The sequence below is a fragment of the Lissotriton vulgaris genome, chromosome 5 (assembly GCF_964263255.1).
Source record: "Lissotriton vulgaris chromosome 5, aLisVul1.2, whole genome shotgun sequence".
Classification (NCBI taxonomy): Eukaryota; Metazoa; Chordata; class Amphibia; order Caudata; family Salamandridae; genus Lissotriton; species Lissotriton vulgaris.
In genome coordinates this window covers 603,975,343-604,119,521 of record NC_141693.1, presented here as the reverse complement: position 1 = coordinate 604,119,521, position 144,179 = coordinate 603,975,343, and positions in this window count along the sequence as shown.

Below are 144,179 nucleotides of genomic sequence, written 5' to 3'. Positions count from 1 at the left end.
GGGGCTCGGGAAGTGAATTAAATACTACTTGGAGGCATTTAATGTTCAAGCAAAAACAGCTCATTTTTGACAAAAGAGATAACACCCCCCCATTACGTCATGCTTCAGAAATGTGGAAAATGGTCCGTTTTCAAATGTTTTATTTTTGAACGTCAGTCCACATTTGTAGGTGGATCATCAGTGTTAGAGCTAAAATTAGCATGTTTAAAGTGATTTTCATGCTTCGAGGGGCCCTAAACACAAGATTTATGGAATGGTTAAAAGTGCATGAAAATGGCCAATTTACTCACTCTGAGTTCTCAAAAAGGGTTTCTTCACCCCGGGAAGTTAATTAAATACCATTAGGAGGCATTTAATGTTCGAGCAAAAACGGCTGATTTTTGACAAAAGAGATAACACCCCCCCATTACGTCATGCTTCAGAAATGTGGAAAATGGTCCGTTTTCAAATGTTTTATTTTTGAACGTCAGTTCACATTTGTAGGTGGATCATCAGTGTTAGAGCTAAAATTAGCATGTTTAAAGTGATTTTCATGCTTCCAGGGGCTCGGGAAGTGAATTATATACTAATTGGAGGCATTTAATGTTCAAGCAAAAACAGCTGATTTTTGACAAAAGAGATAACACCCCCCCATTACGTCATGCTTCAGAAATGTGGAAAATGGTCCGTTTTCAAATGTTTTATTTTTGAACGTCAGTTCACATTTGTAGGTGGATCATCAGTGTTAGAGCTAAAATTAGCATGTTTAAAGTGATTTTCATGCTTCCAGGGGCTCGGGAAGTGAATTAAATACTATTTGGAGGCATTTAATGTTCAAGCAAAAACAGCTGATTTTTGACAAAAGAGATAACACCCCCCCATTACGTCATGCTTCAGAAATGTGGAAAATGGTCCGTTTTCAAATGTTTTATTTTTGAACGTCAGTTCACATTTGTAGGTGGATCATCAGTGTTAGAGCTAAAATTAGCATGTTTAAAGTGATTTTCATGCTTCGAGGGGCCCTAAACACAAGATTTATGGAATGGTTAAAAGTGCATGAAAATGGCCAATTTACTCACTCTGAGTTCTCAAAAAGGGTTTCTTCACCCCGGGAAGTTAATTAAATACCATTAGGAGGCATTTAATGTTCGAGCAAAAACGGCTGAGTTTTGACAAAAGAGATAACACCCCCCCATTACGTCATGCTTCAGAAATGTGGAAAATGGTCCGTTTTCAAATGTTTTATTTTTGAACGTCAGTTCACATATGGCTGAGATACCCGCCACCCCCTCTCAACACAATCCCCAAAAGGAGGGAAACCGGAAACAGTTCTTAAAGTTTTTGGATGTGGGATGGAGTGACCATCCCGGCCGTATTTATTAAAACAAAAAATTAAAACATTAAACGTTTTCATGTTATGTACAATTTCATTATCACATTACGATGTTTGGCTAACCTTAACCTAATCTCTAATACAGAGGTTCTCCTAGCCGAACTAGCATCCTACAAAACATTCTCTAAGAACACTGAAATTGTACATCCTAACGTTTAAGGGCCGACGGCAAGGTCATAACCGGTGTCAAGATCCCTAACCAGACTTACCCCTCCCACTTGGGAGGGGCGACAGCACAGAGGCTTACCTCAAGTGCAACTACTAACAATTTCCCTTGACTTGACGGGGGCACTTAAGACTCGACGCCATTTAAAGGTCGTTCGAACACTTGTGTGTGGTATCTAGAAGGTATCGTTGACCTCTCCCCACCCCACACAACTTACCGCATCTGGCCATCACTACTATCCCCCAACCAAGCTGCCAGCTGTGCTGCCAGCTCGGGGGGCATGTCTTCCTTGGATGTCGGGGTGACGACAACGGGGATTGGATTCCCCTCCGTTGGAACTGGGGTCGGCGCCTCGAGCGGTGCAGAGGGAACCGGGACGTCTCCACCGGCTGGAACCCTTCTCGGCCTCTTAGGTCTCCCTCCAGCCGGCGCAGGGCCCGAACCCTCCTCCCCGTCTCGCTCCGCCAACCGTTTCTTTATCTCGGACACCTCTTTGCAAAGGGTCCGCACCATCTGATCGGTCGTCATTCTCTTTGCGACTTTCTTTGGCATCTCTCCGACGAAGTATCTAGAAGACAAAGAAAAAGATCAAAACGCTCAAAATTGGCTCTTCGTTCCGTCCCGAGCTCACGTGTAGCGAGGAGGTGCAGCTTCGGAGCACAAGAACAAGAGGACGTCTTCCGGTCTTGCGTCTCTTTTTATCCGTCTTCAGGGCGGGCGAAAACCCGCCCCTGCCCGCCCCGAGGGCGTGGCTGGCTGCGTCGGTGTCTAGGCCAGCCCACTCCAGGGCGGGAAAAAGCGCGCCCCGGCTACGCCGCTTCGGGCATACCAGCCGAGACGCGCCTCCCGCCCAAAAATGGCTTCCCGGGGGGATCGAGGCACTCCGCCATACGTTCGGGGGGACCGAGTGGTCGCCCCTTTCCATTTGTAGGTGGATCATCAGTGTTAGAGCTAAAATTAGCATGTTTAAAGTGATTTTCATGCTTCCAGGGGCTCGGGAAGTGAATTAAATACTATTTGGAGGCATTTAATGTTCAAGCAAAAACAGCTGATTTTTGACAAAAGAGATAACACCCCCCCATTTCGTCGTGCTTCAGAAATGTGGAAAATGGTCCGTTTTCAAATGTTTTATTTTTGAACGTCAGTTCACATTTGTAGGTGGATCATCAGTGTTAGAGCTAAAATTAGCATGTTTAAAGTGATTTTCATGCTTCGAGGGGCCCTAAACACAAGATTTATGGAATGGTTAAAAGTGCATGAAAATGGCCAATTTACTCACTCTGAGTTCTCAAAAAGGGTTTCTTCACCCCGGGAAGTTAATTAAATACCATTAGGAGGCATTTAATGTTCGAGCAAAAACGGCTGATTTTTGACAAAAGAGATAACACCCCCCCATTACGTCATGCTTCAGAAATGTGGAAAATGGTCCGTTTTCAAATGTTTTATTTTTGAACGTCAGTTCACATTTGTAGGTGGATCATCAGTGTTAGAGCTAAAATTAGCATGTTTAAAGTGATTTTCATGCTTCCAGGGGCTCGGGAAGTGAATTAAATACTACTTGGAGGCATTTAATGTTCAAGCAAAAACAGCTCATTTTTGACAAAAGAGATAACACCCCCCCATTACGTCATGCTTCAGAAATGTGGAAAATGGTCCGTTTTCAAATGTTTTATTTTTGAACGTCAGTTCACATTTGTAGGTGGATCATCAGTGTTAGAGCTAAAATTAGCATGTTTAAAGTGATTTTCATGCTTCGAGGGGCCCTAAACACAAGATTTATGGAATGGTTAAAAGTGCATGAAAATGGCCAATTTACTCACTCTGAGTTCTCAAAAAGGGTTTCTTCACCCCGGGAAGTTAATTTAATACCTTTAGGAGGCATTTAATGTTCGAGCAAAAACGGCTGATTTTTGACAAAAGAGATAACACCCCCCCATTACGTCATGCTTCAGAAATGTGGAAAATGGTCCGTTTTCAAATGTTTTATTTTTGAACGTCAGTTCACATTTGTAGGTGGATCATCAGTGATAGAGCTAAAATTAGCATGTTTAAAGTGATTTTCATGCTTCCAGGGGCTCGGGAAGTGAATTAAATACTACTTGGAGGCATTTAATGTTCAAGCAAAAACGGCTGATTTTTGACAAAAGAGATAACACCCCCCATTACGTCATGCTTCAGAAATGTGGAAAATGGTCCGTTTTCAAATGTTTTATTTTTGAACGTCAGTTCACATTTGTAGGTGGATCATCAGTGTTAGAGCTAAAATGAGCATGTTTAAAGTGATTTTCATGCTTCCAGGGGCTCGGGAAGTGAATTAAATACTATTTGGAGGCATTTAATGTTCAAGCAAAAACAGCTGATTTTTGACAAAAGAGATAACACCCCCCCATTAATTACGTCATGCTTCAGAAATGTGGAAAATGGTCCGTTTTCAAATGTTTTATTTTTGAACGTCAGTTCACATTTGTAGGTGGATCATCAGTGTTAGAGCTAAAATTAGCAGGTTTAAAGTGATTTTCATGCTTCGAGGGGCCCTAAACACTAGATTTATGGAATGGTTAAAAGTGCATGAAAATGGCCAATTTACTCACTCTGGGTTCTCAAAAAGGGTTTCTTCACCCCGGGAAGTTAATTAAATACCATTAGGAGGCATTTAATGTTCGAGCAAAAATGGCTGATTTTTGACAAAAGAGATAACACCCCCCCATTACGTCATGCTTCAGAAATGTGGAAAATGGTCCGTTTTCAAATGTTTTATTTTTGAACGTCAGTTCATATTTGTAGGTGGATCATCAGTGTTAGAGCTAAAATTAGCATGTTTAAAGTGATTTTCATGCTTCCAGGGGCTCGGGAAGTGAATTAAATACTACTTGGAGGCATTTAATGTTCAAGCAAAAACAGCTCATTTTTGACAAAAGAGATAACACCCCCCCATTACGTCATGCTTCAGAAATGTGGAAAATGGTCCGTTTTCAAATGTTTTATTTTTGAACGTCAGTTCACATTTGTAGGTGGATCATCAGTGTTAGAGCTAAAATTAGCATGTTTAAAGTGATTTTCATGCTTCGAGGGGCCCTAAACACAAGATTTATGGAATGGTTAAAAGTGCATGAAAATGGCCAATTTACTCACTCTGAGTTCTCAAAAAGGGTTTCTTCACCCCGGGAAGTTAATTAAATACCATTAGGAGGCATTTAATGTTCGGGCAAAAACGGCTGATTTTTGACAAAAGAGATAACACCCCCCCATTACGTCATGCTTCAGAAATGTGGAAAATGGTCCGTTTTCAAATGTTTTATTTTTGAACGTCAGTTCACATTTGTAGGTGGATCATCAGTGTTAGAGCTATAATTAGCATGTTTAAAGTGATTTTCATGCTTCCAGGGGCTCGGGAAGTGAATTAAATACTATTTGGAGGCATTTAATGTTCAAGCAAAAACAGTTGATTTTTGACAAAAGAGATAACACCCCCCATTACGTCATGCTTCAGAAATGTGGAAAATGGTCCGTTTTCAAATGTTTTATTTTTGAACATCAGTTCACATTTGTAGGTGGATCATCAGTGTTAGAGCTAAAATTAGCATGTTTAAAGTGATTTTCATGCTTCGAGGGGCCCTAAACACAAGATTTATGGAATGGTTAAAAGTGCATGAAAATGGCCAATTTACTCACTCTGAGTTCTCAAAAAGGGTTTCTTCACCCCGGGAAGTTAATTAAATACCATTAGGAGGCATTTAATGTTCGAGCAAAAACGGCTGATTTTTGACAAAAGAGATAACACCCCCCCATTACGTCATGCTTCAGAAATGTGGAAAATGGTCCGTTTTCAAATGTTTTATTTTTGAACGTCAGTTCACATTTGTAGGTGGATCATCAGTGTTAGAGCTAAAATTAGCATGTTTAAAGTGATTTTCATGCTTCGAGGGGCCCTAAACACAAGATTTATGGAATGGTTAAAAGTGCATGAAAAAGGCCAATTTACTCACTCTGAGTTCTCAAAAAGGGTTTCTTCACCCCGGGAAGTTAATTAAATACCATTAGGAGGCATTTAATGTTCGAGCAAAAACGGCTGATTTTTGACAAAAGAGATAACACCCCCCCATTACGTCATGCTTCAGAAATGTGGAAAATGGTCCGTTTTCAAATGTTTTATTTTTGAACGTCAGTTCACATTTGTAGGTGGATCATCAGTGTTAGAGCTAAAATTAGCATGTTTAAAGTGATTTTCATGCTTCGAGGGGCCCTAAACACAAGATTTATGGAATGGTTAAAAGTGCATGAAAATGGCCAATTTACTCACTCTGAGTTCTCAAAAAGGGTTTCTTCACCCCGGGAAGTTAATTAAATACCATTAGGAGGCATTTAATGTTCGAGCAAAAACGGCTGATTTTTGACAAAAGAGATGACACCCCCCCATTACGTCATGCTTCAGAAATGTGGAAAATGGTCCGTTTTCAAATGTTTTATTTTTGAACGTCAGTTCACATTTGTAGGTGGATCATCAGTGTTAGAGCTAAAATTAGCATGTTTAAAGTGATTTTCATGCTTCCAGGGGCTCGGGAAGTGAATTAAATACTACTTGGAGGCATTTAATGTTCAAGCAAAAACAGCTGATTGTTGACAAAAGAGATAACACCCCCCCATTACGTCATGCTTCAGAAATGTGGAAAATGGTCCGTTTTCAAATGTTTTATTTTTGAACGTCAGTTCACATTTGTAGGTGGATCATCAGTGTTATAGCTAAAATTAGCATGTGTAAAGCGATTTTCATGCTTCCAGGGGCTCGGGAAGTGAATTAAATACTATTTGGAAGCATTTAATTTTCAAGCAAAAACAGCTGATTTTTGACAAAAGAGATAACACCCCCCCATTACGTCATGCTTTAGAAATGTGGAAAATGGTCCGTTTTCAAATGTTTTATTTTTGAACGTCAGTTCACATTTGTAGGTGGATCATCAGTGTTAGAGCTAAAATTAGCATGTTTTAAGTGATTTTCATGCTTCCAGGGGCCCTAAACACAAGATTTATGGAATAGTTAAAAGTGCATGAAAATGGCCAATTTACTCACTCTGAGTTCTCAAAAAGGGTTTCTTCACCCCGGGAAGTTAATTAAATACCATTTGGAGGCATTTAATGTTCGAGCAAAAACGGCTGATTTTCGACAAAAGAGATAACACCCCCCCATTACGTCATGCTTCAGAAATGTGGAAAATGGTCCCTTTTCAAATCTTTTATTTTTGAACGTCAGTTCACATTTGTAGGTGGATCATCAGTGTTAGAGCTAAAATTAGCATGTTTAAAGTGATTTTCAATCTTCCAGGGGCCCTAAACACAAGATTTATGGAATGGTTAAAAGTGCATGAAAATGGCCTGTTTACTCACTCTGAGTTCTCAAAAAGGGTTTATTCACCCCGGGAAGTTGATTAAATACCATTTGGAGGCATTTAATGTTCGAGCAAAAACAGCTGATTTTTGACAAAAGAGATAACACCCCCCCATTACGTCATGCTTCAGAAATGTGGAAAATGGTCCGTTTTCAAATGTTTTATTTTTGAACGTCAGTTCACATTTGTAGGTGGATCATCAGTGTTAGAGCTAAAATTAGCATGTTTAAAGTGATTTTCATGCTTCCAGGGGCTCGGGAAGTGAATTAAATACTATTTGGAGGCATTTAATGTTCAAGCAAAAACAGCTGATTTTTGACAAAAGAGATAACACCCCCCATTACGTCATGCTTCAGAAATGTGGAAAATGGTCCGTTTTCAAATGTTTTATTTTTGAACGTCAGTTCACATTTGTAGGTGGATCATCAGTGTTAGAGCTAAAATTAGCATGTTTAAAGTGATTTTCATGCTTCCAGGGGCCCTAAACACAAGATTTATGGAATGGTTAAAAGTGCATGAAAATGGCCAATTTACTCACTCTGAGTTCTCAAAAAGGGTTTCTTCACCCCGGGAAGTTAATTAAATACCATTTGGAGGCATTTAATGTTCGAGCAAAAACGGCTGATTTTCGACAAAAGAGATAACACCCCCCCATTACGTCATGCTCAGAAATGTGGAAAATGGTCCGTTTTCAAATGTTTTATTTTTGAACGTCAGTTCACATTTGTAGGTGGATCATCAGTGTTAGAGCTAAAATTAGCATGTTTAAAGTGATTTTCATGCTTCCAGGGGCTCGGGAAGTGAATTAAATACTATTTGGAGGCATTTAATGTTCAAGCAAAAACAGCTGATATTTGACAAAAGAGATAACACCCCCCCATTACGTCATGCTTCAGAAATGTGGAAAATGGTCCGTTTTCAAATGTTTTATTTTTGAACGTCAGTTCACATTTGTAGGTGGATCATCAGTGTTAGAGCTAAAATTAGCATGTTTTAAGTGATTTTCATGCTTCCAGGGGCCCTAAACACAAGATTTATGGAATAGTTAAAAGTGCATGAAAATGGCCAATTTACTCACTCTGAGTTCTCAAAAAGGGTTTCTTCACCCCGGGAAGTTAATTAAATACCATTAGGAGGCATTTAATGTTCGAGCAAAAACGGCTGATTTTTGACAAAAGAGATAACACCCCCCCATTACGTCATGCTTCAGAAATGTGGAAAATGGTCCGTTTTCAAATGTTTTATTTTTGAACGTCAGTTCACATTTGTAGGTGGATCATCAGTGTTATAGCTAAAATTAGCATGTTTAAAGCGATTTTCATGCTTCCAGGGGCTCGGGAAGTGAATTAAATACTATTTGGAAGCATTTAATTTCCAAACAAAAACAGCTGATTTTTGACAAAAGAGATAACACCCCCCCCATTACGTCATGCTTTAGAAATGTGGAAAATGGTCCGTTTTCAAATGTTTTATTTTTGAACGTCAGTTCACATTTGTAGGTGGATCATCAGTGTTAGAGCTAAAATTAGCATGTTTTAAGTGATTTTCATGCTTCCAGGGGCCCTAAACACAAGATTTATGGAATAGTTAAAAGTGCATGAAAATGGCCAATTTACACACTCTGAGTTCTCAAAAAGGGTTTCTTCACCCCGGGAAGTTAATTAAATACCATTTGGAGGCATTTAATGTTCAAGCAAAAACAGCTGATTTTTGACAAAAGAGATAACACCCCCCCATTACGTCATGCTTCAGAAATGTGGAAAATGGTCCGTTTTCAAATGTTTTATTTTTGAACGTCAGTTCACATTTGTAGGTGGATCATCAGTGTTAGAGCTAAAATTAGCATGTTTTAAGTGATTTTCATGCTTCCAGGGGCCCTAAACACAAGATTTATGGAATAGTTAAAAATGCATGAAAATGGCCAATTTACTCACTCTGAGTTCTCAAAAAGGGTTTCTTCACCCCGGGAAGTTAATTAAATACCATTTGGAGGCATTTAATGTTCGAGCAAAAACGGCTGATTTTCGACAAAAGAGATAACACCCCCCCATTACGTCATGCTTCAGAAATGTGGAAAATGGTCCCTTTTCAAATGTTTTATTTTTGAACGTCAGTTCACATTTGTAGGTGGATCATCAGTGTTAGAGCTAAAATTAGCATGTTTAAAGTGATTTTCATGCTTCCAGGGGCTCGGGAAGTGAATTAAATACTATTTGGAGGCATTTAATGTTCAATCAAAAACAGCTGATTTTTGACAAAAGAGATAACACCCCCCCATTACGTCATGCTTCAGAAATGTGGAAAATGTTCCGTTTTCAAATGTTTTATTTTTGAACGTCAGTTCACATTTGTAGGTGTATCATCAGTGTTAGAGCTAAAATTAGCATGTTTAAAGTGATTTTCATGCTTCCAGGGGCCCTAAACACAAGATTTATGGAATGGTTAAAAGTGCATGAAAATGGCCAATTTACTCACTCTGAGTTCTCAAAAAGGGTTTCTTCACCCCGGGAAGTTAATTAAATACCATTTGGAGGCATTTAATGTTCGAGCAAAAACAGCTGATTTTCGACAAAAGAGATAACACCCCCCCATTACGTCATGCTTCAGAAATGTGGAAAATGGTCCGTTTTCAAATGTTTTATTTTTGAACGTCAGTTCACATTTGTAGGTGGATCATCAGTGTTAGAGCTAAAATTAGCATGTTTAAAGTGATTTTCATGCTTCCAGGGGCCCTAAACACAAGATTCATGGAATAGTTAAAAGTGCATGAAAATGGCCAATTTACTCACTCTGAGTTCTCACAAAGGGTTTCTTCACCCCGGGAAGTTAATTAAATACCATTTGGAGGCATTTAATGTTCGAGCAAAAACGGCTGATTTTCGACAAAAGAGATAACACCCCCCCATTACGTCATGCTTCAGAAATGTGGAAAATTGTCCCTTTTCAAATGTTTTATTTTTGAACGTCAGTTCACATTTGTAGGTGGATCATCAGTGTTAGAGCTAAAATTAGCATGTTTAAAGTGATTTTCATGCTTCCAGGGGCCCTAAACACAAGATTTATAGAATGGTTAAAAGTGCATGAAAATGGCCAATTTACTCACTCTGAGTTCTCAAAAAGGGGTTATTCACCCCGGGAAGTTGATTAAATACCATTTGGAGGCATTTAATGTTCGAGCAAAAACAGCTGATTTTTGACAAAAGAGATAACACCCCCCCATTACGTCATGCTTCAGAAATGTGGAAAATGGTCCATTTTCAAATGTTTTATTTTTGAACGTCAGTTCACATTTGTAGGTGGATCATCAGTGTTAGAGCTAAAATTAGCATGTTTAAAGTGATTGTCATGCTTCCAGGGGCTCGGGAAGTGAATTAAATACTATTTGGAGGCATTTAATGTTCAAGCAAAAACAGCTGATTTTTGACGAAAGAGATAACACCCCCCCATTACGTCATGCTTCAGAAATGTGGAAAATGGTCCGTTTTCAAATGTTTTATTTTTGAACGTCAGTTCACATTTGTAGGTGGATCATCAGTGTTAGAGCTAAAATTAGCATGTTTAAAGTGATTTTCATGCTTCGAGGGGCCCTAAACACAAGATTTATGGAATGGTTAAAAGTACATGAAAATGGCCAATTTACTCACTCTGAGTTCTCAAAAAGGGTTTCTTCACCCCGGGAAGTTAATTAAATACCATTAGGAGGCATTTAATGTTCGAGCAAAAACGGCTGATTTTTGACAAAAGAGATAACACCCCCCCATTACGTCATGCTTCAGAAATGTGGAAAATGGTCCGTTTTCAAATGTTTTATTTTTGAACGTCAGTTCACATTTGTAGGTGGATCATCAGTGTTATAGCTAAAATTAGCATGTTTAAAGCGATTTTCATGCTTCCAGGGGCTCGGGAAGTGAATTAAATACTATTTGGAAGCATTTAATTTCCAAACAAAAACAGCTGATTTTTGACAAAAGAGATAACACCCCCCCCATTACGTCATGCTTTAGAAATGTGGAAAATGGTCCGTTTTCAAATGTTTTATTTTTGAACGTCAGTTCACATTTGTAGGTGGATCATCAGTGTTAGAGCTAAAATTAGCATGTTTTAAGTGATTTTCATGCTTCCAGGGGCCCTAAACACAAGATTTATGGAATAGTTAAAAGTGCATGAAAATGGCCAATTTACTCACTCTGAGTTCTCAAAAAGGGTTTCTTCACCCCGGGAAGTTAATTAAATACCATTTGGAGGCATTTAATGTTCAAGCAAAAACAGCTGATTTTTGACAAAAGAGATAACACCCCCCCATTACGTCATGCTTCAGAAATGTGGAAAATGGTCCGTTTTCAAATGTTTTATTTTTGAACGTCAGTTCACATTTGTAGGTGGATCATCAGTGTTAGAGCTAAAATTAGCATGTTTTAAGTGATTTTCATGCTTCCAGGGGCCCTAAACACAAGATTTATGGAATAGTTAAAAGTGCATGAAAATGGCCAATTTACTCACTCTGAGTTCTCAAAAAGGGTTTCTTCACCCCGGGAAGTTAATTAAATACCATTTGGAGGCATTTAATGTTCGAGCAAAAACGGCTGATTTTCGACAAAAGAGATAACACCCCCCCATTACGTCATGCTTCAGAAATGTGGAAAATGGTCCCTTTTCAAATGTTTTATTTTTGAACGTCAGTTCACATTTGTAGGTGGATCATCAGTGTTAGAGCTAAAATTAGCATGTTTAAAGTGATTTTCATGCTTCCAGGGGCTCGGGAAGTGAATTAAATACTATTTGGAGGCATTTAATGTTCAATCAAAAACAGCTGATTTTTGACAAAAGAGATAACACCCCCCCATTACGTCATGCTTCAGAAATGTGGAAAATGGTCTGTTTTCAAATGTTTTATTTTTGAACGTCAGTTCACATTTGTAGGTGGATCATCAGTGTTAGAGCTAAAATTAGCATGTTTAAAGTGATTTTCATGCTTCCAGGGGCCCTAAACACAAGATTTATGGAATGGTTGAAAGTGCATGAAAATGGCCAATTTACTCACTCTGAGTTCTCAAAAAGGGTTTATTCACCCCAGGAAGTTGATTAAATACCATTTGGAGGCATTTAATGTTCGAGCAAAAACAGCTGATTTTTGACAAAAGAGATAACACCCCCCCATTACGTCATGCTTCAGAAATGTGGAAAATGGTCCGTTTTCAAATGTTTTATTTTTGAACGTCAGTTCACATTTGTAGGTGGATCATCAGTGTTAGAGCTAAAATTAGCATGTTTAAAGTGATTTTCATGCTTCCAGGGGCTCGGGAAGTGAATTAAATACTATTTGGAGGCATTTAATGTTCAAGCAAAAACAGCTGATTTTTGACGAAAGAGATAACACCCCCCCATTACGTCATGCTTCAGAAATGTGGAAAATGGTCCGTTTTCAAATGTTTTATTTTTGAACGTCAGTTCACATTTGTAGGTGGATCATCAGTGTTGGAGCTAAAATTAGCATGTTTAAAGTGATTTTCATGCTTCGAGGGGCCCTAAACACAAGATTTATGGAATGGTTAAAAGTACATGAAAATGGCCAATTTACTCACTCTGAGTTCTCAAAAAGGGTTTCTTCACCCCGGGAAGTTAATTAAATACCATTAGGAGGCATTTAATGTTCGAGCAAAAACGGCTGATTTTTGACAAAAGAGATAACACCCCCCCATTACGTCATGCTTCAGAAATGTGGAAAATGGTCCGTTTTCAAATGTTTTATTTTTGAACGTCAGTTCACATTTGTAGGTGGATCATCAGTGTTATAGCTAAAATTAGCATGTTTAAAGCGATTTTCATGCTTCCAGGGGCTCGAGAAGTGAATTAAATACTATTTGGAAGCATTTAATTTCCAAACAAAAACAGCTGATTTTTGACAAAAGAGATAACACCCCCCCCATTACGTCATGCTTTAGAAATGTGGAAAATGGTCCGTTTTCAAATGTTTTATTTTTGAACGTCAGTTCACATTTGTAGGTGGATCATCAGTGTTAGAGCTAAAATTAGCATGTTTTAAGTGATTTTCATGCTTCCAGGGGCCCTAAACACAAGATTTATGGAATAGTTAAAAGTGCATGAAAATGGCCAATTTACTCACTCTGAGTTCTCAAAAAGGGTTTCTTCACCCCGGGAAGTTAATTAAATACCATTTGGAGGCATTTAATGTTCAAGCAAAAACAGCTGATTTTTGACAAAAGAGATAACACCCCCCCATTACGTCATGCTTCAGAAATGTGGAAAATGGTCCGTTTTCAAATGTTTTATTTTTGAACGTCAGTTCACATTTGTAGGTGGATCATCAGTGTTAGAGCTAAAATTAGCATGTTTTAAGTGATTTTCATGCTTCCAGGGGCCCTAAACACAAGATTTATGGAATAGTTAAAAGTGCATGAAAATGGCCAATTTACTCACTCTGAGTTCTCAAAAAGGGTTTCTTCACCCCGGGAAGTTAATTAAATACCATTTGGAGGCATTTAATGTTCGAGCAAAAACGGCTGATTTTCGACAAAAGAGATAACACCCCCCCATTACGTCATGCTTCAGAAATGTGGAAAATGGTCCCTTTTCAAATGTTTTATTTTTGAACGTCAGTTCACATTTGTAGGTGGATCATCAGTGTTAGAGCTAAAATTAGCATGTTTAAAGTGATTTTCATGCTTCCAGGGGCTCGGGAAGTGAATTAAATACTATTTGGAGGCATTTAATGTTCAATCAAAAACAGCTGATTTTTGACAAAAGAGATAACACCCCCCCATTACGTCATGCTTCAGAAATGTGGAAAATGTTCCGTTTTCAAATGTTTTATTTTTGAACGTCAGTTCACATTTGTAGGTGTATCATCAGTGTTAGAGCTAAAATTAGCATGTTTAAAGTGATTTTCATGCTTCCAGGGGCCCTAAACACAAGATTTATGGAATGGTTAAAAGTGCATGAAAATGGCCAATTTACTCACTCTGAGTTCTCAAAAAGGGTTTCTTCACCCCGGGAAGTTAATTAAATACCATTTGGAGGCATTTAATGTTCGAGCAAAAACAGCTGATTTTCGACAAAAGAGATAACACCCCCCCATTACGTCATGCTTCAGAAATGTGGAAAATGGTCCGTTTTCAAATGTTTTATTTTTGAACGTCAGTTCACATTTGTAGGTGGATCATCAGTGTTAGAGCTAAAATTAGCATGTTTAAAGATATTTTCATGCTTCCAGGGGCCCTAAACACAAGATTCATGGAATAGTTAAAAGTGCATGAAAATGGCCAATTTACTCACTCTGAGTTCTCAAAAAGGGTTTCTTCACCCCGGGAAGTTAATTAAATACCATTTGGAGGCATTTAATGTTCGAGCAAAAACGGCTGATTTTCGACAAAAGAGATAACACCCCCCATTACGTCATGCTTCAGAAATGTGGAAAATTGTCCCTTTTCAAATCTTTTATTTTTGAACGTCAGTTCACATTTGTAGGTGGATCATCAGTGTTAGAGCTAAAATTAGCATGTTTAAAGTGATTTTCATGCTTCCAGGGGCTCGGGAAGTGAATTAAATACTATTTGGAGGCATTTAATGTTCAATCAAAAACAGCTGATTTTTGACAAAAGAGATAACACCCCCCCATTACGTCATGCTTCAGAAATGTGGAAAATGGTCTGTTTTCAAATGTTTTATTTTTGAACGTCAGTTCACATTTGTAGGTGGATCATCAGTGTTAGAGCTAAAATTAGCATGTTTAAAGTGATTTTCATGCTTCCAGGGGCCCTAAACACAAGATTTATGGAATGGTTAAAAGTGCATGAAAATGGCCAATTTACTCACTCTGAGTTCTCAAAAAGGGTTTATTCACCCCGGGAAGTTGATTAAATACCATTTGGAGGCATTTAATGTTCGAGCAAAAACAGCTGATTTTTGACAAAAGAGATAACACCCCCCCATTACGTCATGCTTCAGAAATGTGGAAAATGGTCCGTTTTCAAATGTTTTATTTTTGAACGTCAGTTCACATTTGTAGGTGGATCATCAGTGTTAGAGCTAAAATTAGCATGTTTAAAGTGATTTTCATGCTTCCAGGGGCTCGGGAAGTGAATTAAATACTATTTGGAGGCATTTAATGTTCAAGCAAAAACAGCTGATTTTTGACGAAAGAGATAACACCCCCCCATTACGTCATGCTTCAGAAATGTGGAAAATGGTCCGTTTTCAAATGTTTTATTTTTGAACGTCAGTTCACATTTGTAGGTGGATCATCAGTGTTAGAGCTAAAATTAGCATGTTTAAAGTGATTTTCATGCTTCGAGGGGCCCTAAACACAAGATTTATGGAATGGTTAAAAGTACATGAAAATGGCCAATTTACTCACTCTGAGTTCTCAAAAAGGGTTTCTTCACCCCGGGAAGTTAATTAAATACCATTAGGAGGCATTTAATGTTCGAGCAAAAACGGCTGATTTTTGACAAAAGAGATAACACCCCCCCATTACGTCATGCTTCAGAAATGTGGAAAATGGTCCGTTTTCAAATGTTTTATTTTTGAACGTCAGTTCACATTTGTAGGTGGATCATCAGTGTTATAGCTAAAATTAGCATGTTTAAAGCGATTTTCATGCTTCCAGGGGCTCGGGAAGTGAATTAAATACTATTTGGAAGCATTTAATTTCCAAACAAAAACAGCTGATTTTTGACAAAAGAGATAACACCCCCCCCATTACGTCATGCTTTAGAAATGTGGAAAATGGTCCGTTTTCAAATGTTTTATTTTTGAACGTCAGTTCACATTTGTAGGTGGATCATCAGTGTTAGAGCTAAAATTAGCATGTTTTAAGTGATTTTCATGCTTCCAGGGGCCCTAAACACAAGATTTATGGAATAGTTAAAAGTGCATGAAAATGGCCAATTTACTCACTCTGAGTTCTCAAAAAGGGTTTCTTCACCCCGGGAAGTTAATTAAATACCATTTGGAGGCATTTAATGTTCAAGCAAAAACAGCTGATTTTTGACAAAAGAGATAACACCCCCCCATTACGTCATGCTTCAGAAATGTGGAAAATGGTCCGTTTTCAAATGTTTTATTTTTGAACGTCAGTTCACATTTGTAGGTGGATCATCAGTGTTAGAGCTAAAATTAGCATGTTTTAAGTGATTTTCATGCTTCCAGGGGCCCTAAACACAAGATTTATGGAATAGTTAAAAGTGCATGAAAATGGCCAATTTACTCACTCTGAGTTCTCAAAAAGGGTTTCTTCACCCCGGGAAGTTAATTAAATACCATTTGGAGGCATTTAATGTTCGAGCAAAAACGGCTGATTTTCGACAAAAGAGATAACACCCCCCCATTACGTCATGCTTCAGAAATGTGGAAAATGGTCCCTTTTCAAATGTTTTATTTTTGAACGTCAGTTCACATTTGTAGGTGGATCATCAGTGTTAGAGCTAAAATTAGCATGTTTAAAGTGATTTTCATGCTTCCAGGGGATAGGGAAGTGAATTAAATACTATTTGGAGGCATTTAATGTTCAATCAAAAACAGCTGATTTTTGACAAAAGAGATAACACCCCCCCATTACGTCATGCTTCAGAAATGTGGAAAATGGTCCCTTTTCAAATGTTTTATTTTTGAACGTCAGTTCACATTTGTAGGTGTATCATCAGTGTTAGAGCTAAAATTAGCATGTTTAAAGTGATTTTCATGCTTCCAGGGGCCCTAAACACAAGATTTATGGAATGGTTAAAAGTGCATGAAAATGGCCAATTTACTCACTCTGAGTTCTCAAAAAGGGTTTCTTCACCCCGGGAAGTTAATTAAATACCATTTGGAGGCATTTAATGTTCGAGCAAAAACAGCTGATTTTCGACAAAAGAGATAACACCCCCCCATTACCTCATGCTTCAGAAATGTGGAAAATGGTCCGTTTTCAAATGTTTTATTTTTGAACGTCAGTTCACATTTGTAGGTGGATCATCAGTGTTAGAGCTAAAATTAGCATGTTTAAAGTGATTTTCATGCTTCCAGGGGCTCGGGAAGTGAATTAAATACTATTTGGAGGCATTTAATGTTCAAGCAAAAACAGCTGATTTTTGACGAAAGAGATAACACCCCCCCATTACGTCATGCTTCAGAAATGTGGAAAATGGTCCGTTTTCAAATGTTTTATTTTTGAACGTCAGTTCACATTTGTAGGTGGATCATCAGTGTTAGAGCTAAAATTAGCATGTTTAAAGTGATTTTCATGCTTCGAGGGGCCCTAAACACAAGATTTATGGAATGGTTAAAAGTACATGAAAATGGCCAATTTACTCACTCTGAGTTCTCAAAAAGGGTTTCTTCACCCCGGGAAGTTAATTAAATACCATTAGGAGACATTTAATGTTCGAGCAAAAACGGCTGATTTTTGACAAAAGAGATAACACCCCCCCATTACGTCATGCTTCAGAAATGTGGAAAATGGTCCGTTTTCAAATGTTTTATTTTTGAACGTCAGTTCACATTTGTAGGTGGATCATCAGTGTTAGAGCTAAAATTAGCATGTTTAAAGTGATTTTCATGCTTCCAGGGGCTCGGGAAGTGAATTAAATACTACTTGGAGGCATTTAATGTTCAAGCAAAAACAGCTGATTTTTGACAAAAGAGATAACACCCCCCATTACGTCATGCTTCAGAAATGTGGAAAATGGTCCGTTTTCAAATGTTTTATTTTTGAACGTCAGTTCACATTTGTAGGTGGATCATCAGTGTTATAGCTAAAATTAGCATGTTTAAAGCGATTTTCATGCTTCCAGGGGCTCGGGAAGTGAATTAAATACTATTTGGAAGCATTTAATTTCCAAACAAAAACAGCTGATTTTTGACAAAAGAGATAACACCCCTCCCCATTACGTCATGCTTTAGAAATGTGGAAAATGGTCCGTTTTCAAATGTTTTATTTTTGAACGTCAGTTCACATTTGTAGGTGGATCATCAGTGTTAGAGCTAAAATTAGCATGTTTTAAGTGATTTTCATGCTTCCAGGGGCCCTAAACACAAGATTTATGGAATAGTTAAAAGTGCATGAAAATGGCCAATTTACTCACTCTGAGTTCTCAAAAAGGGTTTCTTCACCCCGGGAAGTTAATTAAATACCATTTGGAGGCATTTAATGTTCGAGCAAAAACGTCTGATTTTCGACAAAAGAGATAACACCCCCCCATTACGTCATGCTTCAGAAATGTGGAAAATGGTCCCTTTTCAAATGTTTTATTTTTGAACGTCAGTTCACATTTGTAGGTGGATCATCAGTGTTAGAGCTAAAATTAGCATGTTTAAAGTGATTTTCATGCTTCCAGGGGCCCTAAACACAAGATTTATGGAATGGTTAAAAGTGCATGAAAATGGCCAATTTACTCACTCTGAGTTCTCAAAAAGGGTTTATTCACCCCGGGAAGTTGATTAAATACCATTTGGAGGCATTTAATGTTCGAGCAAAAACAGCTGATTTTTGACAAAAGAGATAACACCCCCCGATTACGTCATGCTTCAGAAATGTGGAAAATGGTCAGTTTTCAAATGTTTTATTTTTGAACGTCAGTTCACATTTGTAGGTGGATCATCAGTGTTAGAGCTAAAATTAGCATGTTTAAAGTGATTTTCATGCTTCCAGGGGCTCGGGAAGTGAATTAAATACTATTTGGAGGCATTTAATGTTCATTCAAAAACAGCAGATTTTTGACAAAAGAGATAACACCCCCCCATTACGTCATGCTTCAGAAATGTGGAAAATGGTCCGTTTTCAAACGTTTTATTTTTGAACGTCAGTTCACATTTGTAGGTGGATCATCAGTGTTAGAGCTAAAATTAGCATGTTTAAAGTGATTTTCATGCTTCCAGGGGCCCTAAACACAAGATTCATGGAATAGTTAAAAGTGCATGAAAATGGCCAATTTACTCACTCTGAGTTCTCAAAAAGGGTTTCTTCACCCCGGGAAGTTAATTAAATACCATTTGGAGGCATTTAATGTTCGAGCAAAAACGGCTGATTTTCGACAAAAGAGATAACACCCCCCCATTACGTCATGCTTCAGAAATGTGGAAAATTGTCCCTTTTCAAATGTTTTATTTTTGAACGTCAGTTCACATTTGTAGGTGGATCATCAGTGTTAGAGCTAAAATTAGCATGTTTAAAGTGATTTTCATGCTTCCAGGGGCTCGGGAAGTGAATTAAATACTATTTGGAGGCATTTAATGTTCAATCAAAAACAGCTGATTTTTGACAAAAGAGATAACACCCCCCCATTACGTCATGCTTCAGAAATGTGGAAAATGGTCCGTTTTCAAATGTTTTATTTTTGAACGTCAGTTCACATTTGTAGGTGGATCATCAGTGTTAGAGCTAAAATTAGCATGTTTAAAGTGATTTTCATGCTTCGAGAGGCCCTAAACACAAGATTTATGGAATGGTTAAAAGTACATGAAAATGGCCAATTTACTCACTCTGAGTTCTCAAAAAGGGTTTCTTCACCCCGGGAAGTTAATTAAATACCATTAGGAGGCATTTAATGTTCGAGCAAAAACGGCTGATTTTCGACAAAAGAGATAACACCCCCCCATTACGTCATGCTTCAGAAATGTGGAAAATGGTCCCTTTTCAAATGTTTTATTTTTGAACGTCAGTTCACATTTGTAGGTGGATCATCAGTGTTAGAGCTAAAATTAGCATGTTTAAAGTGATTTTCATGCTTCCAGGGGCTCGGGAAGTGAATTAAATACTATTTGGAGGCATTTAATGTTCAATCAAAAACAGCTGATTTTTGACAAAAGAGATAACACCCCCCCATTACGTCATGCTTCAGAAATGTGGAAAATGTTCCGTTTTCAAATGTTTTATTTTTGAACGTCAGTTCACATTTGTAGGTGTATCATCAGTGTTAGAGCTAAAATTAGCATGTTTAAAGTGATTTTCATGCTTCCAGGGGCCCTAAACACAAGATTTATGGAATGGTTAAAAGTGCATGAAAATGGCCAATTTACTCACTCTGAGTTCTCAAAAAGGGTTTCTTCACCCCGGGAAGTTAATTAAATACCATTTGGAGGCATTTAATGTTCGAGCAAAAACAGCTGATTTTCGACAAAAGAGATAACACCCCCCCATTACGTCATGCTTCAGAAATGTGGAAAATGGTCCGTTTTCAAATGTTTTATTTTTGAACGTCAGTTCACATTTGTAGGTGGATCATCAGTGTTAGAGCTAAAATTAGCATGTTTAAAGTGATTTTCATGCTTCCAGGGGCCCTAAACACAAGATTCATGGAATAGTTAAAAGTGCATGAAAATGGCCAATTTACTCACTCTGAGTTCTCACAAAGGGTTTCTTCACCCCGGGAAGTTAATTAAATACCATTTGGAGGCATTTAATGTTCGAGCAAAAACGGCTGATTTTCGACAAAAGAGATAACACCCCCCCATTACGTCATGCTTCAGAAATGTGGAAAATTGTCCCTTTTCAAATGTTTTATTTTTGAACGTCAGTTCACATTTGTAGGTGGATCATCAGTGTTAGAGCTAAAATTAGCATGTTTAAAGTGATTTTCATGCTTCCAGGGGCCCTAAACACAAGATTTATAGAATGGTTAAAAGTGCATGAAAATGGCCAATTTACTCACTCTGAGTTCTCAAAAAGGGGTTATTCACCCCGGGAAGTTGATTAAATACCATTTGGAGGCATTTAATGTTCGAGCAAAAACAGCTGATTTTTGACAAAAGAGATAACACCCCCCCATTACGTCATGCTTCAGAAATGTGGAAAATGGTCCATTTTCAAATGTTTTATTTTTGAACGTCAGTTCACATTTGTAGGTGGATCATCAGTGTTAGAGCTAAAATTAGCATGTTTAAAGTGATTGTCATGCTTCCAGGGGCTCGGGAAGTGAATTAAATACTATTTGGAGGCATTTAATGTTCAAGCAAAAACAGCTGATTTTTGACGAAAGAGATAACACCCCCCCATTACGTCATGCTTCAGAAATGTGGAAAATGGTCCGTTTTCAAATGTTTTATTTTTGAACGTCAGTTCACATTTGTAGGTGGATCATCAGTGTTAGAGCTAAAATTAGCATGTTTAAAGTGATTTTCATGCTTCGAGGGGCCCTAAACACAAGATTTATGGAATGGTTAAAAGTACATGAAAATGGCCAATTTACTCACTCTGAGTTCTCAAAAAGGGTTTCTTCACCCCGGGAAGTTAATTAAATACCATTAGGAGGCATTTAATGTTCGAGCAAAAACGGCTGATTTTTGACAAAAGAGATAACACCCCCCCATTACGTCATGCTTCAGAAATGTGGAAAATGGTCCGTTTTCAAATGTTTTATTTTTGAACGTCAGTTCACATTTGTAGGTGGATCATCAGTGTTATAGCTAAAATTAGCATGTTTAAAGCGATTTTCATGCTTCCAGGGGCTCGGGAAGTGAATTAAATACTATTTGGAAGCATTTAATTTCCAAACAAAAACAGCTGATTTTTGACAAAAGAGATAACACCCCCCCCATTACGTCATGCTTTAGAAATGTGGAAAATGGTCCGTTTTCAAATGTTTTATTTTTGAACGTCAGTTCACATTTGTAGGTGGATCATCAGTGTTAGAGCTAAAATTAGCATGTTTTAAGTGATTTTCATGCTTCCAGGGGCCCTAAACACAAGATTTATGGAATAGTTAAAAGTGCATGAAAATGGCCAATTTACTCACTCTGAGTTCTCAAAAAGGGTTTCTTCACCCCGGGAAGTTAATTAAATACCATTTGGAGGCATTTAATGTTCAAGCAAAAACAGCTGATTTTTGACAAAAGAGATAACACCCCCCCATTACGTCATGCTTCAGAAATGTGGAAAATGGTCCGTTTTCAAATGTTTTATTTTTGAACGTCAGTTCACATTTGTAGGTGGATCATCAGTGTTAGAGCTAAAATTAGCATGTTTTAAGTGATTTTCATGCTTCCAGGGGCCCTAAACACAAGATTTATGGAATAGTTAAAAGTGCATGAAAATGGCCAATTTACTCACTCTGAGTTCTCAAAAAGGGTTTCTTCACCCCGGGAAGTTAATTAAATACCATTTGGAGGCATTTAATGTTCGAGCAAAAACGGCTGATTTTCGACAAAAGAGATAACACCCCCCCATTACGTCATGCTTCAGAAATGTGGAAAATGGTCCCTTTTCAAATGTTTTATTTTTGAACGTCAGTTCACATTTGTAGGTGGATCATCAGTGTTAGAGCTAAAATTAGCATGTTTAAAGTGATTTTCATGCTTCCAGGGGCTCGGGAAGTGAATTAAATACTATTTGGAGGCATTTAATGTTCAATCAAAAACAGCTGATTTTTGACAAAAGAGATAACACCCCCCCATTACGTCATGCTTCAGAAATGTGGAAAATGGTCTGTTTTCAAATGTTTTATTTTTGAACGTCAGTTCACATTTGTAGGTGGATCATCAGTGTTAGAGCTAAAATTAGCATGTTTAAAGTGATTTTCATGCTTCCAGGGGCCCTAAACACAAGATTTATGGAATGGTTGAAAGTGCATGAAAATGGCCAATTTACTCACTCTGAGTTCTCAAAAAGGGTTTATTCACCCCAGGAAGTTGATTAAATACCATTTGGAGGCATTTAATGTTCGAGCAAAAACAGCTGATTTTTGACAAAAGAGATAACACCCCCCCATTACGTCATGCTTCAGAAATGTGGAAAATGGTCCGTTTTCAAATGTTTTATTTTTGAACGTCAGTTCACATTTGTAGGTGGATCATCAGTGTTAGAGCTAAAATTAGCATGTTTAAAGTGATTTTCATGCTTCCAGGGGCTCGGGAAGTGAATTAAATACTATTTGGAGGCATTTAATGTTCAAGCAAAAACAGCTGATTTTTGACGAAAGAGATAACACCCCCCCATTACGTCATGCTTCAGAAATGTGGAAAATGGTCCGTTTTCAAATGTTTTATTTTTGAACGTCAGTTCACATTTGTAGGTGGATCATCAGTGTTGGAGCTAAAATTAGCATGTTTAAAGTGATTTTCATGCTTCGAGGGGCCCTAAACACAAGATTTATGGAATGGTTAAAAGTACATGAAAATGGCCAATTTACTCACTCTGAGTTCTCAAAAAGGGTTTCTTCACCCCGGGAAGTTAATTAAATACCATTAGGAGGCATTTAATGTTCGAGCAAAAACGGCTGATTTTTGACAAAAGAGATAACACCCCCCCATTACGTCATGCTTCAGAAATGTGGAAAATGGTCCGTTTTCAAATGTTTTATTTTTGAACGTCAGTTCACATTTGTAGGTGGATCATCAGTGTTATAGCTAAAATTAGCATGTTTAAAGCGATTTTCATGCTTCCAGGGGCTCGAGAAGTGAATTAAATACTATTTGGAAGCATTTAATTTCCAAACAAAAACAGCTGATTTTTGACAAAAGAGATAACACCCCCCCCATTACGTCATGCTTTAGAAATGTGGAAAATGGTCCGTTTTCAAATGTTTTATTTTTGAACGTCAGTTCACATTTGTAGGTGGATCATCAGTGTTAGAGCTAAAATTAGCATGTTTTAAGTGATTTTCATGCTTCCAGGGGCCCTAAACACAAGATTTATGGAATAGTTAAAAGTGCATGAAAATGGCCAATTTACTCACTCTGAGTTCTCAAAAAGGGTTTCTTCACCCCGGGAAGTTAATTAAATACCATTTGGAGGCATTTAATGTTCAAGCAAAAACAGCTGATTTTTGACAAAAGAGATAACACCCCCCCATTACGTCATGCTTCAGAAATGTGGAAAATGGTCCGTTTTCAAATGTTTTATTTTTGAACGTCAGTTCACATTTGTAGGTGGATCATCAGTGTTAGAGCTAAAATTAGCATGTTTTAAGTGATTTTCATGCTTCCAGGGGCCCTAAACACAAGATTTATGGAATAGTTAAAAGTGCATGAAAATGGCCAATTTACTCACTCTGAGTTCTCAAAAAGGGTTTCTTCACCCCGGGAAGTTAATTAAATACCATTTGGAGGCATTTAATGTTCGAGCAAAAACGGCTGATTTTCGACAAAAGAGATAACACCCCCCCATTACGTCATGCTTCAGAAATGTGGAAAATGGTCCCTTTTCAAATGTTTTATTTTTGAACGTCAGTTCACATTTGTAGGTGGATCATCAGTGTTAGAGCTAAAATTAGCATGTTTAAAGTGATTTTCATGCTTCCAGGGGCTCGGGAAGTGAATTAAATACTATTTGGAGGCATTTAATGTTCAATCAAAAACAGCTGATTTTTGACAAAAGAGATAACACCCCCCCATTACGTCATGCTTCAGAAATGTGGAAAATGTTCCGTTTTCAAATGTTTTATTTTTGAACGTCAGTTCACATTTGTAGGTGTATCATCAGTGTTAGAGCTAAAATTAGCATGTTTAAAGTGATTTTCATGCTTCCAGGGGCCCTAAACACAAGATTTATGGAATGGTTAAAAGTGCATGAAAATGGCCAATTTACTCACTCTGAGTTCTCAAAAAGGGTTTCTTCACCCCGGGAAGTTAATTAAATACCATTTGGAGGCATTTAATGTTCGAGCAAAAACAGCTGATTTTCGACAAAAGAGATAACACCCCCCCATTACGTCATGCTTCAGAAATGTGGAAAATGGTCCGTTTTCAAATGTTTTATTTTTGAACGTCAGTTCACATTTGTAGGTGGATCATCAGTGTTAGAGCTAAAATTAGCATGTTTAAAGATATTTTCATGCTTCCAGGGGCCCTAAACACAAGATTCATGGAATAGTTAAAAGTGCATGAAAATGGCCAATTTACTCACTCTGAGTTCTCAAAAAGGGTTTCTTCACCCCGGGAAGTTAATTAAATACCATTTGGAGGCATTTAATGTTCGAGCAAAAACGGCTGATTTTCGACAAAAGAGATAACACCCCCCATTACGTCATGCTTCAGAAATGTGGAAAATTGTCCCTTTTCAAATCTTTTATTTTTGAACGTCAGTTCACATTTGTAGGTGGATCATCAGTGTTAGAGCTAAAATTAGCATGTTTAAAGTGATTTTCATGCTTCCAGGGGCTCGGGAAGTGAATTAAATACTATTTGGAGGCATTTAATGTTCAATCAAAAACAGCTGATTTTTGACAAAAGAGATAACACCCCCCCATTACGTCATGCTTCAGAAATGTGGAAAATGGTCTGTTTTCAAATGTTTTATTTTTGAACGTCAGTTCACATTTGTAGGTGGATCATCAGTGTTAGAGCTAAAATTAGCATGTTTAAAGTGATTTTCATGCTTCCAGGGGCCCTAAACACAAGATTTATGGAATGGTTAAAAGTGCATGAAAATGGCCAATTTACTCACTCTGAGTTCTCAAAAAGGGTTTATTCACCCCGGGAAGTTGATTAAATACCATTTGGAGGCATTTAATGTTCGAGCAAAAACAGCTGATTTTTGACAAAAGAGATAACACCCCCCCATTACGTCATGCTTCAGAAATGTGGAAAATGGTCCGTTTTCAAATGTTTTATTTTTGAACGTCAGTTCACATTTGTAGGTGGATCATCAGTGTTAGAGCTAAAATTAGCATGTTTAAAGTGATTTTCATGCTTCCAGGGGCTCGGGAAGTGAATTAAATACTATTTGGAGGCATTTAATGTTCAAGCAAAAACAGCTGATTTTTGACGAAAGAGATAACACCCCCCCATTACGTCATGCTTCAGAAATGTGGAAAATGGTCCGTTTTCAAATGTTTTATTTTTGAACGTCAGTTCACATTTGTAGGTGGATCATCAGTGTTAGAGCTAAAATTAGCATGTTTAAAGTGATTTTCATGCTTCGAGGGGCCCTAAACACAAGATTTATGGAATGGTTAAAAGTACATGAAAATGGCCAATTTACTCACTCTGAGTTCTCAAAAAGGGTTTCTTCACCCCGGGAAGTTAATTAAATACCATTAGGAGGCATTTAATGTTCGAGCAAAAACGGCTGATTTTTGACAAAAGAGATAACACCCCCCCATTACGTCATGCTTCAGAAATGTGGAAAATGGTCCGTTTTCAAATGTTTTATTTTTGAACGTCAGTTCACATTTGTAGGTGGATCATCAGTGTTATAGCTAAAATTAGCATGTTTAAAGCGATTTTCATGCTTCCAGGGGCTCGGGAAGTGAATTAAATACTATTTGGAAGCATTTAATTTCCAAACAAAAACAGCTGATTTTTGACAAAAGAGATAACACCCCCCCCATTACGTCATGCTTTAGAAATGTGGAAAATGGTCCGTTTTCAAATGTTTTATTTTTGAACGTCAGTTCACATTTGTAGGTGGATCATCAGTGTTAGAGCTAAAATTAGCATGTTTTAAGTGATTTTCATGCTTCCAGGGGCCCTAAACACAAGATTTATGGAATAGTTAAAAGTGCATGAAAATGGCCAATTTACTCACTCTGAGTTCTCAAAAAGGGTTTCTTCACCCCGGGAAGTTAATTAAATACCATTTGGAGGCATTTAATGTTCAAGCAAAAACAGCTGATTTTTGACAAAAGAGATAACACCCCCCCATTACGTCATGCTTCAGAAATGTGGAAAATGGTCCGTTTTCAAATGTTTTATTTTTGAACGTCAGTTCACATTTGTAGGTGGATCATCAGTGTTAGAGCTAAAATTAGCATGTTTTAAGTGATTTTCATGCTTCCAGGGGCCCTAAACACAAGATTTATGGAATAGTTAAAAGTGCATGAAAATGGCCAATTTACTCACTCTGAGTTCTCAAAAAGGGTTTCTTCACCCCGGGAAGTTAATTAAATACCATTTGGAGGCATTTAATGTTCGAGCAAAAACGGCTGATTTTCGACAAAAGAGATAACACCCCCCCATTACGTCATGCTTCAGAAATGTGGAAAATGGTCCCTTTTCAAATGTTTTATTTTTGAACGTCAGTTCACATTTGTAGGTGGATCATCAGTGTTAGAGCTAAAATTAGCATGTTTAAAGTGATTTTCATGCTTCCAGGGGATAGGGAAGTGAATTAAATACTATTTGGAGGCATTTAATGTTCAATCAAAAACAGCTGATTTTTGACAAAAGAGATAACACCCCCCCATTACGTCATGCTTCAGAAATGTGGAAAATGGTCCCTTTTCAAATGTTTTATTTTTGAACGTCAGTTCACATTTGTAGGTGTATCATCAGTGTTAGAGCTAAAATTAGCATGTTTAAAGTGATTTTCATGCTTCCAGGGGCCCTAAACACAAGATTTATGGAATGGTTAAAAGTGCATGAAAATGGCCAATTTACTCACTCTGAGTTCTCAAAAAGGGTTTCTTCACCCCGGGAAGTTAATTAAATACCATTTGGAGGCATTTAATGTTCGAGCAAAAACAGCTGATTTTCGACAAAAGAGATAACACCCCCCCATTACCTCATGCTTCAGAAATGTGGAAAATGGTCCGTTTTCAAATGTTTTATTTTTGAACGTCAGTTCACATTTGTAGGTGGATCATCAGTGTTAGAGCTAAAATTAGCATGTTTAAAGTGATTTTCATGCTTCCAGGGGCTCGGGAAGTGAATTAAATACTATTTGGAGGCATTTAATGTTCAAGCAAAAACAGCTGATTTTTGACGAAAGAGATAACACCCCCCCATTACGTCATGCTTCAGAAATGTGGAAAATGGTCCGTTTTCAAATGTTTTATTTTTGAACGTCAGTTCACATTTGTAGGTGGATCATCAGTGTTAGAGCTAAAATTAGCATGTTTAAAGTGATTTTCATGCTTCGAGGGGCCCTAAACACAAGATTTATGGAATGGTTAAAAGTACATGAAAATGGCCAATTTACTCACTCTGAGTTCTCAAAAAGGGTTTCTTCACCCCGGGAAGTTAATTAAATACCATTAGGAGACATTTAATGTTCGAGCAAAAACGGCTGATTTTTGACAAAAGAGATAACACCCCCCCATTACGTCATGCTTCAGAAATGTGGAAAATGGTCCGTTTTCAAATGTTTTATTTTTGAACGTCAGTTCACATTTGTAGGTGGATCATCAGTGTTAGAGCTAAAATTAGCATGTTTAAAGTGATTTTCATGCTTCCAGGGGCTCGGGAAGTGAATTAAATACTACTTGGAGGCATTTAATGTTCAAGCAAAAACAGCTGATTTTTGACAAAAGAGATAACACCCCCCATTACGTCATGCTTCAGAAATGTGGAAAATGGTCCGTTTTCAAATGTTTTATTTTTGAACGTCAGTTCACATTTGTAGGTGGATCATCAGTGTTATAGCTAAAATTAGCATGTTTAAAGCGATTTTCATGCTTCCAGGGGCTCGGGAAGTGAATTAAATACTATTTGGAAGCATTTAATTTCCAAACAAAAACAGCTGATTTTTGACAAAAGAGATAACACCCCTCCCCATTACGTCATGCTTTAGAAATGTGGAAAATGGTCCGTTTTCAAATGTTTTATTTTTGAACGTCAGTTCACATTTGTAGGTGGATCATCAGTGTTAGAGCTAAAATTAGCATGTTTTAAGTGATTTTCATGCTTCCAGGGGCCCTAAACACAAGATTTATGGAATAGTTAAAAGTGCATGAAAATGGCCAATTTACTCACTCTGAGTTCTCAAAAAGGGTTTCTTCACCCCGGGAAGTTAATTAAATACCATTTGGAGGCATTTAATGTTCGAGCAAAAACGTCTGATTTTCGACAAAAGAGATAACACCCCCCCATTACGTCATGCTTCAGAAATGTGGAAAATGGTCCCTTTTCAAATGTTTTATTTTTGAACGTCAGTTCACATTTGTAGGTGGATCATCAGTGTTAGAGCTAAAATTAGCATGTTTAAAGTGATTTTCATGCTTCCAGGGGCCCTAAACACAAGATTTATGGAATGGTTAAAAGTGCATGAAAATGGCCAATTTACTCACTCTGAGTTCTCAAAAAGGGTTTATTCACCCCGGGAAGTTGATTAAATACCATTTGGAGGCATTTAATGTTCGAGCAAAAACAGCTGATTTTTGACAAAAGAGATAACACCCCCCGATTACGTCATGCTTCAGAAATGTGGAAAATGGTCAGTTTTCAAATGTTTTATTTTTGAACGTCAGTTCACATTTGTAGGTGGATCATCAGTGTTAGAGCTAAAATTAGCATGTTTAAAGTGATTTTCATGCTTCCAGGGGCTCGGGAAGTGAATTAAATACTATTTGGAGGCATTTAATGTTCATTCAAAAACAGCAGATTTTTGACAAAAGAGATAACACCCCCCCATTACGTCATGCTTCAGAAATGTGGAAAATGGTCCGTTTTCAAACGTTTTATTTTTGAACGTCAGTTCACATTTGTAGGTGGATCATCAGTGTTAGAGCTAAAATTAGCATGTTTAAAGTGATTTTCATGCTTCCAGGGGCCCTAAACACAAGATTCATGGAATAGTTAAAAGTGCATGAAAATGGCCAATTTACTCACTCTGAGTTCTCAAAAAGGGTTTCTTCACCCCGGGAAGTTAATTAAATACCATTTGGAGGCATTTAATGTTCGAGCAAAAACGGCTGATTTTCGACAAAAGAGATAACACCCCCCCATTACGTCATGCTTCAGAAATGTGGAAAATTGTCCCTTTTCAAATGTTTTATTTTTGAACGTCAGTTCACATTTGTAGGTGGATCATCAGTGTTAGAGCTAAAATTAGCATGTTTAAAGTGATTTTCATGCTTCCAGGGGCTCGGGAAGTGAATTAAATACTATTTGGAGGCATTTAATGTTCAATCAAAAACAGCTGATTTTTGACAAAAGAGATAACACCCCCCCATTACGTCATGCTTCAGAAATGTGGAAAATGGTCCGTTTTCAAATGTTTTATTTTTGAACGTCAGTTCACATTTGTAGGTGGATCATCAGTGTTAGAGCTAAAATTAGCATGTTTAAAGTGATTTTCATGCTTCGAGAGGCCCTAAACACAAGATTTATGGAATGGTTAAAAGTACATGAAAATGGCCAATTTACTCACTCTGAGTTCTCAAAAAGGGTTTCTTCACCCCGGGAAGTTAATTAAATACCATTAGGAGGCATTTAATGTTCGAGCAAAAACGGCTGATTTTTGACAAAAGAGATAACACCCCCCCATTACGTCATGCTTCAGAAATGTGGAAAATGGTCCGTTTTCAAATGTTTTATTTTTGAACGTCAGTTCACATTTGTAGGTGGATCATCAGTGTTAGAGCTAAAATTAGCATGTTTAAAGTGATTTTCATGCTTCCAGGGGCTCGGGAAGTGAATTAAATACTACTTGGAGGCATTTAATGTTCAAGCAAAAACAGCTGATTTTTGACAAAAGAGATAACACCCCCCATTACGTCATGCTCCAGAAATGTGGAAAATGGTCCGTTTTCAAATGTTTTATTTTTGAACGTCAGTTCACATTTGTAGGTGGATCATCAGTGTTATAGCTAAAATTAGCATGTTTAAAGCGATTTTCATGCTTCCAGGGGCTCGGGAAGTGAATTAAATACTATTTGGAAGCATTTAATTTCCAAACAAAAACAGCTGATTTTTGACAAAAGAGATAACACCCCCCGATTACGTCATGCTTCAGAAATGTGGAAAATGGTCAGTTTTCAAATGTTTTATTTTTGAACGTCAGTTCACATTTGTAGGTGGATCATCAGTGTTAGAGCTAAAATTAGCATGTTTAAAGTGATTTTCATGCTTCCAGGGGCTCGGGAAGTGAATTAAATACTATTTGGAGGCATTTAATGTTCATTCAAAAACAGCAGATTTTTGACAAAAGAGATAACACCCCCCCATTACGTCATGCTTCAGAAATGTGGAAAATGGTCCGTTTTCAAACGTTTTATTTTTGAACGTCAGTTCACATTTGTAGGTGGATCATCAGTGTTAGAGCTAAAATTAGCATGTTTAAAGTGATTTTCATGCTTCCAGGGGCCCTAAACACAAGATTCATGGAATAGTTAAAAGTGCATGAAAATGGCCAATTTACTCACTCTGAGTTCTCAAAAAGGGTTTCTTCACCCCGGGAAGTTAATTAAATACCATTTGGAGGCATTTAATGTTCGAGCAAAAACGGCTGATTTTCGACAAAAGAGATAACACCCCCCCATTACGTCATGCTTCAGAAATGTGGAAAATTGTCCCTTTTCAAATGTTTTATTTTTGAACGTCAGTTCACATTTGTAGGTGGATCATCAGTGTTAGAGCTAAAATTAGCATGTTTAAAGTGATTTTCATGCTTCCAGGGGCTCGGGAAGTGAATTAAATACTATTTGGAGGCATTTAATGTTCAATCAAAAACAGCTGATTTTTGACAAAAGAGATAACACCCCCCCATTACGTCATGCTTCAGAAATGTGGAAAATGGTCCGTTTTCAAATGTTTTATTTTTGAACGTCAGTTCACATTTGTAGGTGGATCATCAGTGTTAGAGCTAAAATTAGCATGTTTAAAGTGATTTTCATGCTTCGAGGGGCCCTAAACACAAGATTTATGGAATGGTTAAAAGTACATGAAAATGGCCAATTTACTCACTCTGAGTTCTCAAAAAGGGTTTCTTCACCCCGGGAAGTTAATTAAATACCATTAGGAGGCATTTAATGTTCGAGCAAAAACGGCTGATTTTTGACAAAAGAGATAACACCCCCCCATTACGTCATGCTTCAGAAATGTGGAAAATGGTCCGTTTTCAAATGTTTTATTTTTGAACGTCAGTTCACATTTGTAGGTGGATCATCAGTGTTAGAGCTAAAATTAGCATGTTTAAAGTGATTTTCATGCTTCCAGGGGCTCGGGAAGTGAATTAAATACTACTTGGAGGCATTTAATGTTCAAGCAAAAACAGCTGATTTTTGACAAAAGAGATAACACCCCCCATTACGTCATGCTCCAGAAATGTGGAAAATGGTCCGTTTTCAAATGTTTTATTTTTGAACGTCAGTTCACATTTGTAGGTGGATCATCAGTGTTATAGCTAAAATTAGCATGTTTAAAGCGATTTTCATGCTTCCAGGGGCTCGGGAAGTGAATTAAATACTATTTGGAAGCATTTAATTTCCAAACAAAAACAGCTGATTTTTGACAAAAGAGATAACACCCCCCCATTACGTCATGCTTTAGAAATGTGGAAAATGGTCCGTTTTCAAATGTTTTATTTTTTAACGTCAGTTCACATTTGTAGGTGGATCATCAGTGTTAGAGCTAAAATTAGCATGTTTTAAGTGATTTTCATGCTTCCAGGGGCCCTAAACACAAGATTTATGGAATAGTTAAAAGTGCATGAAAATGGCCAATTTACTCACTCTGAGTTCTCAAAAAGGGTTTCTTCACCCCGGGAAGTTAATTAAATACCATTTGGAGGCATTTAATGTTCGAGCAAAAACGGCTGATTTTCGACAAAAGAGATAACACCCCCCCATTACGTCATGCTTCAGAAATGTGGAAAATGGTCCCTTTTCAAATGTTTTATTTTTGAACGTCAGTTCACATTTGTAGGTGGATCATCAGTGTTAGAGCTAAAATTAGCATGTTTAAAGTGATTTTCATGCTTCCAGGGGCCCTAAACACAAGATTTATGGAATGGTTAAAAGTGCATGAAAATGGCCAATTTACTCACTCTGAGTTCTCAAAAAGGGTTTATTCACCCCGGGAAGTTGATTAAATACCATTTGGAGGCATTTAATGTTCGAGCAAAAACAGCTGATTTTTGACAAAAGAGATAACACCCCCCGATTACGTCATGCTTCAGAAATGTGGAAAATGGTCAGTTTTCAAATGTTTTATTTTTGAACGTCAGTTCACATTTGTAGGTGGATCATCAGTGTTAGAGCTAAAATTAGCATGTTTAAAGTGATTTTCATGCTTCCAGGGGCTCGGGAAGTGAATTAAATACTATTTGGAGGCATTTAATGTTCATTCAAAAACAGCAGATTTTTGACAAAAGAGATAACACCCCCCCATTACGTCATGCTTCAGAAATGTGGAAAATGGTCCGTTTTCAAATGTTTTATTTTTGAACGTCAGTTCACATTTGTAGGTGTATCATCAGTGTTAGAGCTAAAATTAGCATGTTTAAAGTGATTTTCATGCTTCCAGGGGCCCTAAACACAAGATTTATGGAATGGTTAAAAGTGCATGAAAATGGCCAATTTACTCACTCTGAGTTCTCAAAAAGGGTTTCTTCACCCCGGGAAGTTAATTAAATACCATTTGGAGGCATTTAATGTTCGAGCAAAAACAGCTGATTTTCGACAAAAGAGATAACACTCCCCCATTACGTCATGCTTCATAAATGTGGAAAATGGTCCGTTTTCAAATGTTTTATTTTTGAACGTCAGTTCACATTTGTAGGTGGATCATCAGTGTTAGAGCTAAAATTAGCATGTTTAAAGTGATTTTCATGCTTCCAGGGGCTCGGGAAGTGAATTAAATACTATTTGGAGGCATTTAATGTTCAAGCAAAAACAGCTGATTTTTGACAAAAGAGATAACACCCCCCCATTACGTCATGCTTCAGAAATGTGGAAAATGGTCCGTTTTCAAATGTTTTATTTTTGAACGTCAGTTCACATTTGTAGGTGGATCATCAGTGTTATAGCTAAAATTAGCATGTTTAAAGTGATTTTCATGCTTCCAGGGGCTCGGGAAGTGAATTAAATACTATTTGGAGGCATTTAATTTTCAAGCAAAAACAGCTGATTTTTGACAAAAGAGATAACACCCCCCCATTACGTCATGCTTCAGAAATGTGGAAAATGGTCCGTTTTCAAATGTTTTATTTTTGAACGTCAGTTCACATTTGTAGGTGGATCATCAGTGTTAGAGCTAAAATTAGCATGTTTTAAGTGATTTTCATGCTTCCAGGGGCCCTAAACACAAGATTCATGGAATAGTTAAAAGTGCATGAAAATGGCCAATTTACTCACTCTGAGTTCTCAAAAAGGGTTTCTTCACCCCGGGAAGTTAATTAAATACCATTTGGAGGCATTTAATGTTCGAGCAAAAACGGCTGATTTTCGACAAAAGAGATAACACCCCCCCATTACGTCATGCTTCAGAAATGTGGAAAATGGTCCCTTTTCAAATGTTTTATTTTTGAACGTCAGTTCACATTTGTAGGTGGATCATCAGTGTTAGAGCTAAAATTAGCATGTTTAAAGTGATTTTCATGCTTCCAGGGGCTCGGGAAGTGAATTAAATACTATTTGGAGGCATTTAATGTTCAATCAAAAACAGCTGATTTTTGACAAAAGAGATAACACCCCCCCATTACGTCATGCTTCAGAAATGTGGAAAATGGTCCGTTTTCAAATGTTTTATTTTTGAACGTCAGTTCACATTTGTAGGTGGATCATCAGTGTTAGAGCTAAAATTAGCATGGTTAAAGTGATTTTCATGCTTCCAGGGGCCCTAAACACAAGATTTATGGAATGGTTAAAAGTGCATGAAAATGGCCAATTTACTCACTCTGAGTTCTCAAAAAGGGTTTATTCTCAGCGGGAAGTTGATTAAATACCATTTGGAGGCATTTAATGTTCGAGCAAAAACAGCTGATTTTTGACAAAAGAGATAACACCCCCCCATTACGTCATGCTTCAGAAATGTGGAAAATGGTCCGTTTTCAAATGTTTTATTTTTGAACGTCAGTTCACATTTGTAGGTGGATCATCAGTGTTAGAGCTAAAATTAGCATGTTTAAAGTGATTTTCATGCTTCCAGGGGCTCGGGAAGTGAATTAAATACTATTTGGAGGCATTTAATGTTCAAGCAAAAACAGCTGATTTTTGACGAAAGAGATAACACCCCCCCATTACGTCATGCTTCAGAAATGTGGAAAATGGTCCGTTTTCAAATGTTTTATTTTTGAACGTCAGTTCACATTTGTAGGTGGATCATCAGTGTTAGAGCTAAAATTAGCATGTTTAAAGTGATTTTCATGCTTCGAGGGGCCCTAAACACAAGATTTATGGAATGGTTAAAAGTACATGAAAATGGCCAATTTACTCACTCTGAGTTCTCAAAAAGGGTTTCTTCACCCCGGGAAGTTAATTAAATACCATTAGGAGGCATTTAATGTTCGAGCAAAAACGGCTGATTTTTGACAAAAGAGATAACACCCCCCCATTACGTCATGCTTCAGAAATGTGGAAAATGGTCCGTTTTCAAATGTTTTATTTTTGAACATCAGTTCACATTTGTAGGTGGATCATCAGTGTTAGAGCTAAAATTAGCATGTTTAAAGTGATTTTCATGCTTCCACGGGCTCGGGAAGTGAATTAAATACTACTTGGAGGCATTTAATGTTCAAGCAAAAACAGCTGATTTTTGACAAAAGAGATAACACCCCCCCATTACGTCATGCTTCAGAAATGTGGAAAATGGTCCGTTTTCAAATGTTTTATTTTTGAACGTCAGTTCACATTTGTAGGTGGATCATCAGTGTTATAGCTAAAATTAGCATGTTTAAAGCGATTTTCATGCTTCCAGGGGCTCGGGAAGTGAATTAAATACTATTTGGAAGCATTTAATTTCCAAACAAAAACAGCTGATTTTTGACAAAAGAGATAACACCCCCCCCCCATTACGTCATGCTTTAGAAATGTGGAAAATGGTCCGTTTTCAAATGTTTTATTTTTGAACGTCAGTTCACATTTGTAGGTGGATCATCAGTGTTAGAGCTAAAATTAGCATGTTTTAAGTGATTTTCATGCTTCCAGGGGCCCTAAACACAAGATTTATGGAATAGTTAAAAGTGCATGAAAATGGCCAATTTACTCACTCTGAGTTCTCAAAAAGGGTTTCTTCACCCCGGGAAGTTAATTAAATACCATTTGGAGGCATTTAATGTTCGAGCAAAAACGGCTGATTTTCGACAAAAGAGATAACACCCCCCATTACGTCATGCTTCAGAAATGTGGAAAATGGTCCCTTTTCAAATGTTTTATTTTTGAACGTCAGTTCACATTTGTAGGTGGATCATCAGTGTTAGAGCTAAAATTAGCATGTTTAAAGTGTTTTTCATGCTTCCAGGGGCTCGGGAAGTGAATTAAATACTATTTGGAGGCATTTAATGTTCAAGCAAAAACAGCTGATTTTTGACAAAAGAGATAACACCCCCCATTACGTCATGCTTCAGAAATGTGGAAAATGGTCCGTTTTCAAATGTTTTATTTTTGAACGTCAGTTCACATTTGTAGGTGGATCATCAGTGTTAGAGCTAAAATTAGCATGTTTAAAGTGATTTTCATGCTTCCAGGGGCCCTAAACACAAGATTTATGGAATGGTTAAAAGTGCATGAAAATAGCCAATGTACTCACTCTGAGTTCTCAAAAAGGGTTTCTTCACCCCGGGAAGTTAATTAAATACCATTTGGAGGCATTTAATGTTCGAGCAAAAACGGCTGATTTTCGACAAAAGAGATAACACCCCCCATTACGTCATGCTTCAGAAATGTGGAAAATGGTCCGTTTTCAAATGTTTTATTTTTGAACGTCAGTTCACATTTGTAGGTGGATCATCAGTGTTAGAGCTAAAATTAGCATGTTTAAAGTGATTTTCATGCTTCCAGGGGCTCGGGAAGTGAATTAAATACTATTTGGAGGCATTTAATGTTCAAGCAAAAACAGCTGATTTTTGACAAAAGAGATAACACCCCCCCCATTACGTCATGCTTTAGAAATGTGGAAAATGGTCCGTTTTCAAATGTTTTATTTTTGAACGTCAGTTCACATTTGTAGGTGGATCATCAGTGTTAGAGCTAAAATTAGCATGTTTTAAGTGATTTTCATGCTTCCAGGGGCCCTAAACACAAGATTTATGGAATAGTTAAAAGTGCATGAAAATGGCCAATTTACTCACTCTGAGTTCTCAAAAAGGGTTTCTTCACCCCGGGAAGTTAATTAAATACCATTTGGAGGCATTTAATGTTCGAGCAAAAACGGCTGATTTTCGACAAAAGAGATAACACCCCCCCATTACGTCATGCTTCAGAAATGTGGAAAATGGTCCCTTTTCAAATGTTTTATTTTTGAACGTCAGTTCACATTTGTAGGTGGATCATCAGTGTTAGAGCTAAAATTAGCATGTTTAAAGTGATTTTCATGCTTCCAGGGGCCCTAAAAACAAGATTTATGGAATGGTTAAAAGTGCATGAAAATGGCCAATTTACTCACTCTGAGTTCTCAAAAAGGGTTTATTCACCCCGGGAAGTTGATTAAATACCATTTGGAGGCATTTAATGTTCGAGCAAAAACAGCTGATTTTTGACAAAAGAGATAACACCCCCCGATTACGTCATGCTTCAGAAATGTGGAAAATGGTCAGTTTTCAAATGTTTTATTTTTGAACGTCAGTTCACATTTGTAGGTGGATCATCAGTGTTAGAGCTAAAATTAGCATGTTTAAAGTGATTTTCATGCTTCCAGGGGCTCGGGAAGTGAATTAAATACTATTTGGAGGCATTTAATGTTCATTCAAAAACAGCAGATTTTTGACAAAAGAGATAACACCCCCCCATTACGTCATGCTTCAGAAATGTGGAAAATGGTCCGTTTTCAAACGTTTTATTTTTGAACGTCAGTTCACATTTGTAGGTGGATCATCAGTGTTAGAGCTAAAATTAGCATGTTTAAAGTGATTTTCATGCTTCCAGGGGCCCTAAACACAAGATTCATGGAATAGTTAAAAGTGCATGAAAATGGCCAATTTACTCACTCTGAGTTCTCAAAAAGGGTTTCTTCACCCCGGGAAGTTAATTAAATACCATTTGGAGGCATTTAATGTTCGAGCAAAAACGGCTGATTTTCGACAAAAGAGATAACACCCCCCCATTACGTCATGCTTCAGAAATGTGGAAAATTGTCCCTTTTCAAATGTTTTATTTTTGAACGTCAGTTCACATTTGTAGGTGGATCATCAGTGTTAGAGCTAAAATTAGCATGTTTAAAGTGATTTTCATGCTTCCAGGGGCTCGGGAAGTGAATTAAATACTATTTGGAGGCATTTAATGTTCAATCAAAAACAGCTGATTTTTGACAAAAGAGATAACACCCCCCCATTACGTCATGCTTCAGAAATGTGGAAAATGGTCTGTTTTCAAATGTTTTATTTTTGAACGTCAGTTCACATTTGTAGGTGGATCATCAGTGTTAGAGCTAAAATTAGCATGTTTAAAGTGATTTTCATGCTTCCAGGGGCCCTAAACACAAGATTTATGGAATGGTTAAAAGTGCATGAAAATGGCCAATTTACTCACTCTGAGTTCTCAAAAAGGGTTTATTCACCCCGGGAAGTTGATTAAATACCATTTGGAGGCATTTAATGTTCGAGCAAAAACAGCTGATTTTTGACAAAAGAGATAACACCCCCCCATTACGTCATGCTTCAGAAATGTGGAAAATGGTCCGTTTTCAAATGTTTTATTTTTGAACGTCAGTTCACATTTGTAGGTGGATCATCAGTGTTAGAGCTAAAATTAGCATGTTTAAAGTGATTTTCATGCTTCCAGGGGCTCGGGAAGTGAATTAAATACTATTTGGAGGCATTTAATGTTCAAGCAAAAACAGCTGATTTTTGACGAAAGAGATAACACCCCCCCATTACGTCATGCTTCAGAAATGTGGAAAATGGTCCGTTTTCAAATGTTTTATTTTTGAACGTCAGTTCACATTTGTAGGTGGATCATCAGTGTTAGAGCTAAAATTAGCATGTTTAAAGTGATTTTCATGCTTCGAGGGGCCCTAAACACAAGATTTATGGAATGGTTAAAAGTACATGAAAATGGCCAATTTACTCACTCTGAGTTCTCAAAAAGGGTTTCTTCACCCCGGGAAGTTAATTAAATACCATTAGGAGGCATTTAATGTTCGAGCAAAAACGGCTGATTTTTGACAAAAGAGATAACACCCCCCCCATTACGTCATGCTTCAGAAATGTGGAAAATGGTCCGTTTTCAAATGTTTTATTTTTGAACGTCAGTTCACATTTGTAGGTGGATCATCAGTGTTAGAGCTAAAATTAGCATGTTTAAAGTGATTTTCATGCTTCCAGGGGCCCTAAACACAAGATTTATGGAATGGTTAAAAGTGCATGAAAATGGCCAATTTACTCACTCTGAGTTCTCAAAAAGGGTTTATTCACCCCGGGAAGTTGATTAAATACCATTTGGAGGCATTTAATGTTCGAGCAAAAACAGCTGATTTTTGACAAAAGAGATAACACCCCCTGATTACGTCATGCTTCAGAAATGTGGAAAATGGTCAGTTTTCAAATGTTTTATTTTTGAACGTCAGTTCACATTTGTAGGTGGATCATCAGTGTTAGAGCTAAAATTAGCATGTTTAAAGTGATTTTCATGCTTCCAGGGGCTCGGGAAGTGAATTAAATACTATTTGGAGGCATTTAATGTTCATTCAAAAACAGCAGATTTTTGACAAAAGAGATAACACCCCCCCATTACGTCATGCTTCAGAAATGTGGAAAATGGTCCGTTTTCAAATGTTTTATTTTTGAACGTCAGTTCACATTTGTAGGTGTATCATCAGTGTTAGAGCTAAAATTAGCATGTTTAAAGTGATTTTCATGCTTCCAGGGGCTCGGGAAGTGAATTAAATACTATTTGGAGGCATTTAATTTTCAAGCAAAAACAGCTGATTTTTGACAAAAGAGATAACACCCCCCCATTACGTCATGCTTCAGAAATGTGGAAAATGGTCCGTTTTCAAATGTTTTATTTTTGAACGTCAGTTCACATTTGTAGGTGGATCATCAGTGTTAGAGCTAAAATTAGCATGTTTTAAGTGATTTTCATGCTTCCAGGGGCCCTAAACACAAGATTCATGGAATAGTTAAAAGTGCATGAAAATGGCCAATTTACTCACTCTGAGTTCTCAAAAAGGGTTTCTTCACCCCGGGAAGTTAATTAAATACTATTTGGAGGCATTTAATGTTCAATCAAAAACAGCTGATTTTTGACAAAAGAGATAACACCCCCCCATTACGTCATGCTTCAGAAATGTGGAAAATGGTCCGTTTTCAAATGTTTTATTTTTGAACGTCAGTTCACATTTGTAGGTGGATCATCAGTGTTAGAGCTAAAATTAGCATGGTTAAAGTGATTTTCATGCTTCCAGGGGCCCTAAACACAAGATTTATGGAATGGTTAAAAGTGCATGAAAATGGCCAATTTACTCACTCTGAGTTCTCAAAAAGGGTTTATTCACAGCGGGAAGTTGATTAAATACCATTTGGAGGCATTTAATGTTCGAGCAAAAACAGCTGATTTTTGACAAAAGAGATAACACCCCCCCCATTACGTCATGCTTCAGAAATGTGGAAAATGGTCAGTTTTCAAATGTTTTATTTTTGAACGTCAGTTCACATTTGTAGGTGGATCATCAGTGTTAGAGCTAAAATTAGCATGTTTAAAGTGATTTTCATGCTTCCAGGGGCTCGGGAAGTGAATTAAATACTATTTGGAGGCATTTAATGTTCAAGCAAAAACAGCTGATTTTTGACGAAAGAGATAACACCCCCCCATTACGTCATGCTTCAGAAATGTGGAAAATGGTCCGTTTTCAAATGTTTTATTTTTGAACGTCGGTTCACATTTGTAGGTGGATCATCAGTGTTAGAGCTAAAATTAGCATGTTTAAAGTGATTTTCATGCTTCGAGGGGCCCTAAACACAAGATTTATGGAATGGTTAAAAGTACATGAAAATGGCCAATTTACTCACTCTGAGTTCTCAAAAAGGGTTTCTTCACCCCGGGAACTTAATTAAATACCATTAGGAGGCATTTAATGTTCGAGCAAAAACGGCTGATTTTTGACAAAAGAGATAACACCCCCCCATTACGTCATGCTTCAGAAATGTGGAAAATGGTCCGTTTTCAAATGTTTTATTTTTGAACGTCAGTTCACATTTGTAGGTGGATCATCAGTGTTAGAGCTAAAATTAGCATGTTTAAAGTGATTTTCATGCTTCCACGGGCTCGGGAAGTGAATTAAATACTACTTGGAGGCATTTAATGTTCAAGCAAAAACAGCTGATTTTTGACAAAAGAGATAACACCCCCCCATTACGTCATGCTTCAGAAATGTGGAAAATGGTCCGTTTTCAAATGTTTTATTTTTGAACGTCAGTTCACATTTGTAGGTGGATCATCAGTGTTATAGCTAAAATTAGCATGTTTAAAGCGATTTTCATGCTTCCAGGGGCTCGGGAAGTGAATTAAATACTATTTGGAAGCATTTAATTTCCAAACAAAAACAGCTGATTTTTGACTAAAGAGATAACACCCCCCCATTACGTCATGCTTTAGAAATGTGGAAAATGGTCCGTTTTCAAATGTTTTATTTTTGAACGTCAGTTCACATTTGTAGGTGGATCATCAGTGTTAGAGCTAAAATTAGCATGTTTTAAGTGATTTTCATGCTTCCAGGGGCCCTAAACACAAGATTTATGGAATAGTTAAAAGTGCATGAAAATGGCCAATTTACTCACTCTGAGTTCTCAAAAAGGGTTTCTTCACCCCGGGAAGTTAATTAAATACCATTTGGAGGCATTTAATGTTCGAGCAAAAACTGCTGATTTTCGACAAAAGAGATAACACCCCCCATTACGTCATGCTTCAGAAATGTGGAAAATGGTCCCTTTTCAAATGTTTTATTTTTGAACGTCAGTTCACATTTGTAGGTGGATCATCAGTGTTAGAGCTAAAATTAGCATGTTTAAAGTGTTTTTCATGCTTCCAGGGGCTCGGGAAGTGAATTAAATACTATTTGGAGGCATTTAATGTTCAAGCAAAAACAGCTGATTTTTGACAAAAGAGATAACACCCCCCATTACGTCATGCTTCAGAAATGTGGAAAATGGTCCGTTTTCAAATGTTTTATTTTTGAACGTCAGTTCACATTTGTAGGTGGATCATCAGTGTTAGAGCTAAAATTAGCATGTTTAAAGTGATTTTCATGCTTCCAGGGGCCCTAAACACAAGATTTATGGAATGGTTAAAAGTGCATGAAAATAGCCAATGTACTCACTCTGAGTTCTCAAAAAGGGTTTCTTCACCCCGGGAAGTTAATTAAATACCATTTGGAGGCATTTAATGTTCGAGCAAAAACGGCTGATTTTCGACAAAAGAGATAACACCCCCCCATTACGTCATGCTTCAGAAATGTGGAAAATGGTCCGTTTTCAAATGTTTTATTTTTGAACGTCAGTTCACATTTGTAGGTGGATCATCAGTGTTAGAGCTAAAATTAGCATGTTTAAAGTGATTTTCATGCTTCCAGGGGCTCGGGAAGTGAATTAAATACTATTTGGAGGCATTTAATGTTCAAGCAAAAACAGCTGATTTTTGACAAAAGAGATAACACCCCCCCATTACGTCATGCTTCAGAAATGTGGAAAATGGTCCGTTTTCAAATGTTTTATTTTTGAACGTCAGTTCACATTTGTAGGTGGATCATCAGTGTTAGAGCTAAAATTAGCATGTTTTAAGTGATTTTCATGCTTCCAGGGGCCCTAAACACAAGATTTATGGAATAGTTAAAAGTGCATGAAAATGGCCAATTTACTCACTCTGAGTTCTCAAAAAGGGTTTCTTCACCCCGGGAAGTTAATTAAATACCATTTGGAGGCATTTAATGTTCGAGCAAAAACGGCTGATTTTCGACTAAAGAGATAACACCCCCCCATTACGTCATGCTTCAGAAATGTGGAAAATGGTCCCTTTTCAAATGTTTTATTTTTGAACGTCAATTCACATTTGTAGGTGGATCATCAGTGTTAGAGCTAAAATTAGCATGTTTAAAGTGATTTTCATGCTTCCAGGGGCTCAGGAAGTGAATTAAATACTATTTGGAGGCATTTAATGTTCAATCAAAAACAGCAGATTTTTGACAAAAGAGATAACACCCCCCCATTACGTCATGCTTCAGAAATGTGGAAAATGGTCCGTTTTCAAATGTTTTATTTTTGAACGTCAGTTCACATTTGTAGGTGGATCATCAGTGTTAGAGCTAAAATTAGCATGTTTAAAGTGATTTTCATGCTTCCAGGGGCTCGGGAAGTGAATTAAATACTATTTGGAGGCATTTAATGTTCAATCCAAAACAGCTGATTTTTGACAAAAGAGATAACACCCCCCCATTACGTCATGCTTCAGAAATGTGGAAAATGTTCCGTTTTCAAATGTTTTATTTTTGAACGTCAGTTCACATTTGTAGGTGTATCATCAGTGTTAGAGCTAAAATTAGCATGTTTAAAGTGATTTTCATGCTTCCAGGGGCCCTAAACACAAGATTTATGGAATGGTTAAAAGTGCATGAAAATGGCCAATTTACTCACTCTGAGTTCTCAAAAAGGGTTTCTTCACCCCGGGAAGTTAATTAAATACCATTTGGAGGCATTTGATGTTCGAGCAAAAACGGCTGATTTTTGACAAAAGAGATAACACCCCCCCATTACGTCATGCTTCAGAAATGTGGAAAATGGTCCGTTTTCAAATGTTTTATTTTTGAACGTCAGTTCACATTTGTAGGTGGATCATCAGTGTTAGAGCTAAAATTAGCATGTTTAAAGTGATTTTCATGCTTCCAGGGGCTCGGGAAGTGAATTAAATACTATTTGGAGGCATTTAATGTTCAAGCAAAAACAGCTGATTTTTGACAAAAGAGATAACACCCCCCCATTACGTCATGCTTCAGAAATGTGGAAAATGGTCCGTTTTCAAATGTTTTATTTTTGAACGTCAGTTCACATTTGTAGGTGGATCATCAGTGTTAGAGCTAAAATTAGCATGTTTTAAGTGATTTTCATGCTTCCAGGGGCCCTAAACACAAGATTTATGGAATAGTTAAAAGTGCATGAAAATGGCCAATTTACTCACTCTGAGTTCTCAAAAAGGGTTTCTTCACCCCGGGAAGTTAATTAAATACCATTTGGAGGCATTTAATGTTCGAGCAAAAACGGCTGATTTTCGACTAAAGAGATAACACCCACCCATTACGTCATGCTTCAGAAATGTGGAAAATGGTCCCTTTTCAAATGTTTTATTTTTGAACGTCAATTCACATTTGTAGGTGGATCATCAGTGTTAGAGCTAAAATTAGCATGTTTAAAGTGATTTTCATGCTTCCAGGGGCTCAGGAAGTGAATTAAATACTATTTGGAGGCATTTAATGTTCAATCAAAAACAGCAGATTTTTGACAAAAGAGATAACACCCCCCCATTACGTCATGCTTCAGAAATAAGGAAAATGGTCCGTTTTCAAATGTTTTATTTTTGAACGTCAGTTCACATTTGTAGGTGGATCATCAGTGTTAGAGCTAAAATTAGCATGTTTAAAGTGATTTTCATGCTTCCAGGGGCTCGGGAAGTGAATTAAATACTATTTGGAGGCATTTAATGTTCAATCAAAAACAGCTGATTTTTGACAAAAGAGATAACACCCCCCCATTACGTCATGCTTCAGAAATGGGGAAAATGTTCCGTTTTCAAATGTTTTATTTTTGAACGTCAGTTCACATTTGTAGGTGTATCATCAGTGTTAGAGCTAAAATTAGCATGTTTAAAGTGATTTTCATGCTTCCAGGGGCCCTAAACACAAGATTTATGGAATGGTTAAAAGTGCATGAAAATGGCCAATTTACTCACTCTGAGTTCTCAAAAAGGGTTTCTTCACCCCGGGAAGTTAATTAAATACCATTTGGAGGCATTTAATGTTCGAGCAAAAACGGCTGATTTTCGACAAAAGAGATAACACCCCCCCATTACGTCATGCTTCAGAAATGTGGAAAATGGTCCGTTTTCAAATGTTTTATTTTTGAACGTCAGTTCACATTTGTAGGTGGATCATCAGTGTTAGAGCTAAAATTAGCATGTTTAAAGTGATTTTCATGCTTCCAGGGGCTCGGGAAGTGAATTAAATACTATTTGGAGGCATTTAATGTTCAAGCAAAAACAGCTGATTTTTGACAAAAGAGATAACACCCCCCCATTACGTCATGCTTCAGAAATGTGGAAAATGGTCCGTTTTCAAATGTTTTATTTTTGAACGTCTGTTCACATTTGTAGGTGGATCATCAGTGTTATAGCTAAAATTAGCATGTTTAAAGTGATTTTCATGCTTCCAGGGGCTCGGGAAGTGAATTAAATACTATATGGCCGAGATACCCTCCACCCCCTCTCAACACAATCCCCAAAAAGGAGTGAAACCGGAAACAGTTCTTGAAGTTTTTGGAAGTGGGATGGAGTGACCATCCCGGCCGTATTTATTAAAACAAAATTAAAACATTAAACGTTTCGTGTTATGTACAATTTCATTACCATATTGCGATGTTTGGCTAACCTTAACAGATTCTCTAATACAGAGGTTCTCCTAGCCGAACTAGCAACCTACAAAACATTTCTTGACATATTGAAATTGTACAACCTAACGTTTAAGGGCCAACGGCAAGGTCATAACCGGTGTCAAGATCCCTAACCAGACTTACCCCTCCCACTTGGGATGGGCGACAGCACGGAGGCGTACCTCAAGTGCAACTACTACCAATTTCCCTTGACTTGACGGGGGCACCTAAAACTCGACGCCAGTTAAAGGTCGTTCGAATACTCGTGTGAGGTATCTAGAAGGTATCGTGGCCCTTATCCCAACCCCACACAACTTACCGCATCTGCCGTCGCAGATGTCACTGGCCCCGGGAAATTCCCCAGGAGGGGGCTGTAACCCCTCCTACAAAGGAAGGGGCCTTGACCGCCTTTCCTTTACTTCCGGCGACCCATCCTTAGAAGGGACCGCCTCCCCATTGAGGGGCCAATGGCCACCTCTCCCGAGCGCTCCCATCCGTGTTGGGTGACGCCCACTCATAGGGATCTACTAATTAGTGCTCACCGATCATGACCTTACCGCCTACCAAAATAAATACGACAGTGCAAATTAACCTAAGAATACATTGGCCACTATGACCGAAAGAGCATACATCAAAATTCAACACTAAACTGAATATCTTTAATGGCAAACATACTCAAAACGACCATTCTTTATTAACTCAAAATCAACATGGCACTACGACCTGTAAACGAAAACAAAACAAAATTAATCAACTTTATTATACACAACTGGCTGTCTTCAGGGGCTGGTGGGTGGGTCAAAATTGGCTCTTCGTTCTGTCCCGAGCTCACGTGCAGCGAGGAGGTGCAGCTTCAGAGCACAAGAACAAGAGGATGTCTTCTGGTCTTGCGTCCCTTTTTATCCGTCTTCAGGGCGGGCGTATACCCGCCCCTGCCTGCCCCTGAGGGCGTGGCTGGCTGCGTCGGTGTCTAGGCCAGCCCACTCTAGGGCGGGAACGAGCGCGCCCCGGCTACGCCGCTTCGGGCATACCAGCTGAGACGCGCCTCCCGCCCAAAATGGCTTCCCGGGGGGATCGAGGCACTCGGCCATACGTTCGGGGGGACCGATTCGGTCGCCCCTTTCCATATGGCCGAGATACCCGCCACCCCCTCTCAACACAATCCCCAAAAAGGAGTGAAACCGGAAACAGTTCTTGAAGTTTTTGGAAGTGGGATGGAGTGACCATCCCGGCCGTATTTATTAAAACAAAATTAAAACATTAAACGTTTCGTGTTATGTACAATTTCATTACCATATTGCGATGTTTGGCTAACCTTAACAGATTCTCTAATACAGAGGTTCTCCTAGCCGAACTAGCAACCTACAAAACATTTCTTGACATATTGAAATTGTACAACCTAACGTTTAAGGGCCAACGGCAAGGTCATAACCGGTGTCAAGATCCCTAACCAGACTTACCCCTCCCACTTGGGATGGGCGACAGCACGGAGGCGTACCTCAAGTGCAACTACTACCAATTTCCCTTGAATTGACGGGGGCACCTAAAACTCGACGCCAGTTAAAGGTCGTTCGAATACTCGTGTGAGGTATCTAGAAGGTATCGTGGCCCTTATCCCAACCCCACACAACTTACCGCATCTGCCGTCGCAGATGTCACTGGCCCCGGGAAATTCCCCAGGAGGGGGCTGTAACCCCTCCTACAAAGGAAGGGGCCTTGACCGCCTTTCCTTTACTTCCGGCGACCCATCCTTAGAAGGGACCGCCTCCCCATTGAGGGGCCAATGGCCACCTCTCCCGAGCGCTCCCATCCGTGTTGGGTGACGCCCACTCATAGGGATCTACTAATTAGTGCTCACCGATCATGACCTTACCGCCACAGGCCCGGATAGTTGACCGGCTATCCGGGCCCCCCACAAAAACTCCTAGCTAAAGGTCATGTTCCAACGTTTTTAACCATGCTAAGAAGTCTCCTATGAGTAACTCATTTCCCACCCGAGACAAATGCACACCATCCCCCAGATACATACTGTCATCATTAATACAACCGTGCGAGATAGAATGCAATGTCCTGGAACGGAACAACCTACTCATTTTGTTATTAAGTTTCCTAACAGAATGGTTCAAAGCAGGGATCGAAATAGCCCCCCGCCACACTTTTCGTGGGATCATATGAGACCACGCAATTATGCACCCCGGAACTTTCCTCGCCAACCAACTTATAGTGGAAAGCATTGCCTCCAGGAGAAGTCGTCTACCGGTGGTGACCAAATCATTGCCCCCTAAATGTACTATGACTATAGACGGCGGTGACCTCATCCGCCCTAACAAACCCTCAAAGTATGCCTGAAACTGGTCAATACAGAGACCGCCCCTTCCGTAGAAGGACATCCTGTACCCGTATTCCCCAGCTACGTGAATCATGTCACCTGCTTCGAATACGTCTGCGGCACGCCTCACGTATGAGTGGCCCACGACCCACACCTCCTTTCTCACAGCCGGTGATGTCTGACCGCTGGCCCGGTGTTGGGTCGACTGCATAGTCCGCCCCGCCTCGAAGGCTTGCGTAACTGAAAACCAAACAAAAGACAAGAAGCGTGAGTACATTATTACAGCTTCACAACATGTGCAACCGCACATACCTCTTATAACAATTGGAGGACCAACGCCCCACTCGTTTTACTTGTTCCACATTAAGACCCCTGGCTGCAGCTTCAGTGGCAGCCCCTATCCGAAAGGAATGGGTCCCAAACTCACCCGGGTCCAAGCCCGCTGCGGTAATTGACATCGCGAGCACCCGCTGAAACTGAAACTTCGTCAGTGGGGTGGCGTCCGCGTGTCTCAACATTGTCCCCCCCCATGATGCCACCCTTCGTGCTAGGTAATCCTCTAAACACTTCACCGGACACATGGAAGACCCTGGAATCCTGCGAATGACTATGCAGTCTCCCACCCCACTTTGATCGGTTTTTGACTTGACAAAGGATACCGTCATAGTCTCACCCCTGATCTGAACGTGTTCACGGCACAAACCCCCCGCCACATCCCGCTTGCTCCTTGCCACCAGCTCACTTATCCTCATAGCCCCGTGAAATGCAAGCGTAAAAGCGGCTCGGAACAAACAGGCCTCGAACTGAGACGAGCATATGTCGGGGAGTGTGGCCAGCAACTGGGACAACCTATCCAGACCTATCGGGCGCCTCTCATCTACTCTGCGACCCTCAAGGCGTTGCCACCCACGCAGCGCTTTCTGTACAGCAAAAGACGCTGTCGGGTCCTGAATATTATGAGCCCTGGCAACAAAGGAGATGGCAGCACGATGCCTCTGGGCTGTAGCCACCGACTTCCCAGCCTTACGCAAGGACATCAGAAAATGTACTACCCCATCCTCATGCCCCCAAAGTCCCCCTCTCTCAGTCCCCAAAAAGGCTAAATAAGCCCGAAACGCCCCTTCGTATGCCTTCCTCGTCCTTGGTGCTAGACTCTCTCCCACGAGGTAACGAAGTTCGGGGCACCGAGAGACCAGAGAGCTTCGGGAAAGGGTGCTGGCTCGGGGTCCGCTGAGGGAAGGAAACCCGAGAAAGCCTGCATTTGAAAACGAGACAGTGCATCAGCAGCCTGATTCATCACCCCCGGGACATGTTTTGCTCTGAATACCACGTTCAGTTGCATACACAGTAAGACAATTTCTTTAAGCAGCCTCAAAATCATTTTACAACGTGCTGCCTGACTATTGATGCATTCTACAACGGTCATATTGTCAGACCAAAATATGACAGAGTGATTTTTGAATCCATCGGGCCAGGATCTGAGGGCCACCAAAATGGGAAACAGCTCAAGGAAAGCAATATTACTCGTCAGCCCCTCTTCGTGCCACCATGTTGGCCACTTTTGTGCCGACCATTTTGTGCCGAAGATGGCGCCGAAACCCATGCTTCCCGCCGAATCCGTCCATAGACCAAGCTCTTCAGAGGACAAGGCCGGTTTGTTCCAGACGACTCGACCATTGAAATCCGCCAAAAATGCTAACCAAATACGCATGTCTTGGCGGACCTCGGCCGATAACCTCGTGCGATGGTGACCCTCCTTTAGGCCGACCATCGCCTGTGCAATCGAACGGGAGAAGGGGCGGGCCATCGGGATCACCCTTAAGGCAAAATTCAACTTCCCCACCAATTGCTGCAATTGATGCAGCGTAACTTTAGATGCAGTGATACACATTTGCAGGGCTGTCTTGAATTTCGATACCTTGGAAGCTGGTAAACGAAAACAACCCTCACTAGAGTCCAACTCGATCCCGAGGAACTCGAGGCAAGTCGTGGGACCCACAGTTTTACCTGGTGCCAACGGCACGCCAAATTGATTCATTAAAACACAAAATTCAGTCAAGGCCCGGGCACATTCATCATCCCCAGCGGCCCCAAGGAACAGAAAGTCATCGAGGTAATGCATCACATTCCGAAAACCTGTTTTCTTCGTGTAAACCCATTGTAGAAAACTACTGAATTTCTCGAAATAAGCACAAGATATCGAGCACCCCATCGGCATACACCTGTCCATGTAATACAAACCTTGAAACATGAATCCCAAAAAACGTTGGTCTTCCGGGTATACCGGGAGCAAACGGAACGCTGACTCGATATCTGATTTCGCCATCAGCGTCCCGGGCCCCAGGCGATTCAAAATGGCTACGGCCTCATCGAATGATGCGTACCGCACCGAACACATTTCTGGATTAATTGCATCGTTTACAGAAAGGCCATGAGGGGCTGATAAATTGTGAATCAATCGAAACTCACCCGGGTCCTTCTTGGGGACCACCCCTAAAGGAGAACAAACAAAGTTCGGTACCGGGGGGACAGGAAACGGGCCGGCAACCCGACCTCGGGTAACCTCTTTCCGGATCTTATCCTGTACTACAGTCGTATGCTGCAAGACGGAAAGTTGATTTTTGCACGTCCCGACACCCTGAAAGTTACCCACCGGGATGCGGAAACCATATGAAAAACCGTTTCGTAGCACCCCAGCAGAAATACGATCTGGGTATTCGCTGAGCCAGGGAATCATCGCCAGGGTATCAATCGGGGTTGGTAAAGGCGCCCCTCGGACTATATTAGACCTGTTTAGCGCCTCCTCTACCCCCATTTTCACCCGATTTGGCTCTGCACGAGGACTCAGGATGGGGTGCCCCACAACCACTACATTCGTGTTTGAATTTACAAGATCCCGGGGGCCTAGTACATTTACTTCTGTTGAAATTGAAACAGAAACCCCTCTTCCCTGTATTGCCGGCGGGTCTCGGGTAATCGTCTGTACCCGTACCCGACCGAAAGGGTGTCCCCCCATTTTGGCGGGAGGACTCACCAACAGCACTCCCCACCAACGGCACTTTCAACATCCCCGACTCTTTCATCTTATTCCATGTTAAAGAATCGTAACAGTCCCAGGTTAAACTTTTGTTATGCTCCATCGCTTTCCTGAAAAGGTTGTCATAACAGAACCATTGGTTACCTTGGTGTGATGTCGAGTACCCCATAATTCGTGACTGATATACTGGAAATTCAGGGAGCAAATCAGGCCTACGTTCCCCCAAAATTGCCGTAAAAATTCCCCAAGCATTACCCCAGTTACCAATATTTTCATTCACTTTAAAGGCGGCCATTTTTGCGCGCCAAACACTCGGATGCATCAGATCCTTTTGACCCTTAACAGTTTCGACCTCATAGTGATCAACGAGCAGGGAGAAAATGTTAACGTATTCCCCCGCCCAAATCTTTTCCTTTATTGGCAAAGGAACATGTTGCCCCAATTTTTCTCTACGAGACGGTGTTGACTCATCCCTTGCAATCGGCAATGGCCGCTTACCTGCGCCGGACGCTGCTTCCGTCCCTCGTGGCTTGTCTATCGCCGCATCCGGCGCGGGCACCTTGGCTGTATCACGTTTCACGCGCAACTGCTTTATGAGTGCTTGCGCTTCGGTAGCCATGGCGCCCCCATTACCGTCCCCCAACCATGCTGCTAACTGTGCCGCCAACTCGGGAGGCATATCTTCGGCAGACGTCGGGGTGACTACCACGGGAATCGGATTCCCCTCATCCGGTACCGGGGCCGGTACCGGGGCTGGCGCCTTGAGCGGGGAACAGGGAACCGGGACGTCTCCCCCGACCGGCCCCCTTCTCGGCCTCTTTGGCTTCCCTCCGGCCGGTGGACGCCCCGATCCCTCCGGTCCTTCATGAGGGCCCGAACCAACTGGTCAGTCGACATTGTCTTCGCTCCTTTCTTGGGCATCTTTTCAGACGAAGTATCTAAAAGACAAAGAGAGAGATTAAAACGCTCAAAATTGGCTCTTCGTTCTGTCCCGAGCTCACGTGCAGCGAGGAGGTGCAGCTTCAGAGCACAAGAACAAGAGGATGTCTTCTGGTCTTGCGTCCCTTTTTATCCGTCTTCAGGGCGGGCGTATACCCACCCCTGCCTGCCCCTGAGGGCGTGGCTGGCTGCGTCGGTGTCTAGGCCAGCCCACTCTAGGGCGGGAACGAGCGCGCCCCGGCTTCGCCGCTTCGGGCATACCAGCTGAGACGCGCCTCCCGCCCAAAATGGCTTCCCGGGGGGATCGAGGCACTCGGCCATACGTTCGGGGGGACCGATTCGGTCGCCCCTTTCCATTTGGAGGCATTTAATTTTCAAGCAAAAACAGCTGATTTTTGACAAAAGAGATAACACCCCCCCATTACGTCATGCTTCAGAAATGTGGAAAATGGTCCGTTTTCAAATGTTTTATTTTTGAACGTCAGTTCACATTTGTAGGTGGATCATCAGTGTTAGAGCTAAAATTAGCATGTTTTAAGTGATTTTCATGCTTCCAGGGGCTCTAAACACAAGATTTATGGAATAGTTAAAAGTGCATGAAAATGGCCAATTTACTCACTCTGAGTTCTCAAAAAGGGTTTCTTCACCCCGGGAAGTTAATTAAATACCATTTGGAGGCATTTAATGTTCGAGCAAAAACAGCAGATTTTTGACAAAAGAGATAACACCCCCCCATTACGTCATGCTTCAGAAATGTGGAAAATGGTCCCTTTTCAAATGTTTATTTTTTTGAACGTCAGTTCACATTTGTAGGTGGATCATCAGTGTTAGAGCTAAAATTAGCATGTTTAAAGTGATTTTCATGCTTCCAGGGGCTCGGGAAGTGAATTAAATACTATTTGGAGGCATTTAATGTTCAAGCAAAAACAGCTGATTTTTGACAAAAGAGATAACACCCCCCCCATTACGTCATGCTTCAGAATGTGGAAAATGGTCCGTTTATAAATGTTTTATTTTTGAACGTCAGTTCACATTTGTAGGTGGATCATCAGTGTTATAGCTAAAATTAGCATGTTTAAAGCGATTTTCATGCTTCCAGGGGCTCGGGAAGTGAATTAAATATTATTTGGAAGCATTTAATTTTCAAGCAAAAACAGCTGATTTTTGACAAAAGAGATAACACCCCCCCCATTACGTCATGCTTTAGAAATGTGGAAAATGGTCCGTTTTCAAATGTTTTATTTTTGAACGTCAGTTCACATTTGTAGGTGGATCATCAGTGTTAGAGCTAAAATTAGCATGTTTTAAGTGATTTTCATGCTTCCAGGGGCCCTAAACACAAGATTTATGGAATAGTTAAAAGTGCATGAAAATGGCCAATTTACTCACTCTGAGTTCTCAAAAAGGGTTTCTTCACCCCGGGAAGTTAATTAAATACCATTTGGAGGCATTTAATGTTCGAGCAAAAACGGCTGATTTTCGACAAAAGAGATAACACCCCCCCATTACGTCATGCTTCAGAAATGTGGAAAATGGTCCCTTTTCAAATGTTTTATTTTTGAACGTCATTTCACATTTGTAGGTAGATCATCAGTGTTAGAGCTAAAATGTGCATGTTTAAAGTGATTTTCATGCTTCCAGGGGCCCTAAACACAAGATTTATGGAATGGTTAAAAGTGCATGAAAATGGCCAATTTACTCACTCTGAGTTCTCAAAAAGGGTTTATTCACCCCGGGAAGTTGATTAAATACCATTTGGATGCATTTAATGTTCGAGCAAAAACAGCTGATTTTTGACAAAAGAGATAACACCCCCCCATTACGTCATGCTTCAGAAATGTGGAAAATGGTCCGTTTTCAAATGTTTTATTTTTGAACATCAGTTCACATTTGTAGGTGGATCATCAGTGTTAGAGCTAAAATTAGCATGTTTAAAGTGATTTTCATGCTTCCAGGGGCTCGGGAAGTGAATTAAATACTATTTGGAGGCATTTAATGTTCAAGCAAAAACAGCTGATTTTTGACAAAAGAGATAACACCCCCATTACGTCATGCTTCAGAAATGTGGAAAATGGTCCGTTTTCAAATGTTTTATTTTTGAACGTCAGTTCACATTTGTAGGTGGATCATCAGTGTTAGAGCTAAAATTAGCATGTTTAAAGTGATTTTCATGCTTCCAGGGGCCCTAAACACAAGATTCATGGAATGGTTAAAAGTGCATGAAAATGGCCAATTTACTCACTCTGAGTTCTCAAAAAGGGTTTCTTCACCCCGGGAAGTTAATTAAATACCATTTGGAGGCATTTAATGTTCGAGCAAAAACGGCTGATTTTCGACAAAAGAGATAACACCCCCCCATTACGTCATGCTTCAGAAATGTGGAAAATGGTCCGTTTTCAAATGTTTTATTTTTGAACGTCAGTTCACATTTGTAGGTGGATCATCAGTGTTAGAGCTAAAATTAGCATGTTTAAAGTGATTTTCATGCTTCCAGGGGCTCGGGAAGTGAATTAAATACTATTTGGAGGCATTTAATGTTCAAGCAAAAACAGCTGATTTTTGACAAAAGAGATAACACCCCCCCCATTACGTCATGCTTCAGAAATGTGGAAAATGGTCCGTTTTCAAATGTTTTATTTTTGAACGTCAGTTCACATTTGTAGGTGGATCATCAGTGTTAGAGCTAAAATTAGCATGTTTAAAGTGATTTTCATGCTTCCAGGGGCCCTAAACAAAAGATTTATGGAATGGTTAAAAGTGCATGAAAATGGCCAATTTACTCACTCTGAGTTCTCAAAAAGGGTTTCTTCACACCGGGAAGTTAATTAAATACCATTTGGAGGCATTTAATGTTCGAGCAAAAACGGCTGATTTTCGACAAAAGAGATAACACCCCCCCATTACGTCATGCTTCAGAAATGTGGAAAATGGTCCATTTTCAAATGTTTTATTTTTGAACGTCAGTTCACATTTGTAGGTGGATTATCAGTGTTAGAGCTAAAATTGGCATGTTTAAAGTGATTTTCATGCTTCCAGGGGCTCGGGAAGTGAATTAAATACTATTTGGAGGCATTTCATTTTCAATCAAAAACAGCTGATTTTTGACAAAAGAGATAACACCCCCCCCCATTACGTCATGCTTTAGAAATGTGGAAAATGGTCCGTTTTCAAATGTTTTATTTTTGAACGTCAGTTCACATTTGTAGGTGGATCATCAGTGTTAGAGCTAAAATTAGCATGTTTTAAGTGATTTTCATGCTTCCAGGGGCCCTAAACACAAGATTTATGGAATAGTTAAAAGTGCATGAAAATGGCCAATTTACTCACTCTGAGTTCTCAAAAAGGGTTTCTTCACCCCGGGAAGTTAATTAAATACCATTTGGAGGCATTTAATGTTCGAGCAAAAACGGCTGATTTTCGACAAAAGAGATAACACCCCCCCATTACGTCATGCTTCAGAAATGTGGAAAATGGTCCGTTTTCAAATGTTTTATTTTTGAACGTCAGTTCACATTTGTAGGTGGATCATCAGTGTTAGAGCTAAAATTAGCATGTTTAAAGTGATTTTCATGCTTCCAGGGGCTCGGGAAGTGAATTAAATACTATTTGGAGGCATTTAATGTTCAAGCAAAAACAGCTGATTTTTGACAAAAGAGATAACACCCCCCCCATTACGTCATGCTTCAGAAATGTGGAAAATGGTCCGTTTTCAAATGTTTTATTTTTGAACGTCAGTTCACATTTGTATGTGGATCATCAGTGTTATAGCTAAAATTAGCATGTTTAAAGTGATTTTCATGCTTCCAGGGGCTCGGGAAGTGAATTAAATACTATTTGGAGGCATTTAATTTTCAAGCAAAAACAGCTGATTTTTGACAAAAGAGATAACACCCCCCCATTACGTCATGCTTCAGAAATGTGGAAAATGGTCCGTTTTCAAATGTTTTATTTTTGAACGTCAGTTCACATTTGTAGGTGGATCATCAGTGTTAGAGCTAAAATTAGCATGTTTTAAGTGATTTTCATGCTTCCAGGGGCTCTAAACACAAGATTTATGGAATAGTTAAAAGTGCATGAAAATGGCCAATTTACTCACTCTGAGTTCTCAAAAAGGGTTTCTTCACCCCGGGAAGTTAATTAAATACCATTTGGAGGCATTTAATGTTCGAGCAAAAACGGCTGATTTTCGACAAAAGAGATAACACCCCCCCATTACGTCATGCTTCAGAAATGTGGAAAATGGTCCCTTTTCAAATGTTTTATTTTTGAACGTCAGTTCACATTTGTAGGTGGATCATCAGTGTTAGAGCTAAAATTAGCATGTTTAAAGTGATTTTCATGCTTCCAGGGGCTCGGGAAGTGAATTAAATACTATTTGGAGGCATTTAATGTTCAATCAAAAACAGCTGATTTTTGACAAAAGAGATAACACCCCCCCATTACGTCATGCTTCAGAAATGTGGAAAATGGTCCGTTTTCAAATGCTTTATTTTTGAACGTCAGTTCACATTTGTAGGTGGATCATCAGTGTTAGAGCTAAAATTAGCATGTTTAAAGTGATTTTCATGCTTCCAGGGGCCCTAAACACAAGATTTATGGAATGGTTAAAAGTGCATGAAAATGGCCAATTTACTCACTCTGAGTTCTCAAAAAGGGTTTATTCACCCCGGGAAGTTGATTAAATACCATTTGGAGGCATTTAATGTTCGAGCAAAAACAGCTGATTTTTGACAAAAGAGATAACACCCCCCCATTACGTCATGCTTCAGAAATGTGGAAAATGGTCCGTTTTCAAATGTTTATTTTTTTGAACGTCAGTTCACATTTGTAGGTGGATCATCAGTGTTAGAGCTAAAATTAGCATGTTTAAAGTGATTTTCATGCTTCCAGGGGCTCGGGAAGTGAATTAAATACTATTTGGAGGCATTTAATGTTCAAGCAAAAACAGCTGATTTTTGACAAAAGAGATAACACCCCCCCCATTACGTCATGCTTCAGAATGTGGAAAATGGTCCGTTTTCAAATGTTTTATTTTTGAACGTCAGTTCACATTTGTAGGTGGATCATCAGTGTTATAGCTAAAATTAGCATGTTTAAAGCGATTTTCATGCTTCCAGGGGCTCGGGAAGTGAATTAAATATTATTTGGAAGCATTTAATTTTCAAGCAAAAACAGCTGATTTTTGACAAAAGAGATAACACCCCCCCCATTACGTCATGCTTCAGAAATGTGGAAAATGGTCCCTTTTCAAATGTTTTATTTTTGAACGTCATTTCACATTTGTAGGTAGATCATCAGTGTGAGAGCTAAAATTTGCATGTTTAAAGTGATTTTCATGCTTCCAGGGGCCCTAAACACAAGATTTATGGAATGGTTAAAAGTGCATGAAAATGGCCAATTTACTCACTCTGAGTTCTCAAAAAGGGTTTATTCACCCCGGGAAGTTGATTAAATACCATTTGGAGGCATTTAATGTTCGAGCAAAAACAGCTGATTTTTGACAAAAGAGATAACACCCCCCCATTACCTCATGCTTCAGAAATGTGGAAAATGGTCCGTTTTCAAATGTTTTATTTTTGAACATCAGTTCAAATTTGTAGGTGGATCATCAGTGTTAGAGCTAAAATTAGCATGTTTAAAGTGATTTTCATGCTTCCAGGGGCTCGGGAAGTGAATTAAATACTATTTGGAGGCATTTAATGTTCAAGCAAAAACAGCTGATTTTTGACAAAAGAGATAACACCCCCCATTACGTCATGCTTCAGAAATGTGGAAAATGGTCCGTTTTCAAATGTTTTATTTTTGAACGTCAGTTCACATTTGTAGGTGGATCATCAGTGTTAGAGCTAAAATTAGCATGTTTAAAGTGATTTTCATGCTTCCAGGGGCCCTAAACACAAGATTCATGGAATGGTTAAAAGTGCATGAAAATGGCCAATTTACTCACTCTGAGTTCTCAAAAAGGGTTTCTTCACCCTGGGAAGTTAATTAAATACCATTTGGAGGCATTTAATGTTCGAGCAAAAACGGCTGATTTTCGACAAAAGAGATAACACCCCCCCATTACGTCATGCTTCAGAAATGTGGAAAATGGTCCGTTTTCAAATGTTTTATTTTTGAACGTCAGTTCACATTTGTAGGTGGATCATCAGTGTTAGAGCTAAAATTAGCATGTTTAAAGTGATTTTCATGCTTCCAGGGGCTCGGGAAGTGAATTAAATACTATTTGGAGGCATTTAATGTTCAAGCAAAAACAGCTGATTTTTGACAAAAGAGATAACACCCCCCCCATTACGTCATGCTTCAGAAATGTGGAAAATGGTCCGTTTTCAAATGTTTTATTTTTGAACGTCAGTTCACATTTGTAGGTGGATCATCAGTGTTAGAGCTAAAATTAGCATGTTTAAAGTGATTTTCATGCTTCCAGGGGCACTAAACAAAAGATTTATGGAATGGTTAAAAGTGCATGAAAATGGCCAATTTACTCACTCTGAGTTCTCAAAAAGGGTTTCTTCACACCGGGAAGTTAATTAAATACCATTTGGAGGCATTTAATGTTCGAGCAAAAACGGCTGATTTTCGACAAAAGAGATAACACCCCCCCATTACGTCATGCTTCAGAAATGTGGAAAATGGTCCATTTTCAAATGTTTTATTTTTGAACGTCAGTTCACATTTGTAGGTGGATTATCAGTGTTAGAGCTAAAATTAGCATGTTTAAAGTGATTTTCATGCTTCCAGGGGCTCGGGAAGTGAATTAAATACTATTTGGAGGCATTTAATTTTCAATCAAAAACAGCTGATTTTTGACAAAAGAGATAACACCCCCCCCCATTACGTCATGCTTTAGAAATGTGGAAAATGGTCCGTTTTCAAATGTTTTATTTTTGAACGTCAGTTCACATTTGTAGGTGGATCATCAGTGTTAGAGCTAAAATTAGCATGTTTTAAGTGATTTTCATGCTTCCAGGGGCCCTAAACACAAGATTTATGGAATAGTTAAAAGTGCATGAAAATGGCCAATTTACTCACTCTGAGTTCTCAAAAAGGGTTTCTTCACCCCGGGAAGTTAATTAAATACCATTTGGAGGCATTTAATGTTCGAGCAAAAACGGCTGATTTTCAACAAAAGAGATAACACCCCCCCATTACGTCATGCTTCAGAAATGTGGAAAATGGTCCCTTTTCAAATGTTTTATTTTTGAACGTCAGTTCACATTTGTAGGTGGATCATCAGTGTTAGAGCTAAAATTAGCATGTTTAAAGTGATTTTCATGCTTCCAGGGGCTCGGGAAGTGAATTAAATACTATTTGGAGGCATTTAATGTTCAATCAAAAACAGCTGATTTTTGACAAAAGAGATAACACCCCCCCATTACGTCATGCTTCAGAAATGTGGAAAATGGTCCGTTTTCAAATGTTTTATTTTTGAACGTCAGTTCACATTTGTAGGTGGATCATCAGTGTTAGAGCTAAAATTAGCATGTTTAAAGTGATTTTCATGCTTCCAGGGGCCCTAAACACAAGATTTATGGAATGGTTAAAAGTGCATGAAAATGGCCAATTTACTCACTCTGAGTTCTCAAAAAGGGTTTATTCACCCCGGGAAGTTGATTAAATACCATTTGGAGGCATTTAATGTTCGAGCAAAAACAGCTGATTTTTGACAAAAGAGATAACACCCCCCCATTACGTCATGCTTCAGAAATGTGGAAAATGGTCCGTTTTCAAATGTTTATTTTTTTGAACGTCAGTTCACATTTGTAGGTGGATCATCAGTGTTAGAGCTAAAATTAGCATGTTTAAAGTGATTTTCATGCTTCCAGGGGTGCAGGAAGTGAATTAAATACTATTTGGAGGCATTTAATGTTCAAGCAAAAACAGCTGATTTTTGACAAAAGAGATAACACCCCCCCATTACGTCATGCTTCAGAATGTGGAAAATGGTCAGTTTTCAAATGTTTTATTTTTGAACGTCAGTTCACATTTGTAGGTGGATCATCAGTGTTATAGCTAAAATTAGCATGTTTAAAGCGATTTTCATGCTTCCAGGGGCTCGGGAAGTGAATTAAATATTATTTGGAAGCATTTAATTTTCAAGCAAAAACAGCTGATTTTTGACAAAAGAGATAACACCCCCCCCATTACGTCATGCTTTAGAAATGTGGAAAATGGTCCGTTTTCAAATGTTTTATTTTTGAACGTCAGTTCACATTTGTAGGTGGATCATCAGTGTTAGAGCTAAAATTAGCATGTTTTAAGTGATTTTCATGCTTCCAGGGGCCCTAAACACAAGATTTATGGAATAGTTCAAAGTGCATGAAAATGGCCAATTTACTCACTCTGAGTTCTCAAAAAGGGTTTCTTCACCCCGGGAAGTTAATTAAATACCATTTGGAGGCATTTAATGTTCGAGCAAAAACGGCTGATTTTCGACAAAAGAGATAACACCCCCCCCATTACGTCATGCTTCAGAAATGTGGAAAATGGTCCCTTTTCAAATGTTTTATTTTTGAACGTCATTTCACATTTGTAGGTAGATCATCAGTGTTAGAGCTAAAATTTGCATGTTTAAAGTGATTTTCATGCTTCCAGGGGCCCTAAACACAAGATTTATGGAATGGTTAAAAGTGCATGAAAATGGCCAATTTACTCACTCTGAGTTCTCAAAAAGGGTTTATTCACCCCGGGAAGTTGATTAAATACCATTTGGAGGCATTTAATGTTCGAGCAAAAACAGCTGATTTTTGACAAAAGAGATAACACCCCCCCATTACGTCATGCTTCAGAAATGTGGAAAATGGTCCGTTTTCAAATGTTTTATTTTTGAACATCAGTTCACATTTGTAGGTGGATCATCAGTGTTAGAGCTAAAATTAGCATGTTTAAAGTGATTTTCATGCTTCCAGGGGCCCTAAACACAAGATTTATGGAATGGTTAAAAGTGCATGAAAATGGCCAATTTACTCACTCTGAGTTCTCAAAAAGGGTTTCTTCACACCGGGAAGTTAATTAAATACCATTTGGAGGCATTTAATGTTCGAGCAAAAACGGCTGATTTTCGACAAAAGAGATAACACCCCCCCATTACGTCATGCTTCAGAAATGTGGAAAATGGTCCATTTTCAAATGTTTTATTTTTGAACGTCAGTTCACATTTGTAGGTGGATTATCAGTGTTAGAGCTAAAATTAGCATGTTTAAAGTGATTTTCATGCTTCCAGGGGCTCGGGAAGTGAATTAAATACTATTTGGAGGCATTTAATTTTCAAGCAAAAACAGCTGATTTTTGACAAAAGAGATAACACCCCCCCATTACGTCATGCTTCAGAAATGTGGAAAATGGTCCGTTTTCAAATGTTTATTTTTTTGAACGTCAGTTCACATTTGTAGGTGGATCATCAGTGTTAGAGCTAAAATTAGCATGTTTAAAGTGATTTTCATGCTTCCAGGGGTGCAGGAAGTGAATTAAATACTATTTGGAGGCATTTAATGTTCAAGCAAAAACAGCTGATTTTTGACAAAAGAGATAACACCCCCCCATTACGTCATGCTTCAGAATGTGGAAAATGGTCAGTTTTCAAATGTTTTATTTTTGAACGTCAGTTCACATTTGTAGGTGGATCATCAGTGTTATAGCTAAAATTAGCATGTTTAAAGCGATTTTCATGCTTCCAGGGGCTCGGGAAGTGAATTAAATATTATTTGGAAGCATTTAATTTTCAAGCAAAAACAGCTGATTTTTGACAAAAGAGATAACACCCCCCCCATTACGTCATGCTTTAGAAATGTGGAAAATGGTCCGTTTTCAAATGTTTTATTTTTGAACGTCAGTTCACATTTGTAGGTGGATCATCAGTGTTAGAGCTAAAATTAGCATGTTTTAAGTGATTTTCATGCTTCCAGGGGCCCTAAACACAAGATTTATGGAATAGTTCAAAGTGCATGAAAATGGCCAATTTACTCACTCTGAGTTCTCAAAAAGGGTTTCTTCACCCCGGGAAGTTAATTAAATACCATTTGGAGGCATTTAATGTTCGAGCAAAAACGGCTGATTTTCGACAAAAGAGATAACACCCCCCCCATTACGTCATGCTTCAGAAATGTGGAAAATGGTCCCTTTTCAAATGTTTTATTTTTGAACGTCATTTCACATTTGTAGGTAGATCATCAGTGTTAGAGCTAAAATTTGCATGTTTAAAGTGATTTTCATGCTTCCAGGGGCCCTAAACACAAGATTTATGGAATGGTTAAAAGTGCATGAAAATGGCCAATTTACTCACTCTGAGTTCTCAAAAAGGGTTTATTCACCCCGGGAAGTTGATTAAATACCATTTGGAGGCATTTAATGTTCGAGCAAAAACAGCTGATTTTTGACAAAAGAGATAACACCCCCCCATTACGTCATGCTTCAGAAATGTGGAAAATGGTCCGTTTTCAAATGTTTTATTTTTGAACATCAGTTCACATTTGTAGGTGGATCATCAGTGTTAGAGCTAAAATTAGCATGTTTAAAGTGATTTTCATGCTTCCAGGGGCCCTAAACACAAGATTTATGGAATGGTTAAAAGTGCATGAAAATGGCCAATTTACTCACTCTGAGTTCTCAAAAAGGGTTTCTTCACACCGGGAAGTTAATTAAATACCATTTGGAGGCATTTAATGTTCGAGCAAAAACGGCTGATTTTCGACAAAAGAGATAACACCCCCCCATTACGTCATGCTTCAGAAATGTGGAAAATGGTCCATTTTCAAATGTTTTATTTTTGAACGTCAGTTCACATTTGTAGGTGGATTATCAGTGTTAGAGCTAAAATTAGCATGTTTAAAGTGATTTTCATGCTTCCAGGGGCTCGGGAAGTGAATTAAATACTATTTGGAGGCATTTAATTTTCAAGCAAAAACAGCTGATTTTTGACAAAAGAGATAACACCCCCCCCATTACGTCATGCTTTAGAAATGTGGAAAATGGTCCGTTTTCAAATGTTTTATTTTTGAACGTCAGTTCACATTTGTAGGTGGATCATCAGTGTTAGAGCTAAAATTAGCATGTTTTAAGTGATTTTCATGCTTCCAGGGGCCCTAAACACAAGATTTATGGAATAGTTAAAAGTGCATGAAAATGGCCAATTTACTCACTCTGAGTTCTCAAAAAGGGTTTCTTCACCCCGGGAAGTTAATTAAATACCATTTGGAGGCATTTAATGTTCGAGCAAAAACGGCTGATTTTCGACAAAAGAGATAACACCCCCCCATTACGTCATGCTTCAGAAATGTGGAAAATGGTCCCTTTTCAAATGTTTTATTTTTGAACGTCAGTTCACATTTGTAGGTGGATCATCAGTGTTAGAGCTAAAATTAGCATGTTTAAAGTGATTTTCATGCTTGCAGGGGCCCTAAACACAAGATTTATGGAATGGTTAAAAGTGCATGAAAATGGCCAATTTACTCACTCTGAGTTCTCAAAAAGGGTTTATTCACCCCGGGAAGTTGATTAAATACCATTTGGAGGCATTTAATGTTCGAGCAAAAACAGCTGATTTTTGACAAAAGAGATAACACCCCCCCCATTACGTCATGCTTCAGAAATGTGGAAAATGGTCCGTTTTCAAATGTTTTATTTTTGAACGTCAGTTCACATTTGTAGGTGGATCATCAGTGTTAGAGCTAAAATTAGCATGTTTAAAGTGATTTTCATGCTTCCAGGGGCTCGGGAAGTGAATTAAATACTATTTGGAGGCATTTAATGTTCAATCAAAAACAGCTGATTTTTGACAAAAGAGATAACACCCCCCCATTACGTCATGCTTCAGAAATGGGGAAAATGTTCCGTTTTCAAATGTTTTATTTTTGAACGTCAGTTCACATTTGTAGGTGTATCATCAGTGTTAGAGCTAAAATTAGCATGTTTAAAGTGATTTTCATGCTTCCAGGGGCCCTAAACACAAGATTTATGGAATGGTTAAAAGTGCATGAAAATGGCCAATTTACTCACTCTGAGTTCTCAAAAAGGGTTTCTTCACCCCGGGAAGTTAATTAAATACCATTTGGAGGCATTTAATGTTCGAGCAAAAACGGCTGATTTTCGACAAAAGAGATAACACCCCCCCATTACGTCATGCTTCAGAAATGTGGAAAATGGTCCGTTTTCAAATGTTTTATTTTTGAACGTCAGTTCACATTTGTAGGTGGATCATCAGTGTTAGAGCTAAAATTAGCATGTTTAAAGTGATTTTCATGCTTCCAGGGGCTCGGGAAGTGAATTAAATACTATTTGGAGGCATTTAATGTTCAAGCAAAAACAGCTAATTTTTGACAAAAGAGATAACACCCCCCCATTACGTCATGCTTCAGAAATGTGGAAAATGGTCCGTTTTCAAATGTTTTATTTTTGAACGTCAGTTCACATTTGTAGGTGGATCATCAGTGTTATAGCTAAAATTAGCATGTTTAAAGTGATTTTCATGCTTCCAGGGGCTCGGGAAGTGAATTAAATACTATTTGGAGGCATTTAATTTTCAAGCAAAAACAGCTGATTTTTGACAAAAGAGATAACACCCCCCCATTACGTCATGCTTCAGAAATGTGGAAAATGGTCCGTTTTCAAATGTTTTATTTTTGAACATCAGTTCACATTTGTAGGTGGATCATCAGTGTTAGAGCTAAAATTAGCATGTTTTAAGTGATTTTCATGCTTCCAGGGGCTCTAAACACAAGATTTATGGAATAGTTAAAAGTGCATGAAAATGGCCAATTTACTCACTCTGAGTTCTCAAAAAGGGTTTCTTCACCCCGGGAAGTTAATTAAATACCATTTGGAGGCATTTAATGTTCGAGCAAAAACAGCTGATTTTTGACAAAAGAGATAACACCCCCCCATTACGTCATGCTTCAGTAATGTGGAAAATGGTCCGTTTTCAAATGTTTATTTTTTTGAACGTCAGTTCACATTTGTAGGTGGATCATCAGTGTTAGAGCTAAAATTAGCATGTTTAAAGTGATTTTCATGCTTCCAGGGGCTCGGGAAGTGAATTAAATACTATTTGGAGGCATTTAATGTTCAAGCAAAAACAGCTGATTTTTGACAAAAGAGATAACACCCCCCCATTACGTCATGCTTCAGAATGTGGAAAATGGTCCGTTTTCAAATGTTTTATTTTTGAACGTCAGTTCACATTTGTAGGTGGATCATCAGTGTTATAGCTAAAATTAGCATGTTTAAAGCGATTTTCATGCTTCCAGGGGCTCGGGAAGTGAATTAAATATTATTTGGAAGCATTTAATTTTCAAGCAAAAACAGCTGATTTTTGACAAAAGAGATAACACCCCCCCATTACGTCATGCTTTAGAAATGTGGAAAATGGTCCGTTTTCAAATGTTTTATTTTTGAACGTCAGTTCACATTTGTAGGTGGATCATCAGTGTTAGAGCTAAAATTAGCATGTTTTAAGTGATTTTCATGCTTCCAGGGGCCCTAAACACAAGATTTATGGAATAGTTAAAAGTGCATGAAAATGGCCAATTTACTCACTCTGAGTTCTCAAAAAGGGTTTATTCACCCCGGGAAGTTGATTAAATACCATTTGGAGGCATTTAATGTTCGAGCAAAAACAGCTGATTTTTGACAAAAGAGATAACACCCCCCCATTACGTCATGCTTCAGAAATGTGGAAAATGGTCCGTTTTCAAATGTTTTATTTTTGAACATCAGTTCACATTTGTAGGTGGATCATCAGTGTTAGAGCTAAAATTAGCATGTTTAAAGTGATTTTCATGCTTCCAGGGGCTCGGGAAGTGAATTAAATACTATTTGGAGGCATTTAATGTTCAAGCAAAAACAGCTGATTTTTGACAAAAGAGATAACACCCCCCATTACGTCATGCTTCAGAAATGTGGAAAATGGTCCGTTTTCAAATGTTTTATTTTTGAACGTCAGTTCACATTTGTAGGTGGATCATCAGTGTTAGAGCTAAAATTAGCATGTTTAAAGTGATTTTCATGCTTTCAGGGGCCCTAAACACAAGATTCATGGAATGGTTAAAAGTGCATGAAAATGGCCAATTTACTCACTCTGAGTTCTCAAAAAGGGTTTCTTCACCCCGGGAAGTTAATTAAATACCATTTGGAGGCATTTAATGTTCGAGCAAAAACGGCTGATTTTCGACAAAAGAGATAACACCCCCCCATTACGTCATGCTTCAGAAATGTGGAAAATGGTCCGTTTTCAAATGTTTTATTTTTGAACGTCAGTTCACATTTGTAGGTGGATCATCAGTGTTAGAGCTAAAATTAGCATGTTTAAAGTGATTTTCATGCTTCCAGGGGCTCGGGAAGTGAATTAAATACTATTTGGAGGCATTTAATGTTCAAGCAAAAACAGCTGATTTTTGACAAAAGAGATAACACCCCCCCCATTACGTCATGCTTCAGAAATGTGGAAAATGGTCCGTTTTCAAATGTTTTATTTTTGAACGTCAGTTCACATTTGTAGGTGGATCATCAGTGTTAGAGCTAAAATTAGCATGTTTAAAGTGATTTTCATGCTTCCAGGGGCCCTAAACAAAAGATTTATGGAATGGTTAAAAGTGCATGAAAATGGCCAATTTACTCACTCTGAGTTCTCAAAAAGGGTTTCTTCACACCGGGAAGTTAATTAAATACCATTTGGAGGCATTTAATGTTCGAGCAAAAACGGCTGATTTTCGACAAAAGAGATAACACCCCCCCATTACGTCATGCTTCAGAAATGTGGAAAATGGTCCATTTTCAAATGTTTTATTTTTGAACGTCAGTTCACATTTGTAGGTGGATTATCAGTGTTAGAGCTAAAATTAGCATGTTTAAAGTGATTTTCATGCTTCCAGGGGCTCGGGAAGTGAATTAAATACTATTTGGAGGCATTTAATTTTCAATCAAAAACAGCTGATTTTTGACAAAAGAGATAACACCCCCCCCATTACGTCATGCTTTAGAAATGTGGAAAATGGTCCGTTTTCAAATGTTTTATTTTTGAACGTCAGTTCACATTTGTAGGTGGATCATCAGTGTTAGAGCTAAAATTAGCATGTTTTAAGTGATTTTCATGCTTCCAGGGGCCCTAAACACAAGATTTATGGAATAGTTAAAAGTGCATGAAAATGGCCAATTTACTCACTCTGAGTTCTCAAAAAGGGTTTCTTCACCCCGGGAAGTTAATTAAATACCATTTGGAGGCATTTAATGTTCGAGCAAAAACGGCTGATTTTCGACAAAAGAGATAACACCCCCCCATTACGTCATGCTTCAGAAATGTGGAAAATGGTCCGTTTTCAAATGTTTTATTTTTGAACGTCATTTCACATTTGTAGGTGGATCATCAGTGTTAGAGCTAAAATTAGCATGTTTAAAGTGATTTTCATGCTTCCAGGGGCTCGGGAAGTGAATTAAATACTATTTGGAGGCATTTAATGTTCAAGCAAAAACAGCTGATTTTTGACAAAAGAGATAACACCCCCCCATTACGTCATGCTTCAGAAATGTGGAAAATGGTCCGTTTTCAAATGTTTTATTTTTGAACGTCAGTTCACATTTGTAGGTGGATCATCAGTGTTATAGCTAAAATTAGCATGTTTAAAGTGATTTTCATGCTTCCAGGGGCTCGGGAAGTGAATTAAATACTATTTGGAGGCATTTAATTTTCAAGCAAAAACAGCTGATTTTTAACAAAAGAGACAACACCCCCCCATTACGTCATGCTTCAGAAATGTGGAAAATGGTCCGTTTTCAAATGTTTTATTTTTGAACGTCAGTTCACATTTGTAGGTGGATCATCAGTGTTAGAGCTAAAATTAGCATGTTTTAAGTGATTTTCATGCTTCCAGGGGCTCTAAACACAAGATTTATGGAATAGTTAAAAGTGCATGAAAATGGCCAATTTACTCACTCTGAGTTCTCAACAAGGGTTTCTTCACCCCGGGAAGTTAATTAAATACCATTTGGAGGCATTTAATGTTCGAGCAAAAACGGCTGATTTTCGACAAAAGAGATAACACCCCCCCATTACGTCATGCTTCAGAAATGTGGAAAATGGTCCCTTTTCAAATGTTTTATTTTTGAACGTCAGTTCACATTTGTAGGTGGATCATCAGTGTTAGAGCTAAAATTAGCATGTTTAAAGTGATTTTCATGCTTCCAGGGGCTCGGGAAGTGAATTAAATACTATTTGGAGGCATTTAATGTTCAATCAAAAACAGCTGATTTTTGACAAAAGAGATAACACCCCCCCATTACGTCATGCTTCAGAAATGTGGAAAATGGTCCGTTTTCAAATGTTTTATTTTTGAACGTCAGTTCACATTTGTAGGTGGATCATCAGTGTTAGAGCTAAAATTAGCATGTTTAAAGTGATTTTCATGCTTCCAGGGGCCCTAAACACAAGATTTATGGAATGGTTAAAAGTGCATGAAAATGGCCAATTTACTCACTCTGAGTTCTCAAAAAGGGTTTATTCACCCCGGGAAGTTGATTAAATACCATTTGGAGGCATTTAATGTTCGAGCAAAAACAGCTGATTTTTGACAAAAGAGATAACACCCCCCCATTACGTCATGCTTCAGAAATGTGGAAAATGGTCCGTTTTCAAATGTTTATTTTTTTGAACGTCAGTTCACATTTGTAGGTGGATCATCAGTGTTAGAGCTAAAATTAGCATGTTTAAAGTGATTTTCATGCTTCCAGGGGCTCGGGAAGTGAATTAAATACTATTTGGAGGCATTTAATGTTCAAGCAAAAACAGCTGATTTTTGACAAAAGAGATAACACCCCCCCCCATTACGTCATGCTTTAGAAATGTGGAAAATGGTCCGTTTTCAAATGTTTTATTTTTGAACGTCAGTTCACATTTGTAGGTGGATCATCAGTGTTAGAGCTAAAATTAGCATGTTTTAAGTGATTTTCATGCTTCCAGGGGCCCTAAACACAAGATTTATGGAATAGTTAAAAGTGCATGAAAATGGCCAATTTACTCACTCTGAGTTCTCAAAAAGGGTTTCTTCACCCCGGGAAGTTAATTAAATACCATTTGGAGGCATTTAATGTTCGAGCAAAAACGGCTGATTTTCGACAAAAGAGATAACACCCCCCCATTACGTCATGCTTCAGAAATGTGGAAAATGGTCCCTTTTCAAATGTTTTATTTTTGAACGTCAGTTCACATTTGTAGGTGGATCATCAGTGTTAGAGCTAAAATTAGCATGTTTAAAGTGATTTTCATGCTTCCAGGGGCCCTAAACACAAGATTTATGGAATGGTTAAAAGTGCATGAAAATGGCCAATTTACTCACTCTGAGTTCTCAAAAAGGGTTTATTCACCCCGGGAAGTTGATTAAATACCATTTGGAGGCATTTAATGTTCGAGCAAAAACAGCTGATTTTTGACAAAAGAGATAACACCCCCCCATTACGTCATGCTTCAGAAATGTGGAAAATGGTCCGTTTTCAAATGTTTATTTTTTTGAACGTCAGTTCACATTTGTAGGTGGATCATCAGTGTTAGAGCTAAAATTAGCATGTTTAAAGTGATTTTCATGCTTCCAGGGGCTCGGGAAGTGAATTAAATACTATTTGGAGGCATTTAATGTTCAAGCAAAAACAGCTGATTTTTGACAAAAGAGATAACACCCCCCCCCCATTACGTCATGCTTTAGAAATGTGGAAAATGGTCCGTTTTCAAATGTTTTATTTTTGAACGTCAGTTCACATTTGTAGGTGGATCATCAGTGTTAGAGCTAAAATTAGCATGTTTTAAGTGATTTTCATGCTTCCAGGGGCCCTAAACACAAGATTTATGGAATAGTTAAAAGTGCATGAAAATGGCCAATTTACTCACTCTGAGTTCTCAAAAAGGGTTTCTTCACCCCGGGAAGTTAATTAAATACCATTTGGAGGCATTTAATGTTCGAGCAAAAACGGCTGATTTTCGACAAAAGAGATAACACCCCCCCATTACGTCATGCTTCAGAAATGTGGAAAATGGTCCGTTTTCAAATGTTTTATTTTTGAACATCAGTTCACATTTGTAGGTGGATCATCAGTGTTAGAGCTAAAATTTGCATGTTTAAAGTGATTTTCATGCTTCCAGGGGCTCGGGAAGTGAATTAAATACTATTTGGAGGCATTTAATGTTCAAGCAAAAACAGCTGATTTTTGACAAAAGAGATAACACCCCCCATTACGTCATGCTTCAGAAATGTGGAAAATGGTCCGTTTTCAAATGTTTTATTTTTGAACATCAGTTCACATTTGTAGGTGGATCATCAGTGTTAGAGCTAAAATTAGCATGTTTAAAGTGATTTTCATGCTTCCAGGGGCCCTAAACACAAGATTCATGGAATGGTTAAAAGTGCATGAAAATGGCCAATTTACTCACTCTGAGTTCTCAAAAAGGGTTTCTTCACCCCGGGAAGTTAATTAAATACCATTTGGAGGCATTTAATGTTCGAGCAAAAACGGCTGATTTTCGACAAAAGAGATAACACCCCCCCATTACGTCATGCTTCAGAAATGTGGAAAATGGTCCGTTTTCAAATGTTTTATTTTTGAACGTCAGTTCACATTTGTAGGTGGATCATCAGTGTTAGAGCTAAAATTAGCATGTTTAAAGTGATTTTCATGCTTCCAGGGGCTCGGGAAGTGAATTAAATACTATTTGGAGGCATTTAATGTTCAAGCAAAAACAGCTGATTTTTGACAAAAGAGATAACACCCCCCCCATTACGTCATGCTTCAGAAATGTGGAAAATGGTCCGTTTTCAAATGTTTTATTTTTGAACGTCAGTTCACATTTGTAGGTGGATCATCAGTGTTAGAGCTAAAATTAGCATGTTTAAAGTGATTTTCATGCTTCCAGGGGCCCTAAACAAAAGATTTATGGAATGGTTAAAAGTGCATGAAAATGGCCAATTTACTCACTCTGAGTTCTCAAAAAGGGTTTCTTCACCCCGGGAAGTTGATTAAATACCATTTGGAGGCATTTAATGTTCGAGCAAAAACAGCTGATTTTTGACAAAAGAGATAACACCCCCCCATTACGTCATGCTTCAGAAATGTGGAAAATGGTCCGTTTTCAAATGTTTATTTTTTTGAACGTCAGTTCACATTTGTAGGTGGATCATCAGTGTTAGAGCTAAAATTAGCATGTTTAAAGTGATTTTCATGCTTCCAGGGGCTCGGGAAGTGAATTAAATACTATTTGGAGGCATTTAATGTTCAAGCAAAAACAGCTGATTTTTGACAAAAGAGATAACACCCCCCCCATTACGTCATGCTTTAGAAATGTGGAAAATGGTCCGTTTTCAAATGTTTTATTTTTGAACGTCAGTTCACATTTGTAGGTGGATCATCAGTGTTAGAGCTAAAATTAGCATGTTTTAAGTGATTTTCATGCTTCCAGGGGCCCTAAACACAAGATTTATGGAATAGTTAAAAGTGCATGAAAATGGCCAATTTACTCACTCTGAGTTCTCAAAAAGGGTTTCTTCACCCCGGGAAGTTAATTAAATACCATTTGGAGGCATTTAATGTTCGAGCAAAAACGGCTGATTTTCGACAAAAGAGATAACACCCCCCCATTACGTCATGCTTCAGAAATGTGGAAAATTGTCCCTTTTCAAATGTTTTATTTTTGAACGTCATTTCACATTTGTAGGTAGATCATCAGTGTTAGAGCTAAAATTTGCATGTTTAAAGTGATTTTCATGCTTCCAGGGGCCCTAAACACAAGATTTATGGAATGGTTAAAAGTGCATGAAAATGGCCAATTTACTCACTCTGAGTTCTCAAAAAGGGTTTATTCACCCCGGGAAGTTGATTAAATACCATTTGGAGGCATTTAATGTTCGAGCAAAAACAGCTGATTTTTGACAAAAGAGATAACACCCCCCCATTACGTCATGCTTCAGAAATGTGGAAAATTGTCCCTTTTCAAATGTTTTATTTTTGAACGTCATTTCACATTTGTAGGTAGATCATCAGTGTTAGAGCTAAAATTTGCATGTTTAAAGTGATTTTCATGCTTCCAGGGGCCCTAAACACAAGATTTATGGAATGGTTAAAAGTGCATGAAAATGGCCAATTTACTCACTCTGAGTTCTCAAAAAGGGTTTATTCACCCCGGGAAGTTGATTAAATACCATTTGGAGGCATTTAATGTTCGAGCAAAAACAGCTGATTTTTGACAAAAGAGATAACACCCCCCCATTACGTCATGCTTCAGAAATGTGGAAAATGGTCCGTTTTCAAATGTTTTATTTTTGAACATCAGTTCACATTTGTAGGTGGATCATCAGTGTTAGAGCTAAAATTAGCATGTTTAAAGTGATTTTCATGCTTCCAGGGGCTCGGGAAGTGAATTAAATACTATTTGGAGGCATTTAATGTTCAAGCAAAAACAGCTGATTTTTGACAAAAGAGATAACACCCCCCATTACGTCATGCTTCAGAAATGTGGAAAATGGTCCGTTTTCAAATGTTTTATTTTTGAACGTCAGTTCACATTTGTAGGTGGATCATCAGTGTTAGAGCTAAAATTAGCATGTTTAAAGTGATTTTCATGCTTCCAGGGGCCCTAAACACAAGATTCATGGAATGGTTAAAAGTGCATGAAAATGGCCAATTTACTCACTCTGAGTTCTCAAAAAGGGTTTCTTCACCCCGGGAAGTTAATTAAATACCATTTGGAGGCATTTAATGTTCGAGCAAAAACGGCTGATTTTCGACAAAAGAGATAACACCCCCCCATTACGTCATGCTTCAGAAATGTGGAAAATGGTCCGTTTTCAAATGTTTTATTTTTGAACGTCAGTTCACATTTGTAGGTGGATCATCAGTGTTAGAGCTAAAATTAGCATGTTTAAAGTGATTTTCATGCTTCCAGGGGCTCGGGAAGTGAATTAAATACTATTTGGAGGCATTTAATGTTCAAGCAAAAACAGCTGATTTTTGACAAAAGAGATAACACCCCCCCCATTACGTCATGCTTCAGAAATGTGGAAAATGGTCCGTTTTCAAATGTTTTATTTTTGAACGTCAGTTCACATTTGTAGGTGGATCATCAGTGTTAGAGCTAAAATTAGCATGTTTAAAGTGATTTTCATGCTTCCAGGGGCCCTAAACAAAAGATTTATGGAATGGTTAAAAGTGCATGAAAATGGCCAATTTACTCACTCTGAGTTCTCAAAAAGGGTTTCTTCACACCGGGAAGTTAATTAAATACCAATTGGAGGCATTTAATGTTCGAGCAAAAACGGCTGATTTTCGACAAAAGAGATAACACCCCCCCATTACGTCATGCTTCAGAAATGTGGAAAATGGTCCATTTTCAAATGTTTTATTTTTGAACGTCAGTTCACATTTGTAGGTTGATTATCAGTGTTAGAGCTAAAATTAGCATGTTTAAAGTGATTTTCATGCTTCCAGGGGCTCGGGAAGTGAATTAAATACTATTTGGAGGCATTTAATGTTCAATCAAAAACAGCTGATTTTTGACAAAAGAGATAACACCCCCCCATTACGTCATGCTTCAGAAATGTGGAAAATGGTCCGTTTTCAAATGTTTTATTTTTGAACGTCAGTTCACATTTGTAGGTGGATCATCAGTGTTAGAGCTAAAATTAGCATGTTTAAAGTGATTTTCATGCTTCCAGGGGCCCTAAACACAAGATTTATGGAATAGTTAAAAGTGCATGAAAATGGCCAATTTACTCACTCTGAGTTCTCAAAAAGGGTTTCTTCACCCCGGGAAGTTAATTAAATACCATTTGGAGGCATTTAATGTTCGAGCAAAAACGGCTGATTTTCGACAAAAGAGATAACACCCCCCCATTACGTCATGCTTCAGAAATGTGGAAAATGGTCCCTTTTCAAATGTTTTATTTTTGAACGTCATTTCACATTTGTAGGTAGATCATCAGTGTTAGAGCTAAAATTTGCATGTTTAAAGTGATTTTCATGCTTCCAGGGGCCCTAAACACAAGATTTATGGAATGGTTAAAAGTGCATGAAAATGGCCAATTTACTCACTCTGAGTTCTCAAAAAGGGTTTCTTCACCCCGGGAAGTTAATTAAATACCATTTGGAGGCATTTAATGTTCGAGCAAAAACGGCTGATTTTCGACAAAAGAGATAACACCCCCCCATTACGTCATGCTTCAGAAATGTGGAAAATGGTCCGTTTTCAAATGTTTTATTTTTGAACGTCAGTTCACATTTGTAGGTGGATCATCAGTGTTAGAGCTAAAATTAGCATGTTTAAAGTGATTTTCATGCTTCCAGGGGCTCGGGAAGTGAATTAAATACTATTTGGAGGCATTTAATGTTCAAGCAAAAACAGCTGATTTTTGACAAAAGAGATAACACCCCCCCATTACGTCATGCTTCAGAAATGTGGAAAATGGTCCGTTTTCAAATGTTTTATTTTTGAACGTCAGTTCACATTTGTAGGTGGATCATCAGAGTTAGAGCTAAAATTAGCATGTTTAAAGTGATTTTCATGCTTCCAGGGGCCCTAAACAAAAGATTTATGGAATGGTTAAAAGTGCATGAAAATGGCCAATTTACTCACTCTGAGTTCTCAAAAAGGGTTTCTTCACACCGGGAAGTTAATTAAATACCATTTGGAGGCATTTAATGTTCGAGCAAAAACGGCTGATTTTCGACAAAAGAGATAACACCCCCCCATTACGTCATGCTTCAGAAATGTGGAAAATGGTCCATTTTCAAATGTTTTATTTTTGAACGTCAGTTCACATTTGTAGGTGGATTATCAGTGTTAGAGCTAAAATTAGCATGTTTAAAGTGATTTTCATGCTTCCAGGGGCTCGGGAAGTGAATTAAATACTATTTGGAGGCATTTAATTTTCAAGCAAAAACAGCTGATTTTTGACAAAAGAGATAACACCCCCCCCATTACGTCATGCTTTAGAAATGTGGAAAATGGTCCGTTTTCAAATGTTTTATTTTTGAACTTCAGTTCACATTTGTAGGTGGATCATCAGTGTTAGAGCTAAAATTAACATGTTTTAAGTGATTTTCATGCTTCCAGGGGCCCTAAACACAAGATTTATGGAATAGTTAAAAGTGCATGAAAATGGCCAATTTACTCACTCTGAGTTCTCAAAAAGGGTTTCTTCACCCCGGGAAGTTAATTAAATACCATTTGGAGGCATTTAATGTTCGAGCAAAAACGGCTGATTTTCGACAAAAGAGATAACACCCCCCCATTACGTCATGCTTCAGAAATGTGGAAAATGGTCCCTTTTCAAATGTTTTATTTTTGAACGTCAGTTCACATTTGTAGGTGGATCATCAGTGTTAGAGCTAAAATTAGCATGTTTAAAGTGATTTTCATGCTTGCAGGGGCCCTAAACACAAGATTTATGGAATGGTTAAAAGTGCATGAAAATGGCCAATTTACTCACTCTGAGTTCTCAAAAAGGGTTTATTCACCCCGGGAAGTTGATTAAATACCATTTGGAGGCATTTAATGTTCGAGCAAAAACAGCTGATTTTTGACAAAAGAGATAACACCCCCCCATTACGTCATGCTTCAGAAATGTGGAAAATGGTCCGTTTTCAAATGTTTTATTTTTGAACGTCAGTTCACATTTGTAGGTGGATCATCAGTGTTAGAGCTAAAATTAGCATGTTTAAAGTGATTTTCATGCTTCCAGGGGCTCGGGAAGTGAATTAAATACTATTTGGAGGCATTTAATGTTCAAGCAAAAACAGCTAATTTTTGACAAAAGAGATAACACCCCCCCATTACGTCATGCTTCAGAAATGTGGAAAATGGTCCGTTTTCAAATGTTTTATTTTTGAACGTCAGTTCACATTTGTAGGTGGATCATCAGTGTTATAGCTAAAATTAGCATGTTTAAAGTGATTTTCATGCTTCCAGGGGCTCGGGAAGTGAATTAAATACTATTTGGAGGCATTTAATTTTCAAGCAAAAACAGCTGATTTTTGACAAAAGAGATAACACCCCCCCATTACGTCATGCTTCAGAAATGTGGAAAATGGTCTGTTTTCAAATGTTTTATTTTTGAACGTCAGTTCACATTTGTAGGTGGATCATCAGTGTTAGAGCTAAAATTAGCATGTTTTAAGTGATTTTCATGCTTCCAGGGGCTCTAAACACAAGATTTATGGAATAGTTAAAAGTGCATGAAAATGGCCAATTTACTCACTCTGAGTTCTCAAAAAGGGTTTCTTCACCCCGGGAAGTTAATTAAATACCATTTGGAGGCATTTAATGTTCGAGCAAAAACGGCTGATTTTCGACAAAAGAGATAACACCCCCCCATTACGTCATGCTTCAGAAATGTGGAAAATGGTCCCTTTTCAAATGTTTTATTTTTGAACGTCAGTTCACATTTGTAGGTGGATCATCAGTGTTAGAGCTAAAATTAGCATGTTTAAAGTGATTTTCATGCTTCCAGGGGCTCGGGAAGTGAATTAAATACTATTTGGAGGCATTTAATGTTCAATCAAAAACAGCTGATTTTTGACAAAAGAGATAACACCCCCCCCATTACGTCATGCTTCAGAAATGTGGAAAATGGTCCGTTTTCAAATGTTTTATTTTTGAACGTCAGTTCACATTTGTAGGTGGATCATCAGTGTTAGAGCTAAAATTAGCATGTTTAAAGTGATTTTCATGCTTCCAGGGGCTCGGGAAGTGAATTAAATACTATTTGGAGGCATTTAATGTTCAAGCAAAAACTGCTGATTTTTGACAAAAGAGATAACACCCCCCCATTACGTCATGCTTCAGAATGTGGAAAATGGTCCGTTTTCAAATGTTTTATTTTTGAACGTCAGTTCACATTTGTAGGTGGATCATCAGTGTTATAGCTAAAATTAGCATGTTTAAAGCGATTTTCATGCTTCCAGGGGCTCGGGAAGTGAATTAAATATTATTTGGAAGCATTTAATTTTCAAGCAAAAACAGCTGATTTTTGACAAAAGAGATAACACCCCCCCATTACGTCATGCTTTAGAAATGTGGAAAATGGTCCGTTTTCAAATGTTTTATTTTTGAACGTCAGTTCACATTTGTAGGTGGATCATCAGTGTTAGAGCTAAAATTAGCATGTTTTAAGTGATTTTCATGCTTCCAGGGGCCCTAAACACAAGATTTATGGAATAGTTAAAAGTGCATGAAAATGGCCAATTTACTCACTCTGAGTTCTCAAAAAGGGTTTCTTCACCCCGGGAAGTTAATTAAATACCATTTGGAGGCATTTAATGTTCGAGCAAAAACGGCTGATTTTCGACAAAAGAGATAACACCCCCCCATTACGTCATGCTTCAGAAATGTGGAAAATGGTCCCTTTTCAAATGTTTTATTTTTGAACGTCATTTCACATTTGTAGGTAGATCATCAGTGTTAGAGCTAAAATTTGCATGTTTAAAGTGATTTTCATGCTTCCAGGGGCCCTAAACACAAGATTTATGGAATGGTTAAAAGTGCATGAAAATGGCCAATTTACTCACTCTGAGTTCTCAAAAAGGGTTTATTCACCCCGGGAAGTTGATTAAATACCATTTGGAGGCATTCAATGTTCGAGCAAAAACAGCTGATTTTTGACAAAAGAGATAACACCCCCATTACCTCATGCTTCAGAAATGTGGAAAATGGTCCGTTTTCAAATGTTTTATTTTTGAACATCAGTTCACATTTGTAGGTGGATCATCAGTGTTAGAGCTAAAATTAGCATGTTTAAAGTGATTTTCATGCTTCCAGGGGCTCGGGAAGTGAATTAAATACTATTTGGAGGCATTTAATGTTCAAGCAAAAACAGCTGATTTTTGACAAAAGAGATAACACCCCCCATTACGTCATGCTTCAGAAATGTGGAAAATGGTCCATTTTCAAATGTTTTATTTTTGAACGTCAGTTCACATTTGTAGGTGGATCATCAGTGTTAGAGCTAAAATTAGCATGTTTAAAGTGATTTTCATGCTTTCAGGGGCCCTAAACACAAGATTCATGGAATGGTTAAAAGTGCATGAAAATGGCCAATTTACTCACTCTGAGTTCTCAAAAAGGGTTTCTTCACCCCGGGAAGTTAATTAAATACCATTTGGAGGCATTTAATGTTCGAGCAAAAACGGCTGATTTTCGACAAAAGAGATAACACCCCCCCATTACGTCATGCTTCAGAAATGTGGAAAATGGTCCGTTTTCAAATGTTTTATTTTTGAACGTCAGTTCACATTTGTAGGTGGATCATCAGTGTTAGAGCTAAAATTAGCATGTTTAAAGTGATTTTCATGCTTCCAGGGGCACGGGAAGTGAATTAAATACTATTTGGAGGCATTTAATGTTCAAGCAAAAACAGCTGATTTTTGACAAAAGAGATAACACCCCCCCCATTACGTCATGCTTCAGAAATGTGGAAAATGGTCCGTTTTCAAATGTTTTATTTTTGAACGTCAGTTCACATTTGTAGGTGGATCATCAGTGTTAGAGCTAAAATTAGCATGTTTAAAGTGATTTTCATGCTTCCAGGGGCCCTAAACAAAAGATTTATGGAATGGTTAAAAGTGCATGAAAATGGCCAATTTACTCACTCTGAGTTCTCAAAAAGGGTTTCTTCACACCGGGAAGTTAATTAAATACCATTTGGAGGCATTTAATGTTCGAGCAAAAACGGCTGATTTTCGACAAAAGAGATAAAACCCCCCCATTACGTCATGCTTCAGAAATGTGGAAAATGGTCCATTTTCAAATGTTTTCTTTTTGAACGTCAGTTCACATTTGTAGGTGGATTATCAGTGTTAGAGCTAAAATTAGCATGTTTAAAGTGATTTTCATGCTTCCAGGGGCTCGGGAAGTGAATTAAATACTATTTGGAGGCATTTAATTTTCAATCAAAAACAGCTGATTTTTGACAAAAGAGATAACACCCCCCCCCATTACGTCATGCTTTAGAAATGTGGAAAATGGTCCGTTTTCAAATGTTTTATTTTTGAACGTCAGTTCACATTTGTAGGTGGATCATCAGTGTTAGAGCTAAAATTAGCATGTTTTAAGTGATTTTCATGCTTCCAGGGGCCCTAAACACAAGATTTATGGAATAGTCAAAAGTGCATGAAAATGGCCAATTTACTCACTCTGAGTTCTCAAAAAGGGTTTCTTCACCCCGGGAAGTTAATTAAATACCATTTGGAGGCATTTAATGTTCGAGCAAAAACAGCTGATTTTCGACAAAAGAGATAACACCCCCCCATTACGTCATGCTTCAGAAATGTGGAAAATGGTCCGTTTTCAAATGTTTTATTTTTGAACGTCATTTCACATTTGTAGGTGGATCATCAGTGTTAGAGCTAAAATTAGCATGTTTAAAGTGATTTTCATGCTTCCAGGGGCTCGGGAAGTGAATTAAATACTATTTGGAGGCATTTAATGTTCAAGCAAAAACAGCTGATTTTTGACAAAAGAGATAACACCCCCCCATTACGTCATGCTTCAGAAATGTGGAAAATGGTCCGTTTTCAAATGTTTTATTTTTGAACGTCAGTTCACATTTGTAGGTGGATCATCAGTGTTATAGCTAAAATTAGCATGTTTAAAGTGATTTTCATGCTTCCAGGGGCTCGGGAAGTGAATTAAATACTATTTGGAGGCATTTAATTTTCAAGCAAAAACAGCTGATTTTTGACAAAAGAGATAACACCCCCCCATTACGTCATGCTTCAGAAATGTGGAAAATGGTCCGTTTTCAAATGTTTTATTTTTGAACGTCAGTTCACATTTGTAGGTGGATCATCAGTGTTAGAGCTAAAATTAGCATGTTTTAAGTGATTTTCATGCTTCCAGGGGCTCTAAACACAAGATTTATGGAATAGTTAAAAGTGCATGAAAATGGCCAATTTACTCACTCTGAGTTCTCAAAAAGGGTTTATTCACCCTGGGAAGTTAATTAAATACCATTTGGAGGCATTTAATGTTCGAGCAAAAACGGCTGATTTTCGACAAAAGAGATAACACCCCCCCATTACGTCATGCTTCAGAAATGTGGAAAATGGTCCCTTTTCAAATGTTTTATTTTTGAACGTCAGTTCACATTTGTAGGTGGATCATCAGTGTTAGAGCTAAAATTAGCATGTTTAAAGTGATTTTCATGCTTCCAGGGGCTCGGGAAGTGAATTAAATACTATTTGGAGGCATTTAATGTTCAATCAAAAACAGCTGATTTTTGACAAAAGAGATAACACCCCCCCATTACGTCATGCTTCAGAAATGTGGAAAATGGTCCGTTTTCAAATGTTTTATTTTTGAACGTCAGTTCACATTTGTAGGTGGATCATCAGTGTTAGAGCTAAAATTAGCATGTTTAAAGTAATTTTCATGCTTCCAGGGGCCCTAAACACAAGATTTATGGAATGGTTAAAAGTGCATGAAAATGGCCAATTTACTCACTCTGAGTTCTCAAAAAGGGTTTATTCACCCCGGGAAGTTGATTAAATACCATTTGGAGGCATTTAATGTTCGAGCAAAAACAGCTGATTTTTGACAAAAGAGATAACACCCCCCCATTACGTCATGCTTCAGAAATGTGGAAAATGGTCCGTTTTCAAATGTTTATTTTTTTGAACGTCAGTTTACATTTGTAGGTGGATCATCAGTGTTAGAGCTAAAATTAGCATGTTTAAAGTGATTTTCATGCTTCCAGGGGCTCGGGAAGTGAATTAAATACTATTTGGAGGCATTTAATGTTCAAGCAAAAACAGCTGATTTTTGACAAAAGAGATAACACCCCCCCCCATTACGTCATGCTTTAGAAATGTGGAAAATGGTCCGTTTTCAAATGTTTTATTTTTGAACGTCAGTTCACATTTGTAGGTGGATCATCAGTGTTAGAGCTAAAATTAGCATGTTTTAAGTGATTTTCATGCTTCCAGGGGCCCTAAACACAAGATTTATGGAATAGTTAAAAGTGCATGAAAATGGCCAATTTACTCACTCTGAGTTCTCAAAAAGGGTTTCTTCACCCCGGGAAGTTAATTAAATACCATTTGGAGGCATTTAATGTTCGAGCAAAAACGGCTGATTTTCGACAAAAGAGATAACACCCCCCCATTACGTCATGCTTCAGAAATGTGGAAAATGGTCCCTTTTCAAATGTTTTATTTTTGAACGTCATTTCACATTTGTAGGTAGATCATCAGTGTTAGAGCTAAAATTTGCATGTTTAAAGTGATTTTCATGCTTCCAGGGGCCCTAAACACAAGATTTATGGAATGGTTAAAAGTGCATGAAAATGGCCAATTTACTCACTCTTAGTTCTCAAAAAGGGTTTATTCACCCCGGGAAGTTGATTAAATACCATTTGGAGGCATTTAATGTTCGAGCAAAAACAGCTGATTTTTGACAAAAGAGATAACACCCCCCCATTACGTCATGCTTCAGAAATGTGGAAAATGGTCAGTTTTCAAATGTTTTATTTTTGAACATCAGTTCACATTTGTAGGTGGATCATCAGTGTTAGAGCTAAAATTAGCATGTTTAAAGTGATTTTCATGCTTCCAGGGGCTCGGGAAGTGAATTAAATACTATTTGGAGGCATTTAATGTTCAAGCAAAAACAGCTGATTTTTGACAAAAGAGATAACACCCCCCATTACGTCATGCTTCAGAAATGTGGAAAATGGTCCGTTTTCAAATGTTTTATTTTTGAACATCAGTTCACATTTGTAGGTGGATCATCAGTGTTAGAGCTAAAATTAGCATGTTTAAAGTGATTTTCATGCTTCCAGGGGCCCTAAACACAAGATTCATGGAATGGTTAAAAGTGCATGAAAATGGCCAATTTACTCACTCTGAGTTCTCAAAAAGGGTTTCTTCACCCCGGGAAGTTAATTAAATACCATTTGGAGGCATTTAATGTTCGAGCAAAAACGGCTGATTTTCGACAAAAGAGATAACACCCCCCCATTACGTCATGCTTCAGAAATGTGGAAAATGGTCCGTTTTCAAATGTTTTATTTTTGAACGTCAGTTCACATTTGTAGGTGGATCATCAGTGTTAGAGCTAAAATTAGCATGTTTAAAGTGATTTTCATGCTTCCAGGGGCTCGGGAAGTGAATTAAATACTATTTGGAGGCATTTAATGTTCAAGCAAAAACAGCTGATTTTTGACAAAAGAGATAACACCCCCCCCCATTACGTCATGCTTCAGAAATGTGGAAAATGGTCCGTTTTCAAATGTTTTATTTTTGAACGTCAGTTCACATTTGTAGGTGGATCATCAGTGTTAGAGCTAAAATTAGCATGTTTAAAGTGATTTTCATGCTTCCAGGGGCCCTAAACAAAAGATTTATGGAATGGTTAAAAGTGCATGAAAATGGCCAATTTACTCACTCTGAGTTCTCAAAAAGGGTTTCTTCACCCCGGGAAGTTGATTAAATACCATTTGGAGGCATTTAATGTTCGAGCAAAAACAGCTGATTTTTGACAAAAGAGATAACACCCCCCCATTACGTCATGCTTCAGAAATGTGGAAAATGGTCCGTTTTCAAATGTTTATTTTTTTGAACGTCAGTTCACATTTGTAGGTGGATCATCAGTGTTAGAGCTAAAATTAGCATGTTTAAAGTGATTTTCATGCTTCCAGGGGCTCGGGAAGTGAATTAAATACTATTTGGAGGCATTTAATGTTCAAGCAAAAACAGCTGATTTTTGACAAAAGAGATAACACCCCCCCATTACGTCATGCTTTAGAAATGTGGAAAATGGTCCGTTTTCAAATGTTTTATTTTTGAACGTCAGTTCACATTTGTAGGTGGATCATCAGTGTTAGAGCTAAAATTAGCATGTTTTAAGTGATTTTCATGCTTCCAGGGGCCCTAAACACAAGATTTATGGAATAGTTAAAAGTGCATGAAAATGGCCAATTTACTCACTCTGAGTTCTCAAAAAGGGTTTCTTCACCCCGGGAAGTTAATTAAATACCATTTGGAGGCATTTAATGTTCGAGCAAAAACGGCTGATTTTCGACAAAAGAGATAACACCCCCCCATTACGTCATGCTTCAGAAATGTGGAAAATGGTCCCTTTTCAAATGTTTTATTTTTGAACATCAGTTCACATTTGTAGGTGGATCATCAGTGTTAGAGCTAAAATTAGCATGTTTAAAGTGATTTTCATGCTTCCAGGGGCTCGGGAAGTGAATTAAATACTATTTGGAGGCATTTAATGTTCAAGCAAAAACAGCTGATTTTTGACAAAAGAGATAACACCCCCCCCATTACGTCATGCTTCAGAAATGTGGAAAATGGTCCGTTTTCAAATGTTTTATTTTTGAACGTCAGTTCACATTTGTAGGTGGATCATCAGTGTTAGAGCTAAAATTAGCATGTTTAAAGTGATTTTCATGCTTCCAGGGGCCCTAAACAAAAGATTTATGGAATGGTTAAAAGTGCATGAAAATGGCCAATTTACTCACTCTGAGTTCTCAAAAAGGGTTTCTTCACACCGGGAAGTTAATTAAATACCATTTGGAGGCATTTAATGTTCGAGCAAAAACGGCTGATTTTCGACAAAAGAGATAACACCCCCCATTACGTCATGCTTCAGAAATGTGGAAAATGGTCCATTTTCAAATGTTTTATTTTTGAACGTCAGTTCACATTTGTAGGTTGATTATCAGTGTTAGAGCTAAAATTAGCATGTTTAAAGTGATTTTCATGCTTCCAGGGGCTCGGGAAGTGAATTAAATACTATTTGGAGGCATTTAATGTTCAATCAAAAACAGCTGATTTTTGACAAAAGAGATAACACCCCCCCATTACGTCATGCTTCAGAAATGTGGAAAATGGTCCGTTTTCAAATGTTTTATTTTTGAACGTCAGTTCACATTTGTAGGTGGATCATCAGTGTTAGAGCTAAAATTAGCATGTTTAAAGTGATTTTCATGCTTCCAGGGGCCCTAAACACAAGATTTATGGAATGGTTAAAAGTGCATGAAAATGGCCAATTTACTCACTCTGAGTTCTCAAAAAGGGTTTATTCACCCCGGGAAGTTGATTAAATACCATTTGGAGGCATTTAATGTTCGAGCAAAAACAGCTGATTTTTGACAAAAGAGATAACACCCCCCCATTACGTCATGCTTCAGAAATGTGGAAAATGGTCCGTTTTCAAATGTTTATTTTTTTGAACGTCAGTTCACATTTGTAGGTGGATCATCAGTGTTAGAGCTAAAATTAGCATGTTTAAAGTGATTTTCATGCTTCCAGGGGCTCGGGAAGTGAATTAAATACTATTTGGAGGCATTTAATGTTCAAGCAAAAACAGCTGATTTTTGACAAAAGAGATAACACCCCCCCATTACGTCATGCTTCAGAATGTGGAAAATGGTCCGTTTTCAAATGTTTTATTTTTGAACGTCAGTTCACATTTGTAGGTGGATCATCAGTGTTATAGCTAAAATTAGCATGTTTAAAGCGATTTTCATGCTTCCAGGGGCTCGGGAAGTGAATTAAATATTATTTGGAAGCATTTCATTTTCAAGCAAAAACAGCTGATTTTTGACAAAAGAGATAACACCCCCCCCATTACGTCATGCTTTAGAAATGTGGAAAATGGTCCGTTTTCAAATGTTTTATTTTTGAACGTCAGTTCACATTTGTAGGTGGATCATCAGTGTTAGAGCTAAAATTAGCATGTTTTAAGTGATTTTCATGCTTCCAGGGGCCCTAAACACAAGATTTATGGAATAGTTAAAAGTGCATGAAAATGGCCAATTTACTCACTCTGAGTTCTCAAAAAGGGTTTCTTCACCCCGGGAAGTTAATTAAATACCATTTGGAGGCATTTAATGTTCGAGCAAAAACGGCTGATTTTCGACAAAAGAGATAACACCCCCCCATTACGTCATGCTTCAGAAATGTGGAAAATGGTCCCTTTTCAAATGTTTTATTTTTGAACGTCATTTCACATTTGTAGGTAGATCATCAGTGTTAGAGCTAAAATTTGCATGTTTAAAGTGATTTTCATGCTTCCAGGGGCCCTAAACACAAGATTTATGGAATGGTTAAAAGTGCATGAAAATGGCCAATTTACTCACTCTGAGTTCTCAAAAAGGGTTTATTCACCCCGGGAAGTTGATTAAATACCATTTGGAGGCATTTAATGTTCGAGCAAAAACAGCTGATTTTTGACAAAAGAGATAACACCCCCCCATTACGTCATGCTTCAGAAATGTGGAAAATGGTCCGTTTTCAAATGTTTTATTTTTGAACATCAGTTCACATTTGTAGGTGGATCATCAGTGTTAGAGCTAAAATTAGCATGTTTAAAGTGATTTTCATGCTTCCAGGGGCCCTAAACACAAGATTTATGGAATGGTTAAAAGTGCATGAAAATGGCCAATTTACTCACTCTGAGTTCTCAAAAAGGGTTTCTTCACCCCGGGAAGTTAATTAAATACCATTTGGAGGCATTTAATGTTCGAGCAAAAACGGCTGATTTTCGACAAAAGAGATAACACCCCCCCATTACGTCATGCTTCAGAAATGTGGAAAATGGTCCGTTTTCAAATGTTTTATTTTTGAACGTCAGTTCACATTTGTAGGTGGATCATCAGTGTTAGAGCTAAAATTAGCATGTTTAAAGTGATTTTCATGCTTCCAGGGGCTCGGGAAGTGAATTAAATACTATTTGGAGGCATTTAATGTTCAAGCAAAAACAGCTGATTTTTGACAAAAGAGATAACACCCCCCCATTACGTCATGCTTCAGAAATGTGGAAAATGGTCCGTTTTCAAATGTTTTATTTTTGAACGTCAGTTCACATTTGTAGGTGGATCATCAGTGTTAGAGCTAAAATTAGCATGTTTAAAGTGATTTTCATGCTTCCAGGGGCCCTAAACAAAAGATTTATGGAATGGTTAAAAGTGCATGAAAATGGCCAATTTACTCACTCTGAGTTCTCAAAAAGGGTTTCTTCACACCGGGAAGTTAATTAAATACCATTTGGAGGCATTTAATGTTCGAGCAAAAACGGCTGATTTTCGACAAAAGAGATAACACCCCCCCATTACGTCATGCTTCAGAAATGTGGAAAATGGTCCATTTTCAAATGTTTTATTTTTGAACGTCAGTTCACATTTGTAGGTGGATTATCAGTGTTAGAGCTAAAATTAGCATGTTTAAAGTGATTTTCATGCTTCCAGGGGCTCGGGAAGTGAATTAAATACTATTTGGAGGCATTTAATTTTCAAGCAAAAACAGCTGATTTTTGACAAAAGAGATAACACCCCCCCCATTACGTCATGCTTTAGAAATGTGGAAAATGGTCCGTTTTCAAATGTTTTATTTTTGAACGTCAGTTCACATTTGTAGGTGGATCATCAGTGTTAGAGCTAAAATTAACATGTTTTAAGTGATTTTCATGCTTCCAGGGGCCCTAAACACAAGATTTATGGAATAGTTAAAAGTGCATGAAAATGGCCAATTTACTCACTCTGAGTTCTCAAAAAGGGTTTCTTCACCCCGGGAAGTTAATTAAATACCATTTGGAGGCATTTAATGTTCGAGCAAAAACGGCTGATTTTCGACAAAAGAGATAACACCCCCCCATTACGTCATGCTTCAGAAATGTGGAAAATGGTCCATTTTCAAATGTTTTATTTTTGAACGTCAGTTCACATTTGTAGGTGGATTATCAGTGTTAGAGCTAAAATTAGCATGTTTAAAGTGATTTTCATGCTTCCAGGGGCTCGGGAAGTGAATTAAATACTATTTGGAGGCATTTAATTTTCAAGCAAAAACAGCTGATTTTTGACAAAAGAGATAACACCCCCCCCATTACGTCATGCTTTAGAAATGTGGAAAATGGTCCGTTTTCAAATGTTTTATTTTTGAACGTCAGTTCACATTTGTAGGTGGATCATCAGTGTTAGAGCTAAAATTAGCATGTTTAAAGTGATTTTCATGCTTGCAGGGGCCCTAAACACAAGATTTATGGAATGGTTAAAAGTGCATGAAAATGGCCAATTTACTCACTCTGAGTTCTCAAAAAGGGTTTATTCACCCCGGGAAGTTGATTAAATACCATTTGGAGGCATTTAATGTTCGAGCAAAAACAGCTGATTTTTGACAAAAGAGATAACACCCCCCCATTACGTCATGCTTCAGAAATGTGGAAAATGGTCCGTTTTCAAATGTTTTATTTTTGAACGTCAGTTCACATTTGTAGGTGGATCATCAGTGTTAGAGCTAAAATTAGCATGTTTAAAATGATTTTCATGCTTCCAGGGGCTCGGGAAGTGAATTAAATACTATTTGGAGGCATTTAATGTTCAAGCAAAAACAGCTGATTTTTGACAAAAGAGATAACACCCCCCATTACGTCATGCTTCAGAAATGTGGAAAATGGTCCGTTTTCAAATGTTTTATTTTTGAACGTCAGTTCACATTTGTAGGTGGATCATCAGTGTTAGAGCTAAAATTAGCATGTTTAAAGTGATTTTCATGCTTCCAGGGGCCCTAAACACAAGATTTATGGAATGGTTAAAAGTGCATGAAAATGGCCAATTTACTCACTCTGAGTTCTCAAAAAGGGTTTCTTCACCCCGGGAAGTTAATTAAATACCATTTGGAGGCATTTAATGTTCGAGCAAAAACGGCTGATTTTCGACAAAAGAGATAACACCCCCCCATTACGTCATGCTTCAAAAATGTGGAAAATGGTCTGTTTTCAAATGTTTTATTTTTGAACGTCAGTTCACATTTGTAGGTGGATCATCAGTGTTAGAGCTAAAATTAGCATGTTTAAAGTGATTTTCATGCTTCCAGGGGCTCGGGAAGTGAATTAAATACTATTTGGAGGCATTTAATGTTCAAGCAAAAACAGCTGATTTTTGACAAAAGAGATAACACCCCCCCATTACGTCATGCTTCAGAAATGTGGAAAATGGTCCGTTTTCAAATGTTTTATTTTTGAACGTCAGTTCACATTTGTAGGTGGATCATCAGTGTTAGAGCTAAAAGTAGCATGTTTTAAGTGATTTTCATGCTTCCAGGGGCCCTAAACACAAGATTTATGGAATAGTTAAAAGTGCATGAAAATGGCCAATTTACTCACTCTGAGTTCTCAAAAAGGGTTTCTTCACCCCGGGAAGTTCATTAAATACCATTTGGAGGCATTTAATGTTCGAGCAAAAACAGCTGATTTTTGACAAAAGAGATAACACCCCCCCATTACGTCATGCTTCAAAAATGTGGAAAATGGTCCCTTTTCAAATGTTTTATTTTTGAACATCAGTTCACATTTGTAGGTGGATCATCAGTGTTAGAGCTAAAATTAGCATGTTTAAAGTGATTTTCATGCTTCCAGGGGCTCGGGAAGTGAATTAAATACTATTTGGAGGCATTTAATGTTCAAGCAAAAACAGCTGATTTTTGACAAAAGAGATAACACCCCCCCCATTACGTCATGCTTCAGAAATGTGGAAAATGGTCCGTTTTCAAATGTTTTATTTTTGAACGTCAGTTCACATTTGTAGGTGGATCATCAGTGTTAGAGCTAAAATTAGCATGTTTAAAGTGATTTTCATGCTTCCAGGGGCCCTAAACAAAAGATTTATGGAATGGTTAAAAGTGCATGAAAATGGCCAATTTACTCACTCTGAGTTCTCAAAAAGGGTTTCTTCACACCGGGAAGTTAATTAAATACCATTTGGAGGCATTTAATGTTCGAGCAAAAACGGCTGATTTTCGACAAAAGAGATAACACCCCCCCATTACGTCATGCTTCAGAAATGTGGAAAATGGTCCATTTTCAAATGTTTTATTTTTGAACGTCAGTTCACATTTGTAGGTTGATTATCAGTGTTAGAGCTAAAATTAGCATGTTTAAAGTGATTTTCATGCTTCCAGGGGCTCGGGAAGTGAATTAAATACTATTTGGAGGCATTTAATGTTCAATCAAAAACAGCTGATTTTTGACAAAAGAGATAACACCCCCCCATTACGTCATGCTTCAGAAATGTGGAAAATGGTCCGTTTTCAAATGTTTTATTTTTGAACGTCAGTTCACATTTGTAGGTGGATCATCAGTGTTAGAGCTAAAATTAGCATGTTTAAAGTGATTTTCATGCTTCCAGGGGCCCTAAACACAAGATTTATGGAATGGTTAAAAGTGCATGAAAATGGCCAATTTACTCACTCTGAGTTCTCAAAAAGGGTTTATTCACCCCGGGAAGTTGATTAAATACCATTTGGAGGCATTTAATGTTCGAGCAAAAACAGCTGATTTTTGACAAAAGAGATAACACCCCCCCATTACGTCATGCTTCAGAAATGTGGAAAATGGTCCGTTTTCAAATGTTTATTTTTTTGAACGTCAGTTCACATTTGTAGGTGGATCATCAGTGTTAGAGCTAAAATTAGCATGTTTAAAGTGATTTTCATGCTTCCAGGGGCTCGGGAAGTGAATTAAATACTATTTGGAGGCATTTAATGTTCAAGCAAAAACAGCTGATTTTTGACAAAAGAGATAACACCCCCCCATTACGTCATGCTTCAGAATGTGGAAAATGGTCCGTTTTCAAATGTTTTATTTTTGAACGTCAGTTCACATTTGTAGGTGGATCATCAGTGTTATAGCTAAAATTAGCATGTTTAAAGCGATTTTCATGCTTCCAGGGGCTCGGGAAGTGAATTAAATATTATTTGGAAGCATTTCATTTTCAAGCAAAAACAGCTGATTTTTGACAAAAGAGATAACACCCCCCCCATTACGTCATGCTTTAGAAATGTGGAAAATGGTCCGTTTTCAAATGTTTTATTTTTGAACGTCAGTTCACATTTGTAGGTGGATCATCAGTGTTAGAGCTAAAATTAGCATGTTTTAAGTGATTTTCATGCTTCCAGGGGCCCTAAACACAAGATTTATGGAATAGTTAAAAGTGCATGAAAATGGCCAATTTACTCACTCTGAGTTCTCAAAAAGGGTTTCTTCACCCCGGGAAGTTAATTAAATACCATTTGGAGGCATTTAATGTTCGAGCAAAAACGGCTGATTTTCGACAAAAGAGATAACACCCCCCCATTACGTCATGCTTCAGAAATGTGGAAAATGGTCCCTTTTCAAATGTTTTATTTTTGAACGTCATTTCACATTTGTAGGTAGATCATCAGTGTTAGAGCTAAAATTTGCATGTTTAAAGTGATTTTCATGCTTCCAGGGGCCCTAAACACAAGATTTATGGAATGGTTAAAAGTGCATGAAAATGGCCAATTTACTCACTCTGAGTTCTCAAAAAGGGTTTATTCACCCCGGGAAGTTGATTAAATACCATTTGGAGGCATTTAATGTTCGAGCAAAAACAGCTGATTTTTGACAAAAGAGATAACACCCCCCCATTACGTCATGCTTCAGAAATGTGGAAAATGGTCCGTTTTCAAATGTTTTATTTTTGAACGTCAGTTCACATTTGTAGGTGGATCATCAGTGTTAGAGCTAAAATTAGCATGTTTAAAGTGATTTTCATGCTTCCAGGGGCCCTAAACAAAAGATTTATGGAATGGTTAAAAGTGCATGAAAATGGCCAATTTACTCACTCTGAGTTCTCAAAAAGGGTTTCTTCACACCGGGAAGTTAATTAAATACCATTTGGAGGCATTTAATGTTCGAGCAAAAACGGCTGATTTTCGACAAAAGAGATAACACCCCCCCATTACGTCATGCTTCAGAAATGTGGAAAATGGTCCGTTTTCAAATGTTTTATTTTTGAACGTCAGTTCACATTTGTAGGTGGATCATCAGTGTTAGAGCTAAAATTAGCATGTTTAAAGTGATTTTCATGCTTCCAGGGGCCCTAAACAAAAGATTTATGGAATGGTTAAAAGTGCATGAAAATGGCCAATTTACTCACTCTGAGTTCTCAAAAAGGGTTTCTTCACACCGGGAAGTTAATTAAATACCATTTGGAGGCATTTAATGTTCGAGCAAAAACGGCTGATTTTCGACAAAAGAGATAACACCCCCCCATTACGTCATGCTTCAGAAATGTGGAAAATGGTCCATTTTCAAATGTTTTATTTTTGAACGTCAGTTCACATTTGTAGGTGGATTATCAGTGTTAGAGCTAAAATTAGCATGTTTAAAGTGATTTTCATGCTTCCAGGGGCTCGGGAAGTGAATTAAATACTATTTGGAGGCATTTAATTTTCAAGCAAAAACAGCTGATTTTTGACAAAAGAGATAACACCCCCCCCATTACGTCATGCTTTAGAAATGTGGAAAATGGTCCGTTTTCAAATGTTTTATTTTTGAACGTCAGTTCACATTTGTAGGTGGATCATCAGTGTTAGAGCTAAAATTAACATGTTTTAAGTGATTTTCATGCTTCCAGGGGCCCTAAACACAAGATTTATGGAATAGTTAAAAGTGCATGAAAATGGCCAATTTACTCACTCTGAGTTCTCAAAAAGGGTTTCTTCACCCCGGGAAGTTAATTAAATACCATTTGGAGGCATTTAATGTTCGAGCAAAAACGGCTGATTTTCGACAAAAGAGATAACACCCCCCCATTACGTCATGCTTCAGAAATGTGGAAAATGGTCCATTTTCAAATGTTTTATTTTTGAACGTCAGTTCACATTTGTAGGTGGATTATCAGTGTTAGAGCTAAAATTAGCATGTTTAAAGTGATTTTCATGCTTCCAGGGGCTCGGGAAGTGAATTAAATACTATTTGGAGGCATTTAATTTTCAAGCAAAAACAGCTGATTTTTGACAAAAGAGATAACACCCCCCCCATTACGTCATGCTTTAGAAATGTGGAAAATGGTCCGTTTTCAAATGTTTTATTTTTGAACGTCAGTTCACATTTGTAGGTGGATCATCAGTGTTAGAGCTAAAATTAGCATGTTTAAAGTGATTTTCATGCTTGCAGGGGCCCTAAACACAAGATTTATGGAATGGTTAAAAGTGCATGAAAATGGCCAATTTACTCACTCTGAGTTCTCAAAAAGGGTTTATTCACCCCGGGAAGTTGATTAAATACCATTTGGAGGCATTTAATGTTCGAGCAAAAACAGCTGATTTTTGACAAAAGAGATAACACCCCCCCATTACGTCATGCTTCAGAAATGTGGAAAATGGTCCGTTTTCAAATGTTTTATTTTTGAACGTCAGTTCACATTTGTAGGTGGATCATCAGTGTTAGAGCTAAAATTAGCATGTTTAAAGTGATTTTCATGCTTCCAGGGGCTCGGGAAGTGAATTAAATACTATTTGGAGGCATTTAATGTTCAAGCAAAAACAGCTGATTTTTGACAAAAGAGATAACACCCCCCATTACGTCATGCTTCAGAAATGTGGAAAATGGTCCGTTTTCAAATGTTTTATTTTTGAACGTCAGTTCACATTTGTAGGTGGATCATCAGTGTTAGAACTAAAATTAGCATGTTTAAAGTGATTTTCATGCTTCCAGGGGCCCTAAACACAAGATTTATGGAATGGTTAAAAGTGCATGAAAATGGCCAATTTACTCACTCTGAGTTCTCAAAAAGGGTTTCTTCACCCCGGGAAGTTAATTAAATACCATTTGGAGGCATTTAATGTTCGAGCAAAAACGGCTGATTTTCGACAAAAGAGATAACACCCCCCCATTACGTCATGCTTCAAAAATGTGGAAAATGGTCCGTTTTCAAATGTTTTATTTTTGAACGTCAGTTCACATTTGTAGGTGGATCATCAGTGTTAGAGCTAAAAGTAGCATGTTTTAAGTGATTTTCATGCTTCCAGGGGCCCTAAACACAAGATTTATGGAATAGTTAAAAGTGCATGAAAATGGCCAATTTACTCACTCTGAGTTCTCAAAAAGGGTTTCTTCACCCCGGGAAGTTCATTAAATACCATTTGGAGGCATTTAATGTTCGAGCAAAAACAGCTGATTTTTGACAAAAGAGATAACACCCCCCCATTACGTCATGCTTCAGAAATGTGGAAAATGGTCCGTTTTCAAATGTTTATTTTTTTGAACGTCAGTTCACATTTGTAGGTGGATCATCAGTGTTAGAGCTAAAATTAGCATGTTTAAAGTGATTTTCATGCTTCCAGGGGCTCGGGAAGTGAATTAAATACTATTTGGAGGCATTTAATGTTCAAGCAAAAACAGCTGATTTTTGACAAAAGAGATAACACCCCCCCATTACGTCATGCTTCAGAATGTGGAAAATGGTCCGTTTTCAAATGTTTTTTTTTTGAACGTCAGTTCACATTTGTAGGTGGATCATCAGTGTTATAGCTAAAATTAGCATGTTTAAAGCGATTTTCATGCTTCCAGGGGCTCGGGAAGTGAATTAAATATTATTTGGAAGCATTTAATTTTCAAGCAAAAACAGCTGATTTTTGACAAAAGAGATAACACCCCCTCCATTACGTCATGCTTTAGAAATGTGGAAAATGGTCCGTTTTCAAATGTTTTATTTTTGAACGTCAGTTCACATTTGTAGGTGGATCGTCAGTGTTAGAGCTAAAATTAGCATGTTTTAAGTGATTTTCATGCTTCCAGGGGCCCTAAACACAAGATTTATGGAATAGTTAAAAGTGCATGAAAATGGCCAATTTACTCACTCTGAGTTCTCAAAAAGGGTTTCTTCACCCCGGGAAGTTAATTAAATACCATTTGGAGGCATTTAATGTTCGAGCAAAAACGGCTGATTTTCGACAAAAGAGATAACACCCCCCCATTACGTCATGCTTCAGAAATGTGGAAAATGGTCCCTTTTCAAATGTTTTATTTTTGAACGTCATTTCACATTTGTAGGTAGATCATCAGTGTTAGAGCTAAAATTTGCATGTTTAAAGCGATTTTCATGCTTCCAGGGGCCCTAAACACAAGATTTATGGAATGGTTAAAAGTGCATGAAAATGGCCAATTTACTCACTCTGAGTTCTCAAAAAGGGTTTCTTCACCCCGGGAAGTTCATTAAATACCATTTGGAGGCATTTAATGTTCGAGCAAAAACAGCTGATTTTTGACAAAAGAGATAACACCCCCCCATTACGTCATGCTTCAGAAATGTGGAAAATGGTCCGTTTTCAAATGTTTATTTTTTTGAACGTCAGTTCACATTTGTAGGTGGATCATCAGTGTTAGAGCTAAAATTAGCATGTTTAAAGTGATTTTCATGCTTCCAGGGGCTCGGGAAGTGAATTAAATACTATTTGGAGGCATTTAATGTTCAAGCAAAAACAGCTGATTTTTGACAAAAGAGATAACACCCCCCCATTACGTCATGCTTCAGAATGTGGAAAATGGTCCGTTTTCAAATGTTTTTTTTTGAACGTCAGTTCACATTTGTAGGTGGATCATCAGTGTTATAGCTAAAATTAGCATGTTTAAAGCGATTTTCATGCTTCCAGGGGCTCGGGAAGTGAATTAAATATTATTTGGAAGCATTTAATTTTCAAGCAAAAACAGCTGATTTTTGACAAAAGAGATAACACCCCCCCCATTACGTCATGCTTTAGAAATGTGGAAAATGGTCCGTTTTCAAATGTTTTATTTTTGAACGTCAGTTCACATTTGTAGGTGGATCGTCAGTGTTAGAGCTAAAATTAGCATGTTTTAAGTGATTTTCATGCTTCCAGGGGCCCTAAACACAAGATTTATGGAATAGTTAAAAGTGCATGAAAATGGCCAATTTACTCACTCTGAGTTCTCAAAAAGGGTTTCTTCACCCCGGGAAGTTAATTAAATACCATTTGGAGGCATTTAATGTTCGAGCAAAAACGGCTGATTTTCGACAAAAGAGGTAACACCCCCCCATTACGTCATGCTTCAGAAATGTGGAAAATGGTCCCTTTTCAAATGTTTTATTTTTGAACGTCATTTCACATTTGTAGGTAGATCATCAGTGTTAGAGCTAAAATTTGCATGTTTAAAGTGATTTTCATGCTTCCAGGGGCCCTAAACACAAGATTTATGGAATAGTTAAAAGTGCATGAAAATGGCCAATTTACTCACTCTGAGTTCTCAAAAAGGGTTTCTTCACCCCGGGAAGTTAATTAAATACCATTTGGAGGCATTTAATGTTCGAGCAAAAACGGCTGATTTTCGACAAAAGAGATAACACCCCCCCATTACGTCATGCTTCAGAAATGTGGAAAATGGTCCGTTTTCAAATGTTTTATTTTTGAACGTCAGTTCACATTTGTAGGTGGATCATCAGTGTTATAGCTAGAATTAGCATGTTTAAAGTGATTTTCATGCTTCCAGGGGCTCGGGAAGTGAATTAAATACTATTTGGAGGCATTTAATGTTCAAGCAAAAACAGCTGATTTTTGACAAAAGAGATAACACCCCCCATTACGTCATGCTTCAGAAATGTGGAAAATGGTCCGTTTTCAAATGTTTTATTTTTGAACGTCAGTTCACATTTGTAGGTGGATCATCAGTGTTAGAGCTAAAATTAGCATGTTTAAAGTGATTTTCATGCTTCCAGGGGCCCTAAACACAAGATTTATGGAATGGTTAAAAGTGCATGAAAATGGCCAATTTACTCACTCTGAGTTCTCAAAAAGGGTTTCTTCACCCCGGGAAGTTAATTAAATACCATTTGGAGGCATTTAATGTTCGAGCAAAAACGGCTGATTTTCGACAAAAGAGATAACACCCCCCCATTACGTCATGCTTCAGAAATGTGGAAAATGGTCCGTTTTCAAATGTTTTATTTTTGAACGTCAGTTCACATTTGTAGGTGGATCATCAGTGTTAGAGCTAAAATTAGCATGTTTAAAGTGATTTTCATGCTTCCAGGGGCTCGGGAAGTGAATTAAATACTATTTGGAGGCATTTAATGTTCAAGCAAAAACAGCTGATTTTTGACAAAAGAGATAACACCCCCCCATTACGTCATGCTTCAGAAATGTGGAAAATGGTCCGTTTTCAAATGTTTTATTTTTGAACGTCAGTTCACATTTGTAGGTGGATCATCAGTGTTAGAGCTAAAATTAGCATGTTTAAAGTGATTTTCATGCTTCCAGGGGCCCTAAACAAAAGATTTATGGAATGGTTAAAAGTGCATGAAAATGGCCAATTTACTCACTCTGAGTTCTCAAAAAGGGTTTCTTCACACCGGGAAGTTAATTAAATACCATTTGGAGGCATTTAATGTTCGAGCAAAAACGGCTGATTTTCGACAAAAGAGATAACACCCCCTCATTACGTCATGCTTCAGAAATGTGGAAAATGGTCCATTTTCAAATGTTTTATTTTTGAACGTCAGTTCACATTTGTAGGTGGATTATCAGTGTTAGAGCTAAAATTAGCATGTTTAAAGTGATTTTCATGCTTCCAGGGGCTCGGGAAGTGAATTAAATACTATTTGGAGGCATTTAATTTTCAATCAAAAACAGCTGATTTTTGACAAAAGAGATAACACCCCCCCCCCCCATTACGTCATGCTTTAGAAATGTGGAAAATGGTCCGTTTTCAAATGTTTTATTTTTGAACGTCAGTTCACATTTGTAGGTGGATCATCAGTGTTAGAGCTAAAATTAGCATGTTTTAAGTGATTTTCATGCTTCCAGGGGCCCTAAACACAAGATTTATGGAATAGTTAAAAGTGCATGAAAATGGCCAATTTACTCACTCTGAGTTCTCAAAAAGGGTTTCTTCACCCCGGGAAGTTAATTAAATACCATTTGGAGGCATTTAATGTTCGAGCAAAAACGGCTGATTTTCGACAAAAGAGATAACACCCCCCCATTACGTCATGCTTCAGAAATGTGGAAAATGGTCCCTTTTCAAATGTTTTATTTTTGAACGTCAGTTCACATTTGTAGGTGGATCATCAGTGTTAGAGCTAAAATTAGCATGTTTAAAGTGATTTTCATGCTTCCAGGGGCTCGGGAAGTGAATTAAATACTATTTGGAGGCATTTAATGTTCAATCAAAAACAGCTGATTTTTGACAAAAGAGATAACACCCCCCCATTACGTCATGCTTCAGAAATGTGGAAAATGGTCCGTTTTCAAATGTTTTATTTTTGAACGTCAGTTCACATTTGTAGGTGGATCATCAGTGTTAGAGCTAAAATTAGCATGTTTAAAGTGATTTTCATGCTTCCAGGGGCCCTAAACACAAGATTTATGGAATGGTTAAAAGTGCATGAAAATGGCCAATTTACTCACTCTGAGTTCTCAAAAAGGGTTTATTCACCCCGGGAAGTTGATTAAATACCATTTGGAGGCATTTAATGTTCGAGCAAAAACAGCTGATTTTTGACAAGAGATAACACCCCCCCATTACGTCATGCTTCAGAAATGTGGAAAATGGTCCGTTTTCAAATGTTTATTTTTTTGAACGTCAGTTCACATTTGTAGGTGGATCATCAGTGTTAGAGCTAAAATTAGCATGTTTAAAGTGATTTTCATGCTTCCAGGGGCTCGGGAAGTGAATTAAATACTATTTGGAGGCATTTAATGTTCAAGCAAAAACAGCTGATTTTTGACAAAAGAGATAACACCCCCCCATTACGTCATGCTTCAGAATGTGGAAAATGGTCCGTTTTCAAATGTTTTATTTTTGAACGTCAGTTCACATTTGTAGGTGGATCATCAGTGTTATAGCTAAAATTAGCATGTTTAAAGCGATTTTCATGCTTCCAGGGGCTCGGGAAGTGAATTAAATATTATTTGGAAGCATTTAATTTTCAAGCAAAAACAGCTGATTTTTGACAAAAGAGATAACACCCCCCCCATTACGTCATGCTTTAGAAATGTGGAAAATGGTCCGTTTTCAAATGTTTTATTTTTGAACGTCAGTTCACATTTGTAGGTGGATCATCAGTGTTAGAGCTAAAATTAGCATGTTTTAAGTGATTTTCATGCTTCCAGGGGCCCTAAACACAAGATTTATGGAATAGTTAAAAGTGCATGAAAATGGCCAATTTACTCACTCTGAGTTCTCAAAAAGGGTTTCTTCACCCCGGGAAGTTAATTAAATACCATTTGGAGGCATTTAATGTTCGAGCAAAAACGGCTGATTTTCGACAAAAGAGATAACACCCCCCCATTACGTCATGCTTCAGAAATGTGGAAAATGGTCCCTTTTCAAATGTTTTATTTTTGAACGTCATTTCACATTTGTAGGTAGATCATCAGTGTTAGAGCTAAAATTTGCATGTTTAAAGTGATTTTCATGCTTCCAGGGGCCCTAAACACAAGATTTATGGAATGGTTAAAAGTGCATGAAAATGGCCAATTTACTCACTCTGAGTTCTCAAAAAGGGTTTATTCACCCCGGGAAGTTGATTAAATACCATTTGGAGGCATTTAATGTTCGAGCAAAAACAGCTGATTTTTGACAAAAGAGATAACACCCCCCCATTACGTCATGCTTCAGAAATGTGGAAAATGGTCCGTTTTCAAATGTTTTATTTTTGAACATCAGTTCACATTTGTAGGTGGATCATCAGTGTTAGAGCTAAAATTAGCATGTTTAAAGTGATTTTCATGCTTCCAGGGGCTCGGGAAGTGAATTAAATACTATTTGGAGGCATTTAATGTTCAAGCAAAAACAGCTGATTTTTGACAAAAGAGATAACACCCCCCATTACGTCATGCTTCAGAAATGTGGAAAATGGTCCGTTTTCAAATGTTTTATTTTTGAACGTCAGTTCACATTTGTAGGTGGATCATCAGTGTTAGAGCTAAAATTAGCATGTTTTAAGTGATTTTCATGCTTCCAGGGGCCCTAAACACAAGATTTATGGAATAGTTAAAAGTGCATGAAAATGGCCAATTTACTCACTCTGAGTTCTCAAAAAGGGTTTCTTCACCCCGGGAAGTTAATTAAATACCATTTGGAGGCATTTAATGTTCGAGCAAAAACGGCTGATTTTCGACAAAAGAGATAACACCCCCCCATTACGTCATGCTTCAGAAATGTGGAAAATGGTCCCTTTTCAAATGTTTTATTTTTGAACGTCAGTTCACATTTGTAGGTGGATCATCAGTGTTAGAGCTAAAATTAGCATGTTTAAAGTGATTTTCATGCTTCCAGGGGCTCGGGAAGTGAAATAAATATTATTTGGAAGCATTTAATTTTCAAGCAAAAACAGCTGATTTTTGACAAAAGAGATAACACCCCCCCCATTACGTCATGCTTTAGAAATGTGGAAAATGGTCCGTTTTCAAATGTTTTATTTTTGAACGTCAGTTCACATTTGTAGGTGGATCATCAGTGTTAGAGCTAAAATTAGCATGTTTTAAGTGATTTGCATGCTTCCAGGGGCCCTAAACACAAGATTTATGGAATAGTTAAAAGTGCATGAAAATGGCCAATTTACTCACTCTGAGTTCTCAAAAAGGGTTTCTTCACCCCGGGAAGTTAATTAAATACCATTTGGAGGCATTTAATGTTCGAGCAAAAACGGCTGATTTTCGACAAAAGAGATAACACCCCCCCATTACGTCATGCTTCAGAAATGTGGAAAATGGTCCCTTTTCAAATGTTTTATTTTTGAACGTCATTTCACATTTGTAGGTAGATCATCAGTGTTAGAGCTAAAATTTGCATGTTTAAAGTGATTTTCATGCTTCCAGGGGCCCTAAACACAAGATTTATGGAATGGTTAAAAGTGCATGAAAATGGCCAATTTACTCACTCTGAGTTCTCAAAAAGGGTTTATTCACCCCGGGAAGTTGATTAAATACCATTTGGAGGCATTTAATGTTCGAGCAAAAACAGCTGATTTTTGACAAAAGAGATAACACCCCCCCATTACGTCATGCTTCAGAAATGTGGAAAATGGTCCATTTTCAAATGTTTTATTTTTGAACGTCAGTTCACATTTGTAGGTGGATCATCAGTGTTAGAGCTAAAATTAGCATGTTTAAAGTGATTTTCATGCTTCCAGGGGCCCTAAACACAAGATTTATGGAATGGTTAAAAGTGCATGAAAATGGCCAATTTACTCACTCTGAGTTCTCAAAAAGGGTTTCTTCACCCCGGGAAGTTAATTAAATACCATTTGGAGGCATTTAATGTTCGAGCAAAAACGGCTGATTTTCGACAAAAGAGATAACACCCCCCCATTACGTCATGCTTCAGAAATGTGGAAAATGGTCCGTTTTCAAATGTTTTATTTTTGAACGTCAGTTCACATTTGTAGGTGGATCATCAGTGTTAGAGCTAAAATTAGCATGTTTAAAGTGATTTTCATGCTTCCAGGGGCTCGGGAAGTGAATTAAATACTATTTGGAGGCATTTAATGTTCAAGCAAAAACAGCTGATTTTTGACAAAAGAGATAACACCCCCCCATTACGTCATGCTTCAGAAATGTGGAAAATGGTCCGTTTTCAAATGTTTTATTTTTGAACGTCAGTTCACATTTGTAGGTGGATCATCAGTGTTAGAGCTAAAATTAGCATGTTTAAAGTGATTTTCATGCTTCCAGGGGCCCTAAACAAAAGATTTATGGAATGGTTAAAAGTGCATGAAAATGGCCAATTTACTAACTCTGAGTTCTCAAAAAGGGTTTCTTCACACCGGGAAGTTAATTAAATACCATTTGGAGGCATTTAATGTTCGAGCAAAAACGGCTGATTTTCGACAAAAGAGATAACACCCCCCCATTACGTCATGCTTCAGAAATGTGGAAAATGGTCCGTTTTAAAATGTTTTATTTTTGAATGTCAGTTCACATTTGTAGGTGGATCATCAGTGTTGGAGCTAAAATTAGCATGTTTAAAGTGATTTTCATGCTTCCAGGGGCCCTAAACACAAGATTTATGGAATGGTTAAAAGTGCATGAAAATGGCCAATTTACTCACTCTGAGTTCTCAAAAAGTGTTTCTTCACCCCGGGAAGTTAATTAAATACCATTTGAAGGCATTTAATGTTCGAGCAAAAACAGCTGATTTTCGACAAAAGAGATAACACCCCCCCATTACGTCATGCTTCAGAAATGTGGAAAATGGTCCGTTTTCAAATGTTTTATTTTTGAACATCAGTTCACATTTGTAGGTGGATCATCAGTGTTAGAGCTAAAATTAGCATGTTTAAAGTGATTTTCATGCTTCCAGGGGCCCTAAACACAAGATTTATGGAATGGTTAAAAGTGCATGAAAATGGCCAATTTACTCACTCTGAGTTCTCAAAAAGTGTTTCTTCACCCGGGAAGTTAATTAAATACCATTTGAAGGCATTTAATGTTCGAGCAAAAACAGCTGATTTTCGACAAAAGAGATAACACCCCCCCATTACGTCATGCTTCAGAAATGTGGAAAATGGTCCGTTTTCAAATGTTTTATTTTTGAACGTCAGTTCACATTTGTAGGTGGATCATCAGTGTTAGAGCTAAAATTAACATGTTTAAAGTGATTTTCATGCTTCCAGGGGCTCGGGAAGTGAATTAAATACTATTTGGAGGCATTTAATGTTCAAGCAAAAACAGCTGATTTTTGACAAAAGAGATAACACCCCCCCATTACGTCATGCTTCAGAAATGTGGAAAATGGTCCGTTTTCAAATGTTTTATTTTTGAACGTCAGTTCACATTTGTAGGTGGATCATCAGTGTTAGAGCTAAAATTAGCATGTTTAAAGTGATTTTCATGCTTCCAGGGGCCCTAAACACAAGATTTATGGAATGGTTAAAAGTGCATGAAAATGGCCAATTTACTCACTCTGAGTTCTCAAAAAGGGTTTCTTCACCCCGGGAAGTTAATTAAATACCATTTGGAGGCATTTAATGTTCGAGCAAAAACGGCTGATTTTCGACAAAAGAGATAACACCCCCCCATTACGTCATGCTTCAGAAATGTGGAAAATGGTCCGTTTTCAAATGTTTTATTTTTGAACGTCAGTTCACATTTGTAGGTGGATCATCAGTGTTAGAGCTAAAATTAGCATGTTTAAAGTGATTTTCATGCTTCCAGGGGCTCGGGAAGTGAATTAAATACTATTTGGAGGCATTTAATGTTCAAGCAAAAACAGCTGATTTTTGACAAAAGAGATAACACCCCCCCATTACGTCATGCTTCAGAAATGTGGAAAATGGTCCGTTTTCAAATGTTTTATTTTTGAACGTCAGTTCACATTTTTAGGTGGATCATCAGTGTTAGAGCTAAAATTAGCATGTTTAAAGTGATTTTCATGCTTCCAGGGGCCCTAAACACAAGATTTATGGAATGGTTAAAAGTGCATGAAAATGGCCAATTTACTCACTCTGAGTTCTCAAAAAGGGTTTCTTCACCCCGGGAAGTTAATTAAATACCATTTGGAGGCATTTATTGTTCGAGCAAAAACTGCTGATTTTCGACAAAAGAGATAACACCCCCCCATTACGTCATGCTTCAGAAATGTGGAAAATGGTCCGTTTTCAAATGTTTTATTTTTGAACGTCAGTTCACATTTGTAGGTGGATCATCAGTGTTAGAGCTAAAATTAGCATGTTTAAAGTGATTTTCATGCTTCCAGGGGCTCGGGAAGTGAATTAAATACTATTTGGAGGCATTTAATGTTCAAGCAAAAACAGCTGATTTTTGACAAAAGAGATAACACCCCCCCATTACGTCATGCTTCAGAATGTGGAAAATGGTCCGTTTTCAAATGTTTTATTTTTGAACGTCAGTTCACATTTGTAGGTGGATCATCAGTGTTATAGCTAAAATTAGCATGTTTAAAGCGATTTTCATGCTTCCAGGGGCTCGGGAAGTGAATTAAATATTATTTGGAAGCATTTAATTTTCAAGCAAAAACAGCTGATTTTTGACAAAAGAGATAACACCCCCCCCATTACGTCATGCTTTAGAAATGTGGAAAATGGTCCGTTTTCAAATGTTTTATTTTTGAACGTCAGTTCACATTTGTAGGTGGATCATCAGTGTTAGAGCTAAAATTAGCATGTTTTAAGTGATTTTCATGCTTCCAGGGGCCCTAAACACAAGATTTATGGAATAGTTAAAAGTGCATGAAAATGGCCAATTTACTCACTCTGAGTTCTCAAAAAGGGTTTCTTCACCCCGGGAAGTTAATTAAATACCATTTGGAGGCATTTAATGTTCGAGCAAAAACGGCTGATTTTCGACAAAAGAGATAACACCCCCCCATTACGTCATGCTTCAGAAATGTGGAAAATGGTCCCTTTTCAAATGTTTTATTTTTGAACGTCATTTCACATTTGTAGGTAGATCATCAGTGTTAGAGCTAAAATTTGCATGTTTAAAGTGATTTTCATGCTTCCAGGGGCCCTAAACACAAGATTTATGGAATGGTTAAAAGTGCATGAAAATGGCCAATTTACTCACTCTGAGTTCTCAAAAAGGGTTTATTCACCCCGGGAAGTTGATTAAATACCATTTGGAGGCATTTAATGTTCGAGCAAAAACAGCTGATTTTTGACAAAAGAGATAACACCCCCCCATTACGTCATGCTTCAGAAATGTGGAAAATGGTCCGTTTTCAAATGTTTTATTTTTGAACATCAGTTCACATTTGTAGGTGGATCATCAGTGTTAGAGCTAAAATTAGCATGTTTAAAGTGATTTTCATGCTTCCAGGGGCTCGGGAAGTGAATTAAATACTATTTGGAGGCATTTAATGTTCAAGCAAAAACAGCTGATTTTTGACAAAAGAGATAACACCCCCCATTACGTCATGCTTCAGAAATGTGGAAAATGGTCCGTTTTCAAATGTTTTATTTTTGAACGTCAGTTCACATTTGTAGGTGGATCATCAGTGTTAGAGCTAAAATTAGCATGTTTTAAGTGATTTTCATGCTTCCAGGGGCCCTAAACACAAGATTTATGGAATAGTTAAAAGTGCATGAAAATGGCCAATTTACTCACTCTGAGTTCTCAAAAAGGGTTTCTTCACCCCGGGAAGTTAATTAAATACCATTTGGAGGCATTTAATGTTCGAGCAAAAACGGCTGATTTTCGACAAAAGAGATAACACCCCCCCATTACGTCATGCTTCAGAAATGTGGAAAATGGTCCCTTTTCAAATGTTTTATTTTTGAACGTCAGTTCACATTTGTAGGTGGATCATCAGTGTTAGAGCTAAAATTAGCATGTTTAAAGTGATTTTCATGCTTCCAGGGGCTCGGGAAGTGAAATAAATATTATTTGGAAGCATTTAATTTTCAAGCAAAAACAGCTGATTTTTGACAAAAGAGATAACACCCCCCCCATTATGTCATGCTTTAGAAATGTGGAAAATGGTCCGTTTTCAAATGTTTTATTTTTGAACGTCAGTTCACATTTGTAGGTGGATCATCAGTGTTAGAGCTAAAATTAGCATGTTTTAAGTGATTTGCATGCTTCCAGGGGCCCTAAACACAAGATTTATGGAATAGTTAAAAGTGCATGAAAATGGCCAATTTACTCACTCTGAGTTCTCAAAAAGGGTTTCTTCACCCCGGGAAGTTAATTAAATACCATTTGGAGGCATTTAATGTTCGAGCAAAAACGGCTGATTTTCGACAAAAGAGATAACACCCCCCCATTACGTCATGCTTCAGAAATGTGGAAAATGGTCCCTTTTCAAATGTTTTATTTTTGAACGTCATTTCACATTTGTAGGTAGATCATCAGTGTTAGAGCTAAAATTTGCATGTTTAAAGTGATTTTCATGCTTCCAGGGGCCCTAAACACAAGATTTATGGAATGGTTAAAAGTGCATGAAAATGGCCAATTTACTCACTCTGAGTTCTCAAAAAGGGTTTATTCACCCCGGGAAGTTGATTAAATACCATTTGGAGGCATTTAATGTTCGAGCAAAAACAGCTGATTTTTGACAAAAGAGATAACACCCCCCCATTACGTCATGCTTCAGAAATGTGGAAAATGGTCCATTTTCAAATGTTTTATTTTTGAACGTCAGTTCACATTTGTAGGTGGATCATCAGTGTTAGAGCTAAAATTAGCATGTTTAAAGTGATTTTCATGCTTCCAGGGGCCCTAAACACAAGATTTATGGAATGGTTAAAAGTGCATGAAAATGGCCAATTTACTCACTCTGAGTTCTCAAAAAGGGTTTCTTCACCCCGGGAAGTTAATTAAATACCATTTGGAGGCATTTAATGTTCGAGCAAAAACGGCTGATTTTCGACAAAAGAGATAACACCCCCCCATTACGTCATGCTTCAGAAATGTGGAAAATGGTCCGTTTTCAAATGTTTTATTTTTGAACGTCAGTTCACATTTGTAGGTGGATCATCAGTGTTAGAGCTAAAATTAGCATGTTTAAAGTGATTTTCATGCTTCCAGGGGCTCGGGAAGTGAATTAAATACTATTTGGAGGCATTTAATGTTCAAGCAAAAACAGCTGATTTTTGACAAAAGAGATAACACCCCCCCATTACGTCATGCTTCAGAAATGTGGAAAATGGTCCGTTTTCAAATGTTTTATTTTTGAACGTCAGTTCACATTTGTAGGTGGATCATCAGTGTTAGAGCTAAAATTAGCATGTTTAAAGTGATTTTCATGCTTCCAGGGGCCCTAAACAAAAGATTTATGGAATGGTTAAAAGTGCATGAAAATGGCCAATTTACTAACTCTGAGTTCTCAAAAAGGGTTTCTTCACACCGGGAAGTTAATTAAATACCATTTGGAGGCATTTAATGTTCGAGCAAAAACGGCTGATTTTCGACAAAAGAGATAACACCCCCCCATCACGTCATGCTTCAGAAATGTGGAAAATGGTCCATTTTCAAATGTTTTATTTTTGAACGTCAGTTCACATTTGTAGGTGGATTATCAGTGTTAGAGCTAAAATTAGCATGTTTAAAGTGATTTTCATGCTTCCAGGGGCTCGGGAAGTGAATTAAATACTATTTGGAGGCATTTAATTTTCAAGCAAAAACAGCTGATTTTTGACAAAAGAGATAACACCCCCCCCATTACGTCATGCTTTAGAAATGTGGAAAATGGTCCGTTTTCAAATGTTTTATTTTTGAACGTCAGTTCACATTTGTAGGTGGATCATCAGTGTTAGAGCTAAAATTAGCATGTTTTAAGTGATTTTCATGCTTCCAGGGGCCCTAAACACAAGATTTATGGAATGGTTAAAAGTGCATGAAAATGGCCAATTTACTCACTCTGAGTTCTCAAAAAGGGTTTCTTCACCCCGGGAAGTTAATTAAATACCATTTGGAGGCATTTAATGTTCGAGCAAAAACGGCTGATTTTCGACAAAAGAGATAACACCCCCCCATTACGTCATGCTTCAGAAATGTGGAAAATGGTCCGTTTTCAAATGTTTTATTTTTGAACGTCAGTTCACATTTGTAGGTGGATCATCAGTGTTAGAGCTAAAATTAGCATGTTTAAAGTGATTTTCATGCTTCCAGGGGCTCGGGAAGTGAATTAAATACTATTTGGAGGCATTTAATGTTCAAGCAAAAACAGCTGATTTTTGACAAAAGAGATAACACCCCCCATTACGTCATGCTTCAGAAATGTGGAAAATGGTCCGTTTTCAAATGTTTTATTTTTGAACGTCAGTTCACATTTGTAGGTGGATCATCAGTGTTAGAGCTAAAATTAGCATGTTTTAAGTGATTTTCATGCTTCCAGGGGCCCTAAACACAAGATTTATGGAATAGTTAAAAGTGCATGAAAATGGCCAATTTACTCACTCTGAGTTCTCAAAAAGGGTTTCTTCACCCCGGGAAGTTCATTAAATACCATTTGGAGGCATTTAATGTTCGAGCAAAAACGTCTGATTTTCGACAAAAGAGATAACACCCCCCCATTACGTCATGCTTCAGAAATGTGGAAAATGGTCCCTTTTCAAATGTTTTATTTTTGAACGTCAGTTCACATTTGTAGGTGGATCATCAGTGTTAGAGCTAAAATTAGCATGTTTAAAGTGATTTTCATGCTTCCAGGGGCTCGGGAAGTGAATTAAATACTACTTGGAGGCATTTAATGTTCAAGCAAAAACAGCTGATTTTTGACAAAAGAGATAACACCCCCCCATTACGTCATGCTTCAGAAATGTGGAAAATGGTCCGTTTTCAAATGTTTTATTTTTGAACGTCAGTTCACATTTGTAGGTGGATCATCAGTGTTATAGCTAAAATTAGCATGTTTAAAGCGATTTTCATGCTTCCAGGGGCTCGGGAAGTGAATTAAATACTATTTGGAAGCATTTAATTTTCAAGCAAAAACAGCTGATTTTTGACAAAAGAGATAACACCCCCCCATTACGTCATGCTTTAGAAATGTGGAAAATGGTCTTTTTTCAAATGTTTTATTTTTGAACGTCAGTTCACATTTGTAGGTGGATCATCAGTGTTAGAGCTAAAATTAGCATGTTTTAAGTGATTTTCATGCTTCAAGGGGCCCTAAACACAAGATTTATGGAATAGTTAAAAGTGCATGAAAATGGCCAATTTACTCACTCTGAGTTCTCAAAAAGGGTTTCTTCACCCCGGGAAGTTAATTAAATACCATTTGGAGGCATTTAATGTTCGAGCAAAAACGGCTGATTTTCGACAAAAGAGATAACACCCCCCCCATTACGTCATGCTTCAGAAATGTGGAAAATGGTCCCTTTTCAAATGTTTTATTTTTGAACGTCAATTCACATTTGTAGGTGGATCATCAGTGTTAGAGCTAAAATTAGCATGTTTAAAGTGATTTTCATGCTTCCAGGGGCTCGGGAAGTGAATTAAATACTATTTGGAGGCATTTAATTTTCAAGCAAAAACAGCTGATTTTTGACAAAAGAGATAACACCCCCCCATTACGTCATGCTTCAGAAATGTGGAAAATGGTCCGTTTTCAAATGTTTTATTTTTGAACGTCAGTTCACATTTGTAGGTGGATCATCAGTGTTAGAGCTAAAATTAGCATGTTTAAAGTGATTTTCATGCTTCCAGGGGCTCGGGAAGTGAATTAAATACTATTTGGAGGCATTTAATGTTCAAGCAAAAACAGCTGATTTTTGACAAAAGAGATAACACCCCCCATTACGTCATGCTTCAGAAATGTGGAAAATGGTCCGTTTTCAAATGTTTTATTTTTGAACGTCAGTTCACATTTGTAGGTGGATCATCAGTGTTAGAGCTAAAATTAGCATGTTTAAAGTGATTTTCATGCTTCCAGGGGCCCTAAAGACAAGATTTATGGAATGGTTAAAAGTGCATGAAAATGGCCAATTTACTCACTCTGAGTTCTCAAAAAGGGTTTCTTCACCCCGGGAAGTTAATTAAATACCATTTGGAGGCATTTAATGTTCGAGCAAAAACGGCTGATTTTCGACAAAAGAGATAACACCCCCCCATTACGTCATGCTTCAAAAATGTGGAAAATGGTCCGTTTTCAAATGTTTTATTTTTGAACGTCAGTTCACATTTGTAGGTGGATCATCAGTGTTAGAGCTAAAATTAGCATGTTTAAAGTGATTTTCATGCTTCCAGGGGCTCGGGAAGTGAATTAAATACTATTTGGAGGCATTTAATGTTCAAGCAAAAACAGCTGATTTTTGACAAAAGAGATAACACCCCCCCATTACGTCATGCTTCAGAAATGTGGAAAATGGTCCGTTTTCAAATGTTTTATTTTTGAACGTCAGTTCACATTTGTAGGTGGATCATCAGTGTTAGAGCTAAAATTAGCATGTTTTAAGTGATTTTCATGCTTCCAGGGGCCCTAAACACAAGATTTATGGAATAGTTAAAAGTGCATGAAAATGGCCAATTTACTCACTCTGAGTTCTCAAAAAGGGTTTCTTCACCCCGGGAAGTTCATTAAATATCATTTGGAGGCATTTAATGTTCGAGCAAAAACGGCTGATTTTCGACAAAAGAGATAACACCCCCCCATTACGTCATGCTTCAGAAATGTGGAAAATGGTCCCTTTTCAAATGTTTTATTTTTGAACGTCAGTTCACATTTGTAGGTGGATCATCAGTGTTAGAGCTAAAATTAGCATGTTTAAAGTGATTTTCATGCTTCCAGGGGCTCGGGAAGTGAATTAAATACTACTTGGAGGCATTTAATGTTCAAGCAAAAACAGCTGATTTTTGACAAAAGAGATAACACCCCCCCATTACGTCATGCTTCAGAAATGTGGAAAATGGTCCGTTTTCAAATGTTTTATTTTTGAACGTCAGTTCACATTTGTAGGTGGATCATCAGTGTTATAGGTAAAATTAGCATGTTTAAAGCGATTTTCATGCTTCCAGGGGCTCGGGAAGTGAATTAAATACTATTTGGAAGCATTTAATTTTCAAGCATAAACAGCTGATTTTTGACAAAAGAGATAACACCCCCCCATTACGTCATGCTTTAGAAATGTGGAAAATGGTCCATTTCAAATGTTTTATTTTTGAACGTCAGTTCACATTTGTAGGTGGATCATCAGTGTTAGAGCTAAAATTAGCATGTTTTAAGTGATTTTCATGCTTCCAGGGCCCCTAAACACAAGATTTATGGAATAGTTAAAAGTGCATGAAAATGGCCAATTTACTCACTCTGAGTTCTCAAAAAGGGTTTCTTCACCCCGGGAAGTTAATTAAATACCATTTGGAGGCATTTAATGTTCGAGCAAAAACGGCTGATTTTCGACAAAAGAGATAACACCCCCCCATTACGTCATGCTTCAGAAATGTGGAAAATGGTCCCTTTTCAAATGTTTTATTTTTGAACGTCAGTTCACATTTGTAGGTGGATCATCAGTGTTAGAGCTAAAATTAGCATGTTTAAAGTGATTTTCATGCTTGCAGGGGCCCTAAACACAAGATTTATGGAATGGTTAAAAGTGCATGAAAATGGCCAATTTACTCACTCTGAGTTCTCAAAAAGGGTTTATTCACCCCGGGAAGTTGATTAAATACCATTTGGAGGCATTTAATGTTCGAGCAAAAACAGCTGATTTTTGACAAAAGAGATAACACCCCCCGATTACGTCATGCTTCAGAAATGTGGAAAATGGTCCGTTTTCAAATGTTTTATTTTTGAACGTCAGTTCACATTTGTAGGTGGATCATCAGTGTTAGAGCTAAAATTAGTATGTTTAAAGTGATTTTCATGCTTCCAGGGGCTCGGGAAGTGAATTAAATACTATTTGGAGGCATTTAATGTTCAAGCAAAAACAGCTGATTTTTGACAAATGAGATAACACCCCCCATTACGTCATGCTTCAGAAATGTGGAAAATGGTCCGTTTTCAAATGTTTTATTTTTGAACGTCAGTTCACATTTGTAGGTGGATCATCAGTGTTATAGCTAAAATTAGCATGTTTAAAGTGATTTTCATGCTTCCAGGGGCCCTAAACACAAGATTTATGGAATGGTTAAAAGTGCATGAAAATAGCCAATTTACTCACTCTGAGTTCTCAAAAAGGGTTTCTTCACCCCGGGAAGTTAATTAAATACCATTTGGAGGCATTTAATGTTCGAGCAAAAAGTGCTGATTTTCGACAAAAGAGATAACACCCCCCCATTACGTCATGCTTCAGAAATGTGGAAAATGGTCCGTTTTCAAATGTTTTATTTTTGAACGTCAGTTCACATTTGTAGGTGGATCATCAGTGTTAGAGCTAAAATTAGCATGTTTAAAGTGATTTTCATGCTTCCAGGGGCTCGGGAAGTGAATTAAATACTATTTGGAGGCATTTAATGTTCAAGCAAAAACAGCTGATTTTTGACAAAAGAGATAACACCCCCCCATTACGTCATGCTTCAGAAATGTGGAAAATGTTCCGTTTTCAAATGTTTTATTTTTGAACGTCAGTTCACATTTGTAGGTGTATCATCAGTGTTAGAGCTAAAATTAGCATGTTTAAAGTGATTTTCATGCTTCCAGGGGACCTAAACACAAGATTTATGGAATGGTTAAAAGTGCATGAAAATGGCCAATTTACTCACTCTGAGTTCTGAAAAAGGGTTTCTTCACCCCGGGAAGTTAATTAAATACCATTTGGAGGCATTTAATGTTCAAGCAAAAACGGCTGATTTTCGACAAAAGAGATAACACCCCCCCATTACATCATGCTTCAGAAATGTGGAAAATGGTCCGTTTTCAAATGTTTTATTTTTGAACGTCAGTTCACATTTGTAGGTGGATCATCTGTGTTAGAGCTAAAATTAGCATGTTTAAAGTGATTTTCATGCTTCCAGGGGCTCGGGAAGTGAATTAAATACTATTTGGAGGCATTTAATGTTCAAGCAAAAACAGCTGATTTTTGACAAAAGAGATAACACCCCCCCATTACGTCATGCTTCAGAAATGTGGAAAATGGTCCGTTTTCAAATGTTTTATTTTTGAACGTCAGTTCACATTTGTAGGTGGATCATCAGTGTTATAGCTAAAATTAGCATGTTTAAAGTGATTTTCATGCTTCCAGGGGCTCGGGAAGTGAATTAAATACTATTTGGAGGCATTTAATTTTCAAGCAAAAACAGCTGATTTTTGACAAAAGAGATAACACCCCCCCATTACGTCATGCTTCAGAAATGTGGAAAATGGTCCGTTTTCAAATGTTTTATTTTTGAACGTCAGTTCACATTTGTAGGTGGATCATCAGTGTTAGAGCTAAAATTAGCATGTTTAAAGTGATTTTCATGCTTCCAGGGGCTCGGGAAGTGAATTAAATACTATTTGGAGGCATTTAATGTTCAAGCAAAAACAGCTGATTTTTGACAAAAGAGATAACACCCCCCATTACGTCATGCTTCAGGAATGTGGAAAATGGTCCGTTTTCAAATGTTTTATTTTTGAACGTCAGTTCACATTTGTAGGTGGATCATCAGTGTTAGAGCTAAAATTAGCATGTTTAAAGTGATTTTCATGCTTCCAGGGGCCCTAAACACAAGATTTATGGAATGGTTAAAAGTGCATGAAAATGGCCAATTTACTCACTCTGAGTTCTCAAAAAGGGTTTCTTCACCCCGGGAAGTTAATTAAATACCATTTGGAGGCATTTAATGTTCGAGCAAAAACGGCTGATTTTTGACAAAAGAGATAACACCCCCCCATTACGTCATGCTTCAAAAATGTGGAAAATGGTCCGTTTTCAAATGTTTTATTTTTGAACGTCAGTTCACATTTGTAGGTGGATCATCAGTGTTAGAGCTAAAATTAGCATGTTTAAAGTGATTTTCATGCTTCCAGGGGCTCGGGAAGTGAATTAAATACTATTTGGAGGCATTTAATGTTCAAGCAAAAACAGCTGATTTTTGACAAAAGAGATAACACCCCCCCATTACGTCATGCTTCAGAAATGTGGAAAATGGTCCGTTTTCAAATGTTTTATTTTTGAACGTCAGTTCACATTTGTAGGTGGATCATCAGTGTTAGAGCTAAAATTAGCATGTTTTAAGTGATTTTCATGCTTCCAGGGGCCCTAAACACAAGATTTATGGAATAGTTAAAAGTGCGTGAAAATGGCCAATTTACTCACTCTGAGTTCTCAAAAAGGGTTTCTTCACCCCGGGAAGTTCATTAAATACCATTTGGAGGCATTTAATGTTCGAGCAAAAACGGCTGATTTTCGACAAAAGAGATAACACCCCCCCATTACGTCATGCTTCAGAAATGTGGAAAATGGTCCCTTTTCAAATGTTTTATTTTTGAACGTTAGTTCACGTTTGTAGGTGGATCATCAGTGTTAGAGCTAAAATTAGCATGTTTAAAGTGATTTTCATGCTTCCAGGGGCTCGGGAAGTGAATTAAATACTACTTGGAGGCATTTAATGTTCAAGCAAAAACAGCTGATTTTTGACAAAAGAGATAACACCCCCCCATTACGTCATGCTTCAGAAATGTGGAAAATGGTCCGTTTTCAAATGTTTTATTTTTGAACGTCAGTTCACATTTGTAGGTGGATCATCAGTGTTATAGCTAAAATTAGCATGTTTAAAGCGATTTTCATGCTTCCAGGGGCTCGGGAAGTGAATTAAATACTATTTGGAAGCATTTAATTTTCAAGCAAAAACAGCTGATTTTTGACAAAAGAGATAACACCCCCCCATTACGTCATGCTTTAGAAATGTGGAAAATGGTCCGTTTTCAAATGTTTTATTTTTGAACGTCAGTTCACATTTGTAGGTGGATCATCAGTGTTAGAGCTAAAATTAGCATGTTTTAAGTGATTTTCATGACTCCAGGGGCCCTAAACACAAGATTTATGGAATAGTTAAAAGTGCATGAAAATGGCCAATTTACTCACTCTGAGTTCTCAAAAAGGGTTTCTTCACCCCGGGAAGTTAATTAAATACCATTTGGAGGCATTTAATGTTCGAGCAAAAACGGCTGATTTTCGACAAAAGAGATAACACCCCCCCATTACGTCATGCTTCAGAAATGTGGAAAATGGTCCCTTTTCAAATGTTTTATTTTTGAACGTCAGTTCACATTTGTAGGTGGATCATCAGTGTTAGAGCTAAAATTAGCATGTTTAAAGTGATTTTCATGCTTCCAGGGGCCCTAAACACAAGATTTATGGAATGGTTAAAAGTGCATGAAAATGGCCAATTTACTCACTCTGAGTTCTCAAAAAGGGTTTATTCACCCCGGGAAGTTGATTAAATACCATTTGGAGGCATTTAATGTTCGAGCAAAAACAGCTGATTTTTGACAAAAGAGATAACACCCCCCGATTACGTCATGCTTCAGAAATGTGGAAAATGGTCCGTTTTCAAATGTTTTATTTTTGAACGTCAGTTCACATTTGTAGGTGGATCATCAGTGTTAGAGCTAAAATTAGCATGTTTAAAGTGATATTCATGCTTCCAGGGGCTCGGGAAGTGAATTAAATACTATTTGGAGGCATTTAATGTTCAAGCAAAAACAGCTGATTTTTGACAAAAGAGATAACACCCCCCCCCCCATTACGTCATGCTTCAGAAATGTGGAAAATGTTCCGTTTTCAAATGTTTTATTTTTGAACGTCAGTTCACATTTGTAGGTGTATCATCAGTGTTAGAGCTAAAATTAGCATGTTTAAAGTGATTTTCATGCTTCCAGGGGCTCGGGAAGTGAATTAAATACTATTTGGAGGCATTTAATGTTCAAGCAAAAACAGCTGATTTTTGACAAAAGAGATAACACCCCCATTACGTCATGCTTCAGAAATGTGGAAAATGGTCCGTTTTCAAATGTTTTATTTTTGAACGTCAGTTCACATTTGTAGGTGGATCATCAGTGTTAGAGCTAAAATTAGCATGTTTTAAGTGATTTTCATGCTTCCAGGGGCCCTAAAGACAAGATTTATGGAATGGTTAAAAGTGCATGAAAATGGCCAATTTACTCACTCTGAGTTCTCAAAAAGGGTTTCTTCACCCCGGGAAGTTAATTAAATACCATTTGGAGGCATTTAATGTTCGAGCAAAAACGGCTGATTTTCGACAAAAGAGATAACACCCCCCCATTACGTCATGCTTCAGAAATGTGGAAAATGGTCCCTTTTCAAATGTTTTATTTTTGAACGTCAGTTCACATTTGTAGGTGGATCATCAGTGTTAGAGCTAAAATTAGCATGTTTAAAGTGATTTTCATGCTTCCAGGGGCCCTAAACACAAGATTTATGGAATGGTTAAAAGTGCATGAAAATGGCCAATTTACTCACTCTGAGTTCTCAAAAAGGGTTTATTCACCCCGGGAAGTTGATTAAATACCATTTGGAGGCATTTAATGTTCGAGCAAAAACAGCTGATTTTTGACAAAAGAGATAACACCCCCCGATTACGTCATGCTTCAGAAATGTGGAAAATGGTCCGTTTTCAAATGTTTTATTTTTGAACGTCAGTTCACATTTGTAGGTGGATCATCAGTCTTAGAGCTAAAATTAGCATGTTTAAAGTGATATTCATGCTTCCAGGGGCTCGGGAAGTGAATTAAATACTATTTGGAGGCATTTAATGTTCAAGCAAAAACAGCTGATTTTTGACAAAAGAGATAACACCCCCCCCCCATTACGTCATGCTTCAGAAATGTGGAAAATGTTCCGTTTTCAAATGTTTTATTTTTGAACGTCAGTTCACATTTGTAGGTGTATCATCAGTGTTAGAGCTAAAATTAGCATGTTTAAAGTGATTTTCATGCTTCCAGGGGCTCGGGAAGTGAATTAAATACTATTTGGAGGCATTTAATGTTCAAGCAAAAACAGCTGATTTTTGACAAAAGAGATAACACCCCCATTACGTCATGCTTCAGAAATGTGGAAAATGGTCCGTTTTCAAATGTTTTATTTTTGAACGTCAGTTCACATTTGTAGGTGGATCATCAGTGTTAGAGCTAAAATTAGCATGTTTAAAGTGATTTTCATGCTTCCAGGGGCCCTAAAGACAAGATTTATGGAATGGTTAAAAGTGCATGAAAATGGCCAATTTACTCACTCTGAGTTCTCAAAAAGGGTTTCTTCACCCCGGGAAGTTAATTAAATACCATTTGGAGGCATTTAATGTTCGAGCAAAAACGGCTGATTTTCGACAAAAGAGATAACACCCCCCCATTACGTCATGCTTCAAAAATGTGGAAAATGGTCCGTTTTCAAATGTTTTATTTTTGAACGTCAGTTCACATTTGTAGGTGGATCATCAGTGTTAGAGCTAAAATTAGCATGTTTAAAGTGATTTTCATGCTTCCAGGGGCTCGGGAAGTGAATTAAATACTATTTGGAGGCATTTAATGTTCAAGCAAAAACAGCTGATTTTTGACAAAAGAGATAACACCCCCCCATTATGTCATGCTTCAGAAATGTGGAAAATGGTCCGTTTTCAAATGTTTTATTTTTGAACGTCAGTTCACATTTGTAGGTGGATCATCAGTGTTAGAGCTAAAATTAGCATGTTTTAAGTGATTTTCATGCTTCCAGGGGCCCTAAACACAAGATTTATGGAATAGTTAAAAGTGCATGAAAATGGCCAATTTACTCACTCTGAGTTCTCAAAAAGGGTTTCTTCACCCCGGGAAGTTCATTAAATATCATTTGGAGGCATTTAATGTTCGAGCAAAAACGGCTGATTTTCGACAAAAGAGATAACACCCCCCCCATTACGTCATGCTTCAGAAATGTGGAAAATGGTCCCTTTTCAAATGTTTTATTTTTGAACGTCAGTTCACATTTGTAGGTGGATCATCAGTGTTAGAGCTAAAATTAGCATGTTTAAAGTGATTTTCATGCTTCCAGGGTCTCGGGAAGTGAATTAAATACTACTTGGAGGCATTTAATGTTCAAGCAAAAACAGCTGATTTTTGACAAAAGAGATAACACCCCCCCATTACGTCATGCTTCAGAAATGTGGAAAATGGTCCGTTTTCAAATGTTTTATTTTTGAACGTCAGTTCACATTTGTAGGTGGATCATCAGTGTTATAGGTAAAATTAGCATGTTTAAAGCGATTTTCATGCTTCCAGGGGCTCGGGAAGTGAATTAAATACTATTTGGAAGCATTTAATTTTCAAGCAAAAACAGCTGATTTTTGACAAAAGAGATAACACCCCCCCATTACGTCATGCTTTAGAAATGTGGAAAATGGTCCGTTTTCAAATGTTTTATTTTTGAACGTCAGTTCACATTTGTAGGTGGATCATCAGTGTTAGAGCTAAAATTAGCATGTTTTAAGTGATTTTCATGCTTCCAGGGGCCCTAAACACAAGATTTATGGAATAGTTAAAAGTGCATGAAAATGGCCAATTTACTCACTCTGAGTTCTCAAAAAGGGTTTCTTCACCCCGGGAAGTTAATTAAATACCATTTGGAGGCATTTAATGTTCGAGCAAAAACGGCTGATTTTCGACAAAAGAGATAACACCCCCCCATTACGTCATGCTTCAGAAATGTGGAAAATGGTCCCTTTTCAAATGTTTTATTTTTGAACGTCAGTTCACATTTGTAGGTGGATCATCAGTGTTAGAGCTAAAATTAGCATGTTTAAAGTGATTTTCATGCTTCCAGGGGCCCTAAACACAAGATTTATGGAATGGTTAAAAGTGCATGAAAATGGCCAATTTACTCACTCTGAGTTCTCAAAAAGGGTTTATTCACCCCGGGAAGTTGATTAAATACCATTTGGAGGCATTTAATGTTCGAGCAAAAACAGCTGATTTTTGACAAAAGAGATAACACCCCCGATTACGTCATGCTTCAGAAATGTGGAAAATGGTCCGTTTTCAAATGTTTTATTTTTGAACGTCAGTTCACATTTGTAGGTGGATCATCAGTGTTAGAGCTAAAATTAGCATGTTTAAAGTGATTTTCATGCTTCCAGGGGCTCGGGAAGTGAATTAAATACTATTTGGAGGCATTTAATGTTCAAGCAAAAACAGCTGATTTTTGACAAAAGAGATAACACCCCCCATTACGTCATGCTTCAGAAATGTGGAAAATGGTCCGTTTTCAAATGTTTTATTTTTGAACGTCAGTTCACATTTGTAGGTGGATCATCAGTGTTATAGCTAAAATTAGCATGTTTAAAGTGATTTTCATGCTTCCAGGGGCCCTAAACACAAGATTTATGGAATGGTTAAAAGTGCATGAAAATAGCCAATTTACTCACTCTGAGTTCTCAAAAAGGGTTTCTTCAACCCGGGAAGTTAATTAAATACCATTTGGAGGCATTTAATGTTCGAGCAAAAACGGCTGATTTTCGACAAAAGAGATAACACCCCCCCATTACGTCATGCTTCAGAAATGTGGAAAATGGTCCGTTTTCAAATGTTTTATTTTTGAACGTCAGTTCACATTTGTAGGTGGATCATCAGTGTTAGAGCTAAAATTAGCATGTTTAAAGTGATTTTCATGCTTCCAGGGGCTCGGGAAGTGAATTAAATACTATTTGGAGGCATTTAATGTTCAAGCAAAAACAGCTGATTTTTGACAAAAGAGATAACACCCCCCCATTACGTCATGCTTCAGAAATGTGGAAAATGGTCCGTTTTCAAATGTTTTATTTTTGAACGTCAGTTCACATTTGTAGGTGGATCATCAGTGTTAGAGCTAAAATTAGCATGCTGAAAGTGATTTTCATGCTTCCAGGGGCCCTAAACACAAGATTTATGGAATAGTTAAAAGTGCATGAAAATGGCCAATTTACTCACTCTGAGTTCTCAAAAAGGGTTTCTTCACCCCGGGAAGTTAATTAAATACCATTTGGAGGCATTTAATGTTCGAGCAAAAACGGCTGATTTTCGACAAAAGAGATAACACCCCCCATTACGTCATGCTTCAGAAATGTGGAAAATGGTCCCTTTTCAAATGTTTTATTTTTGAACATCAATTCACATTTGTAGGTGGATCATCAGTGTTAGAGCTAAAATTAGCATGTTTAAAGTGATTTTCATGCTTCCAGGGGCTCAGGAAGTGAATTAAATACTATTTGGAGGCATTTAATGTTCAATCAAAAACAGCAGATTTTTGACAAAAGAGATAACGTCCCCCCATTACGTCATGCTTCAGAAATGTGGAAAATGGTCCGTTTTCAAATGTTTTATTTTTGAACGTCAGTTCACATTTGTAGGTGGATCATCAGTGTTAGAGCTAAAATTAGCATGTTTAAAGTGATTTTCATGCTTCCAGGGGCCCTAAACAAAAGATTTATGGAATGGTTAAAAGTGCATGAAAATGGCCAATTTACTCACTCTGAGTTCTCAAAAAGGGTTTCTTCACACCGGGAAGTTAATTAAATACCATTTGGAGGCATTTAATGTTCGAGCAAAAACGGCTGATTTTCGACAAAAGAGATAACACCCCCCCATTACGTCATGCTTCAGAAATGTGGAAAATGGTCCATTTTCAAATGTTTTATTTTTGAACGTCAGTTCACATTTGTAGGTGGATCATCAGTGTTAGACCTAAAATTAGCATGTTTAAAGTGATTTTCATGCTTCCAGGGGCTCGGGAAGTGAATTAAATACTATTTGGAGGCATTTAATGTTCAATCAAAAACAGCTGATTTTTGACAAAAGAGATAACACCCCCCATTACGTCATGCTTCAGAAATGTGGAAAATGTTCCGTTTTCAAATGTTATATTTTTGAACGTCAGTTCACATTTGTAGGTGTATCATCAGTGTTAGAGCTAAAATTAGCATGTTTAAAGTGATTTTCATGCTTCCAGGGGCCCTAAACACAAGATTTATGGAATGGTTAAAAGTGCATGAAAATGGCCAATTTACTCACTCTGAGTTCTCAAAAAGGGTTTCTTCACCCCGGGAAGTTAATTAAATACCATTTGGAGGCATTTAATGTTCGAGCAAAAACGGCTGATTTTCGACAAAAGAGATAACACCCCCCCACTACATCATGCTTCAGAAATGTGGAAAATGGTCCGTTTTCAAATGTTTTATTTTTGAACGTCAGTTCACATTTGTAGGTGGATCATCAGTGTTAGAGCTAAAATTAGCATGTTTAAAGTGATTTTCATGCTTCCAGGGGCTCGGGAAGTGAATTAAATACTATTTGGAGGCATTTAATGTTCAAGCAAAAACAGCTGATTTTTGACAAAAGAGATAACACCCCCCCATTACGTCATGCTTCAGAAATGTGGAAAATGGTCCGTTTTCAAATGTTTTATTTTTGAACGTCAGTTCACATTTGTAGGTGGATCATCAGTGTTATAGCTAAAATTAGCATGTTTAAAGTGATTTTCATGCTTCCAGGGGCTCGGGAAGTGAATTAAATACTATTTGGAGGCATTTAATGTTCAAGCAAAAACAGCTGATTTTTGACAAAAGAGATAACACCCCCCATTACGTCATGCTTCAGAAATGTGGAAAATGGTCCGTTTTCAAATGTTTTATTTTTGAACGTCAGTTCACATTTGTAGGTGGATCATCAGTGTTAGAGCTAAAATTAGCATGTTTAAAGTGATTTTCATGCTTCCAGGGGCCCTAAACACAAGATTTATGGAATAGTTAATAGTGCATGAAAATGGCCAATTTACTCACTCTGAGTTCTCAAAAAGGGTTTCTTCACCCCGGGAAGTTCATTAAATACCATTTGGAGGCATTTAATGTTCGAGCAAAAACGGCTGATTTTCGACAAAAGAGATAACACCCCCCCATTACGTCATGCTTCAGAAATGTGGAAAATGGTCAGTTTTCAAATGTTTTATTTTTGAACGTCAGTTCACGTTTGTAGGTGGATCATCAGTGTTAGAGCTAAAATTAGCATGTTTAAAGTGATTTTCATGCTTCCAGGGGCTCGGGAAGTGAATTAAATACTACTTGGAGGCATTTAATGTTCAAGCAAAAACAGCTGATTTTTGACAAAAGAGATAACACCCCCCCATTACGTCATGCTTCAGAAATGTGGAAAATGGTCCGTTTTCAAATGTTTTATTTTTGAACGTCAGTTCACATTTGTAGGTGGATCATCAGTGTTATAGCTAAAATTAGCATGTTTAAAGCGATTTTCATGCTTCCAGGGGCTCGGGAAGTGAATTAAATACTATTTGGAAGCATTTAATTTTCAAGCAAAAACAGCTGATTTTTGACAAAAGAGATAACACCCCCCCATTACGTCATGCTTTAGAAATGTGGAAAATGGTCCGTTTTCAAATGGTTTATTTTTGAACGTCAGTTCACATTTGTAGGTGGATCATCAGTGTTAGAGCTAAAATTAGCATCTTTTAAGTGATTTTCATGCTTCCAGGGGCCCTAAACACAAGATTTATGGAATAGTTAAAAGTGCATGAAAATGGCCAATTTACTCACTCTGAGTTCTCAAAAAGGGTTTCTTCACCCCGGGAAGTTAATTAAATACCATTTGGAGGCATTTAATGTTCGAGCAAAAACGGCTGATTTTCGACAAAAGAGATAACACCCCCCCATTACGTCATGCTTCAGAAATGTGGAAAATGGTCCGTTTTCAAATGTTTTATTTTTGAACGTCAGTTCACATTTGTAGGTGGATCATCAGTGTTAGAGCTAAAATTAGCATGTTTAAAGTGATTTTCATGCTTCCAGGGGCTCGGGAAGTGAATTAAATACTATTTGGAGGCATTTAATGTTCAAGCAAAAACAGCTGATTTTTGACAAAAGAGATAACACCCCCCATTACGTCATGCTTCAGAAATGTGGAAAATGGTCCGTTTTCAAATGTTTTATTTTTGAACGTCAGTTCACATTTGTAGGTGGATCATCAGTGTTATAGCTAAAATTAGCATGTTTAAAGTGATTTTCATGCTTCCAGGGGCCCTAAACACAAGATTTATGGAATGGTTAAAAGTGCATGAAAATAGCCAATTTACTCACTCTGAGTTCTCAAAAAGGGTTTCTTCAACCCGGGAAGTTAATTAAATACCATTTGGAGGCATTTATTGTTCGAGCAAAAACGGCTGATTTTCGACAAAAGAGATAACACCCCCCCATTACGTCATGCTTCAGAAATGTGGAAAATGGTCCGTTTTCAAATGTTTTATTTTTGAACGTCAGTTCACATTTGTAGGTGGATCATCAGTGTTAGAGCTAAAATTAGCATGTTTAAAGTGATTTTCATGCTTCCAGGGGCTCGGGAAGTGAATTAAATACTATTTGGAGGCATTTAATGTTCAAGCAAAAACAGCTGATTTTTGACAAAAGAGATAACACCCCCCCATTACGTCATGCTTCAGAAATGTGGAAAATGGTCCGTTTTCAAATGTTTTATTTTTGAACGTCAGTTCACATTTGTAGGTGTATCATCAGTGTTAGAGCTAAAATTAGCATGTTTAAAGTGATTTTCATGCTTCCAGGGGCCCTAAACACAAGATTTATGGAATGGTTAAAAGTGCATGAAAATGGCCAATTTACTCACTCTGAGTTCTCAAAAAGGGTTTCTTCACCCCGGGAAGTTAATTAAATACCATTTGGAGGCATTTAATGTTCGAGCAAAAACGGCTGATTTTCGACAAAAGAGATAACACCCCCCCACTACATCATGCTTCAGAAATGTGGAAAATGGTCCGTTTTCAAATGTTTTATTTTTGAACGTCAGTTCACATTTGTAGGTGGATCATCAGTGTTAGAGCTAAAATTAGCATGTTTAAAGTGATTTTCATGCTTCCAGGGGCTCGGGAAGTGAATTAAATACTATTTGGAGGCATTTAATGTTCAAGCAAAAACAGCTGATTTTTGACAAAAGAGATAACACCCCCCCATTACGTCATGCTTCAGAAATGTGGAAAATGGTCCGTTTTCAAATGTTTTATTTTTGAACGTCAGTTCACATTTGTAGGTGGATCATCAGTGTTATAGCTAAAATTAGCATGTTTAAAGTGATTTTCATGCTTCCAGGGGCTCGGGAAGTAAATTAAATACTATTTGGAGGCATTTAATTTTCAAGCAAAAACAGCTGATTTTTGACAAAAGAGATAACACCCCCCCATTACGTCATGCTTCAGAAATGTGGAAAATGGTCCGTTTTCAAATGTTTTATTTTTGAACGTCAGTTCACATTTGTTGGTGGATCATCAGTGTTAGAGCTAAAATTAGCATGTTTAAAGTGATTTTCATGCTTCCAGGGGCTCGGGAAGTGAATTAAATACTATTTGGAGGCATTTAATGTTCAAGCAAAAACAGCTGATTTTTGACAAAAGAGATAACACCCCCCATTACGTCATGCTTCAGAAATGTGGAAAATGGTCCGTTTTCAAATGTTTTATTTTTGAACGTCAGTTCACATTTGTAGGTGGATCATCAGTGTTAGAGCTAAAATTAGCATGTTTAAAGTGATTTTCATGCTTCCAGGGGCCCTAAACACAAGATTTATGGAATGGTTAAAAGTGCATGAAAATGGCCAATTTACTCACTCTGAGTTCTCAAAAAGGGTTTCTTCACCCCGGGAAGTTAATTAAATACCATTTGGAGGCATTTAATGTTCGAGCAAAAACGGCTGATTTTTGACAAAAGAGATAACACCCCCCCATTACGTCATGCTTCAAAAATGTGGAAAATGGTCCGTTTTCAAATGTTTTATTTTTGAACGTCAGTTCACATTTGTAGGTGGATCATCAGTGTTAGAGCTAAAATTAGCATGTTTAAAGTGATTTTCATGCTTCCAGGGGCTCGGGAAGTGAATTAAATACTATTTGGAGGCATTTAATGTTCAAGCAAAAACAGCTGATTTTTGACAAAAGAGATAACACCCCCCATTACGTCATGCTTCAGAAATGTGGAAAATGGTCCGTTTTCAAATGTTTTATTTTTGAACGTCAGTTCACATTTGTAGGTGGATCATCAGTGTTAGAGCTAAAATTAGCATGTTTTAAGTGATTTTCATGCTTCCAGGGGCCCTAAACACAAGATTTAAGGAATAGTTAAAAGTGCATGAAAATGGCCAATTTACTCACTCTGAGTTCTCAAAAAGGGTTTCTTCACCCCGGGAAGTTCATTAAATACCATTTGGAGGCATTTAATGTTCGAGCAAAAACGGCTGATTTTCGACAAAAGAGATAACACCCCCCCATTACGTCATGCTTCAGAAATGTGGAAAATGGTCCCTTTTCAAATGTTTTATTTTTGAACGTCAGTTCACGTTTGTAGGTGGATCATCAGTGTTAGAGCTAAAATTAGCATGTTTAAAGTGATTTTCATGCTTCCAGGGGCTCGGGAAGTGAATTAAATACTACTTGGAGGCATTTAATGTTCAAGCAAAAACAGCTGATTTTTGACAAAAGAGATAACACCCCCCCCATTACGTCATGCTTCAGAAATGTGGAAAATGGTCCGTTTTCAAATGTTTTATTTTTGAACGTCAGTTCACATTTGTAGGTGGATCATCAGTGTTATAGCTAAAATTAGCATGTTTAAAGCGATTTTCATGCTTCCAGGGGCTCGGGAAGTGAATTAAATACTATTTGGAAGCATTTAATTTTCAAGCAAAAACAGCTGATTTTTGACAAAAGAGATAACACCCCCCCATTACGTCATGCTTTAGAAATGTGGAAAATGGTCCGTTTTCAAATGTTTTATTTTTGAACGTCAGTTCACATTTGTAGGTGGATCATCAGTGTTAGAGCTAAAATTAGCATGTTTTAAGTGATTTTCATGCTTCCAGGGGCCCTAAACACAAGATTTATGGAATAGTTAAAAGTGCATGAAAATGGCCAATTTACTCACTCTGAGTTCTCAAAAAGGGTTTCTTCACCCCGGGAAGTTAATTAAATACCATTTGGAGGCATTTAATGTTCGAGCAAAAACGGCTGATTTTCGACAAAAGAGATAACACCCCCCCATTACGTCATGCTTCAGAAATGTGGAAAATGGTCCGTTTTCAAATGTTTTATTTTTGAACGTCAGTTCACATTTGTAGGTGGATCATCAGTGTTAGAGCTAAAATTAGCATGTTTAAAGTGATTTTCATGCTTCCAGGGGCCCTAAACACAAGATTTATGGAATCGTTAAAGGTGCATGAAAATGGCCAATTTACTGACTCTGAGTTCTCAAAAAGGGTTTCTTCACCCCGGGAAGTTAATTAAATACCATTTGGAGGCATTTAATGTTCGAGCAAAAACGGCTGATTTTCGACAAAAGAGGTAACACCCCCCCATTACGTCATGCTTCAGAAATGTGGAAAATGGTCCGTTTTCAAATGTTTTATTTTTGAACGTCAGTTCACATTTGTAGGTGGATCATCAGTGTTAGAGCTAAAATTAGCATGTTTAATGGGATTTTCATGCTTCCAGGGGCTTGGGAAGTGAATTAAATACTATTTGGAGGCATTTAATGTTCAAGCAAAACAGCTGATTTTTGACAAAAGAGATAACACCCCCCCATTACGTCATGTTTCAGAAATGTGGAAAATGGTCCGTTTTCAAATGTTTTATTTTTGAACGTCAGTTCACATTTGTAGGTGGATCATCAGTGTTAGAGCTAAAATTAGCATGTTTAAAGTGATTTTCATGCTTCCAGGGGCCCTAAACACAAGATTTATGGAATGGTTAAAAGTGCATGAAAATGGCCAATTTACTCACTCTGAGTTCTCAAAAAGGGTTTCTTCACCCCGGGAAGTAAATTAAATACCATTTGGAGGCATTTAATGTTCGAGCAAAAACGGCTGATTTTTGACAAAAGAGATAACACCCCCCATTACGTCATGCTTCAGAAATGTGGAAAATGGTCCGTTTTCAAATGTTTTATTTTTGAACCTCAGTTCACATTTGTAGGTGGATCATCAGTGTTAGAGCTAAAATTAGCATGTTTTAAGTGATTTTCATGCTTCCAGGGGCCCTAAACACAAGATTTAAGGAATAGTTAAAAGTGCATGAAAATGGCCAATTTACTCACTCTGAGTTCTCAAAAAGGGTTTCTTCACCCCGGGAAGTTCATTAAATACCATTTGGAGGCATTTAATGTTCGAGCAAAAACGGCTGATTTTCGACAAAAGAGATAACACCCCCCCATTACGTCATGCTTCAGAAATGTGGAAAATGGTCCCTTTTCAAATGTTTTATTTTTGAACGTCAGTTCACGTTTGTAGGTGGATCATCAGTGTTAGAGCTAAAATTAGCATGTTTAAAGTGATTTTCATGCTTCCAGGGGCTCGGGAAGTGAATTAAATACTACTTGGAGGCATTTAATGTTCAAGCAAAAACAGCTGATTTTTGACAAAAGAGATAACACCCCCCCCATTACGTCATGCTTCAGAAATGTGGAAAATGGTCCGTTTTCAAATGTTTTATTTTTGAACGTCAGTTCACATTTGTAGGTGGATCATCAGTGTTATAGCTAAAATTAGCATGTTTAAAGCGATTTTCATGCTTCCAGGGGCTCGGGAAGTGAATTAAATACTATTTGGAAGCATTTAATTTTCAAGCAAAAACAGCTGATTTTTGACAAAAGAGATAACACCCCCCCATTACGTCATGCTTTAGAAATGTGGAAAATGGTCCGTTTTCAAATGTTTTATTTTTGAACGTCAGTTCACATTTGTAGGTGGATCATCAGTGTTAGAGCTAAAATTAGCATGTTTTAAGTGATTTTCATGCTTCCAGGGGCCCTAAACACAAGATTTATGGAATAGTTAAAAGTGCATGAAAATGGCCAATTTACTCACTCTGAGTTCTCAAAAAGGGTTTCTTCACCCCGGGAAGTTAATTAAATACCATTTGGAGGCATTTAATGTTCGAGCAAAAACGGCTGATTTTCGACAAAAGAGATAACACCCCCCCATTACGTCATGCTTCAGAAATGTGGAAAATGGTCCGTTTTCAAATGTTTTATTTTTGAACGTCAGTTCACATTTGTAGGTGGATCATCAGTGTTAGAGCTAAAATTAGCATGTTTAAAGTGATTTTCATGCTTCCAGGGGCCCTAAACACAAGATTTATGGAATCGTTAAAGGTGCATGAAAATGGCCAATTTACTGACTCTGAGTTCTCAAAAAGGGTTTCTTCACCCCGGGAAGTTAATTAAATACCATTTGGAGGCATTTAATGTTCGAGCAAAAACGGCTGATTTTCGACAAAAGAGGTAACACCCCCCCATTACGTCATGCTTCAGAAATGTGGAAAATGGTCCGTTTTCAAATGTTTTATTTTTGAACGTCAGTTCACATTTGTAGGTGGATCATCAGTGTTAGAGCTAAAATTAGCATGTTTAATGGGATTTTCATGCTTCCAGGGGCTTGGGAAGTGAATTAAATACTATTTGGAGGCATTTAATGTTCAAGCAAAACAGCTGATTTTTGACAAAAGAGATAACACCCCCCCATTACGTCATGTTTCAGAAATGTGGAAAATGGTCCGTTTTCAAATGTTTTATTTTTGAACGTCAGTTCACATTTGTAGGTGGATCATCAGTGTTAGAGCTAAAATTAGCATGTTTAAAGTGATTTTCATGCTTCCAGGGGCCCTAAACACAAGATTTATGGAATGGTTAAAAGTGCATGAAAATGGCCAATTTACTCACTCTGAGTTCTCAAAAAGGGTTTCTTCACCCCGGGAAGTAAATTAAATACCATTTGGAGGCATTTAATGTTCGAGCAAAAACGGCTGATTTTTGACAAAAGAGATAACACCCCCCCATAACGTCATGCTTCAGAAATGTGGAAAATTGTCCGTTTTCAAATGTTTTATTTTTGAACGTCAGTTCACATTTGTAGGTGGATCATCAGTGTTAGAGCTAAAATTAGCATGTTTAAAGTGATTTTCATGCTTCCAGGGGCTCGGGAAGTGAATTAAATACTATTTGGAGGCATTTAATGTTCAAGCAAAAACAGCGGATTTTTGACAACAGAGATAACACCCCCCATTACGTCATGCTTCAGAAATGTGGAAAATGGTCCGTTTTCAAATGTTTTATTTTTGAACGTCAGTTCACATTTGTAGGTGGATCATCAGTGTTAGAGCTAAAATTAGCATGTTTAAAGTGATTTTCATGCTTCCAGGGGCCCGGGAAGTGAATTAAATACTATTTGGAGGCATGTAATGTTCAAGCAAAAACAGCTGATTTTTGACAAAAGAGATAACACCCCCCCATTACGTCATGCTTCAGAAATGTGGAAAATGGTCCGTTTTCAAATGTTTTATTTTTGAACATCAGTTCACATTTGTAGGTGGATCATCAGTGTTAGAGCTAAGATTAGCATGTTTAAAGTGATTTTCATGCTTCCAGGGGCCCTAAACACAAGATTTATGGAATGGTTAAAAGTGCATGAAAATGGCCAATTTACTCACTCTGAGTTCTCAAAAAGGGTTTCTTCACCCCGGGAAGTTAATTAAATACCATTTGGAGGCATTTAATGTTCGAGCAAAAACGGCTGATTTTTGACAAAAGAGATAACACCCCCCCATTACGTCATGCTTCAAAAATGTGGAAAATGGTCCGTTTTCAAATGTTTTATTTTTGAACGTCAGTTCACATTTGTAGGTGGATCATCAGTGTTAGAGCTAAAATTAGCATGTTTAAAGTGATTTTCATGCTTCCAGGGGCTCGGGAAGTGAATTAAATACTATTTGGAGGCATTTAATGTTCAAGCAAAAACAGCTGATTTTTGACAAAAGAGATAACACCCCCCCATTACGTCATGCTTCAGAAATGTGGAAAATGGTCCGTTTTCAAATGTTTTATTTTTGAACGTCAGTTCACATTTGTAGGTGGATCATCAGTGTTAGAGCTAAAATTAGCATGTTTAAAGTGATTTTCATGCTTCCAGGGGCTCGGGAAGTGAATTAAATACTATTTGGAGGCATTTAATGTTCAAGCAAAAACAGCTGATTTTTGACAAAAGAGATAACACCCCCCATTACGTCATGCTTCAGAAATGTGGAAAATGGTCCGTTTTCAAATGTTTTATTTTTGAACGTCAGTTCACATTTGTAGGTGGATCATCAGTGTTAGAGCTAAAATTAGCATGTTTAAAGTGATTTTCATGCTTCCAGGGGCCCTAAACACAAGATTTATGGAATGGTTAAAAGTGCATGAAAATGGCCAATTTACTCACTCTGAGTTCTCAAAAAGGGTTTCTTCACCCCGGGAAGTTAATTAAATACCATTTGGAGGCATTTAATGTTCGAGCAAAAACGGCTGATTTTTGACAAAAGAGATAACACCCCCCCATTACGTCATGCTTCAAAAATGTGGAAAATGGTCCGTTTTCAAATGTTTTATTTTTGAACGTCAGTTCACATTTGTAGGTGGATCATCAGTGTTAGAGCTAAAATTAGCATGTTTAAAGTGATTTTCATGCTTCCAGGGGCTCGGGAAGTGAATTAAATACTATTTGGAGGCATTTAATGTTCAAGCAAAAACAGCTGATTTTTGACAAAAGAGATAACACCCCCCCATTACGTCATGCTTCAGAAATGTGGAAAATGGTCCCTTTTCAAATGTTTTATTTTTGAACGTCAGTTCACGTTTGTAGGTGGATCATCAGTGTTAGAGCTAAAATTAGCATGTTTAAAGTGATTTTCATGCTTCCAGGGGCTCGGGAAGTGAATTAAATACTACTTGGAGGCATTTAATGTTCAAGCAAAAACAGCTGATTTTTGACAAAAGAGATAACACCCCCCCATTACGTCATGCTTCAGAAATGTGGAAAATGGTCCGTTTTCAAATGTTTTATTTTTGAACGTCAGTTCACATTTGTAGGTGGATCATCAGTGTTATAGCTAAAATTAGCATGTTTAAAGCGATTTTCATGCTTCCAGGGGCTCGGGAAGTGAATTAAATACTATTTGGAAGCATTTAATTTTCAAGCAAAAACAGCTGATTTTTGACAAAAGAGATAACACCCCCCCATTACGTCATGCTTTAGAAATGTGGAAAATGGTCCGTTTTCAAATGTTTTATTTTTGAACGTCAGTTCACATTTGTAGGTGGATCATCAGTGTTAGAGCTAAAATTAGCATGTTTTAAGTGATTTTCATGCTTCCAGGGGCCCTAAACACAAGATTTATGGAATAGTTAAAAGTGCATGAAAATGGCCAATTTACTCACTCTGAGTTCTCAAAAAGGGTTTCTTCACCCCGGGAAGTTAATTAAATACCATTTGGAGGCATTTAATGTTCGAGCAAAAACGGCTGATTTTCGACAAAAGAGATAACACCCCCCCATTACGTCATGCTTCAGAAATGTGGAAAATGGTCCCTTTTCAAATGTTTTGTTTTTGAACGTCAGTTCACATTTGTAGGTGGATCATCAGTGTTAGAGCTAAAATTAGCATGTTTTAAGTGATTTTCATGCTTCCAGGGGCCCTAAACACAAGATTTAAGGAATAGTTAAAAGTGCATGAAAATGGCCAATTTACTCACTCTGAGTTCTCAAAAAGGGTTTCTTCACCCCGGGAAGTTGATTAAATACCATTTGGAGGCATTTAATGTTCGAGCAAAAACAGCTGATTTTTGACAAAAGAGATAACACCCCCCGATTACGTCATGCTTCAGAAATGTGGAAAATGGTCCGTTTTCAAATGTTTTATTTTTGAACGTCAGTTCACATTTGTAGGTGGATCATCAGTGTTAGAGCTAAAATTAGCATGTTTAAAGTGATTTTCATGCTTCCAGGGGCTCGGGAAGTGAATTAAATACTATTTGGAGGCATTTAATGTTCAAGCAAAAACAGCTGATTTTTGACAAAAGAGATAACACCCCCCATTACGTCATGCTTCAGAAATGTGGAAAATGGTCCGTTTTCAAATGTTTTATTTTTGAACATCAGTTCACATTTGTAGGTGGATCATCAGTGTTATAGCTAAAATTAGCATGTTTAAAGTGATTTTCATGCTTCCAGGGGCCCTAAACACAAGATTTATGGAATGGTTAAAAGTGCATGAAAATAGCCAATTTACTCACTCTGAGTTCTCAAAAAGGGTTTCTTCACCCCGGGAAGTTAATTAAATACCATTTGGAGGCATTTAATGTTCGAGCAAAAACGGCTGATTTTCGACAAAAGAGATAACACCCCCCCATTACGTCATGATTCAGAAATGTGGAAAATGGTCCGTTTTCAAATGTTTTATTTTTGAACGTCAGTTCACATTTGTAGGTGGATCATCAGTGTTAGAGCTAAAATTAGCATGTTTAAAGTGATTTTCATGCTTCCAGGGGCTCGGGAAGTGAATTAAATACTATTTGGAGGTATTTAATGTTCAAGCAAAAACAGCTGATTTTTGACAAAAGAGATAACACCCCCCCATTACGTCATGCTTCAGAAATGTGGAAAATGGTCCGTTTTCAAATGTTTTCTTTTTGAACGTCAGTTCACATTTGTAGGTGGATCATCAGTGTTAGAGCTAAAATTAGCATGTTTTAAGTGATTTTCATGCTTCCAGGGGCCCTAAACACAAGATTTATGGAATAGTTAAAAGTGCATGAAAATGGCCAATTTACTCACTCTGAGTTCTCAAAAAGGGTTTCTTCACCCCGGGAAGTTAATTAAATACCATTTGGAGGCATTTAATGTTCGAGCAAAAACGGCTGATTTTCGACAAAAGAGATAACACCCCCCCATTGGTCATGCTTCAGAAATGTGGAAAATGGTCCCTTTTCAAATGTTTTATTTTTGAACGTCAATTCACATTTGTAGGTGGATCATCAGTGTTAGAGCTAAAATTAGCATGTTTAAAGTGATTTTCATGCTTCCAGGGGCTCTGGAAATGAATTAAATACTATTTGGAGGCATTTAATGTTCAATCAAAAACAGCAGATTTTTGACAAAAGAGATAACACCCCCCCATTACGTCATGCTTCAGAAATGTGGAAATGGTCCGTTTTCAAATGTTTTATTTTTGAACGTCAGTTCACATTTGTAGGTGGATCATCAGTGTTAGAGCTAAAATTAGCATGTTTAAAGTGATTTTCATGCTTCCATGGGCCCTAAACAAAAGATTTATGGAATGGTTAAAAGTGCATGAAAATGGCCAATTTACTCACTCTGAGTTCTCAAAAAGGGTTTCTTCACACCGGGAAGTTAATTAAATACCATTTGGAGGCATTTAATGTTCGAGCAAAAACGGCTGATTTTCGACAAAAGAGATAACACCCCCCCATTACGTCATGCTTCAGAAATGTGGAAAATGGTCCAATTTCAAATGTTTCATTTTTGAACGTCAGTTCACATTTGTAGGTGGATCATCAGTGTTAGAGCTAAAATTAGCATGTTTAAAGTGATTTTCATGCTTCCAGGGGCTCGGGAAGTGAATTAAATACTATTTGGAGGCATTTAATGTTCAATCAAAAACAGCTGATTTTTGACAAAAGAGATAACACCCCCCCATTACGTCATGCTTCAGAAATGTGGAAAATGTTCCGTTTTCAAATGTTTTATTTTTGAACGTCAGTTCACATTTGTAGGTGTATCATCAGTGTTAGAGCTAAAATTAGCATGTTTAAAGTGATTTTCATGCTTCCAGGGGCCCTAAACACAAGATTTATGGAATGGTTAAAAGTGCATGAAAATGGCCAATTTACTCACTCTGAGTTCTCAAAAAGGGTTTCTTCACCCCGGGAAGTTAATTAAATACCATTTGGAGGCATTTAATGTTCGAGCAAAAACGGCTGATTTTCGACAAAAGAGATAACACCCCCCCATTACGTCATGCTTCAGAAATGTGGAAAATGGTCCGTTTTCAAATGTTTTATTTTTGAACGTCAGTTCACATTTGTAGGTGGATCATCAGCGTTAGAGCTAAAATTAGCATGTTTAAAGTGATTTTCATGCTTCCAGGGGCTCGGGAAGTGAATTAAATACTATTTGGAGGCATTTAATTTTCAAGCAAAAACAGCTGATTTTTGACAAAAGAGATAACACCCCCCCATTACGTCATGCTTCAGAAATGTGGAAAATTGTCCGTTTTCAAATGTTTTATTTTTGAACGTCAGTTCACATTTGTAGGTGGATCATCAGTGTTAGATCTAAAATTAGCATGTTTAAAGTGATTTTCATGCTTCCAGGGGCTCGGGAAGTGAATTAAATACTATTTGGAGGCATTTAATGTTCAATCAAAAACAGCTGATTTTTGACAAAAGAGATAACACCCCCCCATTACGTCATGCTTCAGAAATGTGGAAAATGGTCCGTTTTCAAATGTTTTATTTTTGAACGTCAGTTCACATTTGTAGGTGGATCATCAGTGTTAGAGCTAAAATTAGCATGTTTAAAGTGATTTTCATGCTTCCAGGGGCCCTAAACACAAGATTTATGGAATGGTTAAAAGTGCATGAAAATGGCCAATTTACTCACTCTGAGTTCTCAAAAAGGGTTTATTCACCCCGGGAAGTTGATTAAATACCATTTGGAGGCATTTAATGTTCGAGCAAAAACAGCTGATTTTTGACAAAAGAGATAACACCCCCCATTACGTCATGCTTCAGAAATGTGGAAAATGGTCCGTTTTCAAATGTTTTATTTTTGAACGTCAGTTCACATTTGTAGGTGGATCATCAGTGTTAGAGCTAAAATTAGCATGTTTAAAGTGATTTTCATGCTTCCAGGGGCTCGGGAAGTGAATTAAATACTATTTGGAGGCATTTAATGTTCAAGCAAAAACAGCTGATTTTTGACAAAAGAGATAACACCCCCCCATTACGTCATGCGCCAGAAATGTGGAAAATGGTCTGTTTTCAAATGTTTTATTTTTGAACGTCAGTTCACATTTGTAGGTGGATCATCAGTGTTAGAGCTAAAATTAGCATGTTTAAAGTGATTTTCATGCTTCCAGGGGCTCGGGAAGTGAATTAAATACTATTTGGCGCATTTAATGTTCAAGCAAAAACAGCTGATTTTTGACAAAAGAGATAACACCCCCCCATTACGTCATGCTTCAGAAATGTGGAAAATGGTCCGTTTTCAAATGTTTTATTTTTGAACGTCAGTTCACATTTGTAGGTGGATCATCAGTGTTAGAGCTAAAATTAGCATGTTTAAAGTGATTTTCATGCTTCGAGGGGCCCTAAACACAAGATTTATGGAATGGTTAAAAGTGCATGAAAATGGCCAATTTACTCACTCTGAGTTCTCAAAAAGGGTTTCTTCACCCCGGGAAGTTAATTACATACCATTTGGAGGCATTTATTGTTCGAGCAAAAACGGCTGATTTTCGACAAAAGAGATTACACCCCCCCATTACGTCATGCTTCAGAAATGTGGAAAATGGTCAGTTTTCAAATGTTTTATTTTTGAACGTCAGTTCACATTTGTAGGTGGATCATCAGTGTTAGAGCTAAAATTAGCATGTTTAAAGTGATTTTCATGCTTCCAGGGGCTCGGGAAGTGAATTAAATACTATTTGGAGGCATTTAATGTTCAAGCAAAAACAGCTGATTTTTGACAAAAGAGATAACACCCCCCCATTACGTCATGCGCCAGAAATGTGGAAAATGGTCTGTTTTCAAATGTTTTATTTTTGAACGTCAGTTCACATTTGTAGGTGGATCATCAGTGTTATAGCTAAAATTAGCATGTTTAAAGCGATTTTCATGCTTCCAGGGGCTCGGGAAGTGAATTAAATATTATTTGGAAGCATTTAATTTTCAAGCAAAAACAGCTGATTTTTGACAAAAGAGATAACACCCCCCCCATTACGTCATGCTTTAGAAATGTGGAAAATGGTCCGTTTTCAAATGTTTTATTTTTGAACGTCAGTTCACATTTGTAGGTGGATCATCAGTGTTAGAGCTAAAATTAGCATGTTTTAAGTGATTTTCATGCTTCCAGGGGCCCTAAACACAAGATTTATGGAATAGTTAAAAGTGCATGAAAATGGCCAATTTACTCACTCTGAGTTCTCAAAAAGGGTTTCTTCACCCCGGGAAGTTAATTAAATACCATTTGGAGGCATTTAATGTTCGAGCAAAAACGGCTGATTTTCGACAAAAGAGATAACACCCCCCCATTACGTCATGCTTAAGAAATGTGGAAAATGGTCCCTTTTCAAATGTTTTATTTTTGAACGTCAGTTCACATTTGTAGGTAGATCATCAGTGTTAGAGCTAAAATTTGCATGTTTAAAGTGATTTTCATGCTTCCAGGGGCCCTAAACACAAGATTTATGGAATGGTTAAAAGTGCATGAAAATGGCCAATTTACTCACTCTGAGTTCTCAAAAAGGGTTTATTCACCCCGGGAAGTTGATTAAATACCATTTGGAGGCATTTAATGTTCGAGCAAAAACAGCTGATTTTTGACAAAAGAGATAACACCCCCCCATTACGTCATGCTTCAGAAATGTGGAAAATGGTCCGTTTTCAAATGTTTTATTTTTGAACGTCAGTTCACATTTGTAGGTGGATCATCAGTGTTAGAGCTAAAATTAGCATGTTTAAAGTGATTGTCATGCTTCCAGGGGCTCGGGAAGTGAATTAAATACTATTTGGAGGCATTTAATGTTCAAGCAAAAACAGCTGATTTTTGACAAAAGAGATAACACCCCCCCATTACGTCATGCTTCAGAAATGTGGAAAATGGTCCGTTTTCAAATGTTTTATTTTTGAACGTCAGTTCACATTTGTAGGTGGATCATCAGTGTTAGAGCTAAAATTAGCATGTTTTAAGTGATTTTCATGCTTCCAGGGGCCCTAAACACAAGATTTATGGAATAGTTAAAAGTGCATGAAAATGGCCAATTTACTCACTCTGAGTTCTCAAAAAGGGTTTCTTCACCCCGGGAAGTTAATTAAATACCATTTGGAGGCATTTAATGTTCGAGCAAAAACGGCTGATTTTCGACAAAAGAGATAACACCCCCCGATTACGTCATGCTTCAGAAATGTGGAAAATGGTCCCTTTTCAAATGTTTTATTTTTGAACGTCAGTTCACATTTGTAGGTGGATCATCAGTGTTAGAGCTAAAATTAGCATGTTTAAAGTGATTTTCATGCTTCCAGGGGCTCGGGAAGTGAATTAAATACTATTTGGAGGCATTTAATGTTCAATCAAAAACAGCTGATTTTTGACAAAAGAGATAACACCCCCCCATTACGTCATGCTTCAGAAATGTGGAAAATGGTCCGTTTTCAAATGTTTTATTTTTGAACGTCAGTTCACATTTGTAGGTGGATCATCAGTGTTAGAGCTAAAATTAGCATGTTTAAAGTGATTTTCATGCTTCCAGGGGCCCTAAACACAAGATTTATGGAATGGTTAAAAGTGCATGAAAATGGCCAATTTACTCACTCTGAGTTCTCAAAAAGGGTTTATTCACCCCGGGAAGTTGATTAAATACCATTTGGAGGCATTTAATGTTCGAGCAAAAACAGCTGATTTTTGACAAAAGAGATAACACCCCCCCATTACGTCATGCTTCAGAAATGTGGAAAATGGTCCGTTTTCAAATGTTTTATTTTTGAACGTCAGTTCACATTTGTAGGTGGATCATCAGTGTTAGAGCTAAAATTAGCATGTTTAAAGTGATTTTCATGCTTCCAGGGGCTCGGGAAGTGAATTAAATACTATTTGGAGGCATTTAATGTTCAAGCAAAAACAGCTGATTTTTGACAAAAGAGATAACACCCCCCCATTACGTCATGCGCCAGAAATGTGGAAAATGGTCTGTTTTCAAATGTTTTATTTTTGAACGTCAGTTCACATTTGTAGGTGGATCATCAGTGTTAGAGCTAAAATTAGCATGTTTAAAGTGATTTTCATGCTTCCAGGGGCTCGGGAAGTGAATTAAATACTATTTGGCGCATTTAATGTTCAAGCAAAAACAGCTGATTTTTGACAAAAGAGATAACACCCCCCCATTACGTCATGCTTCAGAAATGTGGAAAATGGTCCGTTTTCGAATGTTTTATTTTTGAACGTCAGTTCACATTTGTAGGTGGATCATCAGTGTTAGAGCTAAAATTAGCATGTTTAAAGTGATTTTCATGCTTCGAGGGGCCCTAAACACAAGATTTATGGAATGGTTAAAAGTGCATGAAAATGGCCAATTTACTCACTCTGAGTTCTCAAAAAGGGTTTCTTCACCCCGGGAAGTTAATTACATACCATTTGGAGGCATTTAATGTTCGAGCAAAAACGGCTGATTTTCGACAAAAGAGATTACACCCCCCCATTACGTCATGCTTCAGAAATGTGGAAAATGGTCAGTTTTCAAATGTTTTATTTTTGAACGTCAGTTCACATTTGTAGGTGGATCATCAGTGTTAGAGCTAAAATTAGCATGTTTAAAGTGATTTTCATGCTTCCAGGGGCTCGGGAAGTGAATTAAATACTATTTGGAGGCATTTAATGTTCAAGCAAAAACAGCTGATTTTTGACAAAAGAGATAACACCCCCCCATTACGTCATGCGCCAGAAATGTGGAAAATGGTCTGTTTTCAAATGTTTTATTTTTGAACGTCAGTTCACATTTGTAGGTGGATCATCAGTGTTATAGCTAAAATTAGCATGTTTAAAGCGATTTTCATGCTTCCAGGGGCTCGGGAAGTGAATTAAATATTATTTGGAAGCATTTAATTTTCAAGCAAAAACAGCTGATTTTTGACAAAAGAGATAACACCCCCCCCATTACGTCATGCTTTAGAAATGTGGAAAATGGTCCGTTTTCAAATGTTTTATTTTTGAACGTCAGTTCACATTTGTAGGTGGATCATCAGTGTTAGAGCTAAAATTAGCATGTTTTAAGTGATTTTCATGCTTCCAGGGGCCCTAAACACAAGATTTATGGAATAGTTAAAAGTGCATGAAAATGGCCAATTTACTCACTCTGAGTTCTCAAAAAGGGTTTCTTCACCCCGGGAAGTTAATTAAATACCATTTGGAGGCATTTAATGTTCGAGCAAAAACGGCTGATTTTCGACAAAAGAGATAACACCCCCCCATTACGTCATGCTTCAGAAATGTGGAAAATGGTCCCTTTTCAAATGTTTTATTTTTGTTTGTCAGTTCACATTTGTAGGTAGATCATCAGTGTTAGAGCTAAAATTTGCATGTTTAAAGTGATTTTCATGCTTCCAGGGGCCCTAAACACAAGATTTATGGAATGGTTAAAAGTGCATGAAAATGGCCAATTTACTCACTCTGAGTTCTCAAAAAGGGTTTATTCACCCCGGGAAGTTGATTAAATACCATTTGGAGGCATTTAATGTTCGAGCAAAAACAGCTGATTTTTGACAAAAGAGATAACACCCCCCCATTACGTCATGCTTCAGAAATGTGGAAAATGGTCCGTTTTCAAATGTTTTATTTTTGAACGTCAGTTCACATTTGTAGGTGGATCATCAGTGTTAGAGCTAAAATTAGCATGTTTAAAGTGATTGTCATGCTTCCAGGGGCTCGGGAAGTGAATTAAATACTATTTGGAGGCATTTAATGTTCAAGCAAAAACAGCTGATTTTTGACAAAAGAGATAACACCCCCCCATTACGTCATGCTTCAGAAATGTGGAAAATGGTCCGTTTTCAAATGTTTTATTTTTGAACGTCAGTTCACATTTGTAGGTGGATCATCAGTGTTAGAGCTAAAATTAGCATGTTTAAAGTGATTTTCATGCTTCGAGGGGCCCTAAAGACAAGATTTATGGAATGGTTAAAAGTGCATGAAAATGGCCAATTTACTCACTCTGAGTTCTCAAAAAGGGTTTCTTCACCCGGGAAGTTAATTACATACCATTTGGAGGCATTTAATGTTCGAGCCAAAACAGCTGATTTTTGACAAAAGAGATAACACCCCCCCATTACGTCATGCGCCAGAAATGTGGAAAATGGTCTGTTTTCAAATGTTTTATTTTTGAACGTCAGTTCACATTTGTAGGTGGATCATCAGTGTTATAGCTAAAATTAGCATGTTTAAAGCGATTTTCATGCTTCCAGGGGCTCGGGAAGTGAATTAAATATTATTTGGAAGCATTTAATTTTCAAGCAAAAACAGCTGATTTTTGACAAAAGAGATAACACCCCCCCCATTACGTCATGCTTTAGAAATGTGGAAAATGGTCCGTTTTCAAATGTTTTATTTTTGAACGTCAGTTCACATTTGTAGGTGGATCATCAGTGTTAGAGCTAAAATTAGCATGTTTTAAGTGATTTTCATGCTTCCAGGGGCCCTAAACACAAGATTTATGGAATAGTTAAAAGTGCATGAAAATGGCCAATTTACTCACTCTGAGTTCTCAAAAAGGGTTTCTTCACCCCGGGAAGTTAATTAAATACCATTTGGAGGCATTTAATGTTCGAGCAAAAACGGCTGATTTTCGACAAAAGAGATAACACCCCCCCATTACGTCATGCTTCAGAAATGTGGAAAATGGTCCCTTTTCAAATGTTTTATTTTTGAACGTCAGTTCACATTTGTAGGTAGATCATCAGTGTTAGAGCTAAAATTTGCATGTTTAAAGTGATTTTCATGCTTCCAGGGGCCCTAAACACAAGATTTATGGAATGGTTAAAAGTGCATGAAAATGGCCAATTTACTCACTCTGAGTTCTCAAAAAGGGTTTATTCACCCCGGGAAGTTGATTAAATACCATTTGGAGGCATTTAATGTTCGAGCAAAAACAGCTGATTTTTGACAAAAGAGATAACACCCTCCCATTACGTCATGCTTCAGAAATGTGGAAAATGGTCCGTTTTCAAATGTTTTATTTTTGAACGTCAGTTCACATTTGTAGGTGGATCATCAGTGTTAGAGCTAAAATTAGCATGTTTAAAGTGATTGTCATGCTTCCAGGGGCTCGGGAAGTGAATTAAATACTATTTGGAGGCATTTAATGTTCAAGCAAAAACAGCTGATTTTTGACAAAAGAGATAACACCCCCCCATTACGTCATGCTTCAGAAATGTGGAAAATGGTCCGTTTTCAAATGTTTTATTTTTGAACGTCAGTTCACATTTGTAGGTGGATCATCAGTGTTAGAGCTAAAATTAGCATGTTTTAAGTGATTTTCATGCTTCCAGGGGCCCTAAACACAAGATTTATGGAATAGTTAAAAGTGCATGAAAATGGCCAATTTACTCACTCTGAGTTCTCAAAAAGGGTTTCTTCACCCCGGGAAGTTCATTAAATACCATTTGGAGGCATTTAATGTTCGAGCAAAAACGGCTGATTTTCGACAAAAGAGATAACACCCCCCCATTACGTCATGCTTCAGAAATGTGGAAAATGGTCCCTTTTCAAATGTTTTATTTTTGAACGTCAGTTCACGTTTGTAGGTGGATCATCAGTGTTAGAGCTAAAATTAGCATGTTTAAAGTGATTTTCATGCTTCCAGGGGCTCGGGAAGTGAATTAAATACTATTTGGAGGCATTTAATTTTCAAGCAAAAACAGCTGATTTTTGACAAAAGAGATAACACCCCCCCATTACGTCATGCTTCAGAAATGTGGAAAATGGTCCGTTTTCAAATGTTTTATTTTTGAACGTCAGTTCACATTTGTAGGTGGATCATCAGTGTTAGAGCTAAAATTAGCATGTTTTAAGTGATTTTCATGCTTCCAGGGGCCCTAAACACAAGATTTATGGAATAGTTAAAAGTGCATGAAAATGGCCAATTTACTCACTCTGAGTTCTCAAAAAGGGTTTCTTCACCCCGGGAAGTTAATTAAATACCATTTGGAGGCATTTAATGTTCGAGCAAAAATGGCTGATTTTCGACAAAAGAGATAACACCCCCCGATTACGTCATGCTTCAGAAATGTGGAAAATGGTCCCTTTTCAAATGTTTTATTTTTGAACGTCAGTTCACATTTGTAGGTGGATCATCAGTGTTAGAGCTAAAATTAGCATGTTTAAAGTGATTTTCATGCTTCCAGGGGCTCGGGAAGTGAATTAAATACTATTTGGAGGCATTTAATGTTCAAGCAAAAACAGCAGATTTTTGACAAAAGAGATAACACCCCCCCATGGAAAGGGGCGACCGAATCGGTCCCCCCGAACTTATGGCCGAGTGCCTCGATCCCCCCCGGGAAGCCATTTTGGGCGGGAGGCGCGTCTCGGCTGGTATGCCCGAAGCGGCGTAGCTGGGGCGCGCTCGTTCCCGCCCTAGAGTGGGCTGGCCTAGACACCGACGCAGCCAGCCACGCCCTCAGGGGCAGGCAGGGGCGGGTATACGCCCGCCCTGAAGACGGATAAAAAGGGACGCAAGACCAGAAGACATCCTCTTGTTCTTGTGCTCTGAAGCTGCACCTCCTCGCTGCACGTGAGCTCGGGACAGAACGAAGAGCCAATTTTGAGCGTTTTAATCTCTCTCTTTGTCTTTTAGATACTTCGTCGAAAGGATGCCCAAGAAAGGAGCAAAGGGAATGTCGACTGACCAGTTGGTTCGGGCACTCATGAAGGACATGTCCGAAATTAAGAAGCGGTTGGCGGAGCGAGACGGCGAGGAGGGATCGGGGCGTCCACCGGCCGGAGGGAAGCCAAAGAGGCCGAGAAGGGGGCCGGTCGGGGGAGACGTCCCGGTTCCCTGTTCTCCGCTCGAGGCGCCAGCCCCGGTACCGGCCCCGGTACCGGATGAGGGGAATCCGATTCCCGTGATAGTCACCCCGACGTCTGCCGAAGATATGCCTCCCGAATTGGCGGCACAGTTAGCAGCATGGTTGGGGGACAGTAATGGGGGCGCCATGGCTACCGAAGCGCAGGCACTCATAAAACAGTTGCGCGAGAAACGTGATGCAGCCAAGGTGCCCGCGCCGGATGCGGCGATTGACAAGCCACGAGGGACGGAAGCAGCGTCCGGTGCAGGTAAGCGGCCATTGCCGATTGCAAGGGATGAGTCAACACCCTCTCGTAGAGAAAGATTGGGACAACACGTTCCTTTGCCAATAAAGGAAAAGATTTGGGCGGGGGAATACGTTAACATTTTTTCCCTGCTCGTTGATCACTATGAGGTCGAAACTGTTAAGGGTCAAAAGGATCTGATGCATCCGAGTGTTTGGCGCGCAAAAATGGCCGCCTTTAAAGTGAATGAAAATATTGGTAACTGGGGGAATGCTTGGGGAATTTTCACGGCAATTTTGGGGGAACGTAGGCCTGATTTGCTCCCTGAATTTCCAGTATATCAGTCACGAATTATGGGGTACTCGACATCACACCAAGGTAACCAATGGTTCTGTTATGATAACCTTTTCAGGAAAGCGATGGAGCATAACAAAAGTTTAACCTGGGACTGTTACGATTCTTTAACATGGAATAAGATGAAAGAGTCGGGAATGTTGAAAGTGCCATTGGTGGGGAGTGCTGTTAGTGAGTCCTCCCGCCAAAATGGGGGGACACCCTTTCGGTCGGGTACGGGTACAGACGATTACCCGAGACCCGCCGGCAATACAGGGAAGAGGGGGTTCTGTTTCAATTTCAACAGAAGCAAATGTACTAGGCCCCCGGGATCTTGTAAGTTCAAACACGAATGTAGTGGTTGTGGGGCACCCCATCCTGAGTCCTCGTGCAGAGCCAAATCGGGTGAAAATGGGAGTAGAGGAGGCGCTAAACAGGTCTAATATAGTCCGAGGGGCGCCTTTACCAACCCCGATTGATACCCTGGCGATGATTCCCTGGCTCAGCGAATACCCAGATCGTACTTCTGCTGGGGTGCTACGAAACGGTTTTTCATATGGTTTCCGCATCCCGGTGGGTAACTTTCAGGGTGTCGGGACGTGCAAAAATCAACTTTCCGTCTTGCAGCATACTACTGTAGTACAGGATAAGATCCGGAAAGAGGTTACCCGAGGTCGGGTTGCCGGCCCGTTTCCTGTCCCCCCGGTACCGAACTTTGTTTGTTCTCCTTTAGGGGTGGTCCCCAAGAAGGACCCGGGTGAGTTTCGATTGATTCACAATTTATCAGCCCCTCATGGCCTTTCTGTAAACGATGCAATTAATCCAGAAATGTGTTCGGTGCGGTACGCATCATTCGATGAGGCCGTAGCCATTTTGAATCGCCTGGGGCCCGGGACGCTGATGGCGAAATCAGATATCGAGTCAGCGTTCCGTTTGCTCCCGGTATACCCGGATGACCAACGTTTGTTGGGATTCATGTTTCAAGGTTTGTATTACATGGACAGGTGTATGCCAATGGGGTGCTCGATATCTTGTGCTTATTTCGAGAAATTCAGTAGTTTTCTGCAATGGGTTTACACGAAGAAAACAGGTTTTCGGAATGTGATGCATTACCTCGATGACTTTCTGTTCCTTGGGGCCGCTGGGGATGATGAATGTGCCCGGGCCTTGACTGAATTTTGTGTTTTGATGAATCAATTTGGCGTGCCGTTGGCACCAGGTAAAACTGTGGGTCCCACGACTTGCCTCGAGTTCCTCGGGATCGAGTTGGACTCTAGTGAGGGTTGTTTTCGTTTACCAGCTTCCAAAGTATCGAAATTCAAGACAGCCCTGCAAATGTGTATCACTGCATCTAAAGTTACGCTGCATCAATTGCAGCAATTGGTGGGGAAGTTGAATTTTGCCTTAAGGGTGATCCCGATGGCCCGCCCCTTCTCCCGTTCGATTGCTCAGGCGATGGTCGGCCTAAAGGAGGGTCACCATCACACGAGGTTATCGGCCGAGGTCCGCCAAGACATGCGTATTTGGTTAGCATTTTTGGCGGATTTCAATGGTCGAGTCGTCTGGAACAAACCGGCCTTGTCCTCTGAAGAGCTTGGTCTATGGACGGATTCAGCGGGAAGCATGGGTTTCGGCGCCATCTTCGGCACAAAATGGTCGGCACAAAAGTGGCCAACATGGTGGCACGATGAGGGGCTGACGAGTAATATTGCTTTCCTTGAGCTGTTTCCTATTTTGGTGGCCCTCAGATCCTGGCCCGATGGATTCAAAAATCATTCTGTCATATTTTGGTCTGACAATATGACCGTTGTAGAATGCATTAATAGTCAGGCAGCACGTTGTAAAATGATTTTGAGGCTGCTTAAAGAAATTGTCTTACTGTGTATGCAACTGAACGTGGTATTCAGAGCAAAACATGTCCCGGGGGTGATGAATCAGGCTGCTGATGCACTGTCTCGTTTTCAAATGCAGGCTTTCTCGGGTTTCCTTCCCTCAGCGGACCCCGAGCCAGCACCCTTTCCCGAAGCTCTCTGGTCTCTCGGTGCCCCGAACTTCGTTACCTCGTGGGAGAGAGTCTAGCACCAAGGACGAGGAAGGCATACGAAGGGGCGTTTCGGGCTTATTTGGCCTTTTTGGGGACTGAGAGAGGGGGACTTTGGGGGCATGAGGATTGGGTAGTACATTTTCTGATGTCCTTGCGTAAGGCTGGGAAGTCGGTGGCTACAGCCCAGAGGCATCGTGCTGCCATCTCCTTTGTTGCCAGGGCTCATAATATCCAGGACCCGACAGCGTCTTTTGCTGTACAGAAAGCGCTGCGTGGGTGGCAACGCCTTGAGGGTCGCAGAGTAGACGAGAGGCGCCCGATAGGTCTGGATAGGTTGTCCCAGTTGCTGGCCACACTCCCCGACATATGCTCGTCTCGGTTCGAGGCCTGTTTGTTCCGAGCCGCTTTTACGCTTGCATTTCACGGGGCTATGAGGATAAGTGAGCTGGTGGCAAAGAGCAAGCGGGATGTGGCGGGGGGTTTGTGCCGGGAACACGTTCAGATCAGGGGTGAGACTATGACGGTATCCTTTGTCAAGTCAAAAACCGATCAAAGCGGGGTGGGAGACTGCATAGTCATTCGCAGGATTCCAGGGTCCTCCATGTGTCCGGTGAGGTGTTTAGAGGATTACCTAGCACAAAGGGTGGCATCATGGGGGGGGACAATGTTGAGACACGCGGACGCCACCCCACTGACAAAGTTTCAGTTTCAGCGGGTGCTCGCGATGTCAATTACCGCAGCAGGCTTGGACCCGGGTGAGTTTGGGACCCATTCCTTTCGGATAGGGGCTGCCACTGAAGCTGCAGCCAGGGGTCTTAATGTGGAACAAGTAAAACGAGTGGGGCGTTGGTCCTCCAATTGTTATAAGAGGTATGTGCGGTTGCACATGTTGTGAAGCTGTAACAATGTACTCACGCTTCTTGTCTTTTGTTTGGCTTTCAGTTACGCAAGCCTTCGAGGCGGGGCGGACTATGCAGTCGACCCAACACCGGGCCAGCGGTCAGACATCACCGGCTGTGAGAAAGGAGGTGTGGGTCGTGGGCCACTCATACGTGAGGCGTGCCGCAGACGTATTCAAAGCAGGTGACATGATTCACGTAGCTGGGGAATACGGGTACAGGATGTCCTTCTACGGAAGGGGCGGACTCTGTATTGACCAGT